At 46.4% G+C, this 121896-nt stretch overlaps 2 protein-coding genes across 2 annotated transcripts; both read left to right on the top strand.

The window, feature by feature from the left end:
- The first annotated feature begins 19015 nt into the window (after positions 1 to 19015).
- Positions 19016 to 69856, top strand: LOC138293699 (cobalamin binding intrinsic factor-like). Its single transcript, XM_069233022.1, has 9 exons — positions 19016 to 19180; positions 23707 to 23895; positions 25693 to 25842; positions 30438 to 30587; positions 37772 to 37953; positions 51817 to 52000; positions 52095 to 52239; positions 62532 to 62650; positions 66712 to 69856. Exons 1-9 carry the CDS (start codon positions 19102 to 19104, stop codon positions 66771 to 66773), a joined length of 1260 nt encoding a protein of 419 aa, XP_069089123.1. The 5' UTR covers positions 19016 to 19101; the 3' UTR covers positions 66774 to 69856.
- Positions 69857 to 86054: 16198 nt separating this feature from the next.
- Positions 86055 to 117765, top strand: LOC138293700 (cobalamin binding intrinsic factor-like). The gene is made up of 4 exons (XM_069233023.1): positions 86055 to 86201; positions 100249 to 100393; positions 105188 to 105306; positions 116988 to 117765. The coding sequence occupies exons 1-4, from the start codon at positions 86126 to 86128 to the stop codon at positions 117047 to 117049; spliced, it is 402 nt and encodes a 133-aa protein (XP_069089124.1). The 5' UTR covers positions 86055 to 86125; the 3' UTR covers positions 117050 to 117765.
- Positions 117766 to 121896: the final 4131 nt, after the last annotated feature.

Below are 121896 nucleotides of genomic sequence, written 5' to 3'. Positions count from 1 at the left end.
CTGCTGTTCACCTCAAACATTAGATGCTGCCTCTTGAAGGCTGCTGCACATTTACCTTCACAGCCAGTTATCCCAGTGAATTCCCCTCTTACCACTAGAAAGTCTTTGCAAGGCTAACTCCCCCCTCCTTCCTTCCAGAGTTAGAGAATATTTAGTGTTAAAACAATAGTAACCCTACTCAAGCAGCAACCACTGTTCTTGTCAAGGTGAAACAAAGTAAAACCCCCAAATTGACCTGTGCTCAACCCTCCGGTAGTTTGGCACAAAAACAGGCTGAACATTTAGACAATGTGTAAAGTATTTATGCAGCACACACACAGTATTAAAGTGAAAACAGAATACAAGAAAAAGTCTACACCAATTTAGAAACACAGAGTAAAATGTAATACATTATTTGACATCAAAACAAAAATAATCTAATCAGTAGATTCTGAGTTATGCAGTTTAAAATATTTAGGTAAATATAGTGCTTAAAAGCACACAATGCAAACTGTGGTCATCTGGTTGTGCTAGACCAGAACAAAGTCACAAGTTCAAGTCAACCATGATGGAGCATGGGCCAGACACATGGAGCAAGATGGGCCGCAGAACAAAGTACTTTAAATCCTGCTTGCAAAGCATTGCGAGATCCTATGCTGAGGATGCTTTACGCAGTGTAGGTTCATAGGAACTGCGGTGATGTGATACCAGGACCTGCGTTGAGGAGGCATCGTACTGCAGCAGAGGCGATTCCGATGCAAGTCTGCGAGGTAATGCATTGTGCTGCGTTGGTTCTGCTTGCACCACAGCTGGGCTGGAAGAGCACATACACATCCACTTCCAAAGATCCGGGACTGGGGTGGCATCACTTGGGGGGAAGACTCAGAGAAGGAAAAGTCCAGGTACAGTGTTTAGGTAGTTGGAGCCTTTTATGTCCCGAGGCTCTGATCATAAGGCGAGCCAGTTAGCCTTGGAATCGCTCTGGTGGTCCTGGGTTCAAGATGCAGGACCAGTCCTTCTCACTGATGCAACAGGGCAGCAGCAGGTCGAAAGAGTTGCAGGGCATCAGAGTAGCAGTGCTTCTTGCAACAGAGCAGCACAGCAGTCCTTCTGAGTTTTGTCTGAGGGTTCAATATTTATACAAGGGGCCCACTTTGAAGTATGAGAGGGTTCTGGAGGATTCCATCCTCAAAGGTGTTTGAAATTTCCTGCCTCCCTGCCCAGGTGCCAGCTTGTCTGGGGGCAAAAAAGAGTAGTGTGAACCCCTTTGTGAGTGTTCTGAGGCAGAGCCTTTCTGATGTGCAAGTGTAGTAGGTGACAACTCCTCCCCCTTATCCTTACAGAGATGGCCCATCCTGCCAACAACTATTCCCCTTTGTCTCGGTGTCTGGGAGCAATACACAGAGACCAACTGGCAGCTACACACAGTTATGTGGCCCAGGATACTGTTTGCAGGCACCAAGTAGTTAGGACACGAGAAAGCCAACTTTGTAAACGTAGCATTTTCAGAATTGTGATGTAAATTCCAACTTTACGATTAAGGAGAGCTTTACCTTACAGTTCTTTAGACACCAAACTCAACATTTCTACCTGCTCCAAATTGAAAGTAATCATAAAGGGCCTCATTACAACCCTGGCGGTCAAAGACCGCCAGGGCTGTTTTGGCAATTGTACCGCCAACAGGCTGGCGGTACAATCCTGCCTATTACGACCCCCGGGACCGGCGGTTTACCGCCATGGTTGTCTCAGTGGTTTTAATCCTCCAGGGCAGCGCTGCTTGCAGCGCTGCCCAGGGGATTACGAGTCCCCTTCCCGCCAGCCTGTCGCACGGACGCAACACCGCCGGCTCCATTAGGAGCCGGCTCCCATGTTGCGGCTGACATCCCCCCTGGGCCGGCGCGCGGATACTCTGTTTCCACCCGCTGGCCCAGCAGGGATGTCAAAATGGGGCCGGCGGGAGTGCGGCCGTATTGGCTGCCGCTCGGCGGTACAACCTGAGGCCGCCCACCAAGGTTGTAAAGAGGGCCAAAATGTATTAAGGTAATTTAATGTTACCCAATGGGAGAGGTAGGCCTCAAAGTAGAGTTTTCACTTCCAGAACATGTAAAACTTAAAAGTAACTGTCCTGCTTTTTAAATACACTGCTCTCTGCCATATGGGCTGTTTAGGGCCTAACCTAGGGGTGACTAATATGTATTAAAAAGGGAGGTTTAGACCTACGCAAAAGTCTCTTTTGCCAGATTGAAATGGCAGTTTAAAACTGCACAGACAGGCTGCAATTGAAGGCCTGAGGGATGTTTAAAGGGGCTACTTAAGTTGGCGGCACTATGAGTGCTACAGGCCCACTAGTAGAATTTAATTTACAGGCCATAGGTAGACCAGCGCCCCTATTAGGGGCGGTGTTATGATACACTTTTTTCTATTCAGGGCTACCATCAAAAATCTGGTAGTCCCAAACAGAAAAAAATGAAAAATTACCCCCACACCCTTCTAAAAAACGTCCAGAGAGTAACAATCATGTGTATTTTGATTTTCAAAAACAAGCTCCCACTTTGGAAGTAAGTTTGTGCAAAACAAAACATTTTGCAGAGTGGTTGCATAAAACATGGCAGCTGCTCAGCAAACATGCAACCATATCAGAGGAGGTGCAATGGCAACACTGACAGAATAGAGGTGCCTACTAAACAGGTGGAGCTCCCCAAATATGGTGGTCGGTAATCCACCTGGGTACAGCGGGCATCACTTCTGTCAAATGGCAGATGGCTTGCTACCTACCACATCTCTTAATAGATCATTTCCCTCTCAAGCTTGTGCATGTCTAAATCATCAGTGTGGAGAAGAAACATCAATCTATTTTTTCACCAATCAGAGCTTGCATTAGTTTCAATAGTACATGATATACTTGCCTTTTACCCTACAGCCCCCCACTATCTTTGGTTAGGTTTGCACTATACAAGTACCATGCACATGCATGCAAAAATAAGGCTATGCACTTTGACTGATTCCTGTCAGCACACTCATGTACACATAGGTTGTCCTCATTTTACTATGGCCAAGGTGTAATATTTGTGTATTGTTTTCATTATACAATGTTCTCTGCATTGTTTCTAAACATACTTCATAGCCACCGTCTTGAACTCCAAACTATTAAAGGTGGAGTGAGATGGATACGTATATTGTAATATACCCAATGGTGGTGAGTAGATGCATCTACCACCTTATTGTTAAAATATGATTTGTTTGCAACAAATCAGAAGCTCATAGACAAAGATTATTACAAACATTCAGTCTTTTTGAAAGCTAGGTTTAAAGAGAATCTTTCCAATGTGTTAACCACACAGTAATAAATGGGTGTCATCTGATCACAGCATGAAGAACATTTTGGCAATAAGATTCCATACCAAGTGGGGTTTCATATGAACATTTTGGCAATAAGATTCCATACCAAGTGGGGTTTCATATGAACATTTGCATATCTCCTTCTATGGAGTTCCAGAAGGGAAAAACTGGTTTGTACCCGACACAAAACATTCAACACTTTCAAGAGGGTGCTCCTAATCTTCTGCCGTGATTACAAGCAAAGTTGTTCTTTTTTCATGAATATGTGAAATCTGATTTGACAACAACTTTGTGTGGGGAACCACAGTTTGATACTGGATCTAAAGTTTTCTTGCAGAAGGCACAGTCAAAATGCACACAGTCTCCTTGTGCACCACACATATGCACAATAATATGGCACAAACTCATGGTAATGTGAGATCTCTCAAAGATGGGACACTGCTTGGGTTCACTGAGAGGGTCAGTAGACACCACTTCCGGGGGCAGAGGTGAAATACATGTTCCATGCTAGTTAATTAGCTGTCACCAATACTGCCCATCTCCCCATGGCCTTGTGAGGGGAAAGGAGCCACTCTCAACTACTAGGTGCTGGTAAACTCTAGGTATCCTATTAATCTAACTCTCCCCTGTTGTAGAAATACAATCATTGTGAAGCATTCCCCATATTCTACATCACTCGGCAGAAGAAATCATAGGCGAGGCCAAAGTACAAAGTGGAGGAGAGGCGGCTTCTTCCAGGATGGTGAAAGCCTTTTGACCCAGAACTGCTTGTGCCCATTGGATGATGCCTCAGATGGTGTGTCCATGGTCCAGGACGTCACCTGCAGCCTCGGACGGATGCCCACTGGGGATGCTGCTGATGTCCGATATAGTGGTACCGGCTGGGCACGTGGCGGTGCAGATGGTGGTGCAGGTGGCGGTGGCTGCGGCGGTGGCTGTGGTGGAGATGCTGCCGGTGCTGGCCGTGGTGCAGGTGTCTGTTGTGGTGGAGGGAGACACCATACCGTCTCCGGCAGCCTCGGATGGCTGATCCTTGGGGAAGATGCTGCAGACTGACGTTGTGCAGGTGGCGGTCGTTCCGGCGGTGGTGAGGAAATGGTGGTCACCAGCTCCTCACCAGGAGGCATCGTGCCCTGAGGTGACCTGCCCTTTGTCTTGTGTCCCTTCCCCACCTTGGCAGACCTTGGCAGTCGCTGATGGGACCTTGGCACTGTCCTCTCTGTCTTTGGGTGAGGCCTTGCTGGGTGGGTGGTGCGACTTTCCCCTTCTTGACCTTGGCAGGTGGCATGTCCCTCACATCTGTAGGTCGCACACTGGCAACTCTGACGGGTGCCCCCTTCGATCCACCCGGACTTGCACGGATCACAGCAGACGCAGATGTGGTGGCTGAGGTGCTGGGCTGGGATCTCGACATCCTAGCCCTAGGGGAAGGACGGGGGGGAGGAGTAGGGAAGAGGTCAATGTTAGGTAGGAAAAGTTTTTTAGGCACATTGGGATGGGAAGATGGAGTCGGTGTGGGAGTGGAGGAAGAGGTAGTGGTTGTAGGAGGTGTACGTTTACTGAGTTTGGGTGAAGGTGCATGGGCTGGAGGCTGTTGTGAGGTGGATGGCTGTTGAGTGGGTGTGTGCCTGCGTTTGTGTACTTTGGGAGGAGGGCTCACAGACACACTGGGAGAGGACACAGAGGACGTGTGAATGGTAGTGGGGGTTGTGATTGCACGTGAGCGGTGTGTTGTGATGGGCGCGCTGGTGATGGAGGCAGTGGCTGATGATGTAGTGCATGCAGGTGTGAGTGGAGACGAGACTGGGAGGGAGGTGGAGGACGTGGAGGAGGGGGAAACAGTGGAGGAAGTGGATGCTGGTATGTGTGCATGGGTATGGTGCTTGTGTGAGTGCCTGTGTGATGTGTGGTGCTTATGTTTTCCTGAGCCACTTTTGTGTGTTGATGTGTGTGCATGCTGGTCTGTAGGTATGCTTGGGATAGGCTGAGGTAGAGGGGATTGGGTCGGGGTAGTGGAAGTTGGAGGGGGGAGGCTGGACACAGGGACAATGGCTGCCATCAGTGCTGAGGCCAGAGCCTGAAATTCTCTCTGTTGGGCCACCACGCCAGAATAAATGCCCTCCAGGTATGCATTTGTTAGCTGCACCCTGGATGGCATTTAGAATGGTTGACTGCCCAACAGTGAGGTATCTCAGGAGGTCAATAGCCTCCTCACTGAGGACAGCAGGGCTGACTGGGGCAGGGCCTGAGGTGCCTGGGGTGAAGGAGATGCCCAGCCTCCTAGGTGAGCGGGCACAGGAAACATGCTGAGGGGCTGCTGGGAGGGCGGTATTGGTAGGGGGGTGGCGGCTGTACCTATAGTTGGGGTGGGCACAGAGGTTCCATCAGAGGGAGCTTCCATCAAAGGAGGAGTCGCTGTCGCTGGTATCCCCTCCTGTCCCCGTCTTGGAGCTCCCCTCACCCTCCGTCCCACTGGTGCCTTCACCTTTGGTGGATTCACCCTCATGGGCCATGTGGGATGCAGCTCCCTCCATCGCCGGTGCCTCTGCTCCTCTGCCAGATGATGCTAATGCACACAAGAACAGGGTGACGAAACAAGAAGGGGGGGAAATACAGAGGACACACATGGTCAATACCAGCAACACCACTACCACCGTTGGCGGACACAACACACACTGAGCTGTCCTATGCACTAGACCTTGCCCACTCACTCACTATGGTAGTCACCAGCTCATGGGGTACAATGCCTAACGCCATCACATGCACACCTGACACCCACAGGACCCTGCACACTAGTAGCTGCCCAATTGTACCATTGGTGTAGGGGTGCTTCTGAGCCTGCAGACAAGGGACCTACCCTGGCATGACCGCCCTCGCCTAGGGGTACCCACAGCCCCCCCCCCCCCACCCAGCTAGTTCCTAAAGCGCGCAAAGTCAGCTTTCCGAAACTGTACTCACCCCCTTGTGGCTGCTGTGATGCCCTCAAGCACCCATCTAACTCCGGATAGGCCACCGCCAGGATGTGGAACATCAGGGGGGGTCATGGTGCGACGGGCACCCCTTCCACGTTGGGAGGCCAGCCCCAGCGGGGCCTCTGCCGTCTTCTTGCTCCAGTGGTGCAGGTCCTCCCATCTCTTGCGGCAGTGGGTGCTCCGCCTGTGATAGACCCCCAGGGTCCGCACTTCCTTGGCGATGGCACGCCAAATACCCTTCTTCTGGTGGCCGCTGACCTAGAGGGGAAGGACAGGAGGAAAGTGAATTACTCAACCGTCCGGACCTTCATACTCATTGCCCACCAGTTCCCACCCATGCCCTGACGCACATACACTCACCATCCTCATATGCAGCACTCAGCCCACCCCCAACATGTGCCTTACATCCACACCACTCAAAACAGGCATTGCCCACGCATCATGCTCACAGTGTACTCACGTGTTTGTCCGGAGGCCTGTAGAGTAGCGTGTACTGTGGGAGGACCCCATCCACCAGTTTGTCCAACTCCTCCGCAGTGAAGGCAGGGGGCCTTTCCCCAGACACTGTAGCCATTGTCGCTTCCAGACTCAGGTCACAGCAGCACTTGCAGTGTAGGTCCTCTCCTGTTGATGGTCAGATAGAAAATGGCGGTGATGTCCTCGACGGTGCGTACCATCAGCGCTGGTGTACATCGTCATTGGCTCCTGGAACCCATAGGGCCCAATGATAACCAATGTGGAGTTGCGCTGTGGTCTTCGACCGCCTACCGCAACACTGCACAACACCAGCGCAGTTACCTCATTTCCCCTTGTCCCTTCTCACAAGTCAGGCAGCCGCCATTTCAGGGGTGCACATGGCATGGCACCTAACTGCGGCACAGCACATATTGGCACATATACGGACTCACATTTTCACACAGGGATTCTGTAACATTACTTCAGACACAGTTGTGCTACCTATGTGGTAAATGACCCTCTGCTCACCGTTCTCCCCCATAGGCTACAACTGCAGGGGCAGATGGTGAGTTGGCGGCATCCTCCGGTGTACAGACCCCTGGTGGACCTGTCGACAATGGAAGACAGACACATCATAATCACATACAGACTTGATCGTGCCACAATCCAAGAACTGTGTGCCCAATTGAAGCCAGACCTGATGTCAGCTATCCACCAGCGCACAGGTACACCCCCTCTAGTGCAGGTCCTGTCAGTGCTCCATTTCCTGGCAAGTGGCTCCTTCCAAACTACAGTGGCCATGGCATCTGGGATGTCTCTGCCAATGTTTTCTAACGTGTTGAGCAGGGTGTTGTCTGCCTTGCTGAAACACATGTGCAGCTACATCGTGTTCCTCCAAATGGATGATTTGGCCACAGTGAAAGCTGACTTCTATGCCCTGGGACATTTTCCCAACATCATTGGTGCCATTGATGGTAAATGTGGCATTTCTCCCCCCGCAGAAATGAACAAGTGTACAGAAATAGAAAAAGCTACCATTTGATGAATGTGCAGATGGTGTGTTTGGCGGACCAGTACATCTCTCATGTGAATGCCAAGTATCCTGGCTCTGTGCATGACGCCTATATCTTGAGGACTAGCAGTATCCCTTATGTGATGGGCCAACTCCAGAGGCACTGGGTGTGGCTAATAGGTGAGCCCCAGGTCCCCAACCACTATAAGTAGGTGTCTGGGTATGGGGTTGTCCCTAAGGGTTAGTGTGTGTCTAACAGTTGTCCCTCAGAATTTGCAGGTGACTCTGGTTACCCCAACCTCTCATGGCTACTTACCCCAGTGAGGAATGCCAGGACTAGGGCAGAGGAACGCTACAATGAGGCACATGGGCGAACTAGGCGTATTATCGAGAGGACGTTCGGCCTCCTGAAGGCCAGGTTCCAGTGCCACCATCTAACAGGTGGCTCCCTGTACTACTCACCGAAGAAGGTGTGCCAGATAATCATGGCCTGCTGCACGTTGCACAACCTAGCATTGAGATGCCAGGTGCCTTTTCTGCTGGAGGATGAGCCTGGAGATGGTCTAGTGGCAGCGGTGGAGTCTGTGGACAGTGAGGAGAGGAGGCAGAGGAAGAAGAACAGAACGAACATCATCATGCAGTACTTCCAGTGACACACAGGTAAGAGACTGTAACTCCTCTTCACATTTCAGTATACTTTAGGACATTGTACATGGCAGCCTCTTAACCTCTGTCTATGGACACTGACTGTTCCCTTTGGATTCCCTTTTTGCAGATCTGTGTACCCCATTCTGCCTTCTGCTATGTGTACTGCTGCCCAACAACTGTCATACATTGGTATGAGTAAATGAACATTTACATTGCAATGTGTTGCTAATGTTGTAGTAATACATTTGTAAATGATCAGACTGACTCCAGATTGATTTATGATTAAAGAGTGTTTATTTAGGTGCTAATGGGTATAGGCATATGTGTAAGGGGCTGAGGTGATGGTGGAGGAATGTCCAGTTAGAGTCCAGCCTCTTGGTATCACAGGTGCATTGTCAAAGGGGGCATAGGAAGGGGAGCAATGGTAGTTCAAGGTGGATATGGTGACATAGTGGGACAGAAGGGTGACAATCAGGAGGGTCCTATTTCCTGGCAGGGGTCTTGGCAATGTTCTCGGTCTTCTACCTGGATCGCAGGGACTGTTTGCGGGGTGGTTCTCCTTCTGCAGGGGGTGGGGAGCTGGTGGCCTGTTGGTCCTGTGGTGGGGCCTCCTGTCCACTAGCGCCAGCGGAGGTGGAAGGCTCTTCCTCGGTTTGGCTAGTATCAGGGACCCTTTGTTGAGCCACTGTCTCCCTCATGGTCTTGCTCATGTCAGCCAGCACCCCTGCTACGGTGACCAGGATGGTGTATATTTTGGTGAGGTCATCCATGATCCCCATGTACTGTCCCTCCTGCAGACGCTGGGTCTCCCGAAACTTGGCCAGTACTGTGCCCATGGTCTCCTGGGAATGGTGGTATGCTCCCATGATGTTGGAGAGGGCCTCATGGAGAGTGGGCTCCCTGGGCCTGTCCTCCCCCTGTCGCACAGCAGTCCTCCCAGCTTCCCTGTTGTCCTGTGCCTCTGTCCCCTGAACCGTGTGCCCACTGCCACTGACCCCAGGTCACTGATCGTCCTGGGTTAGTGGGGTTGCCTGGGGTCCCTGTAGTGGTGGACCCACAGCTGATTGACGTGTCCATGGGCCCACTGGGTGTTCTGTGCTGGTGTTTCCTGAGGGGGGAGATTCTGTGGTGGTTTGGAACTGTGGCAGGGGAACCAACTGTCCAGGTGTCCCAGATGGGTCACGCTGGTCATCGTGATCCAGGCGTGCAGAGCTGCTGTCATCACTGTGGGCCTCTTCTGTGGGGGGACTGGATGTAGCTGGCACCTCCTGTCCAGTGACGTTGGGTAGGGGTCCTGTTGGGATGGAATTGCATTGTTATTGTATCTGTATGTGGCATGTTGTGCAATGGGTGTGTTTCCCTGTATAAATGTGCTTGCACTGTCGCCTTGGCCTTGTGTGAGTGGTGATTATGTGGGTTAGTCTCTCTACTGGGCATGCTGTGGTGATGGGTGTCCATGCAGGTCTGTGATGGTTGTCCATGCACTGTGGTGCTAGTGGGGTATACGTGAGGTGTTGGAGTGATGGGGGTGAGGGTAGGGGTAGGAGTTTGTGATGGCATGCAGGTAGGGTGGGGGAGATGAAGTAGTTAAGATTTGACTTACCAGAATCCAGTCCTCCTGCTACTCCTGCAAGGCCCTCAGGATGCATGATCGCCAAGACTTGCTCCTCCCATGTTGTTAGTTGTCGGGAGGAGGTGGAGGTCCACCCCCAGTCCTCTGTACAGCAATCTGGAGTCTTGATACCACGGAACGCACCTTCCCCCGTAGGTCGTTTCACCTCTTCCTGATGTCATCCCTGGTTCTTGGATGCTGTCCCACGGCTTTGACCCTGTCGACGATACTCCGCCAAAGCTCCATCTTCCTTGCAATGGAGGTCTTCTGCAGGGGTGTTCCCTTCCTACCAACCAAGTAGGAGGAGGTATCGCCATCGTCTTCAAAGACTCCATCAGCGTCACCACCTCCACCGAAGACACCCCTCTCGCCGCTGAACACCTGCATTTTCAGATTCGCACCGACCCCAGGACCACCCTCAGAGGATCCCTCGTCTACCGTCCTCCCGGACCGCGCGCCCCTTTCAGCGACGCCATCGCCGACTTCATCTCCCCGCACGCCCTCGCCTCGCCGGACTACATCCTCCTAGGCGACCTCAACTTCCATCTGGAACAAAACAACGACCCCAACACCACCACCCTGCTCGACAACCTCGCCAACCTCGGCCTCAAGCAACTGGTGAACACCGCCACCCACATCACCGGACACACGCTTGACCCTATCTTCTCCGCCAGCAAACACGTCTTCTTCAGCCACACCTCCGCTCTACACTGGACCGACCACAGCTGTGTACATTTCACATTCCGACGCGAGACCCGCCACCTCCGCACTCAACCCATCCCTCGTCGACAGTGGAACAAAATCCCCGAAGAGCAACTCTTCTCCGCACTCGCCGCCAACCAACCCACCCTCACCACCGACCCCAACGACGCAGCCCTCAGCCTCACAAACTGGATTTCCAACTGCACAGACAACCTTGCTCCCCTCAAACGCACGCATCGACAGGCAAACACCAAAAAACCTCTCTGGTTCTCTGACACCCTCAAAGAATTGAAGAAAACTTGTCGCGCCCTCGAGAAGGCCTGGCGCAAGGACCACACCGCTGACAACATGACCGCCCTCAAGAACGCTACCTGCGAACACCACCACCTGATCCGCACTGCCAAAAGGAACTTTTTTACCGACAGACTGGACAAAAACAGCCACAACAGCAGAGAACTTTTTAGCATCGTCAAGGAGTTCTCCAACCCCAACGCCAACGCCGTCACGCCCTCACAAGATCTGTGCAACTCCCTCGCCACCTTCTTCCATCGCAAGATCAGCGACCTCCACGACAGCTTCGGACACCAGACCCAACCAAGCATCACCGAACCCACACCTCCGACCATCACCCTCAACGACTGGACCCACATCAACACCGAAGAAACCAAAACCACCATGAACTCGATCCACTCCGGCGCTCCATCGGACCCCTGCCCTCACTTCATCTTCAATAAAGCCGACGACATCATCGCCCCGCACCTCCAGGCCGTCATCAACTCCTCTTTTTCTTCTGCTACCTTCCCCGAATGCTGGAAACACGCCGAAGTCAACGCACTACTAAAGAAACCTACGGCTGACCCGAGCGACCTGAAAAACCTCCGCCCCATCTCGCTCCTCCCCTTCCCCGCCAAGGTAATAGAGAAGACCGTCAACAAACAGCTGACCACCTTCCTAGAAGACAACAACCTGCTCGACCCTTCACAAACCGGATTCCGAACCAACCACAGCACTGAAACCGCCCTCATCTCAGTCACAGACGACATCAGAACCCTGATGGACAACGGTGAAACAGTCGCCCTCATCCTCCTCGACCTCTCGGCTGCCTTCGACACCATCTGTCACCGCACCCTAATCACCCGCCTCCGCTCCACCGGGATCCAAGGCCAGGCCCTGGACTGGATCGCCTCCTTCCTCTCAAACCGATCCCAAAGAGTCTACCTCCCTCCGTTTCGCTCAGACCCCACCGAGATCATCTGCGGCGTACCTCAAGGGTCATCGCTCAGCCCGACACTCTTCAATGTCTACATGAGCCCCCTCGCCGACATCGTACGCAAGCACGACATCATCATCACGCTTTATAAATGTTAATGATTTGATTTGATTTGATTCCTTATTGCGAGTCGCAGTCCCATGTATGATTGTTTTGTGACCGTGAATGCGGTTGCATAACAATCACAGTTAGCACCAGTGTCACACTGGTGGTAACCCATTCGCAAACGGGAAGGGGTTCCCATGGGACCCCCTCCCTTTTGTGAATGGCAGTTAAAACATTTTTTCAGAGCAGGCAGTGGTCTGTGAAACGAAAACGTTTAATTAAGAAAACTGGATGCATTTAAAAAAAGAAAAAAACAGCTTGATTTAAAAACAGTCACAGACATGGTGGTCTGCTGTCTCCAGCAGGCCACCATCCCTATGAAGGCGGCCCTTCCCAAGGGGGTCGCAAATTGCGACCTACCTCATGAATATTCATGAGGTAGGGCATTTGCGATCCCCTTGCGAATCGCAAATAGTATCATTGACACTGTGCAACATAAGGTTTTGTGACTCGCAAATTGCGAGTCGCAAGACCAAACTTTCGTACATGCAGCCCAAAGTACCTTAGGTACCCACCACACACCAGGCCAGCTTCCTACACTCGCCAGTGGCGGATGTCTAACTTCTTCATCATTCCTTGGAACTCGACCCTTTGGAATGGGGTCCCATTGTCCGTTTTGACCTCATCTGGGTCCAAACTCCAACACTGGTGCCACATTGCTGAAAGCGCTGGACTCGACAACCTCCACAATGGGGTATTGAGAGTGGGTGTCCATGAGCACTATTGTGATCCGGCCAGCAGGGAAACTCGAAAAAGTAAAGACTCACTTTGAACAATGGTACAGTGCATGACTCTTCGGTGACGACTGGTGATGGTACATCCCCAGCACTTGTTAGTTGAGAACCAGGGCCTTTATTCACCAGGTCCTCGTCTGCACCTTCTAGCCCCTGGAACCATACTTTCTCCGTTATGCGGGCTTTCATTTTTGCTGTGCCCTGATGCCCACCATGGGCTAACATGGTCACTGTGCTGCATGCTTTTCGGGATGACTAAACAATACCCACGTAGTAGGATGCCATCTTGGGCTGTGCTCGGCTTGCTGCGAACCCTCCAGATCTTCACCAGCCGGTCTCTCTCCACCCTTGTCCACTGGTCTGTGTTCTTCAGGAAGTCTTGCCACGTTCATGCTTCTAATGCTTGCTTCGCCCTTGCCAGTAGAGCATCCTCGCCAATGACCTCAGCGATCTCCTTCAAGCTCATCGACTTGGGGCAGCTGCCAGTGACCATCATTTGCACATGTGCTTCCACTGCTTCCTCTTTGTGTCCTTGGCGCTCATCAGCGGGCTGAGGCGGGTGTCACGAAAGGAAGTAGGCTGGATTCCTTGTGTGTTGCAGCTGCACGGCCCACCATTCTATCCTGGTAGGAGGTGTGGAGCACTTCCCTTAAACAGTGGCATGAGTGGCTGGTGGTCGGTGACAACTCTGACTGGCCTCCCGCAGAGGTACAGATGGAAGTGTCATAGGCCCACTTTATTGCCAGCGCTTTTCTTTCAATTTGGGAGTAACGCCGTTCTGTTGGCATTAGGGCTTTGCTGGCATACGCCAGGGGGACCCATTGCCCCAGGTCAGTTTCTTGGGTCAACACTGCTCCTAGCCCTACTGGGATCCACAACCAGCACTGTCCTTTTCGTCGGATCAAAGTATGCCATGGTGGTGCTGCACAAGAGTGCCATCTTGAGATGTCTCCTCTTCCTGGTCTCCCCATGTCCAAGGAGTTCGGTGTTTTTGAGTGCTCGCAGGGGTTCCGACGGGGTTGTCAGGTTTGGAATGAATCTGCCACAGTACGAGGCCATCCCTAGGAAGCCCCTCACGTCTTGGAGCTGGGGCTTGTTTAATGGCGTGTGATTTCCTTTGATCAACCTTAATGCCTTTCTGGTTGAACAGATACCCAAAAAATTCAATTGACTTTCGGAAAAAAGAGCATTTCTCTTTGTGTAGGGTGAGTCCATGTCCAGTTGTCTGAGGGTAGCTTTGAGATGACGGCAGTGCTCCTCAGCAGGGCAGGAATGGATCAGGATGTCATCTCTGACATTCATGACTCCCTGTAGCCGGAATAAGGTCTTGTGGATGGCATCTTGGAATATTTCTGCAGCTGACTAGACCCCAAAGCTGAGGGGTTTATACCTCCCGAGCCCAACATGCGTCGAAAACGTTGTTATGTATTAGCTCTCCTCTGCAAGTTCAAGTTGGTGATATGCTGCATTTAAGTCTAATTTCGATATTCACTTTGACCCATTCAGATCAGCAAAGATTGGAGTTATGTGCATTTCTCTCCTAATCGCCACATTAGGGATGTGAAAGTCTATGCATAGGTGGATCTTCCCAAGTTGTTTAGGCTTTACAGTGATGACAAGGGGTGGCACCCAGGGTGTTGGTCCAGTCACCTTCTCAATCACCCCTAGCTTCTCCAGTTTGTGGAGTTTCTGCTCGACCAGGGGGCAGAGGTGAAATGGGATGCACCTATACTGTAGGGCTACCGGCCTCACTGTCTGGTCGATGTGTAAATGGATTGGCGGGCCCCCCAGTCCAGTGCATAGTTCTGGGAATTGATCTAGCAGTTCATCAGTCTGCAATGTCTTTACCCTCCTTGTCAATGATAAAAACCCTAAGTCTTCTGCGGAGTGACTACCTAGGAGAGTGCCAGCTTCTCTATCCACCACATAGAAGATGGCCTGAATTTCCTTGTCACCAGACCTGACACAGACTGCCATTTTTCCTTTCAGCGATAGAGGGGTGTGGCTCCCATAGGTGAATATCTTCATGGTGGCTGCTTTAAGGTCTGGTCGGAGTCGAAGGCGACAATATTGTTGTGACCCCATCACAGAGGCCCCGGTGTCTATCAGTGCCTTCACCATGGAACCTTCTACATCAATCATACAGGTCAGTTGCAGCCTCCTGTGCCATTTTAGATAATTGGTGAATGATATCAGAAATACCTCTTCCCCATTTTCATCATCCGGGGATGACTTATCGAGTTGGACATAGGTGGTTGGGTGGTAGGTCGCAGGCAATGCTGAGTCCGCTGTCGAACGGTTGTTTGATCGTTCTTGTTGTCTCGCACCTGCCCTTCATTCCTCTTCCTCTTGAACCACTCCCGCAGGCGGATGTGAACTGGTTTAGCTTCCCGCAGTTGGAACATGATTTTCTTTGGGCTGGGCAATTCTTTGGGGGATATTCCTCTCTTCCACAATGTTCGCATCGCCCTCCTCCTGCAGTTGGTGCATATATTAGGGGCTTCCTTCTTGGTCGTTCCATCTGTACCATGTCTGCCCTTTCCACCTTCATCACTGGGGTCTTCTCTGGCGTTTGTGCGATTGCCAAATTAATTGCCGCTGCTGTAGCTGCTGATAGGTTATGCTGGGCCAACGCAGGGTAGGTTGGCAGACGTTACCCATGCTTCTGACCCTGGGTGGATGCAGGCGCAGGTGAGACCCCTTGTCACCAGTGTCACGTCCTAAGCCATGCACTGTATACAAAGGCCTCTGTACAGGAATAACCACACACACACACACATACACACATTGGTTACTTGCGGTGCGGAATGAACCCCAAGGGTCCCTTCCCCCATTTATTTATATCCCTTGGACCCCGTGACCACCGGACATGCTCCTTGCATATCCAAGTCAGCCCAGGCAGTTTCGTGCATCACTAGACCATCACGGAGTTATTACATCAGGGAAGTGATAGACAGAACATGTCATGATAAACATAACAAGTTGTAGGGAGGTGATAGAACATTTGATAGACAGAACGTGTTGCAGGGATGTGATAGAATATGTTGTAAAAGAAAGAATATGTTGTATGGTGGTGATAGACATAACTCTAGCTGCCTGGCTCTGTTGCAGTAAGAAAAGGTTTCATGAGGGAATTGATGATGAGTTTAAGAAAACAGTAGCAACAGGGGAGCTGGGATTTAGGGTCAGTTCCCAGACAACCTTTGAACTGCAGTACTTCTGACTATGTACAGAACATGGAGAAGCTTCAGTCAGTTCCAGAGCTAGCCTCTGCGACAGTCAGAGCTGAAAGGAAAAACAATGTCTCTCTCTGACCACTAAGCATCTACAAAGTCAGGGCCAGATTTATCATTTTTCATACAGCGCAACCTAGCAAGCCATCTTGCTGCACTGCACTAAAGGGCAGGAATGAGCCGTATTTAATATTACACATGTCCCTTGCTACACAAAAACAATCCTCTGAGGCAGTTTCCTCTTTCTTTGTGTGCTGCAGAATGTAGCGCACCCCAAAAGAGGAACAAACGAGGCCTAATAAGGATGTTTCTGCTTGTTACGCATCACCTGGGGAGGCGTAGCATTTCCACGCATTCCCTGGTATACTACTAAGGGTAAATCTGGGAATGCACCAAAATCTATGGGTGGATGCGTGGGAACACCCACACGCCACCCATGGAACACCTCCCTGCCACAGAGTAATGCAAGGCAGCAATTAACGATGCCTTGCGTTACTCTAGATCTATCAAGGCACACAGGGACATGCAAGGCGGCCGTGTGCGGCTTGAAACATCTCACTTAGGATTTGCATCGCACTTGCACCCCCTTGTGTTGCTCCAGGACTATGCAAAACCTTGATAAATCTGGCCCTCAGTGTGGTGTCAGGGGGCACTTCAGGCTCAATACAAGTGCAACCCACTGGTGACCTCAGTACATCTTTGACCTCAGATGAAGCAGATGCGATGGGTCAGGCATGGCCCACTGACCACGGACCTCTGTGGCTACAGGACAGTCTCAGTTCCTTCAATTGACCTCTAAACGGACCTAAGCAGCTTGGTCATGGCTTAGGGACAACAGATCCTCTCCTCTTTAGGGCAGTCTACTTCAACCTTCCCAGCAATGAACAGCAGCAGTAAACAGCAGCAGTGCATCTCTGGGCACCAAAGCATCATCCCACCCTTAGCGGTGTGCAATGTCCTCGTCACAAGCCTCAATAACTTGATGCTAGAAAGAGGAACTATGTCCTGAAGTTTGGTGAATCGTTCATCATCTTGGGGAGCCATGTCATACTCAGTAGGCTTTCTTGTGAAGCCAGGGCCCTGGACATATGTAGAAATTAAACAATCATTGCACTCAAATTACTCATAAATCTTCAAAAATATTTTTCTGATGCTCCTTAGGACCCCTGGAGCAAAGGAGTAATAATCAATAAAGTAACTGAGTTAATCATGAACCTGCAGCATTGAACGCTCGTGTGTTGATATTTTTGTAATGCCTAACCAATATTAACTCAACTCAATATTAACTCAAAATAGGTGCCATGTCCAAAATCAATAACTGTGGCCAACTAGAGCATGGCACATCTTCACAGGTTTCTACCACACCGGAGGCCTGAGGACCAGCACCAGCTGGACAAAACCATGTATTGTCCAAGAAGGGCTTTGTCGGGTAACTTTGTGTGGTTTCTAAGACTTTCTGCTACTTCAAGGAAAGGACAAAAGGCTATAAATGGAGGCAGGAAGGATGTGCCAGGCTTCTGAAATAGGGGTATCTCATTGATGGACAGTACTGCAGGTACACCTCCAAAGCACTAGCCACGTTTTTGATAGACCACATCACTCCATGCTGTGGTCTTCAGCAGAGGTATAATACCAGAATATCATGTCCTAAAGATCACCTGACAAACATAATGTGTCCTGAGTATTATTAACAATAATATCGACCAATGAGTGTTAAAAAATGAAATTTGCACCCAATGAAGCTATCTTTATGTACACAATATTTAGACCACAATACTTATGTCAGATGATATTTTTGTTACCAATATTTAAGGTGCGACCTCAGCCCATCGCCTGTTTGGTAGGAACTAAAAGTGCATTCCACTCAGCTCCCACAGCTGTTACACAAATGTAGGGGAGAAGCTACATCATAGGTTGTCACATACACAAGACACTCACTGGGAAACCTACATCTTGTGTTCCAATCATTGTGTCCTCATAGAGGTAGATCCCTTCGGACATGGACTCATAACCATTTAGTATAGCACACATGCTCACAATTTACATTCCACATTCCACAAAGAGCCCAATGAATGGGGGGCAACTCAGTGGACCTTACACAGAGAGGGTCAGTAGACTCATGTCTCATAAGTCCAGGTCAAAGGACTGTAAACCTCACGAGATGCTCTTCTGTCACCAACCAACAATCTCCCTAAGGTCCATTTACTATGGAGGATACACCATGGAGGCCAACCCCCTGTCCAGCCCAGCCTTTAACTCTGTCTGTCAAGCAGTGAAAAAATATCTCGAGCACTCCCAGTGGGCTCACAGATGTGGAGTCAAGCGGAGCTAAGCGAGTAGCCAGAGATGCAAGTGAAAAGGTGGGATGGCACAGCTGTCTGCACAGTGCAGGGCCTTTCACCCCTACATCCCTACTCCCACACCTGTACCTGATAGCTCACTTCCTGAAGTACTGAAATGACTAAGAACACATCAGTTCACTTCACTGTGACTTCCTATACCCAAATCATTCTGCGGATCATCGTTTTTTCTGCTGTAACTTACCACCTTCAGCAGTTCACCCCGGGGGCATTCTCAGGTCAATGAGTGTGGCATAAGCTCTGGGTGGACTAATAAAAGCCATTAATAAATATATAATGACTTTTTAAACATTTTGTATAGACGACGACTGGGTACCTGAATGAGGCCTCTATCACTTAGATGGCCAAACAAATCATACAATTGTAACACATTGTTGGTATGACCCAGCTAGATCCTATTTGATCTGTGTCCAAGTTCTGAGTCTTTATATTGTAGTGAACCTGATGACATTAGCTTGTTTTTCAAACAAGGTTTCCACTCATATCTTTTCTCCTGAGTTGCGTGCGCCCTTCCATATCCGTATCCTTGTCTGTGTTTGCTGAACCGGCTCGCCCACATCACAGAATGATAAGAGTGAGGTTACATGGAAATTTGGACTGCAGGGTGCACAGACCTCAAAGGAGAAGGGGAGATACCTAAGAGACATTGCCTCAGGCAGAGGTGGTCCTGGAGCTCACCATGTCACCACTCAATCCGTTGTTGGTCATCGCTCTCCTGGTCCATCCCTGGTTTGGAGTCAATGCTGCTGAACAATGTTGTGAGTACTCTTGCATCTGTGATCTGACTCCACAGAGTCCAGGGAGAGTAGATATACATGCAATAGATGTTTAATGAGGATAACTGAGAGGTGCAATTTCCATTGAATGTAGTCTTGTCAGAAGCTTTTGTGGGGCCTGAGTAAAATAATGCAAGTGGGGCCTCCTTACTGAATTGTCACTTAAAAACATTTTTGGAAACATTGCACAACCATGTGCTTTTGGGAATACATTTAAAAACCACTTTATATGGAAGCAGTGGGTGGTTCCTGAGAAACTTTGGAAACCTTCCTAACAACTTTTTAAACAACCTATAGTAGTTAAAAGTGTACTGATTTTAAAGACCATTTTCCAAAAGTGAGCTTTCAACCTTCTCCCTATAGATTGTTATAGAAAGAGTTTGGCAAATGTGCATGTGAAAGCCTAGTGGCTTAACAATTTAATCGTATAGGTTTTTTAGATACTGGTGGCGGCGAGGTTGTTTTTCGTAGGTTTATTTAAATATTTATGAAAGGTTAAAGCATACAGCACCATTCACACTGCCCAAAACCTGAGATGATTTAAAGAAGACTTTACAGTGATAAGAAATGTTTTGAAAAAACTTATACAAATGACATATTTTGAGCACACTTAGCATTGGTTAGAAAGTATTGGCAAGGTCAATAGGTCTGATTTGGGCAAGCTGGTGCAATGACTAGCTTTCTTTTTTTTGTTATTGAAGCGTATGCCACAAAAATGAAAAAGAAAAAGGAACTTATACTAGCATCTATACATGGCCACCTTATGCGTGCAATTAAAAAACTTAAATGTTAAATTCGTTCAATGATGGGCCCGTTTTACTAGCGACTTGTTACAACATACTTTTAGTTGTACTATGCATTTAATAATCAGTTGTAAAGGAGACACGCAGTAGATGACTTTTTTCCCAGGTGTTTAGGTGTTTTACGGCTCGGCCTTACACTCTTTCCCATAGAACTCATAAATGGATCACACACACCACGGTAAAGAAAGTCGCACTATAACCATTAGGGTGGATCAGTGATGTCATCAATTATGTCATTTGAGATGTCATCAGTGCGGTCATCAATGATGTAATTTAATGTCACGAGTGATGTAATCTGTGAGGTTATAAGCATGGCCGTGCATGGTGGGTTTCAAGTTATCTTTAGCTCACTAAACTATAACTGGTGAATTTCAGTGTTTATTTTGGTTTTTGAATGTTAGTTTTTATATTATTTCAACTCCTAACTGTAGCATCACTTTAACCTTTGCTTTTTTTCAGTGAATATCTGGAGTTTTTTTCAACCTAAAGTAAGATCTTATCACAACACCTTCTTATAACGTTACTTAAACCTTTGTTTTTTCCTGTGAATTTCTACCTTTTATTACATAAAGTAAGAACTTATTAGCACAGCTAACTATAACGTCACTTCAACGTTTGTGTTTTCAGTTGTTGTTAATCATATTCACCCAACTCCCTCAGTGAGCATAGCTTTTGATTGTGCATGGCGATGGGTTGACCGCAAGACCCGGTCTTTGGCCAGGCCCTGCACCCAACTTTCTTTAACCTTTAACTTTCAAAGTGAATTTCTATGGGTTTTTTTTAATGGAAAATAAGATCTTCTCACAATACTATAGCCTCATTTTAACCTTTTGTTTTTATCAGTAAATTTCGTTTTTTGTATCATATTCACCCACTCCCTTACAGAGCATAGCTTAAAGTCCTGCATGACGTGGAGTTGGTTGCAGACCCTATCCCAACTCCCAGAGGATGCCAGCTGAAAGTGGTAGGCTAATCCCTGCCATTAACAGCTTTCTGGTGTGTGTGGCACTGGGGTTGGCATTAGGGTGTGGCATGTTGCCAGGCCCTGGGCACATCCTCCTGTGGTCGGCCAGCCCTGTGCGGGCAGCCAGCTGCCTCTCAGAGATATATATACATTTGATGAAAAAAGCCACAGTAAAAGTGGAGTTCTGGCTACAAAACAAAAACTAAAACCTATTGAAATTAATCAATTATGTTTAGGCTAACCACTGCTCACCCCTCATGCATTGATTATGTCATACTCAGACAAGGTCAATAACATCGTTGATGATATAGATGACATCATTGATGACATCACTGGTTACTTCACTGATGACTTCATCCAGGGATACAAGTACTCTACCTTTTGCCATGTACAGTGAGGGTTAGTAGCAGAACCATACCCTGTGGCCATCCCTCTGTGAAACGCCAACCCGCACTGTACACAGTCTTTGGCTGTGCATAGGAGGGGTTGGGTGCAGAGCCTGCCCTTAGATCAGATCATAGGGCCAAACCTCCACAAGTGGCCAACCACTCCTACTTATGGCCTTCTGTAGTGCACAACATGGACTTGCAATATGGCATGAGCGATAGGAAGGCAGTGAAACCAACCCTCCACGGGTGGCTGACCTACTTCACACTGTCTTTTGCCAAGCACAGCAAGGGTTGGCTGCAGGGCCTGTCCTTTGGCCGTCCCTTGCACCCAACAATCCTTGGTGGCCAATCCTCCCTGCACTCAACTGTCATTTGTCTTCTCAAACAAGTTGGACACACACACAGTCTGGCTAAACCCCACTGTGCACGGCTGAAGAAGATATGCCCACTCACAGCAGACTGGGCTCTGAAGCAGAAGGCCATGCTCCGCAGGGTTGGCTGTAATACAAGGTCAGGCGCACTGAACAGCTGGATGCAGCTTATGATTAAAAAACAGAAATTTGCTAAAAAGTCAAAGATTAAAGTGAAGTTATGTTCAGAGTTAGATATAAGACCTTAAAATAAGTTTAAAGAAATCTCAGACTGTAAAAGTGCATTTATGATTACAAAACAAAACTTAAAAACTACTGATATTCACTAGTTGTGAGTTTTTAAAGTGACCAAAAGAAATGCCTCCACGATGCACTGGTTATGACCTTACATATGAGAACAATCATGACAATGATACCAATAAAGAGTCAACCCCCACTACAAGCCTCCCATGATCACATGCGCTGCACCTGCAAAGTTGTTAGTACCCAAAAAAGGTTCAACATAATCGAACTTGGAGGATGAACTCCGAGAGGTCAGGGTCCTAAATTGTGGGACAGTCTGAGCTCTGGTCTGGGGCTGATGCTCACTACAAGAAGGGTCTAAAAACTGAATGGTTCCACTTTGCCTTCTGCTGAACCTCCTGTACATGGGACCTGCAATGAGGAATTTCTCAGTGCTCCCCGATTGCCAACAGGCCTCCCGCTGCCCTACATGTAGACTCTTTTGTTGACTCTAGTAGAGCAAAGCTTGACAAAACTCCTTTATAAATTAATAGAAAAAAGTGAGACTTTGCTGAGAACTGCAAGGCTGGAGTACACAGCCGTATGTTAGAGGATGACATAAGTACGTGTTGTGTCGTCTTTGTGGTAATTTAAGGCACGGTTAGTGATGGTCCAGCGGCTGATAAGGGGACAGGTTAGAAATGTATTTACAACCTTATCCCGAGCTGATTTCAACTATTTATGGTGCAAGTGTACTTGGCAACCCTTCTCTAAACAAATCAGTGTTCCTGCCATCCTTGGGTAATCAAGGAGGTAGATTCTAGATCTTGACTCCTTATGATCCTCCACTCCTTCAGTCCTGCTCCCGACACAATTCTCCTAGTCGAGCAGGAGCTAGGCCCTCTTCCCTAGACTTGTATTGGTAACCACAGTCATGATCCATTCTGTAGCCTCAGTCTCCACGGGCCCCTCCCTTGGTTCCTACTCCCTAAAGTAGCCCCAGTGACTTCTAACCTCTGCCTCAGTCCCCACTCACTTGTGTAGCCTCAGTCTCCATCAGTCCCCTTAGTTCCCAATCCCTCATGTCATATCAGTCTCCTCTGGCCCCTTCCTCCCTCATGATATTTAAGGCCTGATTTAGATCTTGGCAGAGGGGAATACCCTGTCACAAACATGAAGATATCCTGTCCGCTAGTTTACGATCCCATTACACATTATATCCTGTGTGGATCGTAATACAGCGGACAGGATATCTGTCACGTTTCTGAAGGCATATTCCATCCACCAAGGTCTAAGTCAGCCCTATAGCTTCCAACCAAGTACCAACCGTCACCAGTGCCCCCGCCTCTGGATTTTTGCCTCGTCATGTAAAGATCTTTTCTTCGGTCTCCATCCTGGAGATGCCAGTCCCTTCTGGATGTCACCATTGTTCCAATTCCATGGCAAGTCAGAAATTAAGAGACTGGTACTTGTGTGACGGTGTATATGTGTGTGTGGCTACTCATGTGTGTACATGTGAATATGTATACACATATATATATGTGTGTTTACGTGTATATGGGGGCTTGTGTGTGTGTGTTGCATACATTGAGTTGGTGGGGTTGATTATCTGAAACTTACACAATATTGTGTAAATGTAACATAAGTCCCCCAGACAAAGGTCTGAGACTTTAGACCTTTCACTCCATGAATTCTTTCCCAGGTCAGGTTTGTTGCTTGGCAGCAGCATTTGATGACCCTCAGATGTCTTTTCTTTCAGCTGTTCCAGAATCCCAGAAGTCCCTGGTCACAGCTCTCCTGAATCAGATGCTGCACTCTGTTAGCCCCAACACCGCACCAAACCCAAGTGTACTTATTGCCTCCAACTTAGCTGGAAGCCAAGATGTCAATGCTGAAAGTCTGCTGGTGGAGCAGCTCAAACAGGATGCAGTCAACAGAGTCTCAAAGGGTGAGAGATGCACTCACACACCACAACCCAAACAAAAGAGAGTTCTTTGTCACAATCTGCTCTCATTTCATGCTCAAAGTATCTCATTGAGCATTTGATGCTGTGGGTTGGGACCTATCTGCTCACTGGTTGACATGTTCCATGGATCCCAGGTCCTCCTCTGCCATGTCTGAGATGTTCTGCCAGTACTGACATTTGACCTCACATTAGGTTGAATTTTGGGTTTGTAGGACTGCTATTGGTGAATTGCTGTATTGTTATTTGGAAAATCCAACACTTGTTAAGGAACAACATAAACGCTCTGCATTTCTTCTCTGTGGTGTTTTCTGTTTCAGTTTTTCCATACCATTTATGAGAATTTGATAACTCATTTTGCCCCATGGTCATTTCTTCAAACTGAGTGTTTAATGTCTATATTTATCTTTAATAATGTCTCCATGCTTGTTCCTAGATTATTTGGCTGGCTATATCGCTGAGACCATCATTAGTATTGGACTCCTAATACATTATTATTGGACTCCTAATTTGTGGAGGATTTTTTCCTTGATAATTGTGTTCTTTGTTTTTATAGTGTTTGTTTTTGTGTTCGTGTGTGGGTGTTTTTGTGTTCGTGTGTGTGCCTGCACTTTTTGTTTTGGTGTTCGGTATTTTCTATCATTGTTTATTGTGTATTCACACAACTATAGGTGTCTCAGTATTGCATTAGTGCTACTTAATCCAATGTTTCTATAGGTGTTTTTTCATAATTGGGTGTTTTTCAGTTGTTGAGTGAGTTTATGTCTTTATGCTTTTTGAGTACTGCTTTAATGTTTTCTTTTGCACTAGTGTCTCTTTTATGAGCTTATGGTTTGCTGTCTAGTTCAAAGACTATGTTTTTCTTTTTAGATGGGTGTTTTGTTAAGTTTGTATTTGTGTATTGGTGTAGTAATTGATTAGTGTGTTTGTGTTCTTTGTTGGTCAGGTGTTTACCTGTGCATGTGATCTGCTCATTAGGTGTTTCATTGAGCGTGTTGTGGTATTCTTCACAGTTCTATTAAATAAGTATTTGTTGATTTGATGTCTGATTTTCAGTTCTTATTTTATATGGATTTATATATTACTTAATTGTTGGTTCATTAATTTTTTCTTCTTTTTTTTGTAAGTGTGTCATTTTTCGTTGTTTGTGTGCTTTGTGTGTGTGAGATCATTGATTGTTTAGCAGGATGCTTATTTGGTTGAAGTGAATATTATTTTGTTCTTTAAGATGATGTTTCATTGAGTGCGGACTTGGTCACTCTTTCAGTGGGTGTTAGTTGAATTTATATTATTTATAGCAAACTAGATTAGTTTATTAAATAATTTGATGCTAATGCTACCCTTGTTATTTTCATCTGATTGTAGCTGTCATAGAAAATGGTGATGGACTTGATTAGTTGTCTGATGTATGAAGAACTACTTTGTTGATTGATTTATGAGGTACTTTGTTAAATGCTCCCTTGTAGATTGATTGTAGAATATTTATAACCTGAGTGGTTGGTTGTTTCATTCACCTTTACATATGTTTAGTTATTCATAGGTTTTCTGAATGAATGTTTCCATGATGTTTAGTAACCTGACTAGTTTGACACCTTACCACAGGCTCAATTGTTAATGGGATGCTTGTTTTACATGTGCCTATGCTTGATATTCTCTTGGTGTTTTTCAGTGCTTATCTATGCCCTTGGCTGGTTTCTATGGGAGTGCTGCACTGCAATATCGACTTTTGTAACGTTTCTCTGCATTATCTTAAAACAAATGCCATTTATTCTCCCCCCGCAGACCTCCCCTTCACTTCAGGAGAGGTTGCCCTTTATGTTCTGGCACTGAGATCCTCCTGTGAAGATCCCACCAAAGTCTCCTCTCAGGGACAGTCTGTCAACTTGGTGCATGTTTTGGAGGATAAAGCTAAACAGGAGCTGATAAATATTGGTGAGTGAGTGTGGCAAAATTGACAATGCAAATGAAATGTTACTGCTCTAACGTTTTTGAAGACTCAGAAGTAGAGGATTCAGAGAAGCTTACTGGCTAATAGCAACAATCATTGAGTCTAACACTGTTTCTGTTTGATATCACAATACTGTTTTTGTATTTTTTTGGGTTTGTGGACTTCTCCTGTGACTAGATAGCCCATATCAAAGACAAATAGGGAGTGTACCAGGGAATGAAAGGTGTGAGACTTCAAGGCAGGGGACTATGAATGAGGATGGTGAAGGAGGTCTTGCATCAGCACATGAGAGATGACAATTACCTGGAAGCTAATGACAAACAAGAGGAGTTGCAGACTTTTGCAGTGCTATAGGAAGTTTTCCTCTAATCTAATTGAGTCCTTGCTGCAGTCAATGAGATTTGGGAAGATACAGAAGTTAGGCATGATGTGACCCGAGACCCCTGGAAGGACCCCATTTTGAGTCCAATCCCATTGTTAGGGGTAGTGTTTGTTGTGTATGGCTTTACACATGCTGCAGGGGCTCCTTTCTGTGGCTCTGGTCACCAGTTGGAGTGTTTCCGTGTAGGCTTGATTTGATAGCAGGGCCATGTGTTGGAGGTAAGCCATGCTAATGCAGACAGTTCTGAGGCAGTTCAGGCTGGACGTCGTGTTGTCCACTGCTGATAGGTAAGGGTAGAGTGTGATTTCTTGAAACATTTAGATGATAAATGTTGAACTTGACCAGCTGATTATCTCAGCTCTTGTGAGATGTGAGCTAGAAATCCCAGTTACAAACTGAACTGCCAGTTGGAAGGGAAAGTATGATCTTAGCTCAGAAGGTGGACATCTACCCTTACAAAGACACACTGGCGGGGAAGGGAGCCCTGCATCCTGTGATGTCACATCCTATTGAGATCACAAGCTTAGCATCATCAGTTTACTTCTGGAATTCTTGTGTAGACATTACCACTGATGCATGTGAATTAAAGGAAAAACAAAGATAATTTTAAGGAAACATCCAAAATCGCACACAGGTGAAGATTACTACTAGTGAGGGGTTTTTGGGGTCGGGGATGGGTGATGTTTAGGGGCAATGAGAGATTTTTAGGGTTCTGGGATGGGTGGAGTTTAGGTGTGCTGAAGGTTTTTTAGGGATCAGACAAGGGTGGAATTTAGGGTGGTGACTGAGTTTATAGGGTTTACGAGTGAATGGAGTTTAGGGGTGATTAGGAGTTTTAAAGGTTCAGGGATTCGTGGCGTGTAGGGGAGTGGAAGTTTTCTAGGTTTTACAGATGGGTGGAGTTTAGGGCGGGTGAGTGTGTTTAAGGTTTTCTGATGGGTAGAGTTTTGGGGTGGTGAACGGTTTTTAGTGTTTTGGAATGAGTGGAATTTAGGGTGATGTGGTGTTTCAATGGTTCACGGAAAGGTGGAGTTTATATGTAGAAAGGGGTTTTAGAGTTCAGGGATGGGGGCATTTAGAGGTGCTGAGGAACTTTAGGGGTCATGAATGGGTGTTTTTCTGGGGTGGTGAGGGTGTTTTTTAGGGTTCATGGATGAGTGGAGTTTAGAAGTGTTGCAGGATTTTAAGGTATCAAGGATAGGTGTGGTTTAGGCATAAAAATGGAGCATTTAGGGTTCAGAAATGGGTGGAGTTTGGGGTGGTGAGAGGGTTTAGGTTAAGAGATGGGTAGAGTTTAGGTAAAGAAAGGGCCTTACATGTTCAGGGATGGGTGGAGTTTAGGGGTAAAAGATGGGTGGAGTGTGGAGGGGGTTTCGTAGGGTTCAGGGATGGGTGAAGTTCAGGGTTAGAAAGGGCTGTTAGAATTCATGGATCGTGGAATTTAGGGGTCAGGAAAGGGTATAGTTTACGCTTGGGGGCATTTTTAGGGGATAAAATTGAATGATGTTTAGGGGCAGGGAAATTAAGCAAACTAAGGGCCAGATGTATCAAGCCTTTTTGCATTTGTAAACGGTGCGAATGCCCGTTTGCGAATGCAAAAAAGCCTTTCAGAATGTATGAAAGGCATTCTGAACGCAATTTAAAGGAATCGCTAAAATAGCGATTCCCTAAAATTGCGAGCCCGTTTAGAGAATCGCAATTTGAGATTCTCTAAATAAGAAATCACAAATAAGGAATCCTTATTTGCGATTTCTTAAGCACATGTATGAAACAATTCCTTAATGCGAATTGGGCATTAAGGAATCGCTATTTACCACCAAGTTGAACTTGGTGGTGACTATGTGCAAATTTTAAAAATGCATTAAAAATGCATTTTTAAAATTGACATTTAACGCACACATGCACTTTTGGCATGTGTGCACCTTACATGTCTTCCAAAATTGTTTTGGGGTGCGGCAGAGGGGGCCTTAGGCCCCCAGCACCCTGGAGTTTGCATTTCCCAAATTGCGAATTCCAGTTAGGAATTCGCAATTTGGGAAATGCAAAAAATTTGCAAATATGGCCGACAGGCCCATAGGTGCGAATGGGGGCTGTATCGCAATTTGCGATTCGGTAATAGCATTTGCAATTTTTAAGAAATCACTATTACCGAATCGCAAATATGATACATAGCATTTTGTGACTCAGAAATAGCGATTTCTTAAAAATCGCTATTTCCGAATCGCAAAAAGCTTTTTTGATACATCTGGTCCTAAAAGTATCCAAGTAGTTGTTTGGCTGTAAAATATATAAATGCAAAATAATTTTCCCTGGTGTAAAGGACTCAAATAAATACTTTTGATAAAAATGTTTCTGAAAGTAATACCTGCAACCATTTTATTTACACCTTAAAAAAGAAGTATGCAGAAGCCAATTTCGAAAATTAAGACCTTCTGTAAATTGGTTTCTATGAAATGGTACATGCCATTTATCCTGGAAATTTCCATTAAACCGTTTAGGTGAAATGGTTTCTCAGTAATGGCATTCAATCAAATAGTTTTTCCATGAAAACACATACAGCCGTTACAGAGCTGAGTGAGCAGTTCACGGCATCCCAGGTCAATGTGAAGGAAAGGTCCAGTGCTCATCTGCTGGAAACAGGCAGTTAAGAAGGAGTCCCCGCATGCATTTGTAAAGTGTGAGGTGACGAAGATGTCACTTAACCTGTTGTGAATAGTGAGTCTTTTCTATTCTGGGGTTCCCCAGCCTGAGTCACATGTTCCAGTAAATGAATCAAAATGCTGAGCACGTGTGATTAATATGATGCGCATTTAGTTTATATTATGATGTTCTGCAATTTCATAATTAACCTTACCTAAATATATTTGCAGTATTTAAACGCTAACTGCTTCATTTCATATTTGTTTATTATTGATTTGTAAGACTTTTTAGAAGGTTGACACTACGGGCATTGTTGTTACTTGAAGGAAATCAATCATGTGGAACGAAAGTAATTGAAAAGTCATCATGCCACTTTCGGTTAATTGTATTTGCTAGGAGTTTCTAACGATGGGATTCTTTTTTAAACGTTGAGGACATAGAGTGAAGGATAGAGGGGGATATTCATGCAGCTGACACTGGAACAGACCTTACCGAATCATATCTCTGGACCTGATTCAAGGATGCTGGGATAGGAGGCACTTAGACTTTGCTCGCTTAGTTATCAGTGCAGCTGGCTTAAAGAGACAAGACTACCAGGCCGTGCTATTTCATTGAACATAGAACTCTGTTGTTCAGACAGGTATGCAGGTGTGTACTGTCTCTGAAACTAAAAACAGGTTTTATTTACTGCTGTGCTAGAATTAGATTAGTGATTAGAAGTAGCGAAATGAGGGTAGGAATGACATAGGTTAATACCAGCAATCATGTTGGAGCGGTATTTCTTGTTTAAGCTTTTGTTAAACACTGCTGCTACCATTTTATTTGTCTCCATTCTGGTTACAATTCACATTGTGTGCCCTAGACTAGGATTTTGATTTAAAATAATATTTAAAATGTATCCTGCATGTTCTAGTATTCTTGAGTGTGTCCTCCTTAATGAAAGAACATTTGGGGGTTCCATTAATAATTCCCGTGTCTCATGGGATTGATCGTTACTTGAAACACATCTCGCTCAAATAGGGCTCAGTAGGTTGTGGAATGGTTGCAGTAGAACTAGTAATCGATTCGGGTTGGCACAATGACTAGGAGCAATGTTTCTCTAGAAAATCTAGAGAACATATCAGGCTGGCTTTGGACTAATCTTCGGATATTAAAGGCTGGCAACAAGTTCAACAGGATGAGGAAAATCTGGTGACATTTTTGTGGCAGAGGGCTCCTGCTCATACCAACATGGACAGAATCTGTGTCATCCTTTGGCCTACACCCTGGATAGTGGTTGGCATGGAGATGTCTGTCTTGACCCAAGCTGTGAGCTGGTATTCCACTGGCGTTCACATTACATCAGATTCTTCTGTCTTGGATGTAGAGACATCTGCATGGTTATGTAAATCTGGGATAGGTATATTTGTGTTTCCTCTAAAGTTCTACGTGGGTTGCTGCTCAGAGATGCACAGTTTGTAAAATATCAGATCACAGGATCTGGTCTTTGGTTCTTAGGTCCACATGTAATTCCAGATTGGTAATGCTTTCTTTCACCTTCCTCTTTCGGTTCCGCAGAGAAGTATCACACTCCACTCACTACTTACTACCAGGTGGCACTGGATGCAATGGCGCTATGTGTGGAAGGCAGTAAAGCAGCAGGCCCTGCAGGAGTGGCCATCGTCAAGGCTGTCAAGGACTCCCAGCTGGGATTCCCATTCTCTGTCGGTGAGTCTATGGATGGGACAAAAAAGAGACTCGTGGCCTGATTGAGATCCTGGTGAACGAGTTACTCCATCACAACAGTGACGGGTATCCCGTCTGCCAAAATATGAATCGTATTATATCCTATGGGATTTAAATTTTGGCGGAAAGGATATCTGTCACCATTGTGATGAAGTAACATGTTCGCCAATATCTCAATCTGGCCCAAAGTAATGACACACTTGTCTGTGTGGTCAAATACCTAGGGTGGCGGTTGGAGTAACAAGGCTCAGTGGCCCAAAAAATCTTCAGGGGACATCTGCAAAGTACATGGAGGAGCCCCTACATCAGACCCAGTCCTTTTCTCCTTTGTCAGCAAATTCTGTATATTTTGAAAAGCACTGACAATTAATCAGATTCTTATATACTTTCTTGCTTATTTCATGCAAAATGCTAGAAATAGTACGCCTTCAAAACTGTTGAGAAACACATTGACTATATGACCCAGTGGAGACTGGTGAAGATTCCATTTGGTGGAGCCTCAAACTGGGCCAAGCAAGGGAAGCAAAGAAGCACAACTGTTACAAGGTGGGCTGAAAAGCGGCATGTTTAAAAACTGGTTCTGGAGGGGCACTGAGGAAATAGCCCAATAATTCATTGTGTGCCCTCCAGAAGTAGAAATTCACCTATGGAGTGAAGAATACTGCTTACTCACATTGGTGAGTTATAAAACAGTCACAAAAGCAATTTGTTTATTTTTCATTTGAGGATATTAGGCCTCTTTTGCTGGCCTACAAGCCAGGGTTTGTTAGCTGTTTCGTGAGTGAAAACATTGATAAGCATTTTCTCATGTAAAGTTGCTGAATCCTACTTTAAAGGCTCAAGTAATTCTAAATGCGATGGGATTGGGTGGCACAGGATTCTGGCTTTGTATATAGGAGAAACATATTTGCCAAGAGACCCACTTCAGGTGGGAGACTCCACAAAATGAATCCAAAAATGGCTTTGTGTTGCCTGTCTCCCACCTGAAATCCCCTCTCTGTTCCAAAAGAAGTCAATGGTGAAAATACATTCCTCCAATTATTTGTTCAAACTCTCCAACTTTATGGTTCTGAACTGTTGGCATTTATGGAGACAACTCAACTAAACCCGGAGCATCCCAAGCTGTTGTTATACACCATCCCCCAGATGCTCCCGCTAGTGCATGTCAGCCCCTTCCCAGAGCACTCCAAACTATACCAAAGGGCTCTGTACGGCACAGTCAATTCACTTCAATCGTGAGCTCTAGCACTGAAAGATGTTACATTACTGAGATCAAACACAGCTCTTCCATTGTATCTCAACCCTGGTTGGCAGACTTTCCCACTATTCCAGAACTGTAACCGCGTGCAGCTCTCCTAAAGCACCACAATTCTTAGAAAGCTTGGCTGATTCAGTTCTCGCACCCACATGTGTTCTGCAGTGTGCCTTTTTTGAGGTAAGTGACAGGGGAGAAGTGTGAGGGCAGGTTAGATTGAGGAATTAGTTCCAGCCCTCCTATGATTTTGTTAGGGGTTAAGGAGGCATTGTCAGTTTACTTGTTATCGATTTGCAGTGCTTAATTTGTAACAAACTAAGAGCCAGGGCCCTCGCCAGGAGGCTACAGCAACTTGCAGCACACATTGCCCCTGACATGCTGCCACTGACAGTACCCACACAACTACTAACCATCACATTCCTGCACGTGTGCCTATTCAGAGTATTGCAAGCCCCCAAAGCTATAACAATGGCTTGGGGGCAGGCAATAGTCATTTTTAATGTATATTGAATGAAAAATTAACTGTTGTTCTGGCCATCTCTACATTAGCCAGACAGCGCCACCATGTGGCAGACTGTTACAAGCGCTGGTGTTGACAATTAAGTGCCGGTGCTGAGCACAGGAAACCACTGGCTCAAATTAAGCACTGTGGATTTGTTATATTTCTTGGGTTGGCAGGAAACAGAGGATCAGATGTTGAGGAAGAATTGAAGGAGTTATGTCATTTAGTTGCTGAGCAGGAGCTATCAGAATGGAAGGTTGGCAATTTTTAGGTAGGTTTTCATTCACAATGTTGGTCTTGCTATATGGTCGGCTGATCATTTCAAGGGAGGGAAAGGGGTGTGGGGGGGATGGAGATGTCAACTGTCAAGGGTTATTGGCCAGGATGTCCAGAGTTATTGCATTGTTTTCCTAAAAAGGGCAGATGGATTGAGGAAGATATTTGAGAGATGAAATTTCGTTGGTTGGTCAATTCATTTTAAATGTATAGTGAGGCATATCAATAGTCAGAGCAACCACTGCAGTCCAGGGCCTGTATTACTAAAAGGATGCACTTTCCCTGTGTGTGGCACAGCACTTTAAGCAGGTGCCGCAGGTGCAAATGGGGAATGTGCATCCTAGCGGAAACTCGTGCTGACCCCAGGGCAGAACATGCAAGAAAAATATGGAACCACTGTTTAAAAGTTGCTCTGTGTTTCTCTGTGAAGGTTGCAACCCGCCTGCACTTTCAAAAGAGATTAGAGATCTCCTTGCAGGCGGGTGCAGCCAGTGACTGCACCTGCCTGCAGTGGTCTGTGTTGGGGGTCCATAAGACCCCCCTTTACACCTCGAGAGGATGGCCTTTCAGTGCACCTCCTAAGGGCACATTTTCCTCTGCATACACGCCGGTAATACGGCATGGGCACAGAGGCAGAGTGAATCCCTCATTTGCATGGGGTCTCGATAGCGCAGGCACAACCTGCGCACTAGCGCCACCTGTATTACAGAAGGGGCTGCATAATTGTCGGCGTTCATCTCTGTAATCGCAGAGTGTACCGGGGGCACACATGTTTGTTGCACTCCTGGGGCACTTTCTGTAATACAGCCCCCGAACCACAAGCACACCTTCTGGTGTCTCCACACTGGGGCACCCAAGAGACCCCATCTATTCCATGATGGATAGGGCAGCATTCTAGGAAATGGCACCCACACTTATCATTTCCATGTGCTTCCAAAATATCATTCTCAGAATATTGTCTGGCATCATTATGGCGCCCTAAATATTGTATACAAAAATACCACACCATTGCAGTTCATAATAGAAAATCTGCACCACTGCAGTTCATAATAGAAAATCTGCACCGAGTGGGCTGTTATTTTCGCAAACAATATTTAGGGCACGATATTTGCATCAGAGAACGTTTCTACCTGCCAAATAGCCACTTGCACTTGACTTCTGGCATCCCAAGGGGCGAGTACTTATACTTTGACGCAGCAGGGATAGTGCAACTAAGTTCTGTGACCTACAGCAACCAAGGGGTAGTTACTTGGGTGTTAACACAGCACAGCTAGTGCAGCTCACTCATGACCTTCAGTATCCCAAAAGTATCGATACAGGACCCCAACAAAGCAAGGCTGGTGAAAATCCCTTCTGGCCTACTGCATCTCAAGGGGTGGGTACTTGTACTCTGACACAAGACGGGTAGAGCTGCTAAGTCCGGACCTATGGCATCCCAAAGGGTAGGTACCTGGTCTCCTAAAGACCACAGCCAGTACAGCTCATACTTGACCTACCTCATCCCACGGGTAGGGTACTGGACTCACACAAGGCGTCAAGTGCAGATCACTCACCACCTATGGTATCCCAAGGGGTAGGTACCTGGACTCCAAAAGACCACAGCTAGTACAGGTCATACTTGACCTACCTCATCCCACGGGTAGGGTACTGGACTTGAACAAGGCGTCAAGTGCAGTTCACTCATGACCTTCGGTATCCCAAGGGGTAGGTACCTGGACTCCAAAAGACCACAGCTAGTACAGGTCATACTTGACCTACCTCATCCCACGGGTAGGATACTGGACTCACACAAGGCGTCAAGTGAGGTTCACTCATGACCTTTGGTATCCAAGGGGTAGGTACCTGGACAGCGACACAGCACAGCTAGTGCAACTCACTAATGACCTACGGTATCCCAAAGGGTTGGATACTGGACTCCCAACAAAGCGTGGCTAGTGCAGTTCTGACTTATGGAACGCCAAAGTATAGGATAATGAACTCCATGGGCCACATTATGGAAGTGCCCAGAGGGCGCAACGGACATGTGTGCCTGCTTTGCGCGCCCCTGGGGCACTTTGGTATTCTTGTGCAGCCCTTCTGTGTTAACAATAGCGTTGGCACAAATATAGCCCCAGCGCTATCACCAGAGGGAGTTCCCTCATTTACATGAGGGTGTGGCCCAATACAAAGGAGGGACTCCCCTTGCCTCTGCGCAGAGGCAAAGAAGCCGCCAGGATGTGCGCTGACAGTGCGCCACCCTAAAGGTGGTGGACTGTCACTGTGACCACGATGGCAGCCCTCTGGAGGGGTAAATAGGTGTCCCATGGACCACCCCCACACATCTCCCCGCAGGCGGGTGCTGTCGCTCACTGCACCCCCCTGCAAAGTGAAGACGGGTTGCCCTCTACGTTGTGAAACACACAGCAGCGTTCAAGGAGCCACTCAGTTTTTCACTTGAATGCGCTGCCCCCAGTGTAGAGCGAGTTCACGGTTGCCCTGGGGCAATGCCAATACGGTGCATTTTCCTTCTTTGCGTAGACCGCAGCTTTTAAAAGGTGCTCCGGGTGCAAACAAGGAAAATGTGGCATATGTGCGAAATGGCCCTATATGTTCAAATTCATTGGAAATAGTTCATTTATCATATTATACCATATAAGACGTTCAAATAAAACTACTGAATCCTAAAGCTATTTAGATTGTTCAATTTTCTTAATTAAGGCTTCCCTCATTATTTGTATTTATAATTATTAAAGTAAATGTTATTTGTCAGAGCACCTAAAACAAAAAACGAGTTAAGGATTCTTGGGGTTGATGTACTAAAAAGTGATCACAAAGTGTTGGTCACAAATTGACACTGGAATATTTTTAAGAACTGACCCATGTACTAATAGTTCGGGTCTTAAATCACAGTAGGTGGAATCCAATCTACCTCATGAATATTAATTAAGTATGTTGCAAACTGCGACTCACTAAGATTGAAGGTCAACACAGGGATGGTGGCCTGCTGGGGTGAGCAGACCAACATATCTGTAATTGCTTTTATACAAGGAAGCAAACTATTTTAAAAATCCAACCCATTTTCCTTAAAAGACTGTGAAGACCTCACAAGTGTCCTATGGATTGGCATGTTGTCACCGGGGCACCACACCTGTCTTTGACCTCACTATTCTATCTGACACACCTCACATCTGGGCACACTGGACAAATATGCACCTCGCCTATCTTTCACATCACTTAATCAGGTTGATAGCTAACACACCTCACACATGTCTGATGGTTTGGTATGGTGCCACATAGGCACCCCACCTGTCCTTAAACCCAGTAAACTTGCCTGCTATCCAATGCACCTTACACTTGTCATGTGGAATACTCTGGGCCACATATGCATGTCAGCTGTCTTCAAACTCACTAAACCAGAATCCTCACATGCGTCCAGTGGACCGGTATGGTGCCAGATAAGCACTCACCTGTCCTTGACCTAACTAAACCCGGCTTATATCTGATACACCTCACAAGTGCCCAATAGAATGGTATGGTGCCCCAGGGACTTACCTGTCAATGACCTCAATAAACCAATCTGACATACCTCACACCTGAAATGCGGTATGCTATGGGCTGCAAAAGCAACTCACCTCTCTTTGACCTTACCAAACCAGGCTCATATCTAACACACTTCACCTCTGTCATGTGGCACACTCTAGGCAACATAGGCCATGAACCTGTCTTTGATCTCACCCAACCAGGCTGATACCTTGAAGACCTCACAAGTATCCTATGGATTGGCATGTTGTCACCGGGGCACCACACCTGTCTTTGACCTCACTGTTCTATCTGAAGCACCTCACACCTGGGCACAATGGACAAATATGCACCTCACCTATCTTTCACATCACTTAATCAGGTTGCTATCTAACACACCTCACACATGTCCGATGGTTTGGTATGGTGCCACATAGGTACCCCACCTGTCTTTAAACCCAGTAAACCTGCCTGCTATCCGATGCACCTCACACCTGTCATGCGGAATACTCTGAGCCACATATGCATGTCAGATGTCTCCAAACTCACTAAACCAGAATCCTCACATGTGTCCAGTGGACTGGTATGGTGCCAGATAGCACTCACCTGGGTATCTGACAATCCTCGCATGTGTCCAGTGGACTAGTATGGTGTCAGATAAGCACTCACCTGTCCTTGACCTAACTAAACCCGGCTGATATCTGATACACCTCACAAGTGCCCATTAGAATGGTGCCCCAGGGACTTACCTGTCCATGACCTCAATAAACCAATCTGACATACCTCACACCTGAAATGCGGTATGCTATGGGCTGCAAAAGCAACTCACCTCTCTTTGACCTTACCAAACCAGGCTCATATCTAACACACTTCACCTCTGTCATGTGGCACACTCTAGGCCACATAGGCCATGAACCTGTCTTTGATCTCACCCAACCAGGCTGATACCTTGAGGACCTCACAAGTGTCCTATGGATTGGGATGGTGCCAGAGAGGCTCAAACACCAGTGTCTTTAACCTCACGCAACCAGGCTGATACCTTGAAGATCTCACAATTGTCCTATGGATTGGCATGGTGCCACAGAGGCACAAACACCAGTGTCGTTGACCTCACTCAACCAGGCTGATACCTTGAAGACCTCACAAGTGTCCTATGGATTGGCATGGTGCCACAGAGGCACACACACCTGTCTTTGACCTCACTTAACCAGAATGACTCATAAAGTTGGCATGTGGAGTGGCATGCTGTGAGTCACATAGACATCTCACCTGGTTTTCACCTCTTTAAATCAGGATGATATCAGACACACCTCACAAATGTTATGTTGAAGCTGTGGCTCACATGGACGCCTCATCTACCTTTCACCTAACTAAACTACGTCAATATCTTACACAACTTGCTCCTGTCATATTGCTCACTGTGGGTCACATAGGTATCTCACCGGTCTTTGACCTCACTAAATGAGGCTCATGTATCCTATACATTGGCATGGTACCAAAGGGGCACCACATTGGTCTTTGATTTTTATCTCAATAGTCCAGGCTTATGTCTGAAAGTGTCTTCTCCCTTTTCTTACCATGGTGGACCTCTCTCTTGCCATCCTTTGCATCACTTCTACGATGAGGGATCCAAAGACACCGGGGCGGTGGCAGTGTTGGCTCTCACCTGCTTGTCTGGCATGAAAGCGACCACAGACATGGCCAAATCAGAGTTCTTCCTGGAGGATACAATTGGGGTCATCTCGAAGAGTATCCTGGAACGGCAGCAGAGTGATGGCACCATAGGAAACATCTACAGCACTGGCTTAGCTGCACAGGTGGGCACAAATCTGACTCACTGTCAATGTATTATTTTCCTCTCCCTTCAGGTTCTTTCACCTCTTTACTTTGTTCTTTCTCTCATACTCTCTTTGCAGTTGTGTTATATCCTTGTTTCTTTTTCGGTGTCTCCTGGTATTCCCTTGTCTATGTTGCTCATGTTGCAGACTTAACGTCACTCATGCATCTCACTGCATGCCTAGTACCCACACCCTGTCACTAAACACTGTTCCTTGCCTCTCTACTCTCTCCCCTCATCTTTTGCTCACATCCATATCAAGATTCACTTAGCAACCTCACCTTTGCAAGAAGGACATTTCTCTTTGTTGCTTGGTGCTCAGTTTAACAGTTACAGCAAAGTTGTTTTTCATAGATTAGTGGTGCCCAGGGTGAAGGATGGGGCACTGACCTATGTGTGGAATGATATTTTGTGGTAGTTGTAAGGAACAGTTACATGTGGGGCATACATGCCCCTTCTCATGTAGAGGTTTTCCCACTACGGACGACTTCCAGATATTGACTATTGTAGACAGTGTATATGGATTTATGAAAAGAGTGGGTAAGACTCTAATGGGAGACACCTAGCTCCAGCAGCTTGAACAGAGGATGCTGGATGTGTTTGGTCCACTTAATGTTCTATCTGTCCTGTTAAGAACATTAATCTGAGGGTGATAGTAGTTCTGAGGGCCCAGTCCATAGGAAGTCTTCATTGACCGGTCTTAAAATAACTAAAGCTTTGACCACAGAGCACAGGGAAGACCTATATTTTTCATTCTAGATAACAGGAATACATTATTAAACTTAGTTCTGTCCATGCTCTAGTGGATTGTGAGTTTATATATGTTTGACAGAGTTCCGGGTCTATGCTCAATAATAATTCTATGTATTTATTTAAGTATCCATGTGGTATTTGTATAGCACAAACCTAGTCAAACAGCAGTAGAGCGTTGCATGAGGTAATACATGTATTTATTTGTAACTTTTATAAAGTGTTGCAGGCATTTGGTACCCACCTCAGAAGGGTGTGAGGATGTTATATGGGGATTTTCCAAGGCTCAGAGGGCGATCAAAGGAGCCAGGGACTGCTGTTGCAGCTCTTCTGAGAGTATTCTGGAACTTTGTTGAGTATACTGGATCATAGGAGAGTATTCTAGATTTTATGTGAGTATACGGGTTCTTAGGAGAGCATACTGGATCTTAGGAGAGTATTCTAGATCCTATGTGACTAGGTTGGATCTTAGGAGAGCATCTTATGTGAGTTTGCTGGATTCTAGGAGAGTATTCTAGATCTTTTGTAAGTAACTGGTCCTTCTGGAACTTCTGTGAATATACTGGACCTTTTGAGAGTATACTGGATCCTCTGTGGGTACACTGAATCTTCTGACAATATTATGATCTTCTGTGAGTATCCTGGGTCTTCTGGGAGCATATGCATCCTCTGACAGTATGCTACACAAAGCGGGGAGAAGGAGGGCTTAAAGGGAGGGTCTATCCTCCTTGAAGCTTCAGTAAACGTATTTAGAGACCCAACTCAGAGGAAAAAAACTTCCACAGAAAAAAAGTTTTTTTGTTAGAAAAACCCTCACCCACCAGGGTTAGCCCTTGGTGGCATGCTTCATCATTGGGTTTCTTCCTGTTCTGCTGCAGAACAAGGTGTGCTGCGACCGACGGAATACATGGGAGCACTGTTGGTATCAGCGATGCGGATGCTAGAAAACGAAAGGAGTGGTGGGCTCTTGGTAAATAAAAAATACCCCCCGATGATATTACTAGTTTAATATGTCTCACAGGGGTGGTATGATTAAAAAGGGGTGTCAGGAGGCTGTCCAGTTAAATGAGGCATGTGAATTATATATCTTTAGGTGTCCTAGATGCCACTGTAAAAGTCAAAGCAGGATATCATAATTTCAACTATGCATGTGGCAGATGTAAAAATATTTTATTGATTTTATTGAGTGTACATATAGCCCGGAGGCCATACCAGACTACAGCAGAACACTTTATAAACCAGTGTATGTCTCTAAGCGCTGCATGGAGTTTATGGGGACATGGACAGATGTTTTATTGCCTAAACTAAGACTCTAGCTTAGCTGTACAAGGTTTCGATTTCACACCCAAAAGTGTCATGAGTGCACTTAGTTCAATGCACCAGCAACTGAATGTGAAAAAACAGATTGTTGTAGCCCCACACAACCCCACTCAGTACATAGTTGATGTGGTGGCTGTGCTTTCTAGGTTACTAACAGTCCCTAAACAGGAATTCAAAGACACAGTGATAATTTGAAAGCCCAATTTCGTTCTTTCAAATATAACACACAAGTAATTCACTCAGAAAAGACATCTTATGCTTAAAACTGTTTATTTCAATGGACTCATCTATTTGCGCAGCACACCGAAAATAACCACACAGAATATTATTAACGCAGCACTAAAGCATGTTGTGAACATAAAACATAATATGAACATTTGTACATTTGTGAAAACAACATCTAGCAAACTAACAATCTAAAACCTACTTCTATAAGCTATATTGTGAGAGCATGGAGTAGCGTAACTTGCATCTAGACTTTCCTAGGGAGAATCAACACACTGCCTACCCGCTTACAGCAAGAGGCTGTAGTTATCAGAAACCGGTAGAGAGTTTTCCCTTGCAAAGAAAACATGCATCAGCATCAGTTCCGCTCCTCCACGACTTGGCTCGGTATCAGCTTTCAGTGCAGAGCTCAGGATACTGCAGCATCACAGCAGTCTGGCAGTTCTGTCAAGATCTCCGTGCAGTATCCTGTGTGATAATCTGGGGTGAAGGACTTCTCCTGCCAAGTGCTCACTTGACGGACCTTTCACACTGTGCCTTTTATGATATGGGGAATTTCAAACATAACCTTAGGAATGTCTGACATAACCTATATGAATCAAGGTGCTAGTCTTAGATGCATCGTTTTAAACAAATAAGGTAAAAACCCATCAATTCGGACTACATTTCTTATGCTATTATTATTATCTGACCTTGAAACAGAGATATCAACGCCTCTCAGATGGATCATGAAGATGTGGGGTGAAAATCCCAAACTGTTGAGGTGGTCCATCTGCCTACAGGGAGTGGACTTTATGGTGGAACACCGTCCGAGGTCAGGCCATGTCAATGCTGATGGTCTCTCCAAGTTTTTCCACCATAGTGAAGAGAACTCCCAAGGGGTTGGGTAGCTCTCCCCACTTTCATCTGGGGAAAACATGTGTTAGACCTGACAGCTTTAGGGTCGTCTTTTTCCCAACGTTTTGCTGCCAATATCCAAGGTACTAAAGGCAGAGAGGGGGATGTGGCTTTATTCCACCCTCTTTCTGGTTCAGAAGGTATTAGTGGTGTTTAAACCCTTTCTAGGTCTACAATGAGTCAATTCCTGAATAAAATCAGTCAATTTTTGGATGATAACATTGCAGTCCTAAATTTCTTTGATAAATGCAGGAGATTGATTGGCCTCAAAAGATTCCATCAAAAAGTTGCATAAAAAGTACGTCCGGTTCTCAGTAAAAAAACAAACATTATCAGTTCTCAGTCCTTCCCTTTGGGCTTAAATCCTCTCCAAGGATGTTCATCAAAAACCTAGCACCTCTCGTTGCCATCCTTCATTCAGAGGGAATTTTTGTTCATCCTACTCTTGACAAATGATTGATGCAAGCTTCATTGGAAGGGGTTTTAGTGTCAAATATGAGCAGAAGGTCTCTCCCAAGCTGGAAATCGGGGTTCCCCAGAATCCTCCAGGTCAGATGATAATCACGACGGAAGCCAGGTTGTCTAGATGGGGGTGCATCGTTAGAATCCAAACACATTTATGGCTTCCGGTCATCAAGGGAAGCCCAGAGATGATCACATTGGAAGTACTTCGAAGCAGTGAACCAAGCTCTTCTGTGTTTCAAGTCTCGGCTAAAGGTAGAAGCAGTATTTACTCAGACAGATAACATCACTGCCAGAGCTCATAGAAACAAGCAAGGGGGCTAGCTCTAGGGTGCTCAACAGGACTGCTCACAGAACTTTCCCCTCGGCGCAGGACTCAATGAAATCTTTAACAGTGATTCATATTCAGGGGATTTCCAATCTGACAGCGGACGCTCTCCGCAGGGATATTTCATCCTTTCTGGACTTTTCTCTTCACCTTTAAATATTCAACCTTTTGAGCCTTTAGATCATACTGATGTCTCTGACCCTCAAGATTTTCTTTGTTGGCTGGCCTCAACCTAACTCAGCGCATCTCCACCCCACCCATAAAGCGGGCCACATATTGGATTTAATTTTCTCCAACATTACCAGCTTCCAAACCAGTGACCCTGTTCGCTTAGAATGGACCAATCTTTACTTTGTCCAATTATCTTTTGAAGGTCCTCGAAACCATCAAGGGATTAGTTCCACCCCATCTTGAAGAGAGACTGGTGAAAGGTAGCAAAGGAGAGCTTGGAGCTGTTGCTCCAATCCTCCCCCCGGTCCTCTCAGGTAATCCTTATAGTGATGCAATCCTATTGACCCAATGGATCTCCAAGGCCTTGGACCCCCTGGCTCCCCTGGAACCGCAGACATCCAAGAGATCCAAGCCTTCAGCTCTATGGTTTTTCCTACCTTAAGAGCTGAGAAAAGCCATTGTAAAAAGATTGAGGGCAATTGCAGATGATTGTATGGTCCTGACGCAAAACAGTCTTATAAGGCAACTCACTTCTGAAAACCCATACGTAAAGCCATAATAGAGCACTTCTCGAGTTGAATCAAGACAGCCGCCAATTCATCAAGGTACATTTTTAAGATTGTCAAGTCCTTTCTCACGTCTGAGGTAACTGAAAGTACCTTTCACCTCTTCCAAGATCTCTGTTCCAGACTGTCAGATTTTGTTGATGAGAAAATTGGAAAGCTTAATTCCACTTTCCTGGGTGAAGTTATTACATCAGATCCCAGGATGACACCGGACAGTCTGCGACCTGTCCTCTCTGAGTTCTGCGATTTATCGGAAGCTGACTTGCTTGAGGAACTCCTGAATTGAAAATGGGGATCTCTCAAAGACCGGTGCCCTCTCCACATTCTCAGGCTGGTCGCTCAATCTGTAAACACTTTTCTCAACAAGATTTGGAACTCCTCTTTGAAATTTGGGACCTTTCAGGCAATCCGGAAACAGGTATTTCTGTTTCCTCTCCTGAAGATACATAAGTGTACTTAGTAATCTCAGGCTGATCTCTCTTCTGCCGGCTTCCGCTAAAATCTTGGAGAAATCAGTAAATTGCCAACTTTCATCCTTTGTTGAGGCAAATTATTTGCTACATGATACCCAATCTGGCTTCTGTTCCGGATACAGTACGGAAACCAGCTTATTGGAAGTATTGGAGTCTGTAAGAGAATGCCTGGATGGTGGAGCTGGTGCCACGGTGGTGCTGTTAGATATGTCAACAGCAATTGACATGGTAGCACACTCCACATTATTGAGCAGATTAAGGCCCTCATTATGACATTGGTGGTAAAAAAAGCCTACCGCTGTGGCGACGGCCACCAAAAGACCGTCACTGCGGCTACCAGCCGTCCGCCATATTATGACCACAGCCGGATTTCCGCCAGAAGGATGGCGGAAATCCAGCTGTGGCCATGCTGGCGGACGGCGGTAAGGTGGCAGCAGCGCCACTCCAGTAGTCTGCCGCCAGCCGTATTTTGAGAATTAATACGGCCTGGCGGTGTTCTGCTGGCAGACCACTGTGGTTTTTGTGGCGGTAAAAAAGCCACGAAAACCATGGCGGTAGGCAGGGTCATAATCCCGCAGGCGGTCAATTGATGGCCGCTTGGCTGGAGATTGATGTGTCCAGCCCGGCGGCCATCATCGCCTTTCCTCCATATTACTGCCGACCGCCTGGGTCGTAATGACCCCCAAGTCTACTTGGCTTTCAGAGCTCAGTTTTATCCTGGAATTGATCATTTCTGAGCGAGCTCTCCCAGCGGGTTTTTCTTCATTCTTTTTCCTCCTCCTCAAAGCCTTTAGTTTGCGGTGTGCCTCAGCGCTCAGCAATATGTCCGCTGCTCTTTCATCTCTACCAAGCTTTTCTGACCATGATTATTGAAACTTGGGGAATGAAGGTAGTCTCGTATGCGGATGATACACAACAGCTTTTCTCGTTTTGTTAACATTCAGATCAGCTTTTGGCAAATGTAAAGAGTGCCTAACAGGTAAAGCCAACTGGATTAATTTACATTTTTCAAAACTAAGCACAGATAAAACCAAGGTTCTTTTTTTCAGCCAAAACCCACCCTCCCTATGATTAGCTTTGGTGGCCGACTGAAGTGAACCCTCCCCTGGTGTGGGCATCAACCGTTCAGAATTTAGGCCTACTGTTCAACTCAGACGTTTCCTTTGCGGCCAAGATTAAGCAGATCCCTTCCATCTGCTTTCTGAAGCTTAAATACATCAGGAATTTGTTACATCTGCTTCCAGCTGAGACTCACAAAACTTTAATTCATGCCCTTGTGATTTCCAGCCTGGATTATGCCAACAGCCTCTACCTGGTTCTTCCTTAATTTTTAATCTATAGACTCCAGATCACGCAGAATATGGCTGATCCGACGTGTTACTTTCCATCAACGCATTTCGCGGATTTTAAAGCAGTTACACTGGCTTCCTGTGGCAAAAAGAATTTAATTTAAGGCGCTTACATTGACATATTGGGCCTTATTACAACCTTGACGGAGGGGTTTCCTCCATCACAAATGTGACGGATATCTCATCCGTCGTATTATGGTCCTCATTGAATATAATGGGATCATAATATGGTGGATGGGATATGCGCAACATTTGTGATGGAGGAAACCCCTCCGTCAAGGTTGTAATAAGGCCCATAGAGCCTTGGAGGGCAAAGGCCCCCATTAACTGAGAAATAGACAGGGCTGGTACCAACAAGAGAGATCAGTGAGATCCAATTACCTCCAACGTTTGCATATCCCCAGGTTTGCTAAAACTCGTCATGGTAGGAGGTAATTTACTGGTCTGACTGCGAGCCTTTGGAATTCCTTGCCAATCGTACTGCGCATGTCTGGGTCCAAGCAAGTTTTCAGGAAAGAATTAAAAACCTGGCTGTTTGACCAAAATTAGACATGTTATCCAGCCCGCATTCTCAGTTTCTGTTTGGAGTGCCAGGGGGCTTCTGCTGAAGAAGCTTTGTACTGTACAAATGTCATTGATTTATTGATTTGTCACGTCAACAAGAACATTGGGGAATTAGGACTTTCTCCTGTAAATTTCCCTTCTGCAGAACTTTTTCAGGACTGGGTGTATTTGGTTCCATTTCCTTCTTTTGTTCCAAAGATCAATTCCTCCTTTCATAAACTGCAGGAAGTAATTCTCCTAGAATATTTTCCCTCTCCTGCCTTGGATGAGGTACAAAGATGAAACTCTTTAGATTTTAGGAGGACCCTACTCATCTGTGTACAACCGATCCAGCCTTGCAGTAAGACAGAAGCTTTGTTTGTTTACTTTGGTTTAGCAAGAAAAGGAGACAAAACTACAATTCTTACTTTAAGCAGATGGATCAAGTCCCTGATTGCTAGGGCCTATGAGGTTAAAGGCCAGGTTCCACCACAAGGTAACCAAGGCTGGTTGACCCATAGTATGTCCTCAACTGTTAGCAAATTATAAGAAGCTTTGAGAGCTGAAATCTGTAGGGCAGGTACGTGATCTGACTCTACTATGTTTATTAAGCATTATACTTTAGGAAGTCTCTTGAATAATTTATGTCTTTGGTTACGGAGTTCTTTCCTCTATGAGAGAACAGGTGGTTGTTTATGTTCTGTTCAATAAAGCCTGGTGTTATGTTTCTTTACCACAATCATTTGTCCATGTGGTTGACTTGCTAACTCTCATTTGTAATGAATTCAAGAAAGAGAGGGACATCAGGGTAATGCTTGTATTACTCACCGGCAATGGCATTCCTACCCCCTTGCTTTATTCCTACTACCTTGTGTCCTCCCAGTGCAGAACAACTGACCAGTGGTTTGGTTGTGAGCTTGATTTACGTACAGGAGGTAGGACAGGGGAAGGTGCAAGGGTTTTTTTATTAAATAAAGTTCCATGGAATTGGGTGTCTGAAGCAAGGGAACAGAACATAGAGTAATGTAACTACGGGTAAGTAATAGAAAAATTGGCAATCTAGAGACCCGCAGACCTGGCTTGATTGGTCTCTATTTTAGAGACAAATTCTCAAGATATATTCAGAATTTAACATTTATGATGTTGGGGATGTCCATTCGGAAGCATTGTTCAATTTCACTTGTTCCGCCTTAATCTTCGGCTTTCCTCTTATTTCAATCTTGCAAGACAAAGATTACCTCCTGGACATGCAATCTGGGTCCCTGGTTTATCCTTGCCATCCCAGAATTCAGCAACGTGCTCCTGGCTGTATTGCTGTATTTCTGCAAAAGTTTTTTAACTATGTACTGGAAACAGGAGTACATCCCACTTTATGGAAGGAAGCCACAGTCATCCCTTTGAAGAAGAAACCTAATGCTGACCCGGAGGACCTAAAAAATGTTCGTTCCATCTCACTGCTGCTCACACCGACAAAAATTCTAGAAAAATACATCAACCATGAGCTAGTTAAATTTAACAATACTCATGAGCTCCTGGATCCCTCCCAGAATGGCTTTAGGAGTAGACACAGTACTGACTGCCACAGCAAATTCAATCCATGGCTAGATGCACGAGGTTGGAGCAGCGACCTTGGTGATGCTCAACTTATTGGCGGCGTTCGATACTGTATCTCCCTTACGCCTGGTCCAACAACTTCATCAGGTCTGGGTGAGATCCACTACATTGCACCTTCCTAATGGACAGAGTTCAAACAGTAAGCTAGGGAGATTTTAGTACGAAGGCCTTCATGATTCCTTGCGGGGTACCTTTTTAATTTTTATATTCCAGATTTGTGGAGCTGGTGAGATCTTTTGGCTTCCAAGTTCTATCCTATGTGGATGACAAGCAAATTATTGTGTCTATCTCAGACAAGTGTCGCCGGTAGCTGAGAAATTAAAACATTGTATGACCAGCATCAGTCTCTGGATGTAAGACAGCCATCTAAAACTGAATGCCGAAAAAATGGAGGTCCTTGTGTTTGGGGCTCAGCATACAATCTGGTCCAATTTATGGTGGCCTGAGGCATACGGGCCATTACCCACCCCATTGAAATCAACTTACAACCTTGGGGTCATTTTTGATTTTATTTTGACTCACAGGCTAGTCGTAAAACCAGTACTTGTTTTTTCATCATCAGGACATTGAAGAAACTCTTTCCTTTTATCCCACCTGAACTTCGAACATCAGTACTCATTGCTTTGATAACACACACACGGACTACTGTCATGCACTCTTTACGAATATTAACAATTATTCCCTGAATAAACTTCAGATGATTCAGAATACGGCTGCCCGTCTTATCTTAAACTTGCCAAAACACCTTTTGGTTAGAAAAGGCATATGTTCTCTTCATTTGTTGACGGTTAGAAAGTGAGTAGTCTACAAAGTTCTTTGCATAGTCTTTCTTGCTCTTCATCACCAAGGACACTTGCATTTTAGAACATCCTTCCAGTGGTATATTTCACGTAGACCGCTCAGATCAGCCTTCAGCAGGAAGGTGACTATTCCTCAGTTTTGCAAATCCAGATGGGGGGAGGACGCTCCCTCTCTGTTGCGTCACCACAACTCTGGAACATTATGCCTGATCACACTACTGTGTCAGAGTCGTTCTTTTCCTTCCACAAGCATCTCAAAACCAGGCTCTTCCCTCTCCCATGAAAGTTTCTCCCCTTTTTTTCAGTTTCTCAGCTGTAGTTTTCCTGTTTGGGGTAGTGCTTTGACACCCTTTGGGTTAAGTGCGTTTTATACATTTGTTTTTCATTTAGTTTGATTTCATTTCATTGGTGGCTTGTACTCAAGCTCTGATGTGCGGCAGCAGCTAAATACAGTTAATGAGATTGAACTCCTTTTCCGATTAATTACATTTTCAGTAGGCTGCAGACCCTCAGAGTGGATAGTAATGAGGGAGCATCTTTGCTGCATGTTGGTGGTAGTTTGTGATAGAATTGTTTATTGATTGCCAGATTTGTGAATTGCACTATTATGTTTCGTTAACATCCAAGAGGTTCAATGGAACTGTTGAACAACATAGGTGGGGGAATAGAGCCTTGGAGAGTTCTGTGTTTGACTTGGAGCATCTTGGAGGAGTCTACTTACATACATTGCTGTCTTTCAGAAAGGAACAAAATGAGCCTGTTCGTAACTGTGCCGGTGATGCCCCTGTGTGTGGACAGGTTGGTAACCCACACTTTGTTATCCACTGTGTCAAAGACCACTGATAGATTGTGGGCCAGTCATTAAGGATAGACATTCTCTGTAATTTGGAGGACCTTGGAACATCAGTAACCTACAGGACAGCAGTGCCCGGAGAAGAGGCCTGGTCAGTGTGGTTGGAAGTGTGGCATTATGGAGTGCACCTTCTGGCACTAAAGGGGTCAGTGTAGGAGGCTGGCCTGGCTTGTAGTGGGTACCAGAGGTACTTACACCTTGTGCCCGGTCCCGTTATCCCTTATTAGTGTAGATGAGGTGTTTCTAGCAGCTAAGGCTGATAGAAGGTCGCTAGGGCAAAGCAGCTTAGGCTGAACTAGGAGACATGTAAAGCTCCTACTATACCACTGGTGTCATATGCACAATATCATAAGAAAACACAATACACAGGAGTACTAAAAATAAAGGTACTTTATTTTTATGACAATATGCCAAAAGTATCTCAGTGAGTACCCTCAGTATGAGGATAGCAAATATACACAAGATATATGTACACAATACCAAAAATATGCAGTAATAGCAAAAGGAAGTAATGGGACTGTAAGAAAACAGTGAGGGTTAGAAAAATAGCCCACCCCAAGACCCTGAAAGGTAGGTGTAAAGTGCACCTACTACCCCCAGAGAGCACAGAAGTCGTGATAGGGGGATTCTGCAAGGAGAACAAACACCAGCAATGCAACAACAGTGGATTTCCAGACCTGAGTACCTGTAAGACAAGGGGACCAAGTCCATGAGTTGCGACAGTGTCAAGAGTGGGCAGGAGCCCAAGAGATGCCAGCTGAGGGTGCAAGGAAGCTGCCACCTGTTGGAAGAAGCTTAGTGTTCTGCAAGAACGAAGAGGACTAGGAACTTCCCCTTTGGAGGATGGATGTCTCACGTCGTGAAGAAGCTTGCAGAGGTGTTCCCACGCAGAAAGACCGAAAACAAGCCTTGCTAGCTGCAAGGGTTGCGGTTAGTTTTTTTTAATGCTGCTGTGGCCCAGGAGGGACCAGGATGTCGCCACTTGAATGAGGAGACAGAGGGGGTGCCCAGCAACGTAGGGAGCCCTCACAGAAACAGGCAGCACCAGCAGGAGTACCTGAACAGGCACTTAGAAGAAAAGTGAACCGGAGTCCACCCGAAGTCACAAAAGGGAGTCCCACGACGCCGGAGGACAACTCAGAAGGTTGTGCACTGCAGGTTAGAGTGTCGGGGACCCAAGCTTGGCTGTGCACGAAGGAAATCCTGGAAGAGTGCACAGGAGCCGGAGCAACTGCAAATCACGCGGTACCCAGCAATGCAGTTTACCGTGGGGAGGCAAGGACTTACCTCCACCAAACTTGGACTGAAGAGTTACTGGACTGTGGGAGTCACTTGGACAGAGTTGCTGAGTTCCATGGATCACGATCGTCGTGCTGAGAGGGGACCCAGAGGACCGGTGATGCAGTCTTTTGGTGCCTGCAGTTGAAGGGGGAAGATTCCGTCGACCCACGGGAGATTTCTTCAGAGCTCCTGGTGCAGAGAGGAGGCAGGCTACCCCCAGAGCATGCACCACCTGGAAAAAGTCAAGAAAGCCGGCAGGATGAAGCGATACAAGGTTGCTAGTAGTCGTCTTGCTACTTTTTTGCGGTTTTGCAGGCGTCCAGAGCAGTCAGCGGTCGATCCTTTGGCAGAAGGTGAAGAGGGAGATACAGAAGAACTCTGGTGAGCTCTTGCATTCATTATCTGAAGAATTTCCCAAAACAGAGACCCTAAATAGCCAGAAAAGGAGGTTTGGCTACCTAGGAAGGAGGATTGGCTACTAAAAGAGGTAAGACCCCATCAGAAGGAGTCTCTGACGTCACCTGCTGGCACTGGCCACTCAGAGCAGTCCAGTTTGCCAGCACACCTCTGAATCCAAGATGGCAGAGGTCTGGGACACACTGGAGGAGCTCTGGGCACCTCCCCTGGGAGATGCAGGTCAGGGGAGTGGTCACTCCCCTTTCCTTTGGCCAGGACTGGGGGATCCCTGAGCCGGTGTAGACTGGTTTATGCAGAGATGGGCACCATCTGTGCCCATCAAAGAATTTCCAGAGGCTGGGGGAGGCTACTCCTCCCCAGCCCTGACACCTATTTCCAAAGGGAGAGGGTGTAACACCCTCTCTCAGAGGAAGTCCTTTGTTCTGCCTTTCTGGGCCAGGCCTGCCTGGACCCCAGGAGGGCAGAAACCTGTCTGAGGGGTTGGCAGCAGCAGCAGCTGCAGTGAAAACCCCGGAAAGGCAGTTTGGCAGTACCCGGGTTCTGTGTTAGAGACCCGGGGATCATGGAATTGTCTCCCCAATGCATGAATGGCATTGGGGTGACAATTCCATGATCTTAGACATGTTACATGGCCATGTTCGGAGTTACCATTGTGACGCTGTACATAGGTAGAGACCTATGTACAGTGCACGCGTGTAATAGTGTCCCCGCACTCACAAAGTCTGGGGAATTTGCCCTGAATGATGTGGGGGCAACTTGGCTAGTGCCAGGGTGCCCTCACACAAAGTAACTTTGCACCCAACCTTCACCAGGTGAAGGTTAGACATATAGGTGACTTATAAGTTACTTAAGTGCAGTGGTTAATGGCTGTGAAATAACGTGGACGTTATTTCACTCAGGCTGCACTGGCAGGCCTGTGTAAGAATTGTCAGATCTCCCTATGGGTGGCAAAAGAAATGCTGCAGCCCATAGGGATCTCCTGGAACCCCAATACCCTGGGTACCTCAGTACCATATACTAGGGAATTATAAGGGTGTTCCATATGCCAATGTGAATTGGTGAAATTGGTCTCTAGCCTGTTAGTGATAATTTGGAAAGCAGAGAGAGCATAACCACTGAGGTTCTGGTTAGCAGAGCCTCAGTGAGACAGTTAGGCATCACACAGGGAACACATACAGGGCACATACTTATGAGCACTGGGGCCCTGCCTGGCAGGGTCCCAGTGACACATAGACTAAAACAACATATATACAGTGAAATATGGGGGTAACATGCCAGGCAAGATGGTACATTCCTACAGTCAGTCAACAGAATTTTTGCCTGGAGACATCAAGGGGGTAGGTATCATTCTATCGGCCACTTTCAAGAAGCATACTAGGTGGGATCCTTTGTAACGAAGAAGTTCAACCATCTTAGAGTTGTTTGTGGTGAATGTCAAAGTGTGTTTTATTTTCTGATTCTTTTGGCTATGTCAGTCGATGCATGCGATCCACCTCAGTCAGTCCCCCACCCTGTTACAGTTCAGGAAGGACCTCAAGACCTGGCTCTTTGACTGATCCTCAGCCCCCCACAAACTCCCCCAGTGCCTTGAGACCCTCACGGGTGAATAGCCGCACCTTACAAATCGCTGATTAATTGATTGATGCTGATGTGTGTTTCTCTGTCCTTTTAGCCTTGTCCCTGTTCCCAGACTCTTAGTTTGTCTCCCAGAGATGTTCTCTTGCATTCTGGGACTCCACTCTTAGTCCCCTTTCATTCTTCCAGAGTACCTTTACCATTCTTTCTGTCCCACAGGCTCTCATTGCTGCCTGGCAGTATTATCCTCCAGAGCTCTGGAGCTGCACCAAGACACTGGCCAAGGTCCTGAGTGAGATTCCAGAGGGGACATTTTCCATCCCAATATCTGCGTCACAGGTCCTCCCATTTCTGAAGGGCAAGACGTATCTGGATGTGGGCAAGTCCTGTGCCCCTGAGAATGGTAAGAATCCTCTGACCATGTATCCAGAGTCATAGGATGATCTATCTTCCTTCTCCATGCTAAGCATAGTCTGTCTCTTGATTTCTCTCTCCAGTTCCCAGCATCACAGTGGATTACACCATAGTCAATGACCTCCTGGGGGACAGTTTCAAGTTCTCTATCCAGGTCATGGTGCCTGAAGGTTCGGTGCTACTGGACGTGATGGAGAAAGCCCAAGAGACAAATGCAAAAGAGTTCAGGTGAGTGAGGGCAATGGGGTAACAGCACAGCATTTTATTAACAAGGCATATTTAATGAAACTTACCACTCAGTGCTGCACCATATCACATGGGTGGAAATATGCCTCTCAGAGCTTCAGATGAGAAAACGTATTTCAGGAACTCGCGTACGAGTAGAAAGTGTAGGAGATGAAAGGAGAGTAGAACTGAGATGGTTCTGGCCTTTAGAGATGAAGAAGTGCACAGGACTTAGAATGTGAAAGAGTAGCGCACTTGCAAAGAGAAGGACATAGGAAGCAAAAAGGATCTTCAAAGCCATTGAGAAACTGGTCTAAGGCCCTCATTAGCACTTGGTGTGACAATACAGGGGCTGGAATCCAGATTATTAGCCATTGTCTCCACCCCAAAATTCAGGCCATTGAGAGCCTTTTCCATGGAATGTGGAATAATTGCTTTGAACCAGAATTATCAAATAATTTATTCTCTATTTCATGGAGCAAAACACTTTCCTTGTGCTCTGAGCAGGTGGAAATTGTTTGCGGTAGTGCCAGTGGAGGGGGGTGGGGGGTGGATGGGTGGTGGGTCAGGGGTGTAGAACAAGCTAGCACCTCATTTGTTGAAGCAATATCTGCTCCCTCCGGAATGCTACAGAAGACTGGTTTGGACCTGCTGGCCAATGCTGCTGCCTACGGTCACTTGCCCCTGCAGCAACTATAAATGGCCAAGTGTTTCCATACCTGGAATTATCAGGTGCAGAATTTTTCAACCTGAGAATTCCGGGCCAGAAGACACTTAAAACTGCAACTTGTGATATTTCACCCAGAGGTCTCGGTATGGATGAAATCCCAGACTCGTAATGAGGGCTCAAATTCTCAGTCATTGCACCAAAATTCTGGAACCCTTTCCCCCCAGAAATCACATGACCCACTTGTTAAAAAAAAGGAGGAAACTATTAAAAACCTGGTTATACAGTCAAGCATACAATTGAATCTTCACCTGCAGTGCCTTTAGCTCATTGTTCCATTTTAGTGACAATAAACCGTCCGGTGTATGTGCGCTTTATACGCCCGCTAACATAACATTACATAACATAACAGGACCTTTGTAAGACCACTTGACTGGGCAGCCAAGCCCTGCTACACGCATCAGGAAACAGCAACATTTCATAGCAGCACCAAGAATCTGAAAACAATTATTTTAAAGGAAATGTCCTGCTCTCCTTGTCCTTGCAGTGCCAGCAGCGCTCTCAGGCACTTAAGACCCAGAAAAAGAGCAAGGAGTAGAGCGTGTGCCTACTTGTTGGGCGATTGAGGGTATCATCCCTATGTAATAAAAGTAATATCTAGGGCGAGGTGCACTCTAGAGATAACACTGCATTATGTAGCCCAGTACAACTAAAAGGGGAGGGCGGAGGGACGGAGAGAGAAAGGGAACAGCAAGCAGTAGGTACCACATGGATCAAATAAGGGTCTTGAGTGCAGTAAATGGAAGAGTCCAGCAGCCAGAGAGGGATTCTCAAAGGCGAAGAGCACACAAGTCAAGAGATGAACAGCAGGGAATCCACTTGCAATGTAGAAACATTCCTAGGTCTGCTGGTGAGCAACCACCACTAAGGAATCTTCTTAGATCTGCTGGCTAGGATGACCATGAAGGAATCTTCTGAGATGTGATGGCTGTGATGACCATGAAGGAATCTTCTGAGATGTGATGGTTGTGATGACCATGAAGGGATCTTCTTAGACCTGCTGGCTAGGATGACCATGAAGGAATCTTCTGAGATGTGATGGCTGTGATGACCATGAAGGAATCTTCTTAGATCTGCTAACTAGGATGACCATGGTGGAATCTTCTGATATCTTATGACTGGGATGACTATAAAGGAATCTTCTGATATTTCATAGCTAGGTATACTATGGAAGAACATTCTGAGTCTGCTGGTGAGCAACCTCCACAAAGGAATCTTCTTAGATCTGCTGGCTAGGATGACCATGAAGGAATCTTCTGAGATCTGATGACTGGGATGGCCACAAAGGATTCTTCTGGGATGTGATGGCTAGGATGACTTTGAAGGAATCTTCTGAGATTTCATAGCTAGGGGAACCATGGAAGAACATTCTGAGATCTGCTGGCTATCATGGCCATTAAGGAATATGGGGCCAGATGTGTCAAGCAGTTTTGCATTTACAAATGGCCCGGTTCACAGAATCAGGTAGTTTGTGACCACAAAAAAGCCTTTTCTTAATATTCATGAGATAGGTTGTATTGCTACCCACTAGGAATCAGGAATCTGCACGCTGACCTATTAGTCCATAGGTTGATTTGCTTGTTTGCACATTGTTTGCAAAACTTCTGGTTGCAAATTGCAATGAGCCCATTTTGCAGCCAGCTGTACGTACATTTGGCCCTCAGAGAAATCGGAAGACTGGAAGGGCCACAAAGGAATTATTTGAGATCTGGTGGATATTGTTATTTTGGGGAATTGTTCTGAAATCTGCTTACATGGACAAATTTGAAGGAACCATCAGAAACTTGCTTGCATGGGAAAGGATGTAATGTATCCATCAAACTTGACTCTTAACCTGTTAGGTGCGGGCGTCGGCCACTGGCCGACGCCCACACAGCCTCCCTGGTGCGGGTCACGACCAGTGGCCGACACCAGGAAGGGTATCAATAAATCCTCGGGTGCGTTGCACCCGAGGATTTTTTTTTTTTTAAACCCCCCCCCGGGAGACACGGAAGCTTCCGTGTCTCCCCCCGACCCCCCACCCGCCCCTTTGTGACGTCAGCGCGCCTCGCGGCGCGCTGACGTTGCAAAGGTGTTTTCCCCATCAAAGCAGGAAGCAGCCTTGCGGCCGCTTCCTTCTTTGATGGGGAAAACGGCCTTTCTGACGTTCGGGAAGGCCTCGTAAGAAAGGGGAGTGTCTCCCCTTTCTTACGAGGCCTTCCTGAAAGTGTTTCCTGGCCCCCGATCGCAGCACAGCTGCGATCGGGGGCCAGAAACAGTTTGAGAAGGCCTCGTAAGAAAGGGGGAGAGTCTCCCCTTTCTTACAAGGCCTTCTCAAAGTGTTTCCTGGCCCCCGATCGCAGCACAGCTGCGATCAGGGGCCAGGAAACACCACTAGACGCCAGGGATTTCACTTTGGGGGGGCGGCCCCCTCGGAAAACGGGGGCATAATTAATAAAAAAAAAAAAGGTAGGTGCCCCCTGGGGGGGGGGGGGGGGGGGCGCGATCGCGCCCCCCCCCCCCCAGGGGATTGTTGTTTTTTTTAAAAAAAAATAATTAAAAAAATAAATAAAAATGACCCTGTGGGGGCAATTTTTTTTTTAGATGTTGTAGGGTTTCCCTGGGGGCCATTTTGGCCCCCAAGGAAACCATACAACAACTAAAAAAAATAGATCTATATATAGATCTATATTTATATATCTATGTAGATAGATATATCTATGTGCATGGATATATCTATAGATATATCTATGTACATAGATATATATATATATATAGAGGTAGATCTATATATACCAAAGAGATTTATAAAGTGTGCTACTCACCTGTGAGGGTCTCAATGCGCTTGGGGGGGGGCGGGGGGAGGGAAAGGGGCTGGGAGGTTCACTGTTCGAAAAGCCAGGTTTTGAGGCCCTTCCTGAAAAGAAGTAGGTTTTGGGTCTTGCGAAGGTGGGTTGTGAGGGCGTTCCAGGTTTTGGGTGCAAGGTAGGAGAAGGATCTGCCCCCGGTGGTGGTGTGTTTGATGCGGGGGACAGAGGCGAGAGAGAGGTCAGCTGAGCGGACGTTTCGTGTGGGGGTGTGGAAGGTGACTCTCGTTGAGGTAGGCAGGGCCTGTGTTGTGGAGTGATTTGTGTGCGAGGATGAGGATCTTGAAGGTGATCCTTTTGTCAATGGGGAGCCAGTGGAGGGATTTGAGGTGTGGAGAGATGTGTTCGTGTCGGCGGAGGTCGAGGATGAGTCGTGCTGCTGAGTTCTAGATGCGTGTAGTTTGCGCTTGAGTTTTAGAGTGGTGCCGGCGTAGAGGGCGTTTCCGTAATCAAGCCTGCTGCTGATGTGTGCGTGAGTGACAGTTTTTCTGGTCTCTGTGGGGATCCATTTGAATGTTTTTCAGTATACGGAGTGTGTTGAAGCATGAGGAGGTGAGAGCGTTGATTTGTTGGGTCATCGAGAGGGAGGAGTCTAGGATGATGCTGAGGTTGCGTGCGTGGTTGGCGGGGGTGGGTGCAGGGCCTAGCGTGGTGGGCCACCATGAGGGGTCCCAGGTGTTTTTGTGTGGGCCAAAGAGGATTATTTCGGTTTTGCTTGAGTTGAGTTTCAGGTGATTGGCTGTCATATATATATCACTTTTGTCAATATGTGTGTGGTTTCCCTGGGGGGAAAAGGGTCCGACTTGTCTAGTGGCAGTTTTAGTGCCATAAAGAAGCGCAGAAGGTTTATATGCCTACTGCAAAGAGCAAATCTGTATTTTATGTAAATAGCTGAGTACATTAGCAAAGTCTATGGAGAGATGAAGGGCACTTTTGCTGGGTGGTAATGAGGGAATCCGAGGAGGAGGGAGTGGGAGCACCAATAATGATTGTTGGACTGGGCGCAGGAGGTGCTAAAGACTGTGACGAATGGTATGTGACAAGGTGTTTTTTGAGTGTCTTGAAAGTACGTGCTGATTGAGGGAAGAAGCGCAGGTAAGGTGGCCTCTACTGTTGCACGTATCTCACACACCATCGATTTTGTGACTGTCTACGTAGGCTAGTGTTTTAGAGCAACAGTTTAGCCAATAGCAGAGATGGCATCTTGATGGATGACTGCTGCCTACACTCGGGTTATAGAGGACCGCTCTGACATAGGATCAGAGACTGAGACATCAGATACTGAGACAGCATCTGAGGGATAGGACAATGGCGCAGACTCTGGGAGTGATTTTTCAGTCAGAGGAGTCCCATTCGATAACTCCTCTTCCAGTACATTATGAGGGAGGTGATGAGGACAGTCCTGCTGTCCCTTCGCAAGCTGTTTGTGCAACTGGGTAATAGTGGGTTAGGTCAACCCAGAGAGCAGGTGAATGCGGCGGCAAGCAGAGAGAGAGTGCTCTCTTGGGAGCTCCCCAATTTAGTTCAGCCCCAAATTCCACCACCCAAATCATATTGTGGAGACATCAAAATTATCCATGGCAAAACAAACTGGTTTTGTAAGGCAGGCACCTGTGTTTTTGGTCCTGGATTCGGCGGCCATATAGAGAAACACACTAAACCCAAACATTTCTGGAAACTAGACATTCGGGGGAGTCCACAGAGGTGTGACTTGTGTGGCTTCCCCAAAGTTTTCTTACCCAGAATACCCTGCAAAGCTGAAATGTTGAAAAAAAACTCAATTTTTCTCGCATTTCTGTCACACAAACTACAGGAATATGCTGGGATCCACAATATTCCTACCACCCAGTGACTCCTCACCTGTCCTGATAAAAACACTACCCCACTTGAGTGCCTACACCTAGTGTCTGTGTCAGGAATAGATCACCCCAGGGTCAACAGCTGCCTCACGTAAGGACCAACATTGACCGTTGTGTGATCTATTCCTGTCGCAGGCACCAGGCCTAACCACACAAGTGAGGTATCATTTTTATCGGGAGGCTTGGGGGAACGCTGGGTGGAAGGAAATTTGTGGCTCCTCTCAGATTCCAGAACTTTCTGTCACCGAAATGTGAGGAAAACTTGTTTTTTTAGCCACTTTTTGAGGTTTGCAAAGGATTCTGGGTAACAGAACCTGGTCCGAGCCCCGCAAGTCACCCCTCCTTCGATTCCCCTAGGTCTCTAGTTTTCAGAAATGCACAGGTTTGGTAGGTTTCCCTAGGTGCCGGCTGAGCTAGAGGCCAAAATCTACAGGTAGGCACTTTGCAAAAAACAGCTCTGTTTTCTGTGATGTGTCCACGTTGTGTTTTGGGGCATTTCCTGTCGCGGGCGCTAGGCCTACCCACACAAGTGAGGTATCATTTTTATCGGGAGACTTGGGGGGACGCTGGGTGGAAGGAAATTTGAGGCTCCTCTCAGATTCCAGAACTTTCTGTCACCGAAATGTGAGGAAAACTTGTTTTTTTAGCCACTTTTTGAGGTTTGCAAAGGATTCTGGGTAACAGAACCTGGTCCGAGCCCCGCAAGTCACCCCTCCTTGGATTCCCCTAGGTCTCTAGTTTTCAGAAATGCACAGGTTTGGTAGGTTTCTCTAGGTGCCGGCTGAGCTAGAGGCCAAAATCTACAGGTAGGAACTTTGCAAAAAACAGCTCTGTTTTCTGTGATGTGTCCACGTTGTGTTTTGGGGCATTTCCTGTCGCGGGCGCTAGGCCTACCCACACAAGTGAGGTATCATTTTTATCGGGAGACTTGGGGGGACGCTGGGTGGAAGGAAATTTGAGGCTCCTCTCAGATTCCAGAACTTTCTGTCACCGAAATGTGAGGAAAACTTGTTTTTTTAGCCACTTTTTGAGGTTTGCAAAGGATTCTGGGTAACAGAACCTGGTCCGAGCCCCGCAAGTCACCCCTCCTTGGATTCCCCTAGGTCTCTAGTTTTCAGAAATGCACAGGTTTGGTAGGTTTCCCTAGGTGCCGGCTGAGCTAGAGGCCAAAATCTACAGGTAGGCACTTTGCAAAAAACAGCTCTGTTTTCTGTGATGTGTCCACGTTGTGTTTTGGGGCATTTCCTGTCGCGGGCGCTAGGCCTACCCACACAAGTGAGGTATCATTTTTATCGGGAGACTTGGGGGGACGCTGGGTGGAAGGAAATTTGAGGCTCCTCTCAGATTCCAGAACTTTCTGTCACCGAAATGTGAGGAAAACTTGTTTTTTTAGCCACTTTTTGAGGTTTGCAAAGGATTCTGGGTAACAGAACCTGGTCCGAGCCCCGCAAGTCACCCCTCCTTGGATTCCCCTAGGTCTCTAGTTTTCAGAAATGCACAGGTTTGGTAGGTTTCCCTAGGTGCCGGCTGAGCTAGAGGCCAAAATCTACAGGTAGGCACTTTGCAAAAAACAGCTCTGTTTTCTGTGATGTGTCCACGTTGTGTTTTGGGGCATTTCCTGTCGCGGGCGCTAGGCCTACCCACACAAGTGAGGTATCATTTTTATCGGGAGACTTGGGGGGACGCTGGGTGGAAGGAAATTTGAGGCTCCTCTCAGATTCCAGAACTTTCTGTCACCGAAATGTGAGGAAAACTTGTTTTTTTAGCCACTTTTTGAGGTTTGCAAAGGATTTGGGTAACAGAACCTGGTCCGAGCCCCGCGAGTCACCCCATCTTGGATTCCCCTAGGTCTCTAGTTTTCAGAAATGTACAGGTTTGGTAGGTTTCCCTAGGTGCTGGCTGAGCTAGAGGCCAAAATCTACAGGTAGGCACTTTGCAAAAAACAGCTCTGTTTTCTGTGATGTGTCCACGTTGTGTTTTGGGGCATTTCCTGTCGCGGGCGCTAGGCCTACCCACACAAGTGAGGTATCATTTTTATCGGGAGACTTGGGGGGACGCTGGGTGGAAGGAAATTTGAGGCTCCTCTCCGATTCCAGAACTTTCTGTCACCGAAATGTGAGGAAAACTTGTTTTTTTAGCCACTTTTTGAGGTTTGCAAAGGATTCTGGGTAACAGAACCTGGTCAGAGCCCCACGAGTCACCCCATCTTGGATTCCCCTAGGTCTCTAGTTTTCAAAAATGTACAGGTTTGGTAGGTTTCCCTAGGTGCCGGCTGAGCTAGAGGCCAAAATCTACAGGTAGGCACTTTGCAAAAAACAGCTCTGTTTTCTGTGATGTGTCCACGTTGTGTTTTGGGGCATTTCCTGTCGCGGGCGCTAGGCCTACCCACACAAGTGAGGTATCATTTTTATCGGGAGACTTGGGGGGACGCTGGGTGGAAGGAAATTTGAGGCTCCTCTCCGATTCCAGAACTTTCTGTCACCGAAATGTGAGGAAAACTTGTTTTTTTAGCCACTTTTTGAGGTTTGCAAAGGATTCTGGGTAACAGAACCTGGTCAGAGCCCCGCGAGTCACCCCATCTTGGATTCCCCTAGGTCTCTAGTTTTCAAAAATGTACAGGTTTGGTAGGTTTCCCTAGGTGCCGGCTGAGCTAGATGCCAAAATCTACAGGTAGGCACTTTGCAAAAAACAGCTCTGTTTTCTGTGATGTGTCCACGTTGTGTTTTGGGGCATTTCCTGTCGCGGGCGCTAGGCCTACCCACACAAGTGAGGTATCATTTTTATCGGGAGACTTGGGGGGACGCTGGGTGGAAGGACATTTGAGGCTCCTCTCAGATTCCAGAACTTTCTGTCACCGAAATGTGAGGAAAACTTGTTTTTTTAGCCACTTTTTGAGGTTTGCAAAGGATTCTGGGTAACAGAACCTGGTCAGAGCCCCGCGAGTCACCCCATCTTGGATTCCCCTAGGTCTCTAGTTTTCAAAAATGTACAGGTTTGGTAGGTTTCCCTATGTGCCGGCTGAGCTAGAGGCCATAATCCACAGGTAGGCACTTTGCAAAAAAACAGCTCTGTATTTTGTGAAAAAATGGGATGTGTCCACGTTGTGTTTTGGGGCATTTTCTGTCGCGGGCGCTAGGCCTACCCACACAAGTGAGGTATCATTTTTTTCGGGAGACTTGGGGGAACATAGAATAGCAAAACAAGTGTTATTGCCCCTTATCTTTCTCTACATTTTTTCCTTCCAAATATAAGAGAGTGTGTAAAAAAGACGTCTATTTGAGAAATGCCCTGCAATTCACATGCTAGTATGGGTACCTCGGAATTCAAAGATGTGCAAATAACCACTGCTCCTCAAAACCTTATCTTGATCCCATTTTGGAAATGCAAAGGTTTTCTTGATACCTCTTTTTCACTCCTCATATTTCAGCAAATGAATTGCTGTATACCCAGTATAGAATGAAAACCAACTGCAGGGTGCACCTCATTTATTGGCTCTGGGTACCTAGGGTTCTTGATGAACCTATAAGCCCTTTATATCCCCGCAACCAGAAGAGTCCAGCAGACAAAACGGTATATTGCTTTCAGAAATCTGACATCGCAGGAAAAAGTTACAGAGTAAAACATAAAGAAAAATGGCTGTTGTTTTCAGCTCAATTTCAATATTTTTTTATTTCAGCTGTTATTTTCTGTAGGAAAACCTTGTAGGATCTACACAAATGACCCCTTGCTGAATTCAGAATTTTGTCTAGTTTTCAGAAATGTTTAGCTTTCCGGGATCCAGCATTGGTTTCACACCCATTCCTGTCACTAACTGGAAGGAGGTTGAAAGCACCAAAAATAGTAAAAATGGGGTATGTCCCAGTAAAATGCCAAATTTGTGTTGGAAAATGTGGTTTTCTGATTCAAGTCTGCCCGTTCCTGAAAGGTGGGGAGATAGTGATTTCAGCACCAGAAACCCTTTGTTGATGGCATTTTCAGGGAAAAAACCACAAGCCTTCTTCGGCGGCCCTTTTTTCCCATTTTTTTGGAAAAAACTAAATTTTCACTGTATTTTGGCTATTTTCTTGGTCTCCTCCAGGGTAAACCACAAACTCTGGGTACCATTAGAATCCCTAGGATGTTGGAAAAAAAGGACGCAAATTTGGCGTGGTTAGCTTATGTGGACAAAAAGTTATGAAGCCCTAAGCGCGAACTACCCCAAATAGCCAAAAAAGGGCTCAGCACTGGGGGGGAAAAGGCCCAGCAGCTAAGGGGTTAATACTCTTGGATGATGTTGCCCATATTTTGTATTCATGTTTTGCACCCAAGATTTCTTACACCATTATGCCTGCCTGTGGCGTTCTTAACTAGGCTTCCTTGAGTCATGCTGACCATCCAAAAAACAGGATCACGAGCCCTGTCAACAGTTCACAAGCCTTGTCATTGTGCCTAGGGAAAAATGTAGAAAGAGTTCACTGCCTTTACAAGCCCTACTTCTTTATGGTAGACATCCTGAAAGCTCTTTGCATGGCTGGTTTTACGGTCATGTGGGACTTCGTAACCTTGACAGGAGTTTGTCTCTTGGCAAAGCCTCCTATTCTCTCCCTCTCACTCTGTTTCTGTCTCTGTCCAGCTCTCACTGTTTCTCTTTGTTTGTTCTGTCTTTTCCTCTTGATCCTAGTTTCCTTTTCTCTCTCACTACCCAGTCTCCCCCGACATCTCTTTCTTATTCTCTTGTTCTCTCTTGCTCATTCTGCCTCGCTCCTCTAATTTCTTTCCATCACTCTCACTTGCTCGCTCTACTCTTGCTTGACACCATTCCAGATACGTATGTGATTTCTATGAGTGGGGCATTTATTTGACATCATTTTGATTATTTTTCAGTTTTAAAACAGAGACGTTGCCACAGGGCGTGTATGTCACCACCATCAATGGCCTTGCAGATTCTGTGGAAGACAAAACTTATTGGCAATTCTTCAGTGGGACGAAGCCTCTGGCACAAGGTGAGCAGGGCTTCCATGGTAAGGTTGAGCTAAGCCTTTTAGGATATAAGCCCTCATTATGACATTGATGGTAAAAGCCGCCTACCGCCGCAGCAACAGACGCCAAAAGACTGCCGCCGCCGCAAACATCTGGCAGCCACATTATGACCACAGCTGGATTTCCCCCAAGAGAAGGGCGGAAATCCGGCTGTGGCCATGCTGGCGGACAGCGTTAAGGTGGCGCTGCTACCACCAGCAGCGCCACGCCAGTAGACCGCCGCAAGCCGTATTATGAAAAACTAATATGGCCTGGCGGTGTTCTGCTGGGGCACGCTGCTGACGGTAACAGCGCCACATCCCGTTCCCTGCCGGAGGCCCCCGTGGATTCAGGTAAGTGGGGTTTCCGACAGGAGAGGGGGGTGTTGTGTGTGTGTGTGTGTGCATGAGTGAATGGAGGCATTTGTGTGTATGCGTGTATGTCTGTGTGAATGAGTGTGTGTCTGCGTTTGTGTGTGTTTGTGTATGGAGGAGAGGTTGGAAGGGAAGGGGAGCGTGGATGAAGGTGGGTAGGGGGGTTGTGTCTGGGGAGTGTTGAGGGGGGAAGGGGGCCTCCTATCAGTGACAGGGAATTTATTCCCTGTCACTGATAGGGCCTAACGCCATGGTTTTCGTGGCGTTACAAACGTCACGGAAACCATAGCGGTAGGCAGGGTCATGATACCGCCGGCAGTACAATAGCGGCCGCCGGGCTGGAGATTGTTATGTCCAGCCCGGTGGCTGCTACTGCCATGGCGGTCGGAGTTGTACATTGGCGGGTTGGCTTCAGCCTATTCGCCAATGTCATAATGTGGCAGTAAGTAACGCCAGCCTGTTGGCGGTACTACCGTCACATTACAACCGACTGTCGGGGTCGTAATGAGCGCCATAATCTATTAACTCACAATAGCATTAAAAAGTGCTGAGTGAGATTTAGTGGGAATACATTCCACAGATCCACCTATCTAGGAAGCTCTGCATGGCAATCTCAGCGGGTCATAGCACCTAATGCATTCGCCTACACTGGCGAGAGTGCCTTGCAGTCTGAATACTGTATAGAATGAATATATTCACCAAAACGGAAACATTGCCTGGTATTATCAATTGGTTCTACCTCTCATGAATCCCTCAACCAGGAGGCATGAATATCCATGTGAAATTTATCGGTGGATTCTGAAACTCTCAAAACAGGGACTGTGGACTCTATTACCAGGGAGTCCTACAGTGGCCCTACTAGACTTCACTCCATTCACTTAACAGCGCATGCCATTCATTTGAGAGCTCCACCTATGTTATACCCCTGAAGTCACCATGATCTGTCATGTCTATCCCAGGGATGTGCATCAAACTGGAAGAAACAGAGGGCATGATTTAGAGTTTGGCAGAGGGGTTACTCCATCTCAAGCGTGGCAGATATCCCGTCCGCAGTATTACAAGTTCCATAGGCTTTAATGGAATTGCAATACGGTGGACAGGACATCCGTAACATTTGTGATGGAGTAACCCTCTCCGCCAAACTCTAAATTAGACCCAGAATCTTAGTTCTATCCTCCAGGTCCTGCTTTGTGGGAGTCCCCAGGGAGATTTACAAACCCAGTAACAGCAAGTGAGGTTTGCTTGAGAGACCTCCAGTGTGGAGGTTTCTCCCTGAGGAACAGCCAGAGCTTGTACAAAGTCAGGAAATAAAACTAGTGAAACTGTTATATGGTTCTACTCACATCTTAGATGGGATTGAACAGACCAACTAGGAGCACCCACTTATCTTCTCCAAGGGATACCAAACGAGGATTAATACTGGTTACCCATGAACCACGGGAAGAGTTAACCAGCCCAGACCAGAGCTCACAAAACAAAGTCCAATACTGCCAAGAGTTTCCATTGAGACTTCTCCAGCCTTCTCTTTCTACAGAGCTGGAATCAAACAAACTGCGCAAGCCAACAGCTAACATGATCGCAATAGGGTCTGTTTACAAGTAGTTACTTACACTTTCAGGAGCTCATTCACAAAGAAAGTTTAGTAACAAGTATACTTTTATGATCAACTTTACTTTTCCTAAGCCTTCCAGGAATTCACAAACGGATTCCTAGCAGGTGTAAACCCACTCATTTATGAGGGTGGAGATTTCTGCCAAGCATGTGGAAATCTCTGCAGCCATAAATCCCACTCGAAGAGTAGCACATGGTCATTCCAAAGTGTTGTGTGTGCCTTGACAGTATGGGGACACCTACAAAATATAGGTTTGCGGGGGAGGGGCAGGAACTCTGATGATTCCCGTCATGACCCTATCAATCGTTGCAACTTTATTCCAGCCAAAGGTTGGCGTAAACCCCCTTTGGATGGGAAGAGTATCAGATCAACCACCGGTTTTCTTGGGCTGGAGAAGAAGGGCTTTCCCAGCAGGGAAAAATATTATCCCTTCAGAGGAATAAAATGTCCATTTGCACAAGTTCCTCACTATAGACAGTGACCGCTTGGTCAACTGAATGAGGCTGCTTTCTTGCAAAACAACAGACCTCTGTTTGAGGTTAAAGAGATGTTACTGCTCCAAAATGATCTTACTGTGGAATTTATAGTTAAATGCACAACTAGAGAGGCGATTTTGGCATAGAAGATTGACAAATACAGCAAAAGCTTTCCAGCTATTAAAGTTTCAACAGTTTAGCTTTTTCACATTCAGTTTTAAGTTAGTTGCAAAAAAGACGTAGTGAGACACTGACGTGTAAAAATAAAGATGGGAATTAGAAGGGAACAGCAAAGATAAAGAAAGGAAGCAAGCTCAGGATAGAAAAGAGCACACACAATAGTGGGTAAATGAGAGATTTTAGTTGGTGCTTCTCCACTACCTCAACATCCTGCCTGTGCTTCTCTGCTATGGTTGTGCACACAGAGCCACTGCATCCCACAAAGAGTTCATCAGAGCCACTTTACAGGAAGATGACCTAGATACAATGGCTTCTTGAACTTGTTCAGTTCGGCATAGTTGGGTAGCGCCAAGGTTGGGTAGAAGGATACGATCTCAGTGTAGACCCCGGTACTGCCTATGAGGAAGGTAGTGCACATGTGGTGTTTGGGTGTGAACTCCACCTGCTGCAGGTAGAGCTCCAGCAAGCTGCAGCATTGCTAGGAAAGCCCTCCCTCAGGATGAAGAACCACTATAGAGCATGTAAGCTATCCCTGTGTACAGCGCACCCTACATGCAGTGCTGACCCACTAGCAGTGGCCCCATGCTGTTTCTTGGTGGTGGTTGTAATCAGTGGCACTCCCAATATGCCCTATCCCTCCGCATGTAGTTAACCAATAACGGGGAGCGATTACAGGTCAGGAAGCAGAACACAGACGAGGAGTCATTGGGGGGCTGCAGCAGTGACGGAGTGATGAGGGATGGGAAGGTGAAGTGATGATGAGCAGCCATGACAGGGCAGGAGATGGGAGCAGTGGCTGGAGTGAGGAGCTTTTGCTGCTGGAAAAGGGTGTAGAGGGCAGCAAATGGAAAACAATAGGACAGGAAAGAGAGGAGCAAAAGGAAAGTTGGAAAATGGAGAAGAAGTGTGAAAACAGGTAATGTGGAGACAGGTGTATAGAAATACTTCTTGATGGTCCTCTCACCGAAAGGTAATGGAAACACTAATACAATAATAGGACAATGTAACTGTCCACCGTGGACATGATGAACGGAAGGATCCACGCAACGGCAACCCCTGAAAATTCCATGAAAGCCACTGGCTAAAGGGGGCTGGTCCAATGGCCATTTCTTCTCTCTGTAGAGTTTTTATATGTTATTCTGTGTTCTGTATTGGTAACAATAGGACTTCCAGACAGTTAAAGCTGTCTGCGGGCAAGACCTAAACTAGATACTTCAAGAACTGAATGCACCAAAACATGAGTAGTGACCCTAATTCCTCCCTGGTATATCACAGATTCCACCCCTTGTCTGTCTCTCCCACAACCTCAATTAGGTAAAGTTTTGTTTAGTTCATGAACCTTTTTGACTTTTCAACATCCATCTTCCTCTTCTCCTCACTCCAGTGTCCTCTTTTCCCAACAGGTGTTGGCAGCTACAAACCTAAGGACAAGGAGCACATCCTGGCAATCTACAGTAAATACTGACGTATTAACCATCTCCATCTGCTTCATGGCGCCCTACATGGTGTTCCCTCTCTTCGGTGACAAACAGTATCATGTGCTGTGCACCATCTTCAAAGTGCAATCTCCAGTACCTACCAATGCTTCCCGCTGACTCTCCTTTGCCCTCCCTCCCCACTTCCTCACTCTCTCCATCACTCGTTTGGCACCCTTCATTTTCCACCTTCTCACTGGTTGTAACCAGGTGCACACCGCACCACACCGCCACCTTCAATAATTTCTAATCTACGCTGCTTCATCCTTCTCATCAAATCTTCCACCATCATTCTCTCACTGATTCTCTGATTCTTAAACCCACAGGTGTGTGGGGGCCACCCTCGAATCCTTAAAGACTCTGGAGGTGTCTTCACCCACATCCTCCATTTTCTCCTGCAGTCAGTAGTAGTCAGAGAAAAAAAGCTTCCATATGACCCAAGCAAAGATCCTCTCTTTGGGTACACTGATAAGCCAGATCCTACTAAGAATCGTCATGTCACTTGCAAATGCACCGATTCACATAAAATGAGACAGATGCCTTCAGGAACAGCATACAATGCACCATCCAGGACCCTCCCTGGTCCAACAGGAAAAGTAAACTTCTAAAATTCACACTCCCAGGAGCATGTAACTAGGTGGTCGCCATTTTGTGATTCATGCTACACAACTGTGGAACGCCTGCTCTGTCAACATCTGCAAAGGCAGACACCTTGCCCTTCAGATGGACACAATAATTGTGCATCTTGTAACTACCAAATCTTTCATTCTTAAGTAAGTCAGTGCCTAATGTTTTTTCAGTCTGAGCTGCCAGCCTCCACATATGGTTCACCCCAGTCACTAATTAATAAGTCAGTTAATTGATTAATTACAGTCATTAGCTAAATAATCCATTAATTTCCCATCTTTAATCACACAATTGTCTTTATCCGCTCAACCGTCCAGCCTCTGCTCAACCCACCTTCGTTCCATCATTCAAATCAGCCTTTTCCAAACCCCTCCTTGTTCAACTTTTAACCTCCTTCCTCCTCCTGCCCCACCTGCGGCACACTGACTGTGAAAGGAAACTCCTGTGGCCTTTTTGTCTTTTTGAATGTATTTGCCCCCACACATTTCTCCTTCACAAATTCTGCTCTTACTTATTTCGCCCATTTTCTTGTCCATTTAGCCTTTGCCTTCATATTTCCCCCTCTTTAGTTCTGCCTGAAATTCTCCTTTCAACAGAGGGGGTTCTATCCCTCTTCCATAGACCTTACTCCATCATGCCAGAGGCGTTTCTGTACCTCTTGCAAAGACCTTACTCCAACACACCTAAGGCCTTACTGTCCTTTCTCCAAAGACCTTACTTCATCATATTAGATGCACTCTTGTTCCTCTTCCAAAGACCTTAATCCATCATGCCAGAGGTGCTCCTATCCCTCTTCCAAAGTCCTTACTCCATCATGCCGGAGGCCATCCTATTCCTCTTCCAAAGACTGTACTCTATCATGCCAGAGGTGCTCCTATCCCTCTTCCAAAGACCTTACTCCGTCATGCTGGAGGCACTCCTATAACTCTTCCAAAGACCTTACTCCATCATGCCGGAGGCACTCCTATAACTCTTCCAAAGACCTTTCTCCATCATGCCAGAGGCCCTCCTATCCCTCTTCCAAAGACCTTTCTCCACCATGCCGGAGGACCTCCTATTCCTCTTCCAAAGACCTTACTTCATTATGCCAGAGGTGATCCTATCCCTCTTCCGAGGACCTTACTCTATTGTGCCAGAGGTGCTCCTATCCCTCTTCCAAAGACCTTACTTCATCATGCCGGAGGCGCTCCTATACCTCTTCCAAATACCTTACTTCATCATGCCAGAAGCGCTCCTATTCCTCTCCAAAGGCCTTATTTCATCATGACAGAGGTGCTGCTGTACCTCTTCCAAATACCTTATTCCATCACACTAGAAGCATACCTGTCTCTCTTCCAAAATCTTTATTCTATCACACCAGAAGAGCACCTGTACCCCTTCCAAAAACCTCACTCCATCATGCCAAAGGTCTTCCATCTGCTTCCAAAGAAAATTCTCCATCATGCCATAGGCGCTCATTTGTCTCTTCCAAAGACCTTAGTCCATCACCCAACACGTGGTTGTGTCCCTCTTCCAAAAGCCTCACTCTATCAAGCAACGGGCCCTCTTTTCCTTGTTCCCAAGGCCTTACCCCATCATGCCAGGAGTGCTCCTATCCCTCTTCCAAAGACCATACTCCATCACGCCGGAGGCTCTTCTGTGCCTATTCCAAAGACATTGCTCCATCATGCTGGAGGTGCTCCTATCCCTCTTCCAAATACCTTATTCTATCATGCCGGAAGCGCTCCTGTTCCCCTCCAAAGGCGTATTTCATCATGACAGAGGTGCTGCTGTACCTCTTCCAAATACCTTACTTCATCACGCTAGAAGCATACCTGTCTCTCTTCCAAAATCTTTATTCCATCACACCAGAGGCACCCCTGTACCTCTTCCAAGGAACTCACGCCATCATGCCAAAGGTCTTCCGTACTGCCAGGGGCACTCATTTCTCTTTTCCAAAAACATTACTCCATCATGCCATGGGCACTCATGTCCCTCTTCCAAAGACCTTACTCCATCATACCAGGGGCATTCATGTCCATCTTCTAAAGACCTTACTCCATCATGCCAGGGACACTCATGTCCCTCTTACAAAGACCTGATTCCATCATGCCAGCGGCACTCATGTCTCTCTTCTAAAGACCTTATTCCATCACGCCAGGGACACTCATGCCACTCTTCCAAAGACCTTATTCCATCACGCCAGAGGTGCTGATATCCTACTTCCAAAGACCTTGCTCTATCATGCAACAGGCGCTTTTTTCCCTTTTCCCAAGAACTTACTCCATCATGCCAAGAACTTACTCCATGATGCCACAGGCCCTTCTTTCCCTCTTCCAAAGACCTCACTCCATCACGCCCTCTGGCTTGCTGCCACCATTGCTGTCTGTGACAGGTCCCCTGGTTCTGAGGTCACTGCATTGCTGTGTATGCTTCGGAACAATAAAGATTACTTGAAATGCACCAAAAATGTACCAATAATGTGTGAATGTTTTTTTTGCCATCCACAATCGACTTTGGTGATTCGTCTGTCCATCCTTTGGGTATCTCTAAAACTCCTTCCCTTCTAGACCAAGGGTCTCCTGCACAGGCTCACAGATCTGGCTCTATGCCACATTTTCAGGATAATCACTAACTATGCAAATTATTTCCATTTCGATTCATTATCTGCGGGTCCTCATAGGTGTTGCCCTTCTGCACCTATGTTGGACATCCCTGTAGGAGATCCTTGTTTCAGACCCAGAAAAGCAGGGCTGCATCTCAGGATCACACTTCAGGATGTCAATATGGACGCAGAAACCAGAGTTGCACAACAAGAGAACATTGCAAACTAATTTAACACAACGTTGCAAAAGCATGCTTAAAAAACAAAATACCAACAACTCATCATGCCACACAGTTCCAGCTGTTTAAATATTTATTAAACAGCCAAACATAGTTATATTCGTTACTTGATAGAGGTAAACCATCTGTAATTTTAAAATGGGGTGTGATTGGTGCTAGTTACCAGGAGTAGCTAGGTAGCAGGACTTACTAGTTACCAGGAGTTGCTAGTTGGCAGGACTTGCTAGTTATCAGGAGTTGCTAGCTAGCAGGACTTGCTAGTTAACAGGAGCTGCTACTTACTATGACTTGCTTGTTACCAGGATTTGCTAGGTTACAGGACGTGCTAGTTACCTGGACTTTCCCAGAGCCCCTGTTAAGGACATGGGCCTCAATTCACCAAATTGCCAGGAGTAGCAGAAGTGACATCACACGCCATTGAACCTTTCCTTTGGCACATACATGCTTACACATGCACACAAATTCACACACTCTCTTTCACATAAACACACTGTCATCTGCAAGCACACACACAACATACATTTAAAACCATTTTTACTTACCTCACCTGCCAGGGAGGGTCATATTCCAGCTAATTGGACTCCATTTTTATTACACAAATAGTAAATAATATTATTCACTCTTTGGGTAGTAACAAATTGACAGAAAACCAGGAAGGTGGGTCCTCACCACGTCCATGAGAAGGAGCAGCCTCTGTTTTCCAGGTACTCATTTTGCAACCTCTGAGGCCAGGGGTCGCAAAGGCAAAATGCATCAAAGCAACAAAGCAATCAGAAATGCAACAACTTTCCAAGAGATCTCTAAATCAACACACCTGTTTGTCAGTATCCGGAGTGTGCTGACCATGCACCTAACCCATCCTCCATGAGTGACTGCCACCCTTGTCAGCCAATCCCCAGTGAAGAAAGCCTGCTCGAGCCAATGCCCAGTCAGATCTCCTCAGAGAGCTCTTCAACCTTGGGTGAAATGTGCTGGAGTTTGCTGGTGATGTCACAGAGACACCTGAGATCTGGAACCAATCATGGTGGGTGCACCTGCCTCATTTCTTTATCCATAATCCTTCTCTGCCAGGCATGCCCTTGCTCTCAGCGTGCTCCTGACCACGGCCTGAGTCCCGGGCACCCAAGGCGCTACTTAAGCTGGTTCGGGTGCCCCTTCCTTAGTCATATCTGTCAAGTTACCCAGGTCCATGCACGATGTGCTGCTCCAGGCCAGGTTTATTCCTTTTAATTCTGGGACTTGTAGTCCTGTTTTATAGTGGAATAAACAGGACTACAAGTCCCAGAATTTAAAAAAAACCTCGAATGGAGCAGCATATCAGACCTGGACCTGGGAAACTTGGCAGGGCCTATCCTTAGTGGCAGGCAACCGGTGATGTCCTGGAGTGCTGGTGTCCCTCCCAATGAGTGGCCTGACGTCCAAAAGCCTCGCAACCTCCCCTGCACCTAGAAGAAGTGAGGTCCAGTCTCTGGGTCAGTCCAGTGATCAGAAAGGCAACCCGAGTAGGGCTTTGTTCCCTTCTGTTAAGGGAGCTTGGAAATGTATACATATGGTCAAGATACCTACACGTGGAGTTAACAACAGTAAATCTATACTTACTATACCCCCTTACCTTCCTGATATAGTGGGAGTCAATATTTTGGCCACAATATTTCTGCAGGATGAAAGAAAACACTCAATATTCTGGGAGTACCCAGGAGGAGGCTGGACTGAAACAGATGAGCAGAAAAATGTATTTACTGCCAGAAAAAATACCCCCTGAACTGCAAACTAACATTTTGTGTCAGGCACCGAAAGCTTTTCACCGAAAGTTGAAGAAGTAATCCAACTATACGTAGGAAGAGCTATGGCCCCCCATCACATGTGCTACATGAATCAAGCCCCAAAAAACTGAATTAAATTGCACCAAAATCCTCACTGTGTCCCCTTCTGTTTCAGTACAGCTCTCTGATACTTTACAGCTCATCCTGCCTTATGTAGCAGACATAAATACAGACATGCATACATACATGTGCTTTATGTACCCATGTTGTTAATCAACATCACATCTCACTTCCCACCTACGCCTTTCACAAGTAGGGTAAATCATTATGTATGGCTGCATCAGTGGTGTAACAAAGACCCCCGCAGCCCCCGCTCTAGAGCCACACACACCTCTCCCTAGCACAATACACTGTGCATGGGAGGCAGGCCCCTGACTGGGTTCAGGGGGGAGGGGGCCTCCTCCAGGTACTTTGCAAGGGGGGGCCCCTCAAGTTTCGTTATGCCACTTGTCTCTGAACCCGCCTTGCTTGCTTACAACACCTATATATACTCAGAGCTGCATAGTTACAAGCACTGTGCGCTACTGGAGCGTCACGTTTTGTAACGCTCTAGCGGCCAGACTACGAACTCCTATCTACTGTGTGTCTTTTCATGGCCTCATCGAAGAGGCGTTCCATGGGTGTTGCGAGGGTGTTCCCACGCAACACTCATGGATTTTGATGCTGCCCCAGATTTGCTTAACAATGTAAACTTGGGGCACCGCCAAAACCAAACGCCTCCCAAAGTGAGGTGTAATGAAGAGAACTATTTTTTCTCCTTGTTTTTTCCTCTTTCTATGTGTGCTGCAGAATGCCTGCTATGTGCCAAGCTTCCCGAGGGTGAGCACTCTCTCGGGATTGTTTTTATGCAGCAAGCCGTCCCTCCTGTCTGCCTTCACCCGAAGACAAGAAGAGTGTCTTCATTGTTCAAAGATGGACACCTGAAATGTCTGGCACAGCCAGACCATATTCCAAAGTTCAGAAGAAGAATACACAATCCTTACCTGAACAAGCACTGGCAAAGTCAAACGATCTCGCCCTTGTGGCCTATTGGCTTTGCCAGTGTTTTTTTAGTCATGCTATGCAACATCAGAGATGGTCAAAGTTAAAAAAAAATGTACTGCAGCTACCCATATCATTTTGTAGGAATGCGCACCACACATGAGCGTGACTACACAATCACTCAAGTGCTTGTTTTCTGAGTTTCGAATCAGAATTGGATTGGTAACTAAAAATAAAATAAAATGCACAAAAGTGTTTTTTTAAAGCGGGTAGGCAGGGGGGTGGAAGCAAAATGGAGGACAGCTGGGGGCTAACGGCGAAGAATTACAAGGGTGATGGGGAATGCCAAAGCAGTGGGGTGTACTGGAAGGAACATGAAAGCAACGGGGAGAGGGCTGGAGCTCAAGAAACACAGGGGTAGGTGAAAAGCAACACAGAGGGCACTGTGTAGCAACTAAGAATGTCTGCATGCTGCAAGAATAAGGTAAGTTAAGTTTATTCTTCATACGTAAAATGTCACCTTCTTGGAAGAGAAAGCCTGGGCTACCATTCCACTCAGGGATTCCATGCCAAGACTTCACAAGGATGCCACACACCGGTGGGGGAACCAATGGGGAGACACATGTGGGCAAGGGCAAAGGAAGAGAGGCCATCAGACAACAGAAAGCAACACGGAGAGCAGGGGAGAGATGCACGCGATTGAGACAGCTTTAAATACATGCTCTCTAATGGAGTGCTTCACACAAAAGAAAAAAGCAGTGCTCGAAAAGCCAGCTGTGGGAGCAGTGATGCTGGTTAATGAAAGAGATTGTATGGAGATAATGCTGTGGGGAGGGACAAACACAAAATTGAGACTCTGGGATGGAAATAAGAAGTAGGCAAATGAAAGTAGCGAGGAAGCCAACCAATGGTAAGCAGTGGGTGGGCTCTGAGCCCATCTATGTTCTCGGTAGGTCACAATAGGCTTCACAACAGACAGGGAACGTGCTGTCTAGCAGGCTCAACCTGAAAATGTGTATACGAGAAAGACAGACACATGCGATCATTACTCCACAACTTCTAATTGACTGTCCTATAGTACGGTGGAAGAATTCCTGAGGACCAGGTCTGGGGTCCCGGACAACCAGTTCCCCAGTCATTTGAGGGGCAAATCACCTGAAAAGTGTACAGCAAGTTTCTTGAGAAACTGAGGTCCTGCCCTGGCTGAGGAGTCGCCCCGTCCGTGATAAATCCTGCACTCCTATCCAGAAGCGTGCCTCCCCAGTCACCCTCTGAACCTTGAGGAGATCCTGAGGACCCACCCTGGCCAAGGGGTGATCAATGGGGCTGCCGTTGTGAACTGTGAGTGGCCTTGAGTGTGCAACTCACCCACCACCAGTTGCATGTTCAGTCTGAGACCCAAGGCAAATTTGCCAAGCCAAGGCTGGAGCACATTCTGCAGTTGTATTGTATCTATGTGTGCATGTCTGAATGACTGTAGCGCAAACCTAGCCAAAAGGCACTATGACTTTGCAAGAAATATTGTTTTAGCATGCAAAGGATACAAGTATTCCTTCAAGCTCTGAACACATAGAATGTATGGCAGATGGGCAGACTGGCCCATGGGGCAATCGAGCAGTGCCAGATGGGCTGGTCTGACAGGTCAGTGTGTGGGCCGGTTTTCTGGCTCTTCATGAGCCTATTCAATGGTCTGCGGGGCCAGTTTTTACTACTGATTTCCCTGATATTACTACAACATTGCCTTCAGAAGGCACAGATGCAACAAGTCTCCCACACCTTGTAAAACACTTACAGAGTGTATCTCTACAAGTAAAAACCTACCACAGTTTTAAAATGTGGGCCACCTATTTAGCTATCTGATTTGCTAAAGGGGTCAGTTTTATTTTGGTGCCAAGGCATATTTTCTGTTCCAGTCCGACCCTGCTGATGACCAATGGCCTGCCATGAAATAGTGCCTGTTTTAGCATACGTTATAAACACAGAAAACATTTTTTCCATTCTGTTCTGAAATTCCCAGCATATAAAGTATCAAGTCCACTAAAATGTTTTTAAAGCTTAAAAGTGTAAGGTGTATTATAAAATGCAACATTTGGTACAAGTTTCTCCAAAATTGCTTTGAGAAGAATGACCAATTCTCTATAATCGTTGTTCCTTAATGCCCATACTAATTATAGCACTTAGAGTGATCTGGTAGATGAAGGGACAACCTTGAAAGGGCAGGAGAGAGACACCAGGAAGAGAACACGATTGCCAGGTTGTCATTTGGAGAGAGCACCAAACTACACTAGTTTCAGGAGGCAGAACACAGCAATGCAACGCCAAGACTAGGGGACGACTGGTGTACTACCTCTGCATACACATCAACCCAGAGAAGAAACACACAAGGCAAACATTAAAGCAAATTCTACATCTCTCTTGCAATGCATTCTGCAAAACTGATCATAACAGTGTTTGTGTTGAGTGAAAGCCTCTCCCTATGTCTCTGGCTAGGGACAAATTATATGTTCAGGCTTGACATAGCTGAGCTATTTCTCGGTCTTCCCAAAGATTAGATGTCAGACACCTTTGTAATGCCTCGGATGACAACGTTCTATCGCCAAGAGCCACAACCCATCATTTCTGCCCAATTACTTCAGTAGTTGCCACGGGCACTATGCTTAGAGTTTAAGAGCATCCCTTAAATATATTGAAAAACTAAACAAGCAAGCTATAAGTTGAGTGGGGTTGTTACTTATAAAGTCCAATGAATGTGCTAAGGCAACTTGACACTAAACTAAAAACAACAGAAAAGACATGAACATAGTCAATAAGACAGATTAATTTAAAAACCTTCATAAGCACAGAATGCTCTTCTATTTTGCACAGGCAATGATGGAGTACACTCCAAACAGAGGAATTGTTGGACCTGGCACTTTTTGCATGGTCATCCCCAAACTTTTTGCCTCCTACCTCCTACTTTTTCTGACCAGTTTTTGTTGGCTTTGGGACTCTGGGCACTTTACCACCGCTAACTAGTGCAAAAGTACATCTGTGTAAATTGTATTTGTGATTGGTTTATCCCTGATTGGCATATTTGATTTACTAGTAAGCCCCTAGTAAAGTGAACTAGAGGTGCCCCGGGCCTGTAAATCAAATGCTACTAGTGGGCCTGCAGCAATGATTGTGCCACCCATATGAACAGCCCTGTAAATATGGCTCAGACCTTCCACGGCAGTGTCTGTGTGTGCAGTTTTAAACCGCAAATTCGACCTGGTAAGTGTACCCCCTTGCCAGGCCCAAACCTTCCCTTTTTGTACATGTAAGCCACCCCTAAGGTAGGCCCTAGGTAGCCCCATGGGCAGGGTGCAGTGCATGTTAAAAGTGGGACATGTACTGATGTGTCTTACATGTCCTGACAGTGAAATACTGCCAGATTAGGTTTTCACTGTTGCAAGGCCTATCTCTCTCATAGGTTAACATGAGGACTGCCTTTAAATATCTTTCAAGTGCAATTTTCCTTTGGGAGCAGATAGAGAAAGGAGTTTGGGGTCTCTGAACTTGGAAATGCCACTTTTAGAAAGTGGGCTTTTTCTTGCTTAAACCATTCTCTGACTCTGCTTGCTTGTGTATTCCCTGTCTGGGTCAGACTGACAGTTGGGCTGTTTGTGAATCTCCACTAGACAGTGACACAAAGGGAGCTGGGGTGTAGCCCGCATATCCTAATGGGCCATCTTGGCTAGAGTGGAGGGAGAAGTGGTCACTTGCACCTGAATGGGCTGTGCCCACCCTCACACAATGCAGTCTCCAGCCCCCTGGTGTGTGTCTGGAGCCAGGACTGGGCAAGGCAGGACCTTGTGAACAACAGAGACTTTCCTTTGAAGCCTACTTCAAAGGCAGAAAGTGGTATAAGTAGTGGACCCAAAACCCCAGATTTTCAGATTACTTCAGGATTCAAGAGGAACCTCTGCCAAGGAGAAGAGCTGAAGAGCTGGAGGAGGAGTACTGCCCCTTTGACTGTGACTGTGCTTTCCTGGGTTGGACTGCAGTTGCTGCTTCTGCCCGAAAGAGGACAAAGACTGGACTTTGTGGTATATTCCTGCTTGTGAAGTGTCTCCAAGGGCTTGGACTGAGCTTGCCTCCTGTTTTGAAGTCTGAGGGCCATCAAAGACTTCCTCTGCCAGCACCTGTACTCTCTGCTGAGACTCCTGCCCTGTCAAGTGGTGGCCTAACCAGTCCCTGGGCCCTTGAAAGGAGAAGCTGGTAGAACAAGGACTGAATTCCACACACAGGAAGCCGTGCGGGGAAAATTTCGACACACCACCTGCGACGCAGTTGTAAAAACGATGCGCCACCCACTTTGTGGCTGTTATCAACACATCACCTGCATTGCGGCTAGAGAAACGACGCAAACACCACACAGCACGGTTTTCCAACACCGTGGAACCGGATTTCTAATGCATCATCGCAGGGCATCAGAAATCAATGCAAGCCTGCGCTGATCCGAGGTGCCCCATCTGGAAAACGACGCATCGCCGACCGGACCTGAGAAGAAACGACGCACGGTCTCGCTTACGAGTGAGAAAGTGACGCATTGCTGACTTTTTCAACGCACGCTCGCCCGTGCGGCTTTATTTTTGATACAAACCAGGTACTTTGTGTAGCAACAATGTTTCCATTGTTTTCTATGCAGTAAGACTCTTATTATTTTTAAAATTCATATCTTGACTTGTGTATGTGAGATTTTTGCCATTTTGGTCTTGTTTGACTTAGATAAATATTGCCTATTTTTCTAAACTGCTGTGGTGTCCATTTTGTTGTGTTTTCACTGTATTACTGTGTGTGTTGGTACAAGTACTTTACACATTGCCTTTGAGATAAGCCTGACTGCTTGTGCCAAGCTACCAAGGGGGTGAGCAGGGGTTATCTATGTGTGCATCTTCATTGCTCTGACTAGAGTGAGGGTCCCTGCTTAGACAGAGTGCAAATTGACTGCCTACCAGAGACCCCATTTCTAACAGGAATTAACAAAAGAGAAAGAACATTCCTCTTTCTCCTTCTTCCCCCACTAGCCTTTCTACACTGGGGGACTGATAGCAGTCGGGAAGAACCACAAGGAAGGGATTGTTGAAAGCAAACACATAATCATTTGTACTGTTTCATAACATGCTTTGTGGGCAAAACAGAGGGACATATTTTAGAGGCCCTAGCACCACCTTAGCACCGACATAGTGTCATTTTTTTTACGCCAAGGTGGTGCTAAAGTGACTTCTCTGTTGCGACATATTTACAAAGTGTTGCAATTCATGCATTGCACCACTTTGTGAACCCTTGCGCCACATTATCACTGTGCCAGACATAATGTATGCAAGGGGGGTTTAGGAGGCCTGAGACAATGGTGCAGTGAAATGTGAACAATTTCACTGTGCCATTTTTGGCATCATTTTTAACGCCTGCCCAGAGCAGGTGTTAAAATGATGCACCCATAGTAACCTGTGGGCCTCCTTGCACTTTGCTGCACAAGCGTCACAAGCGTCAAAATGTTTGAAGCTAGTGCAGCAAACAGCTACAATAGGGTAAAAAATGTTGACGCTATTGGCCTAACGTGTGCCATGGTGCGTCGTATTGTAAATACAGCACAACCATGGTGTTGTTAGGTGCCGGTAGGGGGGGGCAAGATAAATGGTGCATCACAGCTGATGCAATACTTTTCCTTATATGGGCCGGAGTGCCTTGTAAAGGATCCTTCTAGAAAATGGCCACCAGTTTAGCGTAAATGGATGCTAGAGGAGCCTAGCAAACTTCCTGAAATTCAGGCTAACTTATTCTGAAAAGTTCTGAATGCCTCAAAGGCTGCAAATAGCTAACTCAGGAAAGCCAACCTAACACGCGTTGACATAATTCAGTGTAGAAATGATCTTGGAATTAACAACCCAAGCTTTCAAGAGACACAGAATATGAAGATTTTGTTTAAGATCCTCATTTGGAGGTTAGAAGATGACACAACTGCAACAGGAAGATGAGGCAACAGGAAATGCCATCCTTGTAATCTTGTCTGATGTCATGCTATACAGCCATTAAAGGCAGTCTCGGTGCCTAACACAGGCCTGTCCAGCATCTAACTCCAGCATGTAACTAGTGCTCTTCAACATGTGTAGGGAGCTGGGGGCCACCACATCTCCCCAAATTTAGTAACTGCCTTTGGTTGGCTTCTGCAATGGGGTCTACGTTTGACTTTTTTTAAAGGGCTTTGATGGCCCCTTTCTTCAAACTACTAGGGGCAGAGCCAAGGGAAAACCTGTTTTAAAATGAATGTAAAAGCAGGTGTAACAGATGCAAGTAAAGGTTTAGAGTCCTAACCGGACAGACATCACCTGGGGAGCCTGACCTGGGGCAGGGAGTCATGGGGAGAGCTGTGAGATGAGTGAAAAAGGGCAAAGACTTGTACTCGTGCTGCAAAATACAGAATGAAACTGGAAGGTGGGCACTACCATAGTGAATGGCCTCGATCTTTAAGAAAAAAGTGGCCAAATTTCCACAAAGAATTTGGAAGGTGAATAGTCATTTTGACACATGGCAGATTAATGACTGACTGAAAAAAAACTCTTGAGGTGTTGTAGGCCTGAGAAATAGCATTTGAAATAACAGAGGTAGCGGTAAGAGACAAGCTGTAATGCGTGAGATGTTGACATTTAAGTGATGCCTTCAAAGTTTGATGTGTGTCTGAGTGTGTGTGATTGTGTGCACATACACGTTTGTAATGTACTAAATGCAAAATTGCATATTTTTTACATATAAAGGGGGGCGGCTTCAGCCCTGTTTCTCTTCCCCTGACCTCAACCAGATATGCCTAAACTAACACGGGCATGTCCTACTAAAATGATGATTTGCTGTTTATCTGATCATTTTGGTGTTTTCTGTAGCGCTATAAAGCTCATGCTGGCAGCTTCAAGGCACCAGGGGCAAAGATAGAGGTGAAACCCCTCATTTAGAGCTTGTCGGAGCTGGCCATTCAGCCCAACCAAGCTACCCATCCCCCCACTCTATGTAGAGTTGGTGGGAGGGGTGTGTCTACGCTGAAGGAGCCTTCCCTGGCTCTGCTGGTGTAAACCTCTGACCTAGCTGCCCATCTGCTAAGTCCCAACCCATCGGCACTGTGCAATTATGAGTTAAACCCCATTTCAATGGCTGGTGGCATTTCACATGGTATTCCCTTTTCTGTGGGGTTTAATGCACATTTTAAACCTGTTCTGAGCAAGTGGTGAAAATCAGTGCTTAATTTGTAAAGCAAACGTGCAGGGGCCAAGAGCCCTCCTTTTAAACACGCGGCTGCTGCAATTCAATGTGTGAACATGGAATGTTGAGGCAGTGTTATCCCAAAGCCATCTCTGACCTCTTTAGTACATTGACAGCCACTCCCTGCCCCTTCAGGTTACTCTTTCAGCTTTCTGCTTTCTCCCTTTGTGACGCTTTTTTTGTTTTTCTCTCCCCCCCCCCCCCCTTTCCCATATATGTCTTTTGCTCGCAGTAAATGCTTGAAGGAGAAAAATAAGCGCCGGCCCTCAAAAATAAGTGCTGATGCTCCGCACCGGAAACAACAATCACAAATTAAGCACTGGTAAAAATATGCAGAGGCTGGTGTAAGGCAGGGTGAAATAAGGAGTGTGGCATGTTGGCTGGCAGTGGAGACCATGTAATGCTCCCCGTGCCTTGTCTGAGGTCTGGGCGGGGGTCATAGAAGTGGTCCAGGCTACAGTGTAGCCTTTCCTCCTAGTGATTTTACCTGCCGCATTTTCTGGCCGGAAAAATCTGGCTTGCTGTTCCTGCTGTGCACAGATCCCTATCAGCACCCATGGGCACCTGACGATTGGATTTATCATTCATAGAAAGCGCAACACCATGAAGCATGAGAAGCAATGAAAAAACAAACAAAGCCCCCTCTACCTCTCAGAAGACCTCGGGGGTTAGGGTGACATCCCCAATCATTTTAACTTTTACAGTAACAATTTGCATGCTTTAACAAAAATAACTTTTCCAGTGTGGATAATGCAGCCCTCCAGGTGCCTCTGGCTAGAAGGTGGGGGGGGGGACTCCTGTTCTCTGAAGCTCGTGTATACACACACAGTAAAACAAGAGAGAGACTTGTCATCAGGGTGGCTGCTATCTGAAATAACAGCAAAAGTGTGCAATTGGCTAATCAGCAAATCTATAGGCTGCTTGCAACCAGTAAATGGCTTTACTTTATGGAGTCACTTGAGGCTTCCTGGTGACAAAGGTTTATTCTTTTTCAGAGGTAATCTAAGGGTGTCATCAGAGACCTTCTGGTGTGCATCCTTCCATTAGAAACATATTAAAGTTTGCACGTGATACAGTCTGATCGTGTATTTCACACTAATGTATATTTTTAACACACTTGCGTCACCCACATTTTTTTTTAGCTCCACATTTGCGAATGTTTTACAGCCGCAACTCAGAACAGAGTTTTTGTTGCAAAACATTGACACATACCATAAAGAATCGTATTTAGAAGCGACTACCTAAAACACCCCTTCCAAACTGTGATTTATCGTGCTTTTCTAAACCCATCTTGGTGTTCCGTAACCTGCTTACTCAATCGCAAGATTGTTTTAGTACAAAAGTCATTTAGCAGTCACGAAGCCTGTGATTTTGAGAATCGCAGGTTGGTGGCTGCAAAAATGATTGTTACATTAGGCCTAAAATCTCTCTGCTAATTTTGTGGCAGCCTATCTCTTATTTTTTGTAATACAATTTTTAAAAAATGACTTCCATAATTACAACACTTTCAGTTGCATGCTGGGACCTCATAACACTATAAATACACACTAGGATTTAGTTGTGTGGCTGGTATACACATACACACCTGCAGTGATTGCAGTAACCAACTGAGCTTTCTTAGCAAAAAATAATGCATTTCTCAGGATCACAGTTCCCATATTATTATGCACTTCAGGTCCTGTCACAGAGGCCCCATCTGCAGCTCAGCCCAGCACACATCAGCTCTAAGGAGCTGCGTATCCTCTAGATCAGCCCAGACTAAGACACACAGTGTGGGGTGAGAGGGTGGCTGTAGGACTAAAGCCCTTTTACCCCCAATGGGCGCTGCATGCCTGATTGTGATGTAGTACGTATTGTAAAAATTGTATTGTGCGACAGAACATTTCCTAGTGCTTGTATTTACACCTGTGACCTCTGACCCCCACTGTTATGTTGGATTGCAGTACACATGGTGAAATTAACACGGCTCCCACAGAAGCAGGCATGGAAGACTGAACATCGCCAGAGACCATTGTCTTAAAGGGACAGAACATTATGGGGGAGCGGCGGACCACAGGGCCACCAAACCCTGAAGAAGGTCCTCACTGCACCACTCAGCCGACACATGTCTACATTTCTGTGTGTAGTACTGCATTCGTAGAATTACATACTATTGTGGGTTGATACAGTGACTATCCTTGCATCCCATATTATCTATTTTTGTCACATTAAGTGGTAATTCAATAAAATAGTTTTTCATTGTAAATGAAAGTATTGACTGAACAGTTCATTTTTGAGTGTTAATGAGAGCACTATTGGGTTTTGAGGAGCGAACCCCACACCCTCTCCCTGAGTAAGCCTTGGACTCCTTGCCTCACTGCAATGAGTGAAGTGCTTAAAGAGAGCCCTTGGTGCTCAGTTTTCAGGAAACACGTAGGAGAACCCCAGCATGTCAAAGAGAATCGGACTCAATCCCTTTGATTGAGGCACAGTAACCCAGAGAACCAAGCGGCTCCCAAACCAGATATAATCTGAATACCACGAGCGTTGCGTCAGTCATCATGACAATTACATCCACCTGATCCCATAATGGGGGTAAGATCTGAGCATGACCTGCAGGTCACAAGGCATGCAAAGGCATCCATCTCTTTCCTTCAAAAAGTTATGGGCCTTCCCTCTCTGCTGTGCCATAGAAATCACCTTCCATCACCTTGAAGGCCTTCTATTCCTGGACCGTAAGTGCTGGCTTTTCAGCAGTAGGTGTACCCTGGAGGCTCAGGTAAACAGAATTTCAGTCCAATACCAGGCTCACCGAGTCAGTGCAACGTAAGCAGTCTCAACACTACCAGATTGGAAATTAGAAAGTGCAAAAAGGAAAAGGCCAGAAGACAAAACTTTCTAGTCAGCACCTGGAGTAACACTGGCCACTTCTCGCAGTTATGCGTACGTGTAGCATACAGTTTTTTGTTTCTTGCCTCACTGTATTAGTCCACTGGATGGGAGTTAACTTTCTCAAAATCAACACTGACAAAACAGAGGTCTTGAGTAGGGGTGGGTGTAACTTGAGTAATTTCACTCTTGATGAGAGATGGACCGCCAACAAATCAAGGAATAAGTAGGTAATCACCCTCAAACCTGCTGACAAAGTGGGAGGCACTGTAATCCAAAACACACCATCATATGAACCAGAAGTGCATTTGAGCAACCGTGAGCACTCTGCCACATTAACCACTAACCCACTTCCTCAGATCGAGCAAGTCATCAAAGAAATGACCAACAAAACAAAAGCTGAAGGCTTTCAAAGTAACTATGAATTTGGTTATCTTTAATTATAAATCCCTGCACATGACCTTTTTTTACACCTTGCCTAAAACTCACAAAGAACAACAACATTTCGGCAGGTAGACCAATAGTCTTGGGCTGTGGATCGGTATTAGACCTCTGGAGTAATACAATAATTGTTTAAAGATTTAGGTGGTCATTATGAACACGGCGGAAACAACCACCGTGTTCATGCTGGCGGTCAAAACACTGACCGCCAGCGACCCCATAACCCCGCCGGCCAGATAATGAACTTTTCTGTGAGCCGGCGGGTGAAAACCATGTTTCTGCCTGCCGGCTCACAGAAAAGCTCGGCCGCGACATTGACGGCGGCTCCACATGGAGCCGCCGTCAATGCCTCTGTGCGGCAGGTGCAGTTGCAGTGACCTGCGTGACGGGGCTCTGCACCGGGGCCCCTGCACTGCCCATGCAAAGTGCATGGGCAGTGCATGGGCAATGCAGGGGGCCCCAGGGGTGCCCCGGGGCACCCCCTTTGCCAGCCTTTTCCTGGCGGGAAAAGGCTGGCGGGAAATGAAACATTATCCGCAGGGTAGCGCAGCAACCCTGGCGGATTGTGTTTCAACCCGCCGCCAGGCTGCCTGACGGCGGGAGCCTGGTGGTGGGTGACAGCTGCCACTGGCAGCCGTCACCATGTCCATTATATGGAGGTTTGGCCCGCCATGCCGGCTGGCGGCTTCAGCCGCCACTGCCGGCATGGCGGGCCAAACCGCCATGACCATAATGAGGGCCTTAGTCTCTCCTACTGACAGTTATATATGTGATAGCAGAGATTTTAACAGTAGAATTTGGAGACCACCTATGACATAGACAGTGAAAGTTTGGTGTGTTTGGATACTGAGTCATTGCACACCAATATCCAGCCTTGCATTAAAGTAATTGCTGAATTATTGGGAAGTCGTACAGCGCCTGTCATTGTTCCGAGTTAATTTATGACATGACTCCTGAACCTTGCTTTACCTAAAAATTACTTCAACTTTGATGCCAGGCACTGCTTACCTCCTAGAGGTACCTCCATGGGGGCTTCTTTTGCCCCTATCCTTGCCATACTGTATTTTAAAGACTTTGAGTGCTCAATTGTCTACTATTCAGAAGTCAATCTGTCCCACCAAACCATTTGTCTATGGCAGGAATTCATAGACAACATCCTCTTTATCTGGAACTCTAAAGAAAGCACACTCCTAGAAATTAGAAAACTGATGAATTATTTATCCCACAATTTTCACTTTACCTCTAATTACAGCAGGATCTCTATTGACTTTCTTGATCTAACCATAATTCCCTTTGATGGCCACCTAGGGACTACAGTAATATCACAAACCAACTAACCAAACTACTCTTCCCCAGTATGCTATTAAACCAACCAAGGTCAGATAGCCAATTTGCATGAATCCACAGAAATTGCAAATGGAAGCAGGGTTAATTTCCGGATGGCTTAACGTTAAGTTTAAAACTTTTGGACAGGGGTTACCCCAGGAAACTGATTAGGAGATCTTTCAAGAGAGCATGGTGCCCACCCCATGAACATTTACTTACACCTAAAGAGAAGCAGGAGACTGAACAAATAGTCTGACTAACCATTTGTTTTCACACACAGCAACACTTTGACTTAAAAAATACAAAAAATATTGGCCACTGACTGATACAATCCATAAACCTCACGAAAGACCCATCTCATTCAGTCAGAAAGGGAAGAACCAAGTTCATGCCGGCCTCCAATAACAAAAAACTCCACTGATATAGAAACCTTGGCAACACAACCAAATTGTGAGTCACTATCACTACAGAAATGTAATTTTATAATGTGCAACCATATTGAACACTGTAAAGAGTTTAACATGGTGACATTAAACACACATATAGGCAACACTCCAACTGCAGTTCTAAGAACACAGTTTATGACGTCTGGTGACCCCATGAACACATCTAAATATGAAAAAACAACAAAAAGTGAATTACTATACGTCAACACCGCAGCAGAATTAGTTGTAAGGTCCTGTAAAACATGGGCAATAGATTGCAAAAACAATTTGCTAATTTCTCATTACTTTCTACCAAGTTCCTAATTAAACACAAAAACACCCATACCGGAGTCACTGTAACATTGAAGTATTTTCTCACTTGCTATTAACCCGTGGTTCTAATTGCTCTTGTTTATTTCAAAGAACCACCTCCACATCTGCACTTCCTACAAAATGTCCTTCAGAAATACATTGTGATAGGTGAGCCCTTAAATCCTATGGTGTGAAAGAGTTAAAAGTTTTTAATGTGCAGCGCTCAAGGTCAGAGCCTCATATGGGTGGCCTGTTTGTACAGGGATTATTTCCACTATCTGAATTCAAACAGATTAAGGGGAAGTGGAGGAAGGACACCGAAGGACAAAAGAGGAGGAGGTAGGGAAGAAAGGAGAGTTTCATTGGACAAGAGAAGAGAGGGTGCTATAAAGGAGACCGGCACACAGGTGTGGGACCCCTCTCTGAGTGCTGCAGCCTTTCACCATGTCGCCTGTCACCTTTTGTGCCCTCTGGGTGGTCGCCATCACTGTGTCCGGTGTCGCGAGCTCAGCAGTGGGTGGTGAGTCATTGACAAATTCACTTTATTTTATTTTAGTTTTTTTTTTAAAGTTCTACAAACCACCTTACAGTAGCTTTGGGGTGAATGGAGGGAGGGCAAGGCGCTATTTGCGAGAAGAGGAGCCGGAAAGACAGAGGTAGGAGAACATTGCACCCCTTTTACATACAGGTAAAATGTCTCGCTTATGCAAGCTCACTTTATGCGCCTAACACGTATGCTGCAGTCCAATGAAGTGATGTGCACAAAATATGAGAAGCAATAATCTGCAGGCTTGCATATCTTTTTGGGCACCTTGATAAATTGGTGGGGGAGCAGGGCCTATACCCGGGGTGTCTTCCGTAGGTCCAGGACAGTCAGGTTCATGCCAGACTTTTAAGATATTCTCATACGATAAATGTTTATACAGTGGATTTAAATATACCTCATGCACACAGTCTGAGGCTTCCCTGGATGTCTGATGTGTATCTGCCCCTCCTTGACACACGTTGGACACCCCTGGACTATGCTAATGTGCGCATTGGTAGGGCGAGGATGAGGTGACATGGACAGACCCCGCCTCGGCACTGTAGCCTTCCCTGGGGTGCTCCTACAGTGTGTGCTCACAGGTTACAGCCTATTATGTAAGGGGCTATGGGTCTACAGGGTGCTACAGACGCCCCATAGGATAGCAAGGTTCAGTTATGGACTGCAGGTTTACAGGGTTCTGCACAGGCCCCACAGGATAATAAACTTCAGTTATGGATTGAAGGCTATAGGGTGCTACAGAGGCCCCATAGGATAACGAGCTTCAGTTATGGACTGAGGACTACAGGGTGCTACAGAGGCCCCATAGGATAACGAGCTTCAGTTATGGACTGAGGACTACAGGGTGCAACAGAGGCCTCATAGGATAACGAGCTTCAGTTATGGACTGAGGGGTACAGGGTGCTACAGAGGCCCCATAGGATAACGAGCTTCAGTTATGGACTGAGGACTACAGGGTGCAACAGAGGCCTCATAGGATAACGAGCTTCAGTTATGGACTGCGGGCTACAGGGTGCAACAGAGGGCCCATAGGATAACGAGCTTCAGTATGGACTGCGGGCTATGGGGTGCTACAGACGCCCCATAGGATAAAGAGCTTCAGTTATGGACTGAGGACTACAGGGTGCTACAGAGGCCTCATAGGATAACAAGCTTCAGTTATGGACTGAGGACTACAGGGTGCAACAGAGGACCCATAGGATAACAAGCTTCAGTTATGGACTGAGGGCTACAGGGTGCAACAGAGGGCCCATAGGATAACAAGCTTCAGTTATGGACTGATGGCTACAGGGTGCTACAGACGCCCCATAGGATAACGAGCTTCAGTTATGGACTGAGGGCTACAGGGTGCAACAGAGGCCTCATAGGATAACAAGCTTCAGTTATGGACTGAGGGCTACAGGGTGCAACAGAGGGCCCATAGGATAACGAGCTTCAGTATGGACTGAGGGCTACAGGGTGCAACAGAGGCCTCATAGGATAACAAGCTTCAGTTATGGACTGAGGGCTACAGGGTACAACAGAGGGCCCATAGGATAACGAGCTTCAGTATGGACTGAGGGCTATGGGGTGCTACAGACGCCCCATAGGATAAGGAGCTTCAGTTATGGACTGAGGGCTACAGGGTGCATCATTTTGTATCTGCGTTTCCAATTCTCTTTTGCAGGTTTGCCAGTAAATGTCACCTAGTCTTAGAAATCCAAAACCCAGTGGCAAGCGCAAACGTAGGGCAGTTTATAAACTATGGCCAGGAATAGAGGGGACTGTCGCCCAAATACCTCCCACGAGCCACTGGTGGGTGGCGCTGCTATGGTAACAACCCGCCCTATGAGAATACAGGATACGTATCAGGTGTAGTGCTTTCCAGAGCCCCTTTCCCCATGAACATACACATGACACCCAGACAATATATTTGAAAAGGCCTTAATAATAATTAATGTTATTCCCTTGTACAGATTATATGGATAGATGCTAGTACGAAAGTAAGCACAATAGCTGCAGTTATAAAGGAGTTTAGAGTACATTAAAAGAATGGCAGCATATGAAGTGGTATTTAATTAAATTGTATCAAGTGATTAAACCAGCCTTTGGTTAAAGAAACACCTTCCTTTCAAGCTTCTAGGCAAATCTTTCTCAGCACCAAAGCACTCATATGAATTATCCAGGGGGCGACTAAAAGACATACCTTTTGTTTCAAAATAAAGTCCTTTACACATCAGTCGCTGTGCTCTGAGAAGGCCTAGCTTGGTTCTGGTGTGGTGTCCCAAGCTGCAAAAAGCACAGATAACACTGGCTGCGCCATCCCGTGGTCTGCAGCTAAGATGTCTGTAGCTAAAATGTCTGTATAAGATGTCTGTAGCTAATATGTCTGCAGCTAAGAAGTCTGCAGCCAAGATGTCTGCAGCTGGGATGTCTGCGGCTAAGATGTCTGTAGCTTACATGTCTGTAGCTAAGATGTCTGCAGCTCAGATGTCTATAGCTAAGATGTCTATAGCCAACATGTCTGCAGCTAAGAAGTCTGCAGCTAAGATGTCTGCAGCTAGGGTGTCTGCAGCTAAGATATCTGTAGCTTACATGTCTGTAGCTAAGATGCCTGCAGTTAAGATGTCTGCAGCTAGGGTGTCTGCGGCTAAGATATCTGTGACTAAAATGTCTGTATAAGATGTCTGCAGCTAAGATGTCTGTAGCAGCTAAGAGGTCTGCAGCTAAGATGTCTGCAGCTAGGATGTCTGTACCAGATAAGAGGTCAGCAGCTAAGATGTCTGTAGCAGCTAAGAGGGCTACAGCTAGGATGTCTGTAGCAGCTAAGAGGTCTGCAGCTAAGATGTCTGTAGCTAAGATGTCTGTAGCTTGCAGCTCACTCTACGCTCCCAGCAAAGTCTGAAGGGGTCTGCTCTGGAAGATGCCTGGGCATCAGACATAAATACCCTATTCTTGTGATTATGAAAAGGTTAGATCGTGTAATTAGCGATGTAAAATGGAGTCATTAGCATATTAATTCTGCTGCACATTTACTAAAATCTACTGCATATTATAATTCACAAGGTACATGATATATGAGATTGTACTATGAATATTGACCCCCCAGAATATCGGGGTACAAGAATAACGAGGATAGAATACCAAGGGACAAAATCTTGAAATATAAGTGCATTTAGGGAAATATAGATTTGCTATCCCTAACTCCACATCTCTGTAACTTGAAAATATATGTTCTGCATTGGTACGTACAGTTAGAATTAGGTTACAAAATCTAGATTTCTATTTCGATGTTTTGTCGTCTATATTGTGTCCCTTTGGTATTTTGGGTACGACATTTATGGTGCACCCTGATATACGACCCGGTGGTGCACTGTAAACCTGGAATATAGCAAAAACTCCTATAACAAACTGGTGCAATTACTACTAAATAAAACACGGTCATAAATGAGAAACGTGCTTACGAGTAGAGGAATAAATGCAATGGGGGGCACTTAAGCAGGAAAACACAAAGGCCCTCGTAACAACCCTGGCAGTTGGTGAAATAGTAGAGGTATTACCGCCAACAGGCTGGCGGAATTTACCTCCACTATTATGACATTGGCGGTTTGGCCAAAGCCAAACCTCCAATGTACCACACCGACCGCCACGGCGGTAATGACCGCCGGGCTGGAGACTACAGTCTCCAGCCCGTCGGCCATCACTAGGCCGCTCATGGCATTATGACCCCACCCACCGCCATGGTTTCAGTGGTTTCTGTACCGCGACTGAAACCATGGCGGTAGGCACTATCAGTGCCAGGGAATTCCTTCCCTGGCACTGATAGGGGCCTCTCCCGTCCCCTCCCCAGAATCCTCCTCCACCCTCCCCCTCCCTCTACCGACCCCCGCACATTTACACACATACACGCACATACATACACACCCATACACACGAATACACACATTCACCCACGCATTCATACATTCATAGACACTCACAACAACACTCACTAACATACATACAGGCACACACGCAATCACACGACACAACATGCACGTACACTCACACCCACTCATGCACACACGCATTACAGATGCATGCATGCATTTACACACAATCATACACCCCCCCACACACGCACACACACACCCCCTCTCCTGTCGGAGAACCCGACTTACCTGCTTGCAGGAAGTCCTCCAGCAGGAGACGTGACACGGCGCTGCTGCCAGGAGCAGCGTCTGCCAGCAAAACACCACCAGGCCGTATCATGGAACATGATACAGTAGGCAGTGTTTTGCTGGCGTGGCGCTGCTGCTGGCAACAGCGCCACCTTACAGCCGTCCACTGCCATGACAGTCGGTGGAATTCCACCAGCCTTCTGGCAGTATTCCGTCTACGGTCATAATGGAATGGATGGTCGGTAACCACGGCGATGGTATGTTGGCGGCCGTCGCCGTGGCGGTAGGCGGCATTTGACGCCAATGTCGTAATGAGGGCCAAAGTGTGCAACACCACCTCCTGGAGTCAGCCTTGATACAGAGGGAGCCGAGTGTGCAAATCTGGCAAACAGGGGCGGTATTGTACAAACTGCCCTGGGGGCACCAGGGGCATGTGCTCCAGCATTGTACACTCTCTGGGCACTTTGCTATTACAGTAGGGGCTGAAGACACTTGTGCAACCCCTTCTGTAATACAGAGAGCGCTGTTGCACATATAGCGCTATCTCTATCATCAGAGGTGCACCCCATACAAATGAAGGAGTCTCTTTACCTCTGCGCCCGCGCCGCACTATAGACGAGGGCACAGAGGCAAAGAAGCTGTCAGGAGGTGCACTGCCCTGATGGCAGTCCTCTGGAGGGGGAAACGGGGTGCTATGGACCCCCCGGCATCCCGTTGCAGGCAGGTACGGTCACTCACTGAACTCATCTGCAAGGAGATCTATAGTCCCTCTTAAAGGTGCAGGCGGGTTGCGGCCTGCACAGTCAAACACAGAGCAGCTGCTTCAAAGCTTGAACGCGCTGCCACCAGGGCAGAGCGAGTTCGCGGCTGCCCCAGGGACAACGCATTCAACGTAATAGGGCGCACTTCCTCTCTTTGCTCCCGGCACACCTGTTTGAGGATGCGCTGTGGCGCAAACAGAAAAAGTGTGCCCTGGCTGTAATAGGGCCCCAGGTGTGAGTGGGGAGGGCAGTGTTGGAGGGTATTTGTCTGTGTGCATGTGTGTGTGTCTGTGTGCAGGTGTGTGTGTCTGTGTGTGTGTGTGTGTGTGTGTGTACGTGTGCGTGTGTACGTGAGCCTGTGTGTGTGTCTGTGTGCATGTGTGTGTGTCTGTGTGTGTGTCTGTCTGTGTGCGTGTGTGTGTGTGTCTGTGCATTTGTGTGTGTGTCTGTGTGTGTGTCTGTGTGCGTGTGTGTCTGTGTGACTGTGTGTCTGTGTGCATGTGTGTGTCTGTGTGCGTGTGTGTGTCTGTGTGTCTGTGTGCATGTGTGTGTGTGTGTGTATGCGTGTGTGTGTGTCTGTGTGTGTGTCTGTGTGCATGTGTATGCGTGTGTGTGTCTGTGTGTCTATGTGTGTGTGTGTGTGTGTCTGTGTGTCTATGTGTGTGTGTGTGTGTGTGTGCGCGTCTGTGTGTGTGTGTGCCTGTGTGTGTGTGTGCGTGTGTGTGTGTTTGTGTCTGTGTGCGTGTGTGTGTGTGTCTGTGTGCGTGTGTCTATGTGCATGTGTGTATGTCTGTGTGTGTACCTGTGTCTCTGTGTGTGTGTCTGTGTGTGCGCGTCTGTGTGTGCGTGTGCGTGTGTCTGTGTGTCTGTGTGTGTGTCTGTGTGTGTGTACCTGTGTGTGTGCGTGTGTGTGCGTGTGTGTCTGTGTGTGTGTCTGTGTGTCTGTGTGTGTGTACCTGTGTGTGTGCGTGTGTGTGTGCGTCTGTGTGTCTGTGTGTGTGTGTGTGTGTCTGTGTGTGTGTGTGTGTGTCTGTGTGTCTGTGTGTGTGTGTGTCTGTATGCATGTGTGTGTGTGTCTGTGTGTCTATGTGTGTGTGTGTGTGTATGCGTGTGTGTGTGTGTCTGTGTGTGTGTCTGTGTGCATGTGTATGCGTGTGTGTGTCTATGTGTGTGTGTGTGTCTGTGTGTGCACGTCTATGTGTGTCTGTGTGTGTGTGTGCCTGTGTGTGTGTGTGTCTGTGTGTGTGTCTGTGTGCATGTGTGTGTGTCTGTGTGTCTATGTGTGTGTGTGTGTGTATGCGTGTGTGTCTGTGTGTGTGTCTGTGTGCATGTGTATGCGTGTGTGTGTCTATGTGTGTGTGTGTCTGTGTGTGCGCGTCTGTGTGTGTCTGTGTGTGTGTGTGCCTGTGTGTGTGTGTGTCTGTGTGTGTGTCTGTGTGCGTGTGCGTGAGAAACAGTGCATGAGGGCGAGTGTGCCCATCTGTGGCATACGTTGGTATCTCAGTACATGGATATAAGAACACTTTTGCAGGTTCTGCCATGTAGAGGCCACTCAGGCTTTGTTATCAATGTTCAGTCTCAATTCGTCCACTTTGGGTTCTGCAAACTCTAAATGCCTCCTGTCTGCAGGAACTCCTGTCTCCCAAGGACTGAGATTTCAACCCCCGACGCCCCTCAGCTTTCCGACAGTTAAGCATTGAGACCCTCCTGATTAATGATTACAAACGAGACGTGACCTCACATAGCTGCTGTGCGTCTACAGTGAAATCATTTAATTTAATAAAATCCAAAATGGAGAAGAGATCCTGCACTCTCAGAGGCCTACATGTAGGGCGCCATCGGGACACAGGGGGCTACAGGGACCCCATAGGATGACGAATTTTAGTCAAGGAACATAACGACCCCTAAGGCGGTAAATCTTAACTTTGGAGAAATATAACCCTGATAAATGAGGTGATTTCATGGCAAAAAACCCATGTAAATATAATAATGTTCACAGAAAAATATGCCAGACCTAGACCATATATAGCAGCATAAATCATACATACATAAGCAGGCATCTCTACAGTTCTTGCATTTAACCGGGATCCATCATAGGAGAAGAACCTGTTTCATAGTTGAATTAAAATATGTGCAGTAGGGAAAGAGAAAACACCAGCATATAGCGCCACCTAGTGGAACTAACAGTATTAGCAGTCTGTAATCTATAAGGGTGCAGCTTTGATTTTAAAATCTATAAATATTTTGCAGCACGGCTTGGGGATGGGCAAGTATAGAAGGATATAAGGGGAAGGTGCTGAGGGCAGGGGTCACTGAGGCAATGTGACAGGAAGAGGGGCATGGGATCAGGCTCCGACTGGCCTACAGGGCAATCTGGCAGTGCCTAAACGATTGGTCTAGCAGGTCAGCTTGGGCCATTTTTTCGCTGTTTGTGGGCCTGTTTCATGGTCTAGTGACCTGATTCTTAGGGTCGAGCGCACAAGCGCTCTGGCCCCTGTTGTAATCTCTCTTTGTGCTTTTAGCTACGCTCATGTCAAGCCCATCCGTTTGGTTGGTTCCTGGGCTTCCCTTTTAAAATCTGCTTGATTTAATTAGTGAAAGGCATGCACACGTCATGCCTTTTCGGTGTTTAGCCCTCCTCAAGCGCACCGACAAACGACTGAAAACATACCAAGCTCCATGTTTTCTGCATGGTTTCTGGACTACTTTTTCTTTTTATTTCGTAGGCAGCGAGATCTCGCTGGGCAGTAATCAAGCGAATTCAAGGTTTTACACAGCTTGAGGAGCCTTAATAGTTTACAATGCTTATAGCTCTAACTCGAGCAAAAGCGAGACCCATTGCATTGCAAATGCTTGTTTTCTCTGGTAGTACCATAAGCATTGCCTGCATCAAGAAGAAATGCAGGAAGTCGCCTAAATCGTGCCAAACACACACACAGCTTGTCTTTGCTGTTAAAACTGCCCTACTGTGTAAATGTGGGCCACTTTTATTTAGCTATCTGATTCGCTAATGGGGGGGATGCATTTTTGTACTCAGGCCTATTTTCTGCCCCCGTCCGACCCTACACGGAGTAACAGAGTCAGAGAGTCACATGGAGTGCAACAGTAAATAGACAAACAGGAAACAGGTTGCAAAAGTAACAAAAGGAAATGGGGCCAGCAGAAGCAGGAACGGGGTGAATATAAATCGGAAGGGACACAATCACAATAAAACACACAAATTCAACAACATATGTATGATAAATTAAAAGAATACAGCTAGAAAAAGAAAACATGCTGCCATCTAAATATGGCACGAATGTGCTTGCAATAACGAAACTAAAAATAGCAGAGATTATATGGTTAAACATGGATGTATGTATTACTTAATGATTTTCTTTGTGAGATGATCCTAGCAGGCAGCTAAAAAGAGTTCTATTAAGAATTGTTACGGTACAAATCTTCTCCCCTAGGACTTGTCAGAGGTGGTAACTAACACCTGAATCCTTCCCTACAAAGGTGATCTGTGATACTTCATTTAACAAAATACCTATCTGTTGGCATCAATGCTTGGCAATATCAATCCACTCTTAAATACCTATATTTCACAATCAATATGTCAGGCCTACTGTGTTTATCCTAACTTTTCATAATAAACAAATCAGATCTATAGCCTATAGAAACATTTTATCCTAGTGGACCAATCAGGCCTCTAGTTGTTATCACTGGCTTGCACTATGACCAACACACACCTACTATGTTGGGTTGAAGCCTTGCCGCAAGGTAACCATTAGGTAATGTAGCCTAATAAGGATTACAATTATGCTAACTATCTATCCCCATTGGTTGTTTGGGTGGATCACCAAACTCTTGCCTACTACAGTAACCTGTGAGATCTCATGTTACAAAATACCTGCCGACAGGCTTTAGCACAGTCTAATAACAATTTACCCTTAAAACCCTATTGCAATTAACATGCACTCTTCACAGTAGGTAAGTAAAGTCTACTTGCCAGCTCAAGCCTGATGTACTGAGAGTAAACTTTCTACAAGGCAACCATCAGGCGTACTGTCATAAAGGCGCAAATGTACACAAAATTACAGTCAGAAAAGCAAAGTAATATCTCTCCTAAAAAGCCTAACAAGGATGATTGTCATGCATATTTTCTATTCCCCCAGTTAATTTGAGTGAATCACCAACATAAAACTCTACCATGGTAATCTGTGGAATTCCATGTATTAAATTACCTGCCTACTGGCTTTAGCACAGAGTTATAACAAACCTTCCTTTAAAGCCTATCCTCCTTAACACATACTTTTCACAGTAAGTAGGTCAGGCCTCCTAGCTTTGTCATAACGTTTCATAAGATACAGATCCAGCCTATGAAATCTGGCATGCTTTTCCAAATGAATTGATGAAGCCTTTACGCCTTAACATTGGCTTTACCCAAAACTGGCCTATTCACGTGAAAATAAACTGGCAACCATCATGCCACCAGTAATACAATTACAAATATACAGAAATATACAGCTTGCAAAACAAAATACAGCTTCTCTCAACAGGCCCTAACAAGATTCATCACAATGAAAGCCCCCAGATGTTTGTCAGAGTGGGAGGCCAACGACAAAACCCTCGCCTACTACAATAATCTGTGAGATTACATGTAACACAATACCTGCCCATAAGCTGCCACACAATGTAATAACAACCAGCTGCTAAAGCCTTACTGGGTTTAACACATGCTTTTCACAATTAGTCAGCTAGACCAACTGCCTTTGTCATAATGGTTCATTGGAAGCAGACCAGACCTATTGCATCAGACTTAACATTTCCCATTGCACCAATCAGACCTACAGCTTATCACCATAACCAGCTGACGCCAACAGTTGTGAGCATAAGCTTTCCCAGAAGGCAACCATCTGACACACTGCCATAAATTAGAAAGGAATACAAAATCACAGTTGGGTAAGTAAAATATTTTTTCTCTTACGAGGCTCTAACAATGATTCTCAGAGAGCACACCTTCTACATCTGTGATTTGTCATGGGGTTAACCAAGACTAAAGTCATTGCTGATAGAAATTGGGTTGGTGGTTGACTGGGATGTGAGCCCTGGCCAAGCAGTAACCACAATTCTAGTCATGATAAGTGTCAGAAAAATCCTAAATTAACATGTGCTCACCCTCTGATGGCTTGGCACAGAGCAGTTAGGCTTAAGAGGCAATGTGTAAAGTATTTGTGCAACACATTAGACAATAAAGCAGTGAAGCGCCACACAAAAAGATTCCACACCAGATCAGAAAAATAGAGCAAAATGTAATAAATAAAACAAGACCAAAATGACAAAAATAAGTTGGCCTTGAGTTATGAGTTTTTAAAGAGTAAACTGCTGGCAAGAAGCAAGAAGAGCCAACTGGGGCTATCTGGACATACCGGACTGGGACAAAGTCAAAAGTTCAGGCCGACGGCGGTGGAGGCAGCCCAGCTATAGGAACCCAGTTAGGCCCACTGAACCAAAGTGCCCTAAATCCTGGTTGTGGAGAATTGTCTGAGTCCGAATCACCGATGCGTCATGCAGCAGATGCAATACATTGCATTCTGAGATGCGGTGAGGCTGCAGTGCGAGGTACTGATGTGTCATTATAGAGGATCCCTCGGCAGGGCTTGCGATCCGAAGTCCAGTGTCAGGGGATGCGTTGCACATCTGAGGCGATGCTTCGATCCGATGAGCGCTGAGGCTGTGATGCGGAGCTGCAGCGTCGTTGCCGAGGCTGTCATCGACAAGGTATACTTGGAGCTGGCGCCAGGGAAAGAGTTGCGCAGTGGTGGTTCTGAAGGCGATGCACCAGTCCAAAGATATGGCGATGCAAGTCTGTTGCGTCAGTTCTGACCCAAGCAGTAGTGGCGATGCGCCAGTTCTTTTCCAATAAACAGCAGCAATGCATCGGTTGTGCTTCTGCAGCAGAGGATGCTTTGGTTCCTTTGGGGCAGACATCTTAGGCCCACTTCCAAGGGTCCAGGAGCGGGGTGGCACCAATTGGCAGGACAGTCTGACAGAGGACAGAGTCCAGGTGTATGAACAGGGTGGTTGAAAGTATTTTATGTCCCCGAGACTTCAAGTCAGGAAGGCAGTCAGCAAGCCTTTGGAACCACTCTGCGTTCAAGTCCTTCTCACCCAAGCAAGAGAGAGTAGGACAACACAGCAAGGCAGGAGTCCAGCAAAGCAGCAGTCCAGCTGAGTTGCAGTCCTTCAGCAGCACAGCAGTTCATTTCCCTGGCAACCTTCACAGGTCCAGAAGTGTACTGAGTTGGTGGTTTCAGAAGTCCAGTACTTATACCTAGTTGGGCCCCTGAATTGGGGTAGACTTCAAAGATAGGCCTTTGAAGTGCACACAGAGGTCCTGCCTTCCCTGCCTGCCCTGGCTCCAGACTCACTTCAGGGGGTTATGCAGCCCTTTGTGTGAAGACAGAACACAACCTAGCCAGGTGTAAGTGGGGATGGGTCCACTCCTCCCTCCCATTGTGCCCAGTATGGCACAATAAGGCCCTCAAGTCACACCTAGGCTTCCATTGCGTGTGCCTAAGGGCAATACACAAAGCCGAGATGTCACCCACCCCAGACAAGTGATCAGAGACAGTGATTTCCCTGAGAAAAGCTTTCACTAGGTTGAGTTTGCCAGCCATTGAATGCCATTCAAGGAGAAAATTGCAAAGAAACTAGTTCCATCAAAAGGGATTGTCAGTAGCGATTTCAAAAGATTTGTGTTGCCACACATTAGCATACAAACCTGGAAAACATTAACTTGCGTTTCCCTTATAATTCCTACAACACTGTTAGAATGTCTGTCAGTCTACCATTCAGACTGTTTATCTGGTAGACTAGTTGTCTGGTAAACTGGTTGTCAGGTAGAGTGGTTGTCAGGCAGACTGGTTGTCTGGTAGATTGGTTGTCAGGTAGACTGGTTGGCTGGTAAACTGGTTGTCAAGCAGACTGGTTGGCTGGTAGACTGATTGGCTGGTAAACTGGTTGTCAGGTATAGTTGTCAGGTAGACTGGTTGTCTGGTAGACTGGTTATGAGGTAGAGTGGTTGTCAGGTAGACTGGTTCGCTGGTACACTGGTTGTCAAGGAGACTGGTTGTCTGGTACACTGGTTATCTGGTAGACAGGTTATCAGGTAGAGTGGCTGGCTGGTAGAGTGATTATCTGGTAGACGTCTTGTCAGGTAGACTGGTTGTCTAGTAGTCTGGTTGTCAGGTAGATTGGTTGTCTGGTAGGCTGATTGTCAGGTAGAGTGGTTGTCTGGAACAAAGGGTTGTCAGGTAGACTGGTTGTCTGGTACACTAGTTGCCAGGTAAACTGGTTGCCTGGTAACCTGGTTGTCTGGTAGACTGGTTGTCAGGTAAAGTGGTTGTCTGGTAGGCTGGTTATCAGGTAGTCACAGATGTCTATTAGACTAGACCTTGCTATGCGTTGGGTGGCTTGTATGCTGTTTGTCTGGTAGACTGTCTGGTAGACTAGTTGTCAGGTAGAGCGGTTGTCTGGTATACTGGTTATCTCATAGACTACTTGTCTGGTAGGCACAAATATTTCATAGACTAGGCCTTGCTATGCATGGGGCTGTCTTGTACGGCAGCTAAATGGTAGAATGAGGAGCCAGGGACCCCTGCACCTGGTACGGCTGCCTATTACTACCCAATCAAGAACAAGGAGCCATTCCCTTGCTTGTGTTACCACCCAGGGCACCCTGGCCATGGAACTCAATCAATCAGGCACTTGTAAAGCATGGCTTATCACTCATGGGGTCTCAAGGTGCTGTCGTGGGCATGTTGATCACTCAAAGAGCCAGGTCTTGAGATCCTTCCTGAACTGCTTCAGTGAGGCGGCCTGTCTGAGGTTGAGAGGGAGTGTGTTCCATGTCCAGGCTGCGAAGTAAGAGCTCCGGCTGTGCTGGTCCTGATTCTGAGGATGGCGGCGAGGAGGAGTTAGGAGGATCGGAGTTGCCTGGCGGGGGTGTAGAAGGTCAGGTGGTGGTTGAGGTAGTCCGGTCCAATGTTGTGAAGTGTCTTGTAGGTGTGGGCCAGGAGTTTGAAGGTGATGCATTTGTCGACTGGGAGCCAGTGAAGGTCTCTGAGGTGGGTGGTGATGTGGCTGTGGCAGGGGATGTCCAGGATGAGTCTGGCTGCTGTGTTCTGGATTCTCTGTAGTCTTGCTAGTACTTTCCTTGTGATGCCGGCATAGAGCGGGTTGCAGTAGTCCAGTTTGGTGCTGACAAGAGCGTGAGTGACCGTCCTTCTTGTCTCAGTGGGGATCCACTTGAAAAACTTCCCAAGGAGACGCAGTGTGGAAGCATGACGATGAGACGGAGTAGACTTGGTGGGTCATGGAAAATGTGGAGTCCAGGATGATGGCCCAGGTTGTGGGGTCGTTTTCTAGGGCGGTAGGCCACCAGGAGTCATCCCAGGTGGAGGGGGTAGGCCTGACTATGAGGATCTCTGTCTTGTCCAAGTTCAGTTTGAGGCAGCTGGTTTCCATCCAGGCCGAAACTGCAAATTTCTCATGGCTGTTTCTGGGTCATCGGTCAGGAAGAGGACCAGTTGGGTATCATCAGCTTAGGAAACAAAGTTTAGGTCATGCTGTCTAACAATTTTAGCGAGTGGGGCCATGTAGATGTTGAAGAGGGCCGGGCTTAGTGAGGATCCCTGGGGTACTCCGCAGCAGGTTTGTTTGGGTGCCGAGGTGAATGGTACTGAGCTGGCATTTGGGCCGTCTGGGTGCAATCGAGAAGCGCATGGCCAGTCTTGGTAGGCTTTCTCCTGGGAGCAGTGCACATGGCTTTGCAGAAGAGGGAGGCTGAGGTTAGCAGGGTACTTCAGTTCATTTCTCTTCCTTAGGGCACCAAGTGGCCTGGGCCCCATGGCAAAGTGAAAGTAAAATGTATTTAAAAACGGATTCTTTTTTAGTTACGGACACTCGCACAAGGTTTCGCAGCAGAATGGAGGCAGAGGTTATTGAATGGTTTTTTATCATTTCTTTCCCTTGTGCTGCTCCATTTTCTCTTCTTTTACTCTTTGTCCATTTTCTTTTATTTTCCTCTCTTCTTTTAATCCTTCCATTGTTTTTTTCTTTCACTACTCTCATCTTCAGTTCCGAGCATCACTGTGGACTACTCCATTGTCAATGACCTCACTGGGGAGCCGTTCAAGTACTCCATCCAGGTCTCTGTGCCCAAGGGGTCGGTCCTCCTCGATGTCATGAAAGAAGCTCAGAAGATGAACCCCAAGGACTTCAGGTAAGGGGTGTCCCTTCTCCACTTCAATCAGAGCTCCTTGGGCTGCCTGTATGCTGACTCCTACGACAAGTCTTGATCGTCAATAGCAGCTATGTTTGTAGTTCGTACCAGCTATGAGTGTGTAGCACCTAGGCCCAAACTTATGGACTTTTGACGCAGGACAGTGGAGCAAGCCACCTCGCTTCGCCACCCTGCATCAAAGGGAAAGGACATGAATGCGCTGTATCTATAGCAATGCAGCACATTCTTGTCCTTTCCCACTGCACTGGTGCCATTTTGGCTGCCTAGCGCCGATGCAGCAAGGGTGGCTACGTTGTAGACATGATTGTTTTTGTGCAGGAAGGGGAACCTTCCTGCACAAAAACAATCCTGGTGGGCTTTTTTCTCTTTTTATGTGTGCTGCATAAATTATGATATTTCACCTTGTTGAGCCTCCCCTGGGAGGCATAAGGTTTTGGTGTACCCCTAGATTTACAGGCTCTTGTAAATCTGGGGATGCATCAAAATCCATGGGTGTTGCGGGGGAACACCCACCACAACGCCCACGGAACACCTCCCTGATGCAGAGCAAGGCAACACAGCAATTTGTGCTGCCTTGCCTTACTCCATATCTATGAGGTCACTCAGAGCCACGCAAAGTGGCTTTGTGTGGACTCATAGATATTATTGAAAGGTTTGCACCACCTTTGCGTCACCCAAACTGACGCAACAGTGGTGCAAACCTCTCATAAAAATCCCCCTAAGTATTCTTCATCAGGGGATCTTCAGAAGATCCGGGTTCAGGGTGTGTCTGTCTTTGGCCAATGTTGCCTTCTTCTGGTTGTTGAGCGGGATGGACTCCAGAGGAGGCTGTGACTGGAGCTGCTTCCGCTTGCTGTCACTGAGGGCCTTTTTCTACCAATGCTTTTTTCTAAAGATGGAATCTCTTTTGAAGTTAGACAAAACCTTTTCTTCAGATGATCGCCTGAACACTATTAGAAGATAGCGAACTCTGTGGGTTGATCAGCGGCCTCATTTAAGGGTAGTCTTTTCCAGGCCCTGACAAAGTTACATACAACAAGTTAGATAAAACACTTTCTGGTTACATCACGTTTGACTGATGATGAAGCTGGTGAGGTCCATGAAGGCTTTTTGTACAGCACTTCCAGCGATCACAGGCACAGAGACGAGCATTGGCACTCATACATTCATTTACCCATCCACTGGCTCATTCTCACGTTCACCCTCTGAAACATGCTTCCAAGGTCATCTGAGCAGTAACTACTCGAGTTCTGCAAACTCTGCCTCCTGACGGTGGCATCCTTGGAGGCTGGTAAAGGAAGCTGCAGGCTGAGCCTAAATGTGTCTCCTGGGCAGTGGGAGCACACCAAGCTATTCTATAGAGTAATTGTAGAGTTCTGGAAGCCAGCAAGGGCCCTGGTAGAGGACATTTAGCTCTGTTAGGTGAATCCTAGGAAAATTAAAATGCTTGATAAACCTTAGTCTCAGCATCTCAAAGGGTAAAAGGATAGACAGAGTCCACTCCCATCTTCAAGGCACCAACAAGAAATGTAATTGTCCCTGGTCATGGGAGCTTGGGAAGGATTCCAAGATGGAATCTTCCAATGAAGTCATCTACCTCATTAAGGTAATAACACAACCTGGGCGCGCCTAGCCTGCCCTCATGGACACTGGACACCACTTCTTGCAGTGGGAAGAGCAGGAAGTGAGAGGACAATGGCCATTCTGAGACAGGGCCCCAGAGGGACTGCTTGGTGAGAAACAAGCTCCCAGATGTAGAAGAAACAGTGGTAGACAGAGCTACTGAATAATCAGAAAGTCATAATAATTCATGTGTAGTCTACGTGGTTCTTTCATTGTTGACTCCTTGTCACAAGGGCTCAACAACTGGAGACAAAGCTCTAAGACACCCCTGAGGCCCCATCAGTTCTCAGTGGAGACCCATCCTGCTGATTTGCCAGTTGGTCATTTCCAACGCTGCTGATCCTACTGATTTTGCGATCAGCTCCTTATCTTCAATCCTCGATCCATTTTCGGCATTCCCTGCTTTGCCCTGCAATTGGCCCTAAGAATAGTCTGAGGCGTGGCAGAGGGAGCCCTGAACGGCCTACTCATGAGTGTACACATGTAGAAATCCTCTTGGGAAGTGGTAAGAGGAGCCGCAGTGGTGCTGGTATCTCATGAGTGTGCGGGTGACACAAACCTCAGTAGAACGGCAAAGGGAGTCCAAGGACTCGTCACTCACGTCCTTACACCGGGAGACTGAATATAGGGAATGTTTGACAGTCATGCTTGCTCACCCTCCCAAACACTAAACTATGCAAAAAAATGGCAGCTGGAATTCCTGAATTAATCTCATCCACTGGTAATTACTCGGGCCGCAGCCCAGTCCATCATTATTCTCCACACCACGCCACCTCAGTTTGGACCCAACCATATGCGAATAGGTTGACCCTGTTTCAATGTAAACAGTCCAGCCTCATCTGGAAGCCAGGTCCTTCCTGAGCCGGAACACAAGCAACCCTTGATGGGTTTCACCCTTTTCATGGGCTCATCAGCCAGGTAAAGCTTGGTTCCAGTGACAAAGTGTGCATGGTTCAGGAAGGACCTGGCCTGGTAGATTGGGCTGGACTGTTCCCACTGGAGCAGGGTCAAGACTGATTCGCATATGGCTGGGTCCAAACTGGGGTAGCATAGTGGGCAAAAGAACATTAGATTGCGATGCTGCCCGAGTAATTGCCAGTGGCTGAGATTAATTCAAGCATTCTATCCATCACTATTTTGTATACTTTGGTGTGTCACCCTCCCACACAGATGTGAAAGTGGGGGTTGGTGAGCAGTAGACTCTGTGTGCATGACCGTAACCACTAACACAAGCCACCATACAAAGCGCATACCCTGAACACAACCCAGAGACCGCCATATTTGATGTCTCATTGAGGGAAGAAGCCGAACTAGTTATCCCAACTGAGATACTGCCACAACCTACTGTAGCATGTTTAGTACCCTGCGAAAAGATTACAAAACAAGTCACACTACTTCCACCCCCTTCTTAAAGGCAAGACCTGCCCTCAGGAGTGTAATTAATGTGGTGAAAATAAAACACAATAGCTTTGGAGGCTGAGATAAACCTCTCACAGATACCCAGAAGCATCTCTCAGGATCCAGGGAATCTCATTAGCTCTATTGGAAGTTGCCTTTGAACATGGACAGTGCAAACATGGATTGAAGCTGGAGTTTAATTTCCTATTTGAGTTTGAAAAGATGGATCAGTGCTGGGTGCTGATTATTTAAATGTAGGTATAAGCTTGATTACTGCAAATAATTTGTACCTCATTTTCCAGTTATTTCTGTTTTGAAGTCTCATTCAGTGTGTCCCAAGCCTCTGCTTCTCCTGCTGTTAGAATCTGTATCTGTCCAGTGCTCTTAAGAGGCTTTTACTCAGTTCACGTGCTGCTGCCTTGAAGGAGACATGGTCTTTGGAATTAAAGGAGTCTTTGCATGATGTTTCTGGATAGGGAGATATCACTACAATGTTCACATGCCATGGACCAGGGACCACTCTTAATTCAGCTGAAACTATTCCAGAGTATTCCAGAGTGAATTGGCCATGCTGACAAACACTCCATACACTTGATTTGAAGGTAGAATACTTGTGGTGGGATTATAGGTAATCTAAGGTGATCAACAACTGTGAAAGCGCTGTGAGTCATGGAGTTGGGAGACTGTGGCTGTTGGAAGACAGGTCTCAATATCCAGTGATGTGGGAACTTCCTGAGGCAATGCAATCCTTTCCAGATCTGAGAGGTTCTTCACTGGGAGAACGTTTGTCTGTCATGAGATTTGTTTTTTAAACTATGGAAGAGGAATAGGTTTGTTACTCTTGATGACTGAGGGCCTGATTTAGAGTTTGGCAGAGGGGTTACTCTGTCACAACATTGATGGATGTCCCGTCCACCGAAATGTAAATCCCATAGGATATAATGGGATTTGTATTTCAGTCAACAGGATATCCATCCATCCCTCTGCCAAACTCTAAAACAGACCTTTAATGCTTTGTCTAGGTACTTAGAGGTGTTAGAAAATTATTTATAAAATAATCAGTGTTTTAGTTAATTTTGAGAGTATTTTGCCATCATTCCTTGAAATGGTCCTTTGACTGACAACCATAGTACGCATGTATAACGCCTCTCCTTTTGGGATACTTATTTATTGAGTTTTTTTATGTGCTTTCTCGCTTCTCCACAGTTTTGCTGCTGGACATATCTTTTGTACCTCTCCTTCACAGCCTTCCTCTTCTCTTTCACACCTGTTATATCATTCACATGAGTTTTTCTTATAATACCAGTGACATTTTCTTATAAAGCTTCCTTTATTCCTCTGTTATTCTTTCTTCTGACTCCCTCCAGTCCTTGCCATCTGCTCCCTCCTCTTCTTCTTTCTTTCATCCTATTCTTCTCTCCTCCCTCTTCCCCAGTCCACTCTCGCTCTATGATATTTACCTTGCTCTATCATTCCTTTATTGCTGTTTGTATTATTTTTAGATCTCTAGGTTTTCAATCTCAGTTCTTTAGTCTTTTCTTTTTGCAAACCTTCAATAGGTTCTCACTCGCGACCCTCTTTCGTCTCTCAGCCTCTACACATGCGCTCTGTCGCAGACGCCCCTCTTGGTCCATTCTCTCAAACCCTTGCCTGCCAGTAGTAACTGATGCTGGTATTGGTGGGCTGACTCGGCATCTCTTCCAGGGCTGGTGGGCTACTCTACGGTGACTAATCTGCCCTCCCTCATCTCAGTTTCCAGACTGAATCGACGTCGTGGGGTCCTTTTGTCGCAACCATTAACCACCTCTCTGGGTCCGCCAATGGCAAGACCTACTGGCAGTTCTTCAGTGGGACGTTTGTTCTGGACAAAGGTAAGGAGACAGTAGCATTATAATTAACGCTCCATGGTTCCATTTTTACTGATTTTTACGGATAAATAAAGAGAGAAAACTATTTATTTTCTTGTCTGTAATTATTTTTAAATGTGGATAAAAATGGAAATTTGTTTGATTTTTGGGTGATTCTAAATGCTCTCTCGCATGACTGCCAGGCCAATAGTTGTGTCTATTGATAGGTAAAGGGGTTAAAAATAAATAAAACAATTGTAAAGAGGCTGAAATGAGCAGTAGGTACTGCTCAAGGTTGATATTGAAATTTGCATATTTTCATATAAGTGCATTGGTTTATCTTCTGCAAGTGTTCATATCGCTGAAACCTGGCAGGCCTTCAAGCATAAGCGCATATTTTTCGGCTAAATAAATGTGGAAATATACCAGTTTCAGCTTCATTTTTTCCACAAAACCCAAAACATATTATGGATAAATACAGATAAAATTTGGCAAAAATAAATATGGATAAATACAAACAGAAACGTCAAAAAAATAAATACCATAAAATTGGGAGGACTAATTATAATCCCAGTAGTGGAGCTTCTGCGAGCAGCAGCGCGTGGACGGGGACACGTCGTAGGAACCAAAGATGTGCAAAAAGAAAGTTTCATGGGGAGATCTGAGCTGGATTCAGATAAGACCCGAGGCAAGACAATTCCTAGCCCGGAATACTGTTCGCCACTAGGAACCAAAGCGCAAACTAAGTAATCTAAAACATTATCATTACAAAAATGGGACTTAAGACTCATCAAATATGATCGCACATTACGATTTTAAAATTGCTTATTACGTTTTTAATATTTGTAAGAATGTTGTTACAAGTTTACCATGAATCCTCAGCACCAGGTCACAAAGGCAGGAGGAAATATGGTATACTATGGACGCACTACTTTATTGCGCATGTGATATGTGGCACATTCATTCCTTGCCACGAGCCAATCACAAGTCTACATCGAAACCTCCTCTCCATGAGCCAATCACAAGTCTACATCGAAACCTCCTCTCCAAGAGCCAATCACAAGTCTACATTGAAACCTCCTCTCCAGGAGCCAATCACAAGTCTACATCGAAACCTCCTCACCAAGAGCCAATCACAAGTCTACATCGAAACCTCCTCTCCATCAAAACCTCCTCGCCAAGAGCCAATCACAAGTCTACATCGAAACCTCCTCTCCATGAGCCTATCACAAGTCTACATCGAAACCTCCTCGCCAAGGGCCAATCACAAGTCTACATCGAAACCTCCTCGCCAAGAGCCAATCACAAGTCTACATCGAAACCTCCTCTCCATGAGCCAATCACAAGTCTACATCGAAACCTCCTCTCCAAGAGCCAATCACAAGTCTACATCGAAACCTCCTCACAAGGGCCAATCACAAGTCTACATCGAAACCTCCTCGCCAAGAGCCAATCACAAGTCTACCTACTCGCCAAGAGCCAATCGCAAGTCTACATCGAAACCTCCTCGCCAAGAGCCAATCACAAGTCTACATCGAAGCCTTTGTGTAAAAGAACAGAGGCCCATATTTATACTTTTTTAGCGCCGCATTTGCATCATTTTTTGACGCAAAAGCGGCGCAAACTTACAAAATACAATTGTATTTTGTAAGCTTGCCCCGCTTTTGCGTCAAAAAGCAGTGCAAATGTGGCACTAAAAAAGTATAAATATGGGCCAGAGTGTGCTCGGTTCGGCCAGACCTAAAAATGAGCTCAGCAAACACTTGAAAGAATTGAAAACAAAAGCTGACTTTCATGACACTGCAGCCCCCACAGCTGACCAGTCTGATAATGCACTTCAGTTGTCCTCGTGCTACTGCGGTCACTGAAGCACAATTTAGGTCTGGCTAACGCACGTGTTAGTTCTCTATCACACCTTTGACATCTGCAAGCACCTTAGAATGACTTTGCGTGTGAGTGAAGGATAGCTGGCTTTTCATTGCTCTGTGGCATCATGGGCTGGCATCGGTGGTGCTGCTTGTACCAACCTTTGAGCCTCCACCAAGCAGTGTTCAAAGAATTTTATTGGAGGGGGTGGGGATTCTTTGTCACAATTTACACTCTTTTACACAGACACAGCAAATCACTCTTCAAAATAACAGTAAACTCAAAGGATACTTCACTATTCCACCATTTCATATGAGTAAAAATCAGATAAAAATGCACCTTTTCTCTATTCTCACCTGAGTCATTACCATCAACCCACTTGGATGCTGTTTCTTCCCACTGCGAAGAAAATGGCCTTCTAAGCACCTCCACTTTGACATTTTCGGTCCCGACAAGTAACTTGTGGCTTCCACATACAGACGGGAAAAAGAGGGATTTATAGTAAAACTTGAATTGACAGATAAAGATAAGAAAAACACCAGAGAAAGGAAGGAAGAACGATCTAAAAAAAAAGTGAAAGGACGCATACCGGATCAAAGGAAAGAGCAAATAAAAAAGACAAAGAAAGAATGAAGGGAAGAGAAAAAAATAGTGAAAGAATAAACGCCTGAGGAAGTAAAGAGAGAGGAACGAAACAAGGAAAGAAATAACCACGTTTTTTGCGAGTTTGAAAGAAGTAGCAAGAGGAAAAGCGAAATAAAGAAGGGAGAAGAATAGAAATAAACAGTTGTAGTTGAAAGAAAGGGTGAAACTGTTAACATGTGGATTTTAAGGGGTGTGAAGATAAAAGTGGGGGAGAAAGAAAACATTGAGAGTAAACAGATTAAAGGAAAGAACAGCGTGAGATAGGTGAAACAGACCCTCCCACATAAAGATGGCAGCTAAGAATAGATTTAATTGGCTCCCCCACGTCCTCAAACAGATGTCAGAGTGTGGAACAGCAGGGGGCGCTGCAGAACAGCAGGCGGTGCATTAGCAGAGATGTATGTGAACTCCAATACAGCAATATTGGGGCGCTTTAGATGAGGATTGGGGGTATAGACAGAGCTGTGTCCCGGCCCAGTGCTGGAATAACAGAAAGGCAGTGGGTGAGGCATGAGAATCGGAGCGCTGTGTAATTCCTGGTATTGGAATAATGGGGCGCTGCAGGTTAGGGTTGAGGTTCACTGACAGAGTCGTATGTGGGCTGCATTACTGGAATAGTAACAAGAACACAAGGTCAGAAGTGAGGTATGTTAATTGAGCTATGTGTGGACCCTAGTATTGGAGTGCCAGTGTTGCCGAGTGTTAGCCTGGAGGTGCCCTGTGAAGCTGCGAGTGGGGCCCTGCATGGGAGTGGCATTGCCTCTGAAAAACAGAAGTGAGGAGTCCTAAAGGGCATGTGCATGAGCCTTAGTCCTGAGAAGAAATGTGCACTGAATGTTAGAATTGATGGATTCTGGCAGAGCTGTGGTGGTTCCCATCAACAGTGGCATTGGATGTTAGACTTAAGGTGCACTGGCTGAGCTGTGTTTTGCTCCTTGGGCCCAGTATTGGCTTGGCAGTGGGACTGAATATTAGAATTGAGCTGCGGTAATGGAACTTTATGTGAGCGAGGTCCCAGTATAGGAAAGGAACTGACCTTGCCGGGGTAGAACTGAGGTGCACTGATGGAGCTGCGCCCGAGGTCCTAGTACTGGAACAGCAGAGTGTACTGACTGTAAGAACTGAGGTGCTCTGGCAGACATTGTGTGTGTAGTTCTGGCATGGCTGAGGGGCTTGGACTGTGTGCACTGAGGTGCACTGATGGAGCTGCGAGTGAAATCCTAGTATGGAGCAAAGGTGGGCATTGTCTCTAAGGATTGCGGAGCCCTGTTAGAGCTGGGTGACGGGTCTCGGCACTGGAACAGCAGTGGGGACTGAGTGCTTGGAAGGAGGTGCTTTGGCTGAGCCGCATGTGGGTATCAGAGCTGAAAGAGCAGGGACGCCATACAAAGGTTTCCTGGGTGACATCAGGTTACATCTGGGGGCGGGGCCTCTGGATGGGGGAACGATCCTGTATGCTTGTTGGGACAAAAGTGGAGGTAGCAGGTTAATTTACAGGTCACTGAATTACTTAATTAGGAAAGGTCAGTCATATCTGACTAAGAAAGCAGGATAATGTCAAGCAGTCACAGTTTATTCCATGTTTCATGAAAGAATTTTGTGGTGTACAGGTAACACTGCTAATTTTGTTGCAGACCCTGATGTAAGAAGTCCAGGGCGGCTAGGCTATAAGCAATTACAAGCCATCCTCCCTTGCTCTCAGCTCCAGGGACCACAGGCGGCAGACCAAATGTGAACAAGTTAACAGCCTGATTTATAGCCTTGCTTACAGCTAAGCTCAGAAACTGAGGTGCTTTGGCAGACAGTGTGTGTGGGGTTCCTGGCCCAGGCACGGCTGAAGCCTTGGACTATGTGAACTGCGGTGCACTGATAGAGCTGCACCCGAGGCCCCTGTACTGGAGCAGTAAAGTATACTAGCTGCGAGAACTGAGGTGCTCTGGCACACAGCGTGTCTGGGGTTCCTGGCACTGGCACGGCCGAGGGCTTGGAGTGTGTGAACTGTGATGCACTGATGGAGCTGCGCCTGAGGTCCCAGTACTGGAGCACTAGAGTGTACTGACTGCAAGAACTGAGATGCTTTGGCAGACAGCATATGTGGGGTTCCTGGCATGGCTGAGGGCTTGGAGTGTTTGAACTGCGGTGCACTGATGGAGCTGTGCCCGAGGTCCCAGTACTGGAGCAGCAGAGTGTACCGACTGCGAGAACTGAGGTGCTTTGGCAGACAGCGTGTGTGGTGTTCTTGACACTGGCACGGCTGAGGGCTTGGAGTGTGTGAAAAGTGGTGCACTGATGGAGCTGTGCCCGAGGTCCCAGTACTGGAACAGCAGAGTGTACCAACTGCGAGAACTGAGGTGCTCTGGCAGACAACATGCGTGGGGTTCTTGGCACTGGCAAGGCTGAGGGCATGGAGTGTGTGAACTGCGGTGCACTGATGGAGCTGCGTCCGAGGTCGCAGTACTGGAGCAGCAGAGTGTACTGACTGCAAGAACTGAGATGCTTTGGCAGACAGCATATGTGGGGTTTCTGGCATGGCTGAGGGCTTGGAGTGTTTGAACTGCGGTGCACTGATGGAGCTGTGCCCGAGGTCCCAGTACTGGAGCAGCAGAGTGTACCGATTGCGAGAACTGAGGTGCTTTGGCAGACAGCGTGTGTGGTGTTCTTGACACTGGCACAGCTGAGGGCTTGGAGTGTGTGAAAAGTGGTGCACTGATGGAGCTGTGCCCGAGGTCCCAGTACTGGAACAGCAGAGTGTACCAACTGCGAGAACTGAGGTCCTCTGGCAGACAACGTGCGTGGGGTTCTTGGCACTGGCAAGGCTGAGGGCATGGAGTGTGTGAACTGCGGTGCACTGATGGAGCTGCGTCCAAGGTCGCAGTACTGGAGCAGCAGAGTGTACTGACTGCAAGAACTGAGGTGCTGTGGCAGACAGCATTTGAGGGGTTCCTGTCACTAGCACAGCTGAGGGCCTGGAGTCTGTGAACTGAGGTGCACTGATGGAGCTGCGAGTGGGATCCCTGCATGGAGCAGAAGTGGGCACTGACTCTAATGATTGTGGAGCCCTGGTACAGCTGGGTGCCTAGGCTATACGAAATTACAAGCGATCCTCCGCCCTTGCTCTCAGCACACAGGCAGGCACACTTGGTAAAAAAAATCCAAGCCAAGGAAGGGCAGGAGCCAGGCAGCTGAGAGTGGGTGCAGAGAGCCCACAAAGACCAAATGTGACCAAGATAACAGCCTGATTTATGGCCTTGTTTACAAATAAGCTCAGAGGAAGAATGCTCTGAAATGAAAAGGGAAGCTTCCCTGGACAGGAGCGGGAAACAAAGTGAAAAAAATGTCCCCTACAGACCAGATAAACAGGACAAAGCGTAATTATACAGTAGTTGGTTCCTGCTCCCACACAGAAGAAGGAGGGACAAAGAGGCCCGACTGGACACTAGCAAGCAAGGATTTTTAAATGACACTGAAACTAACAAATTAAATAGCTGCAGGTCCACAGAAGAAGTATTCTTAAAAGTATACAGGAGGTCGTACGTTTACCCTTGACCTAAAAATGATGTGGGCATACAACACTACTTTAAATAGGGTTAAGGGTAAAATGCTTTTTGTGAATATGAATGGAAGAGAAGCAAAGATGAAAATATCGACTCTATAGATGATGGAATGTGGAGTGATGAAGAAGTGTGTTATCGGTTTGTTGGAGGAAGAATTGAAGAGGGGGACTATGTGAAAGTCAAATTGGGAAGGAGGAAGTATGGCATTAACACATTTTCTGATCCAATCGAAGTGTGTCGGGGATCTGCAAAGTTCCCCTCCCCTTTTATTAATATGTTGGGCTACAGGGGAATGGGGTCCCCAGGGCTTTAATCAGCAAGGGGAGTGGGACGTCATGCACCCTCACTCCCCAAATAATAATATATATTGACCCCAGGGACCCATCCTGGTCCACACACGACTTGCTCTGCCTTGCGTTACACCAGATTTACCACGGCAGGCAGGGCCACACAGGGTGGTCTTGTGTGGCTTGGTAATTCTGAAGCTCGTTTTGTGGCACCCTGCGTCACCTTATGTGGCACAAGCGTGACCCAAAACATTGATAAAGTTGGCCCCAGGTTTTCAGCATTCTCATCTTTTTAACCCAAGTTGTTCTGCTTAACTTTCATGATCCCGCTCTTGCAGCACTCACCAGAGCACCCTCCCAACTACTTCTAGGCTTCGGCCTTCCCGCCCTTTAGAGAAACGAAACATAGACTGTGACTGGGGGTGAGTGTTTGAAACATTACAGCACACTGTCCATCATCTTGTAGTGTTGCTGAATTAAATCCTTGTCATCAAAAATGTTTTTCTTGTAGCAATTCAATCACACAATGATTTAAAGACTTTGAATTTTTACAAAATATTTCTCCATCAAGGACACTCCTTTTACCTTTGTGCTTAAACTGGGATCTGCCTTCATCCCAGAAGTTTTCTTTGGAAGAAACTAGAGAAGAAGATTGACCCTCAGCCCTCCTATCATAGTTCTCCCTCTACGGAGAAGGTGTTACTCCACTATTTGGGTATCCGCAGTGCTGTTGGCATATGTTTTTCCATATCTGAAGAATTCAGGCTAATTTCCTCTTTGTTCATTTTGAATCTGCCATCATAGTGTTTAAACTTTCAGTGTGTCTGATAATTCTTAGACACAGGAGAGCATTGACAGGACTGTTACATGACTTGCATTAGATCTTCATTTTAGATTCAAGTTTTTAGCTTGACATCTTTTTTTTAATAATGACTTTCACATAGTTTTCTACTAACTTGAGTATGTGCTGCTCATGCATTTATTCCTGGAAGGCACTGTTGCCCTGTAGTCTGCACATTCAGTACAGGGGCAAACAATCAAAAAGCAATGCCTCTATTTTCCTTTTCTGTGGTTGTTAGGAGACAACCATTTTTGCTGGACAAACCAAAGTGGCAATTCTGCACCTCTGTCACAGTTTGGTAGGAAGACTGTTTTAGTATATAAACAGCAGCCATGCTACAGAGAGGAGCACTTCACTCCAGCTGATCATGGAACCCCTGTGGACTGTGATTGAGAGGCATACCTGCTGATTCCAACCTCCATCCTGCAAAGGAAGATAACCTGTACACCTACACCATCTTCCTGACACCTAAGACCATGGCATGGGGGTCAGACTATCTCAACTGATCTGGTAGAGGGTTCTCTCTCTATGCTCTCTTGAGTATAGTATTAGATACAGTTAGGAGTCAGCCAACACCAGTAACAATTACCATGGTTGAATTGTTTACATTGTTCAGCCTTAGAACAATGCTGAATACAGTAACATGTCTCATCTTTCTAATAATCGCAGCTCATGCTTTCTTTGCAAGAATAAGATCATTTCAATAAATGTTTGAAAATGCATTTTCATATCTTTCTTGTGTTTACCTTGGACATGCAAGAGTGGCCAAACGACAAGGGTTAGAATGTTTCCATGGATTCACTGGGAATCAGAGTATCATGTTCGAGGTTGCCAATAACATGTATTACCCGTGTCAGTTTAGGGGTTTGAATGTGACACTGTGAGCTAACCAAAACAAATCAACAATTACTAACTAAAAATGTGGACATAGGGCTTGATTTAGATCTTGGTGGAGGGAATACTCTGTCACAAACGTAGTGGATATCCCGTCCGCCTTATTATGATCTCAATAGGAGATCATAGAATCGCAAAAAGGCAGATGGGATATCCCTCACGTTTGTGACTGAGTTTTCCCCTCTGTCCAGATCTAAATTGGGCCCTGTGTCTCTTTAGTATGAGGTTCTTGTTGCATACGTAGTCCTACTAATTTCATAGGAACCGTATAACAAGAGAGCGTTATAAGCATTAGACAAGTTCTGCAAGAATATTAATTTAATAGTACGCCATATATCACACTTGTGTTCGATCTCCAAGTCATAGAGTTCATCAGGAGGGCGTAGCTGCTGATCTAGGGTTTCAACTTGTATGAAATCACTAGTCGGTCTAGCCTCCAGAAACTCTTCAAGAGTCTGGTGAACTATTGTGACATCTGCTGCGCTGCCGAGCAGTTTTTTTGCTCACATCTTGTTCAGAAGAAGTGTCCTGAGTATTTGTGGCATATCTAGCAGTAATTCCTGCCACTTCCGTCTTTTTAAATTGGGGCTTCTGTTGTGGAAGTTTCTCTTCCTTTTTTATGATGAGATCAGAAGAGCGTTGTGAGTCCTTTTTGGGTTTCACATACTATTCCTGTGTTTGTTTGCCTCGCCCCACTCTCTCTGACGTTCACTCTGAAGAGTTTTAAAAGAAACAAGAAGGACATGTATCAGAATTCTGATACCTATCAGGCTATTTAATTGTATCACACTTACATAACTTGTAACGTTTTTCTGTGGACTCTAGTTGCGGGAATGCACTCCATATTTTCTGTTTATCTTTTTTGTTATTTTTATCCCAGTGTTTTTCAGAAGCCTCAGGTGTCTGTTGTTATCTGTATCAGATTTTGTTTTAAGTTGTGGTTTACCAGGCTTAGTTTCCAAATTATCATGGCCTATAGATGCACAGGTCTCAGAAATAATTTTAGGTAGCTTGTGTTCCTGATCCGCAGGAGGGACCAAAACAAGCCACTGCTGTATTGCCAAAGATGCTGTTGTTTCTTTAAAGTTACTTTCAATCACTGAGGATACTGTGGTGAAATTGCCAAGTAATTTCATCCCCAAACCCAGGGTAGGGGGCGCCCCAGGTAATTTTTAATTTGCTTTAGCACTTCAGGCAACACAGCAATTGAGAGAGTATAATGTGTTAGTGTATATATTTCAGCAAAGGCAGTACCCCAGGTAGCACACGCTTCATCTGGGGGAACCATACCGAAGGGAAGACACATAGGCCCTCATTCCGACTTTGACCGGCGGCGGTCGCCGCCGGCCTGTCGGGGGCCGCCAGAATACCGCTGCGCGGTCAAAAGACCGCCGCGGTAATTCTGACTTTCCCGCTGGGCTGGCGGGCGGCCGCCTTCAGGCCGCCCGCCAGCCCAGCGGGAAAGATGCTTCCACGATGAAGCCGGCTCGGAATCGAGCCGGCGGAGTGGAAGCTGTGCGACGGGTGCAGTGGCACCCGTCGCGTATTTCACTGTCTGCCAAGCAGACAGTGAAATACTTGTAGGGGCCCTCTTACGGGGGCCCCTGCAATGCCCATGCCAGTGGCATGGGCACTGCAGGGGCCCCCAGGGGCCCCGCGACCCCCCCTACCGCCATCCGTTTCCCGGCGGTCGGACCGCCGGGATCTGGATGGCGGTAGGGGGGGTCGGAATCCCCTCGGCCGCCTTCAGGCCGCCCGCCAGCCCAGCGGGAAAGATGCTTCCACGATGAAGCCGGCTCGGAATCGAGCCGGCGGAGTGGAAGCTGTGCGACGGGTGCAGTGGCACCCGTCGCGTATTTCACTGTCTGCCAAGCAGACAGTGAAATACTTGTAGGGGCCCTCTTACGGGGGCCCCTGCAATGCCCATGCCAGTGGCATGGGCACTGCAGGGGCCCCCAGGGGCCCCGCGACCCCCCCTACCGCCATCCGTTTCCCGGCGGTCGGACCGCCGGGATCTGGATGGCGGTAGGGGGGGTCGGAATCCCCTCGGCGGCGCAGCAAGCTGCGCCGCCTTGGAGGATTCAATGGGGCGGCGGTACACTGGCGGGAGACCGCCAGTGTTGCCGGTCCGACCGCGGCTTTACCGCCGCGGTCGGAATCCCCATTGGAGCACCGCCGGCCTGTCGGCGGTGCTCCCGCGGTCCTCCGCCCTGGCGGTCTTTGACCGCCAGGGTCAGAATGACCGCCATAGTGAGAAACCTAAATGTATCTTGGATTCCAATAGGGAGAAACACTGCTCCAAGCTGGGTTTTTTGTGCAATCAAAACGGAATTTCTTCCTGTTTGGTGGGAATTTTACCCATAATAATAGCATTCATACTAACTGGACCAATAGCAGGCACAGCTAACTGTGGCTGCCTAGCTTGAAGAATCCTTGCTAGGGCAGTAGCCAATGTACGCATAACATATTGCATTATATGTCAATACAGTCTGACCAATTATGTATTTAAACCATGCATTTCAACATTATTTTATGTTCCCACATTTGGATATGGTGTGTAGCGACCTAAAGTTGGCCAGGTTGCCCCATCATTTCCGAGGGGACGAGTCTGACCTATTGAAGTATATGTGGGAGCGGGCCTTGGAACCAATTTTGATGTTCCTGGTATGTTAATGGTATTTCTAAATATTCATAAGGTCTATGTGCAGGTGGAACTACTGCCTCAGGGTATGTATGGAATGTTTGTGAAATGGCATTGACTGCTGGAAAATGAACTCAGGAATGAGAAAATTCATATTTATAAGCTTCATATTCCTCAACCATGAAGGTAACATATCCACCGCCATTGACGACCCATGAGCAGTTACTGCCTGTCTACAATTAACTGGAATATTCACTGGTTGCACCACATTAAATGGATGGAATTCAGAAAATGGTAAAAGTATAGTGGGGTAATCATTTTAAATGTTCAAGCTTTAACAACCTGCAGAGAGGGAAATGGGTAGGACGGTAAAGTATAAAACCTGGAGGGGTAAGGCAGGAAATACATTCAACACAAGACTCTGAGGTAAAATTATTCATGAGGGACTCTAAGACCACACAGGCATTTGATGACTGTGGATATGGAAACTCAGATTAAGAGGAAAGGGAGGGACCTTTCCCAAGTAACATGCTTTGTTCAAACGCCCCATCCCCCCCACCAATGCTGAATCACCTGCTCCAAATGTGGCTACATCTCAAACTGCGGCTCTTAACCATGGCAGAATAACCAGAAGGGGCTAACTCCAGCAGCTTGTTTAAGTACATTCGTCTTACGAGGTGTCTTTCTGTGATTTGTTTTGTCCTAAGACGACTCTTTTATGGTGCAGACATTGACCTGCTTTTCCCCGGCTTAAGGACAAGTGAAAACTGCCGGCACTTAGAAAGAAAACCTGACAACGAGGAAGGAAAATGTAAAGATTGTCTTAAAACTGTCTTCAGTCAGCACAAAATGCATCGTAAACCAGGGTCATTCTTCCTGACTTAAGACAGTATCAATATTGAGAATTCTTGAACAGGGCAAAACCTTAAATGAATGATACCTTCTGTTCTAAATTCAAACCTTCTTTTCTCTTTCAGGTGTGGGTACTTACGTGCCCAAGGATGGAGAGCACATCATTGCAATCTTCAGCAAGTACTGATTCTTCTTCCAGTTTCCTATGGCTCCATCAGTCTTGCATTTGGCCTCTATGTCCTCACAATGAGCACACCCCAGTGGCCCTCACACTTCTCCTATTTGTTTTTTCTCTGGGCCATTTCGTGGCCACCTTTAATTGTTGGAAGTCGAGCCCTGATACCAAGAACTGCCTGGACATAGAAAATGGAAAAGCTTCACCCCTTCAAGATGGCTCCTTAAGAGTGAGGCCAGAGCATCATGCTTGGACTGTGTGTGTGTTTGAGGAGGACTGTGGCTGGTCCGATCAACATTCCGTTTGCCGTGATTGGTTTACAGATATCAGCAGAACTAGAACTCAGGTAGCTCTCAACCTATCTCAGATGCTGACTTCACTACACACTAGCACAATCGATTCACCCTATGAAGTGTATTCCTATTGGTTGCATCAACTGCCTTTAGTATTGTAGGTTAATCTACAGGCAAAAGCCCTCACAATTTCAATGAATGAGGACCGATTCCCTGAGCAGTGAGATGAATACTTTCTAAATCATCACCCACTTTGCAGTTTTGAAAATGGAGGAAGCATGATCAAAACTGTGGTTATTAAACTTCAGGGGAGAAAGGTCTTACAAGCCAGGGCACTGTCAGACTGGATGCAAAGAAGTGTAGAAAGGTAAAACAAGTCAACAGGCCCTGTTTGTTTATGTACCAGAATATTAAACATTCCTGTATTCATCAAAACTGCCCCAATGCTGCTTTAATTATGAAAGAGTTGAAGATGCATCTCTTTAAAGAAAACTTCATCATGATGAGTGACACTTCTGTGCTCAGAACCCAGCTACTTCTCCAATCACTTGTTGGTGTATCTTTACCTTAGACCCTGTATTGCACTCCGCTGCCTTTCAGCTAGGTCTTCATCCCTGCACACCCTGTACACTGTCTGCATCTGTCTTGCCACATCCACTGGCAGATATATGACATTTTCAAACACACAATATCCTTAGATGACCCCCTGAGATGTCAAAACTCTTTCTTGATCAAATACTATAACACCACACTTCTAACCCACACATTTGCATCCTCTCTCAATCATTAGTACATCAGCCCACCTTGCAGGCATGAGAACAAAGGGCCTCATGTACTAAGGGCCTGATTTAAGGAAAACTTTCCTTGAACACCTTAGCACCCCTAACGCCACCATGTGTGTGCCATATCTAAGATATGGCGCACCATGGCGGTAGTTAGGGAACTAGCATCAACATTTTTGACACTTGTTCAGAGCTTTGCAGGATTAGCCTTAAAAATGTCGACACTAATCCTGCGAAGCCCATTGAGTCCCATTGTAAACAATGATGTGCCTCCTTTTAACGCCTGCTCCCAGCTCTTAGATTTCTTTGTGCCATTTTTTTGCCCCCCCCCAATGGGGTATCGCCCCCTCTGCATACATTATGCCTTGGGCAGGCATAATGTAGTGCAGAGCATGCATGCATTGCGCCAATTTGTAAATTTGGCGCACCAATTTTGGCCTCATTGTGCCACATTAGTGTAAAAAGAAATTACGCTAATGTGGCACAAGGAGGCGCTAGAGGCTCTTGAATCTGCCCCTAGGGTTTTTGCATTCACAAACACTCTGATTGTGTAAATCAGAGGTTTCGCGAATGCTAAAACACTTTTTTGAATGTAGTCAGCTCAGTTAATAGAAAAGGTATTCCGATTCATTAAATGTGTTTAGAAAACCGCTCTGAATCGATATTTGGCAAGAGCGTGTTTAGGATGTTCCTTCTAAATGTCAATTTGTTACAGAATGTATTAATGTTTTGTTACTGAAATCTGGTCACAAAATATGAATATTTTACCGGCTACAGAAAATAGTGGCAGCTCATTTGTAAACAGAAGGCGTCTCCGAGCGACCCCTTTCCCTTTGTGAATGTTCACAAAAACATTTTTTTAAGAAAAGGCAGTGTTAGACTTAAAAAAGTTTGTAAAACTGTTCTTTTCATTATGCATCCTGTTTTCCTTTAAGGAACCCGGGCTGCATTTTTAATAGAAATATTGCTTCATATAAAAGCAATTACAGAGATGGTAGTCTGCTGACCACCGTCACTTGTGATAGCAGCGAATTGTAGTAGGTTAGAACTTGCAACCAATCTTATAAATATTCATGAGATAGGCTGAATTGCGACCCACTACCATTCAGTATTTTGTGACCTACTAATTTGTAGGTCGGTTCAGAAAATACAAATTCATTTGGTAAAAGATGGCGTGTCAATTGCGAGCACTTTTACTTAATGCATTTTTATTACATGAGACCTAGAATTAATTACAGGTTCCTACAGCCCAGGTCTTTGTCACTTGCCTGTGTCCAAACAACAATTACTGAGCTACAAGAACCTCAAGGGCCTCTGATGTCATAGTCATACATCATTCCACCTGCGGTTTAGCCTCATTTCTATAGTGTGAGATGAAGAATTTGATAGATCCACTGGGAGAGACATTGGGGATATCAGAGTAAAACAGCCATGCTTTAAGGAGGGGACCTGAGAGTGGAATTTCAAGGGGTGTTCAGGTGGCCTGGCTGCTGTGTGGGGTGAGTGGGTGTAAGGATGACTTTATGGTGATTGGTTCATCCTACTGTTATTAGGAATTGATTTCCCGCTATGTTGGGTGAACACACACAGCTGTGTGCTGTGTGCATGCAGACACACAGTCACCCAGATATACACACATGTCCACCACAAGAACCACACATTGTTAATGAAGTGCTTTTGTCTGCATGGTCAGGAGCCCATTTCATTCAAGGCTTCTGTCAGAAGGCCCCAATGAGAGTCCAACGGCATCCTTTAGGACTTTAGTCCTCTAACGGGGGATACCTTTGTTCCTGCCTTGCGTTTGGGGTCATCATGCCATCATCTTCCCGTTTCCACATCCTTTTTTGGAGGTTCTGCACTTCTACCCTGCTCTTCCATTTTTTGCTACAACCAGTCACTTCTCAAGCTCCCCCCTTAAACTATCACCAACACTGTGCCAAGGAGCACCTCACAACAGGGCCCAACACTGAATAGGTTCCTCCATCTTACTTCTCACTTCATGTCCTAATCTCACATTTTTTCCCAGTCCTTTTACACTCAGTAGTGCTCCCCTATTTATTTATGCTTTTCTGTAGCGCACCTACACCTACGAAAGCGGGAGGTGGTCTTTTTAAACTAACCAGGATGAGACAATATCAGAGGCATTTTAGGGGCATAAGATTACAGAAGCAGAACGCTGAGGTGAGGGTGGGTCCAACCAGACAGGTATGAGCAGATTAGTAGGTGTTTAACGGGAACAGGTAGGATTTTAGTACCTCCTAAAAAGTGAGCAATTCCAGGTGACTTCTTGGGAAATCAGGAGGGGAGGTTTTAAGGTCAGGAGCTGCTCCAGTGAGTGACTCCTTCAAACCTAAGGATGTGTTCCAGGTCAGTGTTTGGAGGAGAAGAGCATCCTTGCTCTTAAGTCCTCCCTCACCGTCAGAGATGGTAGTAAGAGGCCTTGTAATGAATGCCCTTGTGGGTGAACCATCATATCTTGAAGTGTATTCTGGCCTGGTTGGGAAGCTAGTTAAGTTCTGTTAACACAGAGCCATGTGGTAAAACTTCTTTGCTTCGACCTATTTAAAAAAAAAAGACACACAACCTACCGTCTTTGGCGCACAGTCCTATTTGCCAAGGGACCACATGCCATGAGTGACACCTGCAGGCACTCAGACTGTTTTCGTTGACACACTAGGATGTTTAGGATCACAATCAGAATGTTAAAACTAAAACTTCTCTGAAATTGTCACAGAATACATGGGAGTGCTTTGCAGCTATTCAAGATGTTAAGGGGCAGATTTATGAAAAGTGGAGCTGGACCTAGTGCAGCGCTACTTTTCTTGCACCTCTTAGCGCCCCCCCAACTCCACCCGCTCCATGGCGCTAGTCAGGAGTACTACCGTCATAATTTGTTATGCTAGTCCGGCGCTTTGCAGGATTAGCATGAAAAATGTTGATGCAATCGTGCAAAGCACTCAGAGGTCCTTTGAAAATGAAGGGAGCCTGCCTCCCTTTAAGGCCTGCTCTGAGCAGGCGTTAAAAATGCAGATAAAAATTACGCAAAGAAACCTCTTATTACAGGCTGAGTCCCCCCTGTGATAGAAGGGTGACCCTGTGTGCTGTGGAACGGCAGCAGGGATTTGCTGTGAACAGAACCTGTAAAAGCCTCTGAAATCTGCCAGTCTATTTATAATTTTATGTCATTAGTGGGGGTGCAGGATGTGAGTGCCCCAGTGGATCTGGGGGTGCCGGTGAGAGCACAGTGTGCTCAGCAGCCACAGGTCTGGACAACATTCATTAATTCAGAGGTGAGTTATGGAAGACCAACTCCCAAAATAATATGCAGACCCACCAACACTGTTCCTTCACACCTCAGGGTTTAGGAAAGAAGGTTTAGGCCTCATTTAAATCTTGATGGAGATTCCCACCAAAAGTGTGGTCCACCTGCCGACTCGGGCAGACCATAGTTTGGCAACAACAGAGACTACTCCTCCTCCGCCTTGGGCAAGCTCTTCTTACGGCCTAGTTTAGATGGGAGGACATACGGCCATCTTTAAATGCATGTCACTGGAAGGAAACACCTGGGTGATAAGGGGCACTGAAAAGTGCCTCATGCAAGAGGGCATTGGTAAGTGGGCATTGTGTTTTCTATTTTCTAAAAGAAAATCCCGCTTTGGAATTTTCTTTTTGAAAATGAAAAAAAGCTGCCAGTTTGACGTAAATCTATCAAACTTACAGTGCATTGCTGGTTTGCGGTTCCTGTCAATGCTTGAAATGTCTGCAGGGCTGGCGAACATTTCTA

This window comes from Pleurodeles waltl, chromosome 4_2 (genome assembly GCF_031143425.1).
Source record: "Pleurodeles waltl isolate 20211129_DDA chromosome 4_2, aPleWal1.hap1.20221129, whole genome shotgun sequence".
Lineage (NCBI taxonomy): Eukaryota > Metazoa > Chordata > Amphibia > Caudata > Salamandridae > Pleurodeles > Pleurodeles waltl.
Note: the sequence above shows the minus strand (reverse complement) of the source record. Positions and strands in the feature narration are given on the sequence as shown.

Bases quoted from the DNA above. Each gene is read 5' to 3' on its own strand.
- LOC138293699 (XM_069233022.1), top strand. From the start codon at position 19,102: ATGTCACCACTCAATCCGTTGTTGGTCATCGCTCTCCTGGTCCATCCC. The intron at 19,181-23,706 runs GTGAGTACTCTT...CTTTTCTTTCAG, and splicing joins CAATGCTGCTGAACAATGTT to CTGTTCCAGAATCCCAGAAG. The intron at 23,896-25,692 runs GTGAGAGATGCA...CTCCCCCCGCAG, and splicing joins AGTCAACAGAGTCTCAAAGG to ACCTCCCCTTCACTTCAGGA.
- LOC138293700 (XM_069233023.1), top strand. From the start codon at position 86,126: ATGTCGCCTGTCACCTTTTGTGCCCTCTGGGTGGTCGCCATCACTGTG. The intron at 100,394-105,187 runs GTAAGGGGTGTC...CCCTCATCTCAG, and splicing joins ATGAACCCCAAGGACTTCAG to TTTCCAGACTGAATCGACGT. The intron at 105,307-116,987 runs GTAAGGAGACAG...TTTCTCTTTCAG, and splicing joins GACGTTTGTTCTGGACAAAG to GTGTGGGTACTTACGTGCCC.